This window comes from Triturus cristatus, chromosome 9 (assembly GCF_964204655.1).
Source record: "Triturus cristatus chromosome 9, aTriCri1.1, whole genome shotgun sequence".
In the NCBI taxonomy this organism is placed as follows: Eukaryota; Metazoa; Chordata; class Amphibia; order Caudata; family Salamandridae; genus Triturus; species Triturus cristatus.
The window spans coordinates 1,199,661,855-1,199,806,033 of NC_140592.1; positions in this window are offsets into that span (position 1 = coordinate 1,199,661,855).

Below are 144,179 nucleotides of genomic sequence, written 5' to 3' on the forward strand. Positions count from 1 at the left end.
CTTGGAGAATGTTCAAGCACAAAGTAGCAAAGTCTTTTCAGTAAGTCTCTTCCTCTCCTTTCTCAGCAAGGCAAGCAGCAGGCCAGCTCCTCCAGCGTCTTCTTCTCCTTCTAGTCGGGCAGAGGTTCTTTGTGGTAAACAGGATTCCGCTTTCTTAGGAGCCAGGCTCCTACTTTTATACCATGATTCTTTTGTTCTTTAGCGCCAGGGGGCCTAGGCCTGGCTCAGTCCAGTTCTGGAGCACTTTGTTAGGGTGACTCTGCTCTTTCCTTTCAGCAGCAGGGCAGAGACATCAGCCGCCCCACAGGGGGTGGCGCCGGCTTTGTGGTGGCAGAGCACAGGTCTATTCAAGAGTCAAGGTGTACTCCTCCCACCCATCCAGGTGTAATCTCTCTACCCACCACCTGGCAGCCAACCTGTCTCTGGGGATTCCCCAACCCTGCTCCCTACTGTTGCTAGGCAGAACACATACACACAGCAGAGGCGGACTGAGATGGTCAGGTCAGTAAATACTAACTTTCTAAAAGTAGTATTTACAAACCCAGGATATTAAAATAAACTTGACTACAAGAAGTATTTTATCATCCTGAGTTCAGGCATACTAAACTTGACACTTCTACCATGCTCTCGGAGTCCACTGGGGTCACAGCGTTGGCGTGATCCCGGCAGCCCATTCTGGCCTATGGAGAGCAGGTAGCCTTCAATAGTGAAAAACGGAAAGGGCTGTAATTCACTACTAAGACATGCCACACACATCAGGGCATGTCCTACCTTATGCCTACAATGCACCCTGCCCTTGGGCCTACCAGAGGGGTGGCTAATATGTAGGTAAGGGAAGGTTTAGGGACTGGCAAGTGGGGGCACTTGCGCAGTCAGCGCGACGGTCCCGGACCGCGCACAGGGTCTGCGGTGGCAGACCCTAGACACATTTTACAAGGCCGCTTCCGTGGGTGGCGCAACCAGCGCTGCAAGCCCACCAGCAGCATTGGCATCCACAAGCCCTGGCACCCCTGGTGCACTCTACTGGGGACTGACAGTGAATCCAATCAACCAATCATGGACATCAATTACAGGTACACTTTACTTAGGGAGCACTTGCACTGCGGCACGGATTAGCCGTGGCGCAGTGCCCTGAGCGGACAACACCAGCAAAACAGTCGAGGCACACCATCAAAAAGTGGAAGGGAAACTCACGCCAAGGTGCCAGGTCTAACAATCTCCCATCAGTATCAAAAAATGTATATCGTAATTTCTACAAAGACAACATCCTCCTTCATCCTTCACATTTCAGACATATACTCCTCAGAATGCCCCTCTGTGGCTATGCATTTACTATTATCAGCTTTTCGTTCTTGTAGTATGGCTTCCGAAGCTCCACTTTACAAGCTACCAGTCATTTGCATCTTATTAATAGTGGTGTCACATTCCTGGCTATTCTGGTGGATATCACGACGTCTTTGCTGACTTTTAGTTGAAGACTTTTGAACCTGCACATACCCTTCTAGAGTAGGGGTTTCATCGCACAGCTATGTTTCTTGCAGAGACAGAATACCATAAGTATCTATTAGCTTTTTAACAGTTTCTGATTTTGATATTCTACTGAACCCATTTATATTCCAAGAAAGAATCCCAAGGCTGTGCAATGACCCAATCTATTTTTCTTGGCCACCCCTTTTCTTCCAGGGCTGATATAGTATAGTTCATGTAACTATTTAAACAGCTCACATCACTTCAACCCTTTGCAGACCTCACACCAGATAATAATTTCTTTGCCATCCTTTACATTCAGACCCTGATCAATTAGTCTAATTTGCCTTTCCCTAGAGCTGCATGTTGACTCAGCAATCTTATTCCATGATTGCCCACTATAGATAGCTCTGAGTCTGAGACTAGCCTTATTCCTTCCTTTAACATCTCATTTTCTCCTTTGATTAATGTTGATTTTACCTAACCAGAATACAGCAGTACTTTAGTGACCGCATTTCCCTTATTATTCTACATAAATCCTACTTGTTTATTGTCTTTTGTCCTTATTTCTTTTAGACTGGCATGTTTAGAGAAGGGTAACAATAGCTGGGATCAATTTAAGGGGTTTGGCTTTCTCACTCTTTTATCCCCTTTCCTATACTGTGATGTTTCAAGGTACAGCCACAGGCTTCTTCTATCCCTTTTTTTTCTCATCTAGGGTTCTTTCTCTGTTCTTACTGCTGACATCCATCCCCCTTATTATAACATTACTGCTGCTAGCACCTTGTTCTATCAGATTATCTTTCATTCTTAATCTACTTAAACCATCATTCTGATTCTTAATACTCACATTTTTCTGTGATCTTGATCGTAAATTCTTTCCTTTATCTTCATCCCGCATCCTATTTCTTTCTGGATTTTTAGGGAGTTTTTTTTGTATGTGCTTTTTCAAATTTCTTATTCCTACGACCATGACGGTATGCTTTTTCCAATAATTTCTCACTCCCCTTTGTACTCTTCACCACGCTCCTTGTTTTAAGTATATATTGTCTATAGCTGGTTATCTCTCTGGTGTTCTTTATAAGCATGGGGCACCTAGAGATGTATACACTCTGTCCCTCTGCTAATTGTGAAGATGTCTCTTTTGGCACTGTCGGGCCTCCAGACTCCACGTTTACATTATTACTTCCTACTGGTCTGAATATAGATGGCATATGCTCTCGAATTTGTTTGAGTTCACCCGCAATTATTTGTAGCTGATCTTTTTGAGCTTTCAGTATATCATTGTTCATCATGGATGCTTCCAGCAGTCCTTGCAGTGTCTTTTGTAGAATAACCATTACACCCAACATGGTTGATAATGGGGATGTCGAAATCTCTAGGTTCGGGATGGAGTTATGTGCTGAGCTTGAGGTTTCCACATTTGTTGTTTTCGGTTATAGCTCCACGCTTCTAATCCACTTCCCCTGCTCGCTCTTAATTCCCCGTGACCCTCTGTTGCAGTATTTTATAATTCCAGCCTTCTCCTTCCGTTCATGTAAATTTACACTGGCTAGAGGGGTAAACAGTAACAGTGACAAAGACAACCCTGGATCGAAAGAAAATATGCATTGGTTTGTAAGCATTTGGTTGCTTAGTATGGGTAGGCTTTGGTCCAACTGGTGGTCTGATGCGTTAACTTTTTTGCCTTTTCTCTTGGAACTGCCTCATCCTCATCTAGGAGACCATTACCAGTTATATCATCTGTTAGTAGTCCTTGCCCTTTCCGAGATTTACTTCTATAGGCTGCCATTCCCACAGATGTACTACACTTTTTCCTGTACACCTTTCTGAACACTTTCAGTGCTTTGTTTAATAAAAACACTTTTACTTACTTCTGCTGTGCCTGTGTGTTCTTTCCCCATCCTGTTGCCACCACCACTGGGATTTCCAGTTATCTCAGCTATTGGTTTGTCCAAATCGTCAGTTCACCCTGGTCTTTTTAGGTTAACAGCTGCTGTGAGCACTGCGCATGTCCGCTCCTTGCGCCCCTCCCCCCAGCAGGGAGCCGACACACTTTCCACGCTGCCCTGCCTTTCTGGGATTAGCTCTCCCAATAAGTTAAGGGCAATGCAACGGTTATAAAATAACAGTCGCCTTCCTTAGCATTCTCCTCCTGCTCCCATTACCGTCTTTAATATACTAAGGGCCGGATGTATGACCTGCCAATTAGCGAGTCGCAAATTGCGACTGGCAGTTTGCGACTCGCTAATTGGAATGCACCACAGTGTCTCAGACACTGTTTGCGATTATTAGTGGGGTTGCAAATTGCATGCCTCATTAATATTAATGAGGTAGGCGCAATTTGCAACCCCTAGCACTCACAGGGATGGTGGCCTGCTGGGGTCAGCAGACCACCATATCTGTGACGGCTTTTTTAATAAAGCAGTTTTTTTTTTAAATGCAGCCCATTTTCCTTGAAAGAAAACAGGATGCATTTAAAAAAGAAAAATTAAACTTTTCAGTTTTATTTTTTTAAGGGCCGGCAGTGGTCTCTGGGACCACTGCCTGCTCTTCAAAAATATTTTCCCACATACTCACAAAGGGGAAGTGGTCCCCTAGGGACCCCTTCCCCTTTGCGAGTGGTTTACCACCTACTTGAAGTAGGTGGTAAACTGCGAGTGTTTTGCGGCCGCAAAACATTAGTATATAGCATGTTGACTCGCTATAAGGAAGGGACGCCCCTTCATAATAGCAAGAGTCACAAATGCCAGTGTCAGTGACTCGCAAAATAGCATTTGTGCATGCTATTACCCTGTTTTTTGGCCACAAACGGAATGATCTCCTCTTTGCAGCCTCAAAAAAGGGTTGTATATCTGACCCTAAGACTTCTCTCAGTGTGCAGCAGCAATGCGATGAGATGTGGTGGGCAGTACGAGCACAACAGGACACACACAAATGCGCTAGTTGTTACTCGTCAAACGTCAGGCAGGCAGGTAGCAGCAAGGTAAGACTCCGTAGCTAAGAATTAGTAAAAACATAAATAAATTATGATTACAAAAACAAGTTTTAAAATTCGAATTACAATTAAATATATAATACACTACCTACCCAAAAACCTATGAAAGCAAAACACCCAATGAAAAACATAAATGATAATTGCAAATGATATAATAAAATGAACCAAAACATACAGTAAATGAAAACAACAAAAGAAAAAAAAATATTAAAATTAAAATGCAGGAGGGGCGTGGCTAGCAGCCAACGAAAATGGCAGCTGCTTAGAGAAGCTACACAGTCGAAGAGACATCCCATTAATCCTGACACTGATCCGACGGCATAACGAAGTTTAGAGCAGCGGATGGGACGTCGGAACGGCCGGTGCACCGATTGCACTGGTCCTGAGCCCTGGGAGTCGAACAACGGACTGCCTACGTCGTGTGAAAGAGATGCGGCCTATGAAGCGCTGAAGCCGGGGCATCGTGTAACCTGGTGGCTGAGCAACGCAGAGACTAGTGTGGCCCGGCTTCGGTGGAAGGGATAGGGGCACCCACGCAGCGTGGGCACAGACGACAACCGCCACGGGTCAGGAACCCGGAGTGTGGCCACGCGTCGTATCGTATGCACCTGCACAGTGGGGAGTACTGCATAGATTGCGAGTGCCCCTGTGGCAGGGAACAGCGAAGATGCGAGACCCGGCTTCGCTGAGTGGGGGAAAGTTGGCATGCATCGATCAGGCGGTGAGTCGCGACCCGAGCCGGGGTCCTAAGCACAGTGATGTGCCGCGCTGATACCACTGGTGCATGTAAGGACGGGGATGTGGATGAACAATCGGCAGGAGACCCCCTCCCCAGTGTCTCACCATAAACTGCCCAACCTCCTCACAGGCACCGGGCAGCCTGTGCACGAAAACAGTAAGAGAGTGCAGTGGGGAGCCAATTACCACAACAAAAAGTGAGGTGCTGGCATCCCTTACATCCGTGCTGCCAGTGCTCTGTAGCCCCTTGCCCCCAGCGCGACGACATTTCAACTTCTTCCAGCCATAAACAGACAACACCTCACCGCCGGCATTCATGCTGTACCTACTAGGTGTAGAGACCTGCCCTCAAGTTGGCACTACTATCTGGAATCGGTGGCCCGGGACTCCGCAGCGCCTGGGGGACAAACAACGAATAAATAATTGGTGCTGAATCCGAGGAATCAATCCAGCAGCGGGCGGAACGACTGGGCCCCCAGTGAAATCTACCTCTAACAGCAGGCCTTAAGTGGTGGACTAAATGGCCAAACTACAGGCATGCCATAACAGAGGCGAACCCCCCTGAGGCATCACCCGGCTATCACCACATGGGAGGGAGGCAGGAGAACCGAAAGGCAGCGCATGGCTGATAGTCCCTCAGGCAGGCAGTGGCGATTACTGCCCTCCACCCATATGACTTGGTGGGACTCCCGGTGGACCGGCGCGATGGGGGTGGGGCCAGAGCACCGTACAAAACCTCAAACTGAACAAGTACCCATTTGACAAAGACCCACCGGAAAAATCAGCGATGAACACGGAATGTGGAGAGGCCCCTATACCCGAGAAATCTACAGAGGTCACCTTGCAGGACATCAAGGCCACCCTGAACAAGGTCCAAACTTCCATAGGTTCAATCTCAACAGACATTTCAGTAATACATGCAGACTTTTCGAAAATGGCCATGAGAATGACGGAGGTTGAGACTCCAACTGCAACTCTCTCCACAGACACGGCTGCTTTACAGCGTCAGGTTCAACAACTAGAAACGGACAATAAGTTAATGGCTGCCAAGCTCGATGATAAGGAAGGCTGCTCAAGACGCAACAATGTCCGAATTATTGGTGTACCGGAAGGTGTGGGGGGACCGGCATTAGACCTGTTTGTAGAGGACCTCATAAAAAATCAGCTACAGCCGCGTGGGCTGTCTAGCTTCTTCTCAGTGGAGAGGACTCACCGAGTACCGGGGGGCAGACCTCCACCAGGCGCCCCCCCCCAAGCCCATACTGGCCTGTATCTTCAACTTCCGAGATCGTGATGTGATCCTGCAAGCGGCACAAATCGCCCCTCCAATACGTCTTGAGAACTGCACTGTAACCCTCTATCCAGACTACACAGCAGCGGTAACCAAACAACGGTGCAGCTTTCTGGACATCAAGAAAGAAATGCGAACCAGAGAGCTCAAATATTCAATGTTGTTCCTGGCGAAGCTGAGGGTAGAAGCAGAATGGAAAATCTGGTTCTTTACGATGCCCGAAGAGGCCCGCGACTGGCTGGAGGGATTGCGCCCCGCCACTAGACCTAAAAGGCTGGGAAAGAAACAGCAGCACCAACTAGTGGAAACGAGGTCGCCAAGATCAACGGAGTCAGACTAAATGGAAGACTTAATGCTAAAGAAAGGTGGGAACTAATAAGACTGTTTGACTTAACAACTTCAGAACTAAGTCGGAAGCACCCCGCAGGGCTGACTGAGGGGCCCGAGGGACCACCGACTCACCTTAAATGGACCAGTGCCTATGGCCGAGTTTGACATGAACGCTGCGCCACCCGGCACTTTCGCTGATACAAAATAGACACTTCTTGTATGTACATCTAGCCACTATATAATGTTCCGCTTATGGGGATGACTCAGGTAGATTGTTGGACGACTCTCCCCCTCACGCAAGTACCAGTTATGGGGAACAAGCACTCTGCTAAGTTGGGGTGGCGGGTAGTTTTATGTCTGCCGTGCAGGGAGGCAGGGAGGGTGACCAGTTTTATGTCATGGTTCTTTTATTGTTACAGGTACACTGTAAATTGGATCAATAAGTACATCATGGATACATAGCACTCACATCACAATGCACTTTGTGCTCTCCCGCAGACAATGTCCTACGTGGCACAAGCGGAAACATTGTCCGACGTTTCGGCCACCGAGTCCCTGACTTCCATTACATCGGGCCATCCTCTCACTGTTATATCATGGAATGTAAATGGTCTTGGTGACAAGATAAAGAGAGGATTGGTCTTACAATATCTTAAACTTAAAGCACCGGCAGTGGCCCTGGTCCAAGAATCACACTTGGTAGGTTCTGCTTGTAAGGACTTAGATAGGTGGGGTTTTAAAATGGTGGCACACTCCGATTTCACTTCTGTCTCGAGGGGTGGGGGTCCTGGTCAGCAAAGGCTTCCCACTTATTATAACTGGGTCTTGAATGGATGATCGGTTTTACAGCAGTATCGTGCCAATGGGAGGGACGATCGTTCAATCCCATGAGGCACAGGGTCAAGACTGATTTGCATATGGCCAGATATGCCCAGACGTGGGTCCTGGGTTCACTGTGCCACTGGAATCAAGCTATCCTAGCTGAAGAGGGGTGAAACCCCGAAACCGTCCCTAGGATGCTTGTTTCCGATCGAGTGAGGACCTGGCTTGGCAGTTCGGGCTGGGCTGTTCCCATGAGGCACAGGGTCAAGACTGATTTGCATATGGCCAGGTCTAAACTGGGGTGGCATGGTGAGCAAAAGAATGATGTATTTAACCCAGATCTCTTGACTGGGGGTGAATGTTTTGATTTGTTCTGCATTCCGTCCATCAATTGTGTGTCTTTTGCTTTATCGCCCTAAGTGCGCCAGGTATGCCCAGACGTGGGTCCTGGGCTCACACTGTGCCACTGGAATCAAGCTATCCTGGCTGAAGAGGGGTGAAACCCCAAAACTGGTCCTAGGATGCTTGTTTCTGGTCCAGGGATGACCTGGCTTGGCAGTTCGGGCTGGACTGTTCCCATGAGGCACAGGGTCAAGAATGATTTGCATATGGCCAGGTCTAAACTGGGGTGGAATGCTGAGCAAAAGAATGATGGATTTAACCCAGTTCTCTTGACTGGGGGTGAATGTTTGATTTGTTCTGCATTCCGTCTATCAATTGTGTGTCTTTGGCAATGGATATGGGGCACAAATTTGACTAATAACATGAAAATCTAAACAAGGAATGTACAATTAATCATTACACCATGTATGTACCTTTAATTTCAATTTATGCAATGTATACCAGTTATTACAAAATGCTAAGAAAAATGTTTTAAAAAAATTATAATAATAATAATTAAAATGCAGTACAGTACCAATCAAAATCCATGTAAGACCCCAAAATCTGAACTTCAAATAATATAAACACATTTTTAACGCAAACCCCAAGATAATTAATAATAACAAAAATAGCCCCAAAATAAATACAATTAACCTCTTGAGTGCCCATGACGAGCTGGTCTCGTCATGGGCCGCGGTTGCGCTGTGCCCATGACGAGACCAGCTCGTCATAAACCCCGCCCGCTAATGCAACGGCCGGCACAGGGCGGGGAAAGGGGCGGGCACTCAAGGGGTTAATAAATTTAAAATAATTAATGAAACTAAACAAACTGAAATAAACAACAATTTAACCACCAAACAACCCTGCCAGTAAATAATATAATTATGTTTTTAGATTTAAAGATTTGCTTCCAAAAACCAATCCCACAGTGTGGGACTTACTGAAGGCAAGATGAGAGGTAGTCCTAGGGGGCCAGCAACTCCTCCTGTTACTTCCAGTAACTCCCATACAGTGTGATTGCCTAGAGGTCTTCAGTGCCATGCTCCCTTTCTCCACCACTCTGCAGCGCCTCCTTGCACACTGGTGGCCGGGGGAATAAGTCCCCTTGGCAGTAGATGGTCCTTAGGGGTCAATGAGCCCTCCTGTTACCTCCAGTAAGTCCCACACAGTGGAATTGCTGAGAGGTCTTTGGAGGCCACATACCCTTTCTTCACCACTCTGCAAATGCACTTCCTGGTGCACTGCTGGTTGAGGCATGAATTCACCATGAATGCTGAGGGTACTGAGGGGCCAATAAGCACTCCTGTAACCTACAGGAAGTCCAACGCAGCCAGATTGTTGAGAGGGCTTCGGAGGCCACGCCCACTATCTCCACTACTCTGCAAATGCACCTCCTGGTGCACAACTGGTGCGGTGAAGAAGTGCACTTTAGTCTTGAGGCCCTCAGGAGGCAAGGGGACGTCATCCTTCAACCAGTAGTGCTTCGAGAGGCACGTTTGCAGAGTGGTGGATAAAGAGGTCATGGTCTCCGACCACCTTTCAGCAATCCCACTGTGTGGGACTAACTGGAAGTAAAACGAGGCAATGATGGCCCCTAAGTACCCTCTGCAGCCAAGGAGACTTCATCCCCCAAACACCAGCTTGCCAGGAGCCGCAATTGCATTGTGCTTCAGAAAGGGGGTGGGGCCTCGGGCATCCTGGCTTTGGAATCCCCCGGGGCCAGGCATTTTTGGAACGGGGAGGGGGGCCATGTGGCCTCCTCCCCAGGCTGGATACAGCCCCAAGGACCCCATCCCCTGGGGCCTGACCTTTCTTTTTTTTTTATAAAATCTTTCTTTTAAATCAAAGTAAGGGGGGCTGCATGGCCCTCCTCCCTGGGCCGATTTTGGCCAGAGGGGCCCCCATTATAAAACGGGGGAGGGGGTCCCCCATCCCAGAACAATTATGGCCCCTGGTGGCCACAATACCAGGTCCCCTTGTTCCAGCCAGGGCACCCAGTTTCTCAAGTTGGGAACCACGGGATGAGTCTGAAGGCCCCCACCATCCCTGCCACCTCCCTGTCTCCTGCAGGAGCCTGTATTTCTTTTGGACAGAGGGAACTGCTCCTAAATAAATACACCGGACTTGTGTCAAATGTTTGAACACCATTTTTGCATACAAAGGCAATTGTGTATAGTAAAATGGAATCAGTTTTCAAGAACAATTTTCAACATTTGCTCCAATTGCTCATTCCCCTGAACTACAAGTTCCACAATTCCTCGGTACTCTACACGGGCCCATTCAGAATTAATTTTATTAGCTTGTCCCTCAATCAGCATAGAGTTGCTGCGGAATGTTGAGTCGTAGAGTTATTGAGACCTCCAAGCCATGCCGCGGCTGGAATAGAGCTTGAAACGTGTTGTTTACGAGAGTTGAGCAGCACGCTTGCACGGTATTTCAAATGCAGCTAGGTCGATTATGCGAATGAGAGACTGCTGTTGAAATGTCTCTCGTAAAGGATCTGGTAGACTGCTATTCTTTGACGGTTTTGAGTCTTGCAACATGATCGTTTTTGCTGTAAAGTTTAAGAGCAAGCCTGTTATGATAATTTGATTGGTTTGTGAATGCTGAGTATTCCAGTTGAGTAACGTTTTATTATTTTTGTTGGAGATAGTTCCATTGTGCAATTTCTCTGCCATAGATGCCGCGCCCAGTATTACTGGTGGATAAGATCGTGTCCGAAGTGAGTAGGTTTGCCGATGGGTGTGCTTATTAGTATGTTGACTTTAAAAGTATATGTTTGGGGCACTACATCGCCCTAGGTAACGGTGCTATTGTGACTAAGGTCCTGATTATGATGCTGGTGAACCTGCCACCAGCAGGCTGCCAGTGGCGGGTTCACAGCCATCGTAAGGCCTTTTTTTTTAGCCCGACAGATCAAGATGGCGGGCGGTGTGCCGTGCGGATGGAGAGCCCGTCCCCCAGGGGTACGACAGAGGCAATTGTTGCGGTCGCCTGTCGGACCGCCCCATCCCTTGAATGGATAGGGGTGGTTCCTTCACCATGGAAAGGCTGGTGGATATTGATTTGGGGGGCCCGTTGCGGGCCCCCCTGTGTAGGGGCACTTTTGTTTTGCACTTGGGGGGCATCTATGGGGCCCCCCTACATTTACCTGCACCATGCGGTACCTGCCACGTAGTGCCGGGAAAAGCAAAACCTGCATTTTAATATTGCGGTGGGTGCTGCAGCCAGTAGCACCCGCCGCAAAGTTAAAAATGCCTTATGAGGCCTCGTGGTGGCAGCCGCATTGTAATTTGAGGTGCAGAACCGCCACCATATAGCTCGGGCGGTCACAATCCCCAGGACGATGGCAGACGGACTTAAGTCTGTCCGCCATCGTAATCAGCCCCTAAGTCTTTTCTTAGATTGCAGGTGAAAATTACTGAAACCTGCTAGATGATACTTTCATCGGTATTGTGAGGTAATTCTTTTGGTTTCTGGAGCTTTCAAAATCTAAACACACAGATCAGTGTGTTCAATATTTTGTTTATTTGTTTATTTGTTTTTTTCAGAAACAGACACCAGTTTCTTGGGGAGAACCCTGATAAGGAAACTTGAGAGGTTTCAAAATGTGTTGACCTACTGTCAACCATTAATTATATGCTTTGGAAAATAACAGTGTAATCCAGGGCATTATCCAATGTCAAATTCTATAAATCATATCCTGGTTGTCACAATTATATTTTTTGCAGAGGTGTCTTATTCATACATTTCAAGATTGTGTTCTAAACATTATTGATAATAATGTTCAAGCTCTTGTTCAGATTTGTTAATAATGTGAACTGTCTATTTGTTGTGTCTTGTGAGTCATCATTTGTTTCGCAGTAACATTGTCATTTGTTGTTTGTTTCAATAGTGTTTATGTTTTTTGTACTCTCTAGATTAATGTTGATACATTTTAAACGTGATCTCCTGTATGTGCCAACAAATGGTCGAATTATATTTATATATATACCTAAAAATCAAGAATTAAATGTTGCTATAGATTAAAGCAGTCACAAATGAAGTAAAATTACAAAGGATTTGTCAGGTTGCATTTCTTGTTTGTTTAAACTCGTTTATAGGCTCAGCTTCATTGGCTCTATAAGCTTAACACCTTTGTTTTGTTTAACTTTTTAAAAGTGGCAGTTTCAGAATTGTAATCTAAAATTCAACTTCACTATATGTTTGGATTTTAAATTTTGATTCCATAGACCCTAGGCTAGAAGGGTTTATCTCTTTACAATTGTATTTTACAAATGTAATAAGGTAATTCCAATGCTATCATATTGTGGAGATAGGCCTGGCCATAGTGAAAAATTAATTTGGCAGTTGTTTACTACCAGAACATGTAAAGCTTAAAAGTGTATTTCCTGCCTTTCAAAATCATTCATTGCACCCTGCGCTTTAGTTGTCCAGGGCCAACCTTAGGGGTGACTTAAATGTATAAAAAGGGAAGGTTTGGCCTGGCAAAAGGGTTGTTTTGCTAGGTTGACATGGCAATGTAAACTGAACACACAGACTCTACAATGGCAAGGCTGAGGCATGGTTAAAGGACTACGTAAATAAATTAAATATGGCAAATTGGGGTGAACCAATATTACCATGTTTACAAGAGAGAGTACAAGCACGTTACCTCTGGTTTGAAGTGGAAAAGTGTGCAGAGTCCTAATACCAGCAAAAATTAGATCGGAAAAGTAGAAAAGGAAAGCAAAAGGTTGGGGGGAAGACCACCCTAACGCTGTCAGAGCCAACATATTTCAATCCTGAAAATGCACACCCAAGAAGCAAATATACTGAAAATAAATCACATGAAATATTGATCAGTCAAGAAAAAAGGGAACATTTGCTACTGTAGTGCACTGTAGTTGTTCTAAGTCTGTTATAGCTTAGAAACATCTATTGAGCCTGTCCCTTCTGAATGGATGTGGAGCTAAATCAGAAACCACTAAAAAATGTCTTTGTTTATAAAATAAAATGCACAGAAAATTCAGAGCACCTTGTCACCACATTAAAAACTCAAATCCAGACAGAGTTTCATAATGACAAACTATTCTGAAATGCATTTCCAATAAAATTCATTAGATGCCAATTACCTCAGAGATAATAATTGCAGATATTCTGGAAGCCTGTCTAAAATGTATTATTCAGTCGAACAGAAAAACAAGCCGTAACAGCATGAAGCATGCTTTTTGCTGCTTTCTGAAATGTACATTGGCACCTCTATGAAACCCTTAGTTTGTGTGTCTCTTAGGACAGCTCAAGAAAATAGGGAGGTTATGAGGAAATGGCTGTAGGGGCCAAATTCAGCACAACACGACTTATTTGTGGTAAAAATGATAAAGGATGCGCAACTCTGTATATTCCTCCTAAGGGTTTTTTCTCCCTGTAGTGTCAGAACAAAGCTTGATTTATCTTTGTTAATAGGAAAACTGATTCATCGCTCTTTTTTAAGCATGATGATAAAAATCCTACTTGTAGTATGGGCATTACCCATGAGCACTGGCAGCACTCAGTTAAGACCCAGACTCTGCCAGTTTTGGGTTGAGTGCCGTCTTAAGTAATTGAAGAGCTAAAGTATTTCACCACCTCGGACAGTGGCACATGATTGCTATTCATGAGAAATGTAAAGGCATCTGCTGCTCTTAGCTTGAAAAGCAGCAGCATTTGTTGACATATCTAATGTATGCAGCAGAAGAATATAACACAATAGCATTCACAAAGCAACAAAATGATATAAGTATAATACAACAGGGCACAACACAACAGGCTAACCAGAATGCCACACAATCTCATAGTACAATGGTTGTATGAGAAGAACAATATTGAATGGCAAGAATATCGTGTCAAAAAGACTGTGTACAAAAATATTGTGTCTTCATACTTGGTATGTAAACCTCAAAAATATTGCGGAAAATAATATTGACAAAAAATACAAGAAGTTTGTTTTCTATAAATATTAACTTAAGAGTAATTTATTTAAAATATCAAAGTAGCAAAAAATAACACAATATAATAGAAATAGATAAAAATAGCTTTTAATATATATGTTTGTAAATAAATAATATACTTACTTTTTTTGTTGCTGAAGTGTCTTTTGGTGATGTTGTGGATTTGTTGATTTCTGTAGAGGCTGTTAAGAAAAAAACATTTTTTAGCTGCGCTTTACTTTGTTCATAAATAGTTTACTTTATTTGTTGGTTAAGTTATATATTTACTTTTTGACATATTTTTTATAATGTTGATTTTATTATTGTTCGGTTTGTAAATCTTTGTGTTGAATTTTCGAGGTGGAATTCTAGTAATGTTAAATCTGTGATATGTAAAGGAAACATGTTATAGTTATTTTTAGTATTATTTTTATTTTTATTTATTTAGTTACAAAGTTTTGTGCTTACCTTTATTGAGGGATTTTCGGAATAATTGTATGTGTATATGTTCTTCGTTCTGTGTTCTCTCTCGCAAAGGATCGCTCTTTCTCCGTGGTTTTCCGTTATACGGTAAATTTTATGTTGATTAATTGATTGGTTTTTATAGTGTTCATTTAATTGGTTTAGAGTTTGCTATTGATTTTTGTCGGTGTAGTTTAAAATTATTGGTCGAGATAGTTATTTTTAGCTGTTACCATTTTATTTGTTTCGCATTCATTATGTTTATTTTTTGTTTGTTTTATTTTGTTAATTGTTGATATATTTATTTATATGCAGATAAATGTGGTATATATTTTGGTAGTTGTGATAATATTTTTATATTGTTATGTTTGTTTATTTTTTGTTTGTGCATTTTAAATGTATTTGTTTAAATGTATTGTATTGTTTTGTAACTTTTTAGTTTGTTTAAAATATTTGGTATACTTTAATTTATTATATTGTTGCAATTGGTATTTATTTATTTTTAAATGTAGTTTTTGATATGGTTTATGTATGTTATATCGATGCTTGTGTTGTCAATATTGTTTATATCGATGTTTTTGGTGTGTTTATTGTTCTTTTAATTTTATCAATATTTTTGTTGTCTTTATTTTTGTTGTTGATATTTTTGTTATGAAGATTTTTTAGTGTCATTTCTGTTTTGTGTATCGATATTTTTGTGTACGATATTATTGTCTCGATATTTTGGTAGTGCGATGTTTTTTGAGTCGATGTTGTATCAGTGATCCTTCAATTTCCTGTAGAGTTCAAGAACTGAGGAAGAGGCCCTGATGTGCACATGGAGGTCATTCCAGGTTTTAAGACCCAGGTAGAAGAAGGCACGACCCCCCGTTCTGGTTCTGTGTATGTGGAGGAGGGGTTTGTGCAAGTAGGACTCTGGGTGAAAGGATGTGTCTGTTAGGTTTGTCAAAGTGTATGTGGTATGTGGGGCCACTATTGTGTAATGCTTTGTATGTGTCTGTGAGGAGTAGGAAGAGTGATGGTTTGTGAATTGGGGGCTAGTGGAGTTCTTTAAGTTACAGGGTGATTTATGTGCTGAGTGGGAGGTTGAGGGTAATCTGACCGCTGAGTTTTGTATGGTCTGGAGTCTTCTGGTTGATTGCGTGTTGCTTTCTGATTTAAGTGTGCTGTCGTAGTCCAGCGTGCTGGTGGTGAGGGCTTGGGTGACAGTTCTGAAAGTGTTGGTCTCTCCCTAGCTCCTCTCTAGCACACATTTGTGACTGTGAACATTTTTCTGGATTTTCAGCAGTTGCAAGTGGAAACTGGGCAAAGAAAAATCTGCACATCCTGGCTTAATTAATATTGATCTACTATTCACATCTTAGTGCTGCTTTTCTCACTTAAATTTGACTTGAATTCGCAAAGAGTTGGTTGAATATATTTCATTCAAAGGATGATGAATATGTGCTTTATTTGTACATTGGTGCATGGTTGCACAATGTCCTGAACCATAAGAAGCAAAGGTGATCACCCAATAGAGTGCACCCCAACACCTATGCTACAAGCATCTAGGTACTCTGAAGCTGGTGCAATATCCAGCCCTCTGACCTTCAGATGACCTTAGACTTTTTATTCTCTGACTGATCATCAACTACTATCACCATGAACAAACAGTTATGTAATTAATTTTGGAATTTTTGGCTCTTTTTTTAATTGTCAAATAATGTGGTTCTGGAAATTTTAACTCTGATCACCATGAACAAATAGCACAGGAGTTATGTAATTGATTTTGGTAATTTCGGCTCTTTTTTATTTGTCAAATATTAGTGGTTCTTGAAATTTTAACTCCGATTTTGGTTTTGGCTAAAATTCATAATCATGCACGACTGTAATCGGACTATTAGTTTTCATCTAATTAAGCCCTCAGCAAACTTTCACAATGAAAATAATACCGCCGCCCTAGTCGATTTTGTGAAAAAGCTGGGCAGGAGACCTCCATGTGAGCTACTACAGATATACAGAACCAAGTGTGCCTTGACGGCCATGTATGGCACTGGGATCAGGGGATACTCCAATCTTCAGGCCCTCCAAGTTGTCGAAAACATGTTCTTATGATTCATATTGGCATCCCGCGTAGTACCTCCTCATACGTCTGTCACTCTGAATTGGGTGTCCCATATATTACAGATCTTATAAAAGTGGAACCAATCCTGTTATGGTAAAGAATATAGACATCTGTAGAAACCAACCTCAACAAGGATACTTTAAATGATATTTTTTAAACTGGATGGTGTTTGAAGACTTGATTGACTAAAATATGTGCGGGATTTTATGCATGATCTAGGCCACCCAGAGTTCCATACTAAGCCAAGCACAATGGACACTTTGACAAGAAAAGTGTTAAAAGTGAAAAGTTTAACCCTACTTGAATCCCTCAGACTAACAATAAAAATACCAAAGCCTACAGTATTGCATAACCAGAAGATCTTAACTACGCTTAGCATTCACCCATTCCTCACATTAGTCCGCGGCACTTATGACAGACTCCTTTTGAGTTTTGACAAGATTTAGACTAGGGATACTGCATGGACTAATGAGTTTCCCGTTATGAATGATTGGTCGAGAGTTATGCAACTGTGACTTTGTGACGATTGCTCAAAGCAAACAAAACTTCACATGGATCTATTTTGTAAATTTTATAATATGCAAAGGAAAAAAATAGATTTTACCTCTTTTAAAAATAGCTTGGTTTTAGACAATGTCATCCCGCTCTTTTAGTATTACAGTTTTTAGAAAATGAATATGTAGTATGGTTTTTATCAATCTATTTCAAAGGTATAGTGAAATGTAGGAAATCAATTTTAATGTGACTGTCTCATTGTCCAAAATCTATTTATGTAAAGAGGATCCAAGCAAGTGACCTTTAAATGAATAGGCACTACATGATTCAATGTACGATGTCTATTTATTTTTATGTGTTTTGCTGGGCTATTTTGTGTAATACTTATGTGATTTTATATGCTTTTATGACTCTCTAAATTGAAATCGAATAAAGCTACATTTTGATTTGATTTGATTTGACAGGTAGATCATTTTGGAAAGTAAAAGCAGCAAACAGAATATTAAAGAGGAGAGACAGAGGAGGAAATATTTAAAGAATCTGTGATTATTTGAATAATTCAGTTTCCAACTCCATTTCAAAAGTGGTATCTTCTTGTTTTAAAAATGTAGCCACAGACACAGATAAAGCCTACCCTCCTTGACAAGAGTTTTTGGATGGGTTTCTCCTGGGGCTGGTGGATACAGGGGGTCACTTCTCTGGCTGGTAATCCCCTTCCAACCCTAATACAATGTCAGTTCAGATACTCCAGGCATGTATTTTTCCCACAGAGAAGAAAGGGCGGAAACTGTGTTTTTGGCTTCTGTGGTGGACAAACTAGGGAAGAGGGAACACAGGGTAAGAGTCCTCTCTCTCCCTTTTGCAAAAGTCGGGGACTTTTGAGCTTTCTTTGTGCAGGAGTGGGTAATTATTTCCAAAGGAGCTTTGGTCAACTTCATATAAAGGGAGCAATATAGAACTTCTCCAGACATCCCTGAGGTTTTAGCAGCAGTAGGTTTCCAGGTACAAACAAGAAGAATGCAATTCAGGTTATTGATAAACTTGACGGATCTCAATAATTTTATGCTTTACTGCCACTTCAAACTGGAGACAGTAATTCGTTTAAGGGATATCCAAATTACACTGGATTTGGATGGTGCCTTTGGATTTAAAAGACACATTTTTAACAGCACCGTTCTTTCGCCAGTACATTAAGTATCTACAGTTCATTTTGCAAGAGCAAATATACAAGCTCAAATCCCTTTCCTTTTTTTTCCTTCAGCGCTGTGGTGTGTCACCAAGTTGTTGAAACCAGTATTGGCTGCCCTCAGAACCCAGAGACTGAGATTGATAATGCATTTGGACAACATGCTTTTCTCAAATCAGCTGCTTATCCTAAGCCAGGTTCAGGAGGCGGAAGTTTCCTGGGCTGGGCTCATAATTAACATAGAAAAATGAGACATGATCCCACCAGAGGATGGATATTTGGGTTTCTTTATGGATTACAAAAAGGAGTATGGATGCTTCCAGAAACAAAGTGAAAGTGATCAGGAAGGACTTAAGGGGGGTGTTAGCTTAGAGACTTATTTCTTTGAGACACTTGGTGAAGGTAGTAGGGCTGCTGTCTTCATCCATTCAGGTGATACTCCCAAGGCACGTTTATTATTTACATAAGACATTTGCAAATGGGTCTTGCTTACTCATAATGGTTCTATTGGAATCAGAGGCAAGCACAGAAGTGGGTTGGTAGCTAACACATGTAGATGCCTGGAATGGCCATGCGACTTTCCCTACGTAGTCAGGTCTAGAATCAGTTGCAAGTCTCTCAGGATGGAGGGGCCAGGAGTGGCATTTTGGACTGTAGGGAGATGATTCAAGATGGAGTCCTCAAAGCACACACATTTTCTAGGGCTTCTTGCAAGCTCATTTGCAATTCAAAGCCTGGGAAAAGGCTAAGAAAAGTGTGCTGTCCTCCTTCCTATGGACAGTGTGACTGCAGTCAGGTACATCAACAAGTTAGGAGGGGCACGATCAAAGCTGCTGATGGAATTAGATGCTGGTGGAATTAGCTTTAGTTTTGTTTCAAGCAGAGTATATCACCGGTTGCAGAGTAGCTACCGGGGTCAGCCAACATGGTGGCAGACTGCTACGCAAGTGATGTGTGGGACATCAGCAAATGGAGTTAAGAATGGCATGTTTTCAGGACTTTAGATAAAGTGTGAAGCCCCTTTTAATACAGATCTGTTTACATCTAGATGGACAACTTAGCTGGACAATTTCTTCAACTGGATCCTGGGGCTTTGGCAGCAATTTTCTTTCCAGGATTGGTATGGGCAGACACATTACGCATTCCTGCATTGCCATGATCTCCATCTGCCTGACTCAAATACACAGACTATCAGAGATGGTAGTAATGGTGAGACCATTGTAGAGGAGTCAGCCTTGATATCCTACTCAGCTACAGCTGTCAGTGAATTGTCCGATCCAGTTGCCAGTTTTTTCAAAGATATTGAGGAACCCCTATAGACAGACTAACAGTCTGGTGCTGCAAGGAAAATGGATTCTAGTGGCATTGTACCTTTCAGGCTGTTTACAAATGTCCCAGGGCTTTCAGATGAAGCTTCAGGATACATCAAAGCTTCATGGGCAACAGGCACTGGCAGGGCTTAGAAGTCAGCATGGGAGGTATAGTATTACTACGGTATTGAAAGGGGTATGGATTCCATTTCATCTAATGTTGTGGGGGTGCTGAATTATTTAGCATACTTAGCGGTAAGATAGAAATTTAACAGGACCATTAATAATAATAGGTCCACAATGTTGGGTGGTCACCAGAAGGTTGATGGAAAACCAGTTTGGAAACAGGTTGCTGAAAGGGGTAAGGTGTATTAATCCACCCAAACCAAGGTTTTGTACTATGTGGGACATTAACTTGATTTTACATCTGTTTGAATCTTGGGAAGATAGCGTGCATCTATCAGTAAAGTTGCTTTCTGCTAAGCTGTTCAGCCTGTTATGTTTAGTTTCTTTTAAAAGAGTATCACATGCCAGGGCTTTTGATCTTTCCATTGTGCAATTTACACCAGTACACTGGAGGACTAAAAACACTTCTGCATATGTGGAGTTCCTAAGTTTGTCTTCACACCCAAAGCTTTGTGTAGTGAGGTGTCTCAAACAGTACTTCTACATAAAAGGAGAGGTGAGGACATATGCACCACAGTTGTTGAATGAAACAATTAGCTTCTGATACATCAACAACATTGAGTAGATGGGTGAAAGATGTAATGTCAATGGCAGGTGTTAATACAGGGCTATTTGGGGCACACTCAGTCTTGGGGCCTTGCCTTACAAGGCGTTCTCTGCTGTGGTGCAGCTAGAGGATATCTCGAAAGCCACTGATTGGTCTAAACTGCCAACTTTTAGAGCATTTTCCTGTAAACCTGTTGAGCATGTAGCAATGACTGTTGTTAATATGCTTTGAACATGTATAATACGAGCCTCCATTCTTGTAATAAATTGCAGATCCACCTAGCCCGTTGTGAAGGAGAGTCCTAATTTTATATGAGATAAGGACAGAATTATGGACATTGTAATAAATTGAGGCGCTGTGTAAGAAAAATACTCGACTCAGTTGTTTTTTTATAAAAAATCAGGATTCTTCTTAACAACTGACAAGGAGAATAGCAGATTTGGGGCAGCTGACCCTGAGGGTATACCTTCCTGGGCAATTTTTAGGTGAGGGGTACAGTCCAGGGTACTACAGGTTGGGGATTGTGAATTTTGGTGGACAGGGTAGGTAGGGGCTGACAATATGTCCCTAGGTGGATTGAGCTATAGCCAGTTGCACCCCTAAGCCTCAATTAAGTAAGAGGGCGCAGCACAAACCACTGTCAACATGGTAGTGTGAAAAAGACTGCTTTAATAATGCAGGTGTACATCACAAACATGTGTATAACCCTAGGTAAATCGCCATACAGACTAGAAACACCTCACTAAACATCCATTTTGACCGACTCCCCGCACTACCCCCACCACTCAGTACCCGCTCACAAACTCCCCTGACTCATATGCCTGTCACTCTACCTATTCCCTACATTCTAAATTTAAATTACTACATAACACTACAAACTATCAACTTTTTTTGCCTTCAGGCAACTTACTTTATCTCTCCAGCCTTTCAAAGTTCTTTGCCCACTCAAACAAGCAATAAAACCATGAAAACAACCTGGCAAGCTGCCACTTAGACAAACCCAAAGTGAGGTGTGTTTCTGCTCCCCCGGACAACCTCAACTTGTATAAGCTAACACATTTGGAATCAAACTGCCTTTATGAAAGCCTCGCTCAACTGCTTCAAAATATAGATCCATTTCCATGGATAATACATTCTCTCCATCACCACACAAAAAAATGTGCCGCTTCATATTGGGATTCTGGATTCTCAACTCTACTAAACTTCCTAAACTCCCTGGCACTTTGTCTATACCTGCCAGCCTATCTGCCCCACCTCATTGAAAAGCTGTCACCTCAGATCCATCCATTTGGAGAGACACCTTCCCTACAATAACCTTTCTTTGTATTTGAAATCTCTGCCCCAGTTCACCGACCACAAACACCATATGAGGTACTCTGTTAACATTGTTTTCTTCCATTGTTCCCTTTGGTCTGTTTTGACATTCTTAAAAATGTTTTACCCCCTATGGGTGCCTCTCTACCATTAACTTCTTCCCACTCCTAAGCACAGCTCCTCCTTCCTTGCTCTGATACTTAAAATACCTAAAAAAAAACATCCAGATCATTAGCAAGGAAACATAGCACCACCTCCATTTCATACCAACACAGTGTGGGTTAGGAACCCACCACTCTACATAGAACCAAGCCTCCATTACCTATTCAACCCCTTTTCCCTCACTAAACCTTCTAACACTGTACTTCTAAATTCACCAATTGTGGGCAGGTAACCCCATGCAACTTACCAAAGAAGGCAATACCCGACAACTGACCTGAAATCATATCTTTTGACCAACCTTTTTCTATCATGTCCAATATAAAGTGTATCACATCTTCATGCCTCCTCCCACTTCTTTGTGCCCTGACTCCGACAACTAACTCCAGGCCTATGTAGAAGCTGTTTGTGTGGACTGCACCAAAGAACCCACTGCTAACTGCAAAACCCTCACACATCATCTGACACTGGTGTTTTCTGTTTGTCCACTCCTGCAGCGAGCCCACAGAATCTCCTACACTCGCAATGAATAAAAGTGCCCTAAAAGGTAAGCGACGCACCCGCGGCGCAACCTGCTGTGTGAAATTTAGAAGCACATGTAAGGCCACCCTGCATGGCTTTACGTGTGCTTGTAAATATCTCCCCATTTCATGCAATGCGTTGCGTGCTAGGGGCGTGACATCGGTGTTGCTGTGGGTGTTCCCAAGAAACACCCATGTCCACTGATGAATTTCCAGATTTATGATCAATTGTAAACCTGGAAATGCGTCTGAATGCTACACCACTCCCGGGGGTGGCGTTGTGTGGCGCAACGAGGAGAAATGTTTTCATTTCTTCTCGTTTTTTTCATCTTTCAATGTGTGCTGCATTCTACAGCATGCATTAGGAGAATAAATCACCTCCAGTGATTATTTTTGTACAGGAAGGTGCTCCTTCATGCATAAAAACAATCTCCCCATGAAGCAGGCATCCTTCCATAATGGTGCAAGGGTGCAAACACTTGCAACATCTTCAGTACCTTCAAATCACCTGCCAACTGTATGTTAAAAATCTATACCACCACCATATTGTGAACTTTAAACAGCACTTTTTTGTTGGCAAACTTGTCACCCCACAAAAACCAACGCCACCACCAATGGGAAAATTCTAAAAATGCTATGCACCTCCTGCCATTCTTCCACTTTTGACCATTGCTCTTCACTCCAATGTTCTTGCCAAAATGAATCAAATCCTGTGCCACCAACGGCATCCCAAAATATCTATATATTCCACTCTGCTTCCTCCCCTAGGCCCTACACTGAAATACCATTAAATTGCTCCAAAAAGCAGGGCTACATTCTCACTTCCTCCTTTACAGTTGCGGCTAATCTCAGTCTTTGGTGTTGCAAAGCTAACCCAATTCTCCTACAAAAGGTCCTGCCTGCACAAACCACCTGAAAGACAAAATTCAAATGGGCTAAAAAGACTTAAACCTCCCATACGTGTACCTTCTTTTTTGCCACCATACTGTCAATCAATTTCAATCATTGCTCGATTTGTAGGCAATTTTGTCTTAATCTTTGTAGAGTCAATCTCAGTCCCTAAAAAGGAAAGAGCAGTGAGTGGTCCTACAGTCTTTTGGCTGCCTATGGCATGCCTAGGTCCTCCATCAGCTCTTGAAAACTAACCAGCAGCAGATAGCAGTCTGACGTGCCAGATGAACTTGCAAAAAACAAGTTGTCTTACTAATGTGTCACTGTCCTCTGTCCCATCACAAAAGGGAGCTAAACTTCTCAAATAGTGTGCATGATGTAGAGCAACTCAGTGGCTACACTTTGGGCCTGATCCAGAAAGGTAAACTTTCACTTTTGTGTAAGTTTCGATTGTTTGCCATTCCCAAAGGTATTTCACCAGTAGACTTTACGACTGCGGAGTCTCCGTGCATAAAAAGATAGGCCTGTCCTATTTTTTTATGTGCGGATACTCTACAGTCATAAATATACTACTCATAAAATACCTTTGTGAATAGCACAAATAGCGAACTTGCACAAAAGTATATGTTTACCTTTGTGACTCAGGCCCTTTGTCTATGTACTGTTGCCATTCAAACTGTATGCTCTACAACTCAAAGTCTGTTGGGTGTACTGGCAAGAGGCGGAACGCCGCCTTTATGTCTGTCACCTTTTAGCTCACAGAACCCACCCAGACCGGTTTCACCAAATCAATGGCTACATTCACTGATGAGTATGTTACAGATGAGATTACATGAATATACTCATTCAACCGACTGCCCCTCTGCCCATGATAGGATTGAATTAGCCTTAACTGTCCCATTTGTTTTGATACCATCCCAATAGGGGAAACAGTTGGCCCGTGCATTGGCCACTCATCCAATGGCCCTGCCTTCCTGCCTTGCACGTCTTTCTTCAATTTGGCCCACACTATCCCTGGGTACTCCCTCACAGATTTTGAATTCTCAACCCATTTCTTGCCCCTTGAAGCTGCATGGTCCAACTCAAACCCCGACTGAATGCCTGCCAACAAAAACTGTTTACCCCCCATCTTGTCATACCATTGCAGCCAGAAGGCCAACCTGCCCATTTTAACTGGCATAATAGCCCTTACCTGTAGGTCCTTATGCTCCTCTATCCCACCCCTTGATGTCTGTTGTTACCAGTACCCCCCTTGTAACTCCTGGGCCTCGCATGTGTTTCCTACGCCCTGAAGAAGTGAGTGTCTTTCTGCAAACCTGAAACACTTGTGCCAAAACTGTTGCAAAAACCCCAGTCAAATGCCAGCATGCTCCGCCCTGACCTGTCTGTCCCATACCCTCTTCTACCACCCCTTGGTGGGTGAGGCCCCCCTGAAAGGGCCGGTAAACAGTCGTTAATCCACTAGCTGTAAATACTGTCGGCGCTGGCCTGGTCGCATGAAGCCACAAGTCATTGTCTAGCTCCCCCATTTCCTTTCTGCGTCCTCCAACACTCTCACCTGCAACACTTCATCATATTGAACCAACCCATACACCCAGAAGGAAATATGACCCTTCCTGATGGCATCCATATATTTGAAGAGGACCACGCATCTCTATGGGTATCACTCACAATGCACACGTGTATTAGGAACGTGGCTGTCCAGTTTTCGATTGTCACCGGAACTGGGACCTCTTTCTTAGAACCTTCTTTGGCCCTTGCTGCCCTATGTAGAAACTTCAATACATGTGTTTTTTCATCCCTTCCAAATATGCTCTTTTATGGCTCCCAGTAAATGTGTCTCTAGGGTCTGTGTGATTCCCATATAAGGTATCTTGGGCTGTCCTCTGAAAAGCATCAATCACCACCAATTGCTCTTCCCCTCTCCCCACTGCACCCCTCCAGTGATCACCATTCTCTATCCACTGTTGTGTTTAAGGAAGTGGGTCAGCCCATGTCCCCTTCCCCTGCAGGGGTTCCATGGGTGTGAGGGAGTTGCCAGTCGAACACCAACAAAGAGTGCTGTGTGGTGTTCTGTATTTACTGCATAATAGTGCACAACGCAGGCCGCATGATAACGGGACACTCCTACTACACACACTCACCCACAACATCCACCATCTTTTCATCCTCATTGTTGTTATGCGTGGAAACGGCCGCGTTGTAGTGGCCGTTTCCCATATATTTGTTTGTTTCAATGCATAGGAAATGCATGTCTGGTGGTTTGTGTGCACCAGTGTATGTTTGCATTGTGGTCTGTGTTCTCTGAAAACTCTATATATTTGAACATGGACACCCATCTGTCTATTCGTCTCTGTGTATATCGTATTTCTGATTCGTTATTTGTTTTGTGCATCTCACACCAGAGTACAAAACTAATGTCAAGGCATGGGAAAGAGGGGGAAAGAGGGGGAACGAGGAAGAGGAGAAGATGCACTAGCAAGAAGAAAATTAATTAAAAGAAAAAATAAATATCTCAAACCTCAAGTGCGCATTGGCCATCAAGAGAGAGATTGTTTATAGAGATTTAGTTTCGAGGTAGTTTTGAAGCTCGAGGGCGTGTAGGCATTTTTATGATGGGAGAGGGTGAAAGGGTGGGGGGTTGTCCCACAGTTTATTCTCACCAAGACCTTTTCCCTGGTAGGTAATGAGTTTGGTATTTTTGTAGAAGCAGACGTCTCTTTTGATCTTGGACGTCTTGGATCTTGGACGTCTGAGAGGTAATTCAGGTCTTTCTCTTTGAGTAAAGTGTATTTAATATGATTGCTGTTTGATAGGGATCCACTTTAATATAGATCAATGAGGGCTTTAAATGACTCTTATAGTCTTGCACTACACTGATATAAGTTCAGATAATGTCTTGAGTGGGACGATGAGAAAGACAGAGCAATGAAAACATCAAGATAGCACAAGTCCCTGAATGAGGAGGCTCTGTGTGAGGGTGCAGAGGGTGGAGCAGGTTTTAGGGACGTTGTAGACGTGGTAGTGATTTTTTTTTAAACTGCTTGATCTTGGGTAGAGAACATGTCTAAAACAAAGAGAATTATCATATATTGTGCTGTTGTATCCTGTCAAAGAGATGAACCACGTTCTGCAGAAAAGCTGGAAGGCTTCTCTGCCTGTTTTTTTTTTGGAGAATGTCAGGATTTCTGTTTTGTTGGTGTTGAAGTGGAAGAAATTTCAGTCCATCCATTCTTTAGTAGCCAACAAGCATGGGCTGCTGACTGAAGAGACCAGGTTGACTTGATGGGTGTGTGTGCGTGTATTTCTGTGTGTGTGTGCTTGAGTTGTCTGTAAATGTTTAGGTCTGTGAGTGCATAATTGTAGGCATAGTGCATGCATGTGTTCAGGTGTGCATGCATGTGTACTCTGTGTCAGGGCCTACAGTAATGTTGTGTGCTTCTGTTTACGCACCTACATTCTTTCAGGAATATAACAAATGTATTCATCACACGTCATGATGGTTTTCCTTCAGATAACTTTTAATCTTATGTAAAGTTGAATTCAATCTGATTTTGGAAAATAGAATTATGAAAATAAAATTATATTGTACCCTGGTGGAAGGCTTGCTTTATTTTCAATTACTTTCAATTGCTGCTAACGCTTCTGCATTATCGGACAGATAATGACTTCATTGTGTTTTTTAAAACTTTTTTAATGTAGCCTTTCTGACTTAGAGAACGGTTTAATGCGAAAGCAATGCCTTTAATTGTAGCTAGATAATTAAAGCCAACTCATTTATTTCGGTTTGAAAACCAATTAACATTGTCAGCAGAGAAAACTGGTTTCTCTTTCCTATTTTCTAATGTAATTAACTCTAGAATGCTTGGAGACATGTGGCCCAGTGACATTGAATTATATTCCATCCATTATGGGAGGAAAACACATGCAAGTTCCATGCAGTACATACAGCTAGCTCACGTTCAGTATTAATGCTAAAGACTGAAGAATAAAATGCAAAGGTAAAGCACACACGCACAGAAATATATATATACCATGGCACTGTGCGCATCTGCAGCATATTTTGTAGGAAATAGGATTGTTATGTGAAGTGGGTGACTACCCACATTAAAGAATAGTCACAACTCTTTTCAAAGCCACCAAATTAACCTGAGCTGAACACCCTGGTAGCTATGGCACAGAGCAGACAGGCTTAACTTAGTGCAATGAATAAAGTATTTATGCAGTACCAAAACCATAATAAAGTCAGAATGCAAAGCAATATGCATTTTTAAATTTTCAAGTTGAAAAAGTGGCAAGAAGCACAAAGAGCCAGTCAATTGCCGCTGTAGTCCGGAATTTAGGCAGAATTTGAGACTGACCGCGATGGGGCAGGGGTTGGATTCATCAAACATTTTCGGCCTGGTTCTAATATTTTACCTTCTGACTCCTAAAGCCCCCCCCCCCCCCCCGAACCTCAGACGAGTCACTAGGGGACAGATGCATGACCAGTTCATATTGCAAGCGTCCAATTGCGATTTTTTTGTGACTCACAATTAGAGACTAGCAAAATTAAATGTACTAATGGGTCACAGACACATTAGCGATTCCCAATGGTGCCGTAATCAACCTGCCTCATCAATATTGATGAGGCGGGTAGCAATTTGTGACCCATTTGGAATGGGCAATAAGCAGGGATGGTGGCCTGCTGGAGACAGCAGACCACATATCTGTGTTTGCTTTCAAATAAAGCAACTTTTTTTTTCTTTTAACTGCAGCTCATTTTACCGAAAGGACCACTGCCTGCTCTTAAAAAATGTTTTCGCTTCCATTCACAAAGGAGATGGGGTCCCGTGGGGACCCCTTCCTGTTTGCGACTGCCTTGCCACCTACTTGAAGTAGGTGGTAAAGTGCAATTGTTTTTGTGAGCGCATTCTGGTCACAAAACAATTGTACATCCCCTTGCGACTCAGTACTAGGAAGGGATGCCCTTGGTACGGCCCTTCCTCTTAGTGTCTCGCAAACCCGTTTTTGCGAGTTGGTAACAGGTTACTGACTTACAAAATAGGATTTGTACAAAGAAAAACACATTTTGCCGGTCGCAAACAGCCTGATGGGCCAGAAAAATGTGCCGTACACTCAGCCTTTCAAGACTCGCAGGGTATCAGTCAGAGGCCAACAGCATGGTTCAGTCCAGGTTCAATTGCCACTGGCAAGCTGGGTACTCCCAGGAAAAGTACTCTTGCACCTTGTTGTCTTCCTGTAGCTACACATGAGGTCAGCCAACTGACCCTTGGAGTCCACTTCTTTGTCCTGGGTACAAAAGGGAACAGGCCCAGGCCTTCAGGGCTCCTCTCAGGTCAGAGACAGCAGGTCCAATCCTCTTCTGATGTTCCATAGATTTAGAAAGTGTACTGAAGTGGGTTCCTGGAGGTGCAACATTTATGCCTTTCATCAGCGTGTGGGAGGGAGGGACTCCTGGGCACCCCTCCAATCAATGGGGTAAAAGTTACCATGATCAACCCCACTCACTTTTTCAGTAATTCCTGTTTGCCTGACAGCAAACAGGCCAAAAATTCCATGGTCCAGACAAGGTGACACAAAGCAACACAAACCATATAGTGGGATTTATTGAGCCACACAAGGCATTCCATGCCGGTTGGAGTGTGGGTGTTACCATGCATTCACCCCTGGATTTTGATGCAATCCCAGATTTACAAAGGCAGGGACATCTTACACTGGGAAGCCCTGTTTGGAGAAGCTATGAATTTATGATCCATGTTCAGCTTTTTCATGCCCTGTTTGGCCACGTCACTGACATTGCACAAGCAGACTAGTGGAAATTCAAAATGTGTTTCCATCTGATATTCAAGGATAGTGATGTGCGTTTTCAATATTGTCATATAGCAGTAGCTCACTAATATTATTGCAAATAATCTCTGCGACCCACAGCCGTTTCTCATATGTGAGGTTTTGTGTTGATCTAAAAAGAACTTTTTAATGAATGTTGAATGGTGTTAAAAACAGAAACACAACATTTCTCTGCAAAATATCTGTAGTAGACTGTAGTAGACACATTACCAGTATTAGAAATAAATTCAAGGAAGGTGGCATTTAAAGCAATCTATGCTTAAAAATCTTTCAAGGTCATTATTGCAGGACTGTGTGAAAAACAGAGCCTGATCTATCATGGGGCACCCTGAAAGGCTTGGGTCATGAGCCAGAGCCCAATGTGCCCACGTATTAAAATGTCTCTTTTCAAAGGTCAGAGAAGCTGAGATTGTGCCAAAATGGTGCGCGTTCCCAACAGAGGCGTAAAGAGGGTAAATACCTTTATTTCTCATAATTATTTCCTCATTCTACGTGTGCACTCTAAAGATTGTTTTGTTTGGTATTCCCTCCTGCCAAAAACCAATCCTGCCTATAACACCATCACCCTTGCTCCATGGTGCAAAGGTGCCTGTGTTGGCGCTAGGCAGCAGTCAGTGCACCACCACAGGGAGAGGGCAGAAATGCGTCATATCTTAGTAGATACAGCTCATTCCTGCTCTCTCCCTGTCACGCAACGCAGCACAGTAAGTTGTCTGGCTGCGTTGTGTTGCATGACTTATTGATAAGTCTGGCCCTATCTGTCAGAGCATTTTCAATATGGCAAAAGTCTTCGGCCACATTATACTTGGATTCTGAGAGGTGGGAGTGTGTGTAGGGAATATACTATTGCAATCCAAGTGTACTCTCACATCTAACACTGAAATCAAGTTTGAGGCAGACACTGTACCCACACAAAACCCTGAGACATAAGACTGGTAAGACAAATGTAAGGTATTCCCACAACCAGACAGTGGCTATACAAGAACTGTCATTACATCCAGTTTTTTTTCATTCAAGTGTGCCTCAAGTGTTACATGTGGCTCAATAGACCTGTCAAGCAGGATTTGACACTGAAGTGTTAAAAAGTATGCCCAAAGAACCCACCTTGCATGTTCAGTTGAGATCAGAGAAGTTATCTCTTGCCATTCATATCAGCCTATTTTTTGTTGCGGAAAGGCATTTCACAACTTGTTTACACCCATTCAAGGCTGGATACAGGCTGAGAACTAGCACAGACTTATGCTAATAAGTATTCTGACAGTTCAGGCACTTAAAGTGTACCTTTCTAAAAGTAATTGTTTCTTAATATTTATTACAACTATGACTTCACCATTAGAATTGAATTTTCAAGACTACTAAAAACAGTGGTTACACTATTTTTCTAGCTGGTTTAATTCGGGAGATACAGTATTAGTGTTTTAATTTGCACTCAGGTTTTCTACATCGGTCAGCAAGGCTCTTTCACTTATGCCCTGTCACTATAGGTGCATGGTAATGTTATTTTTTTACATGTCCTACTTTAAAATACCATATAGCATTTCTTATGGGATAATAGGCCAACATAGGGGTGACATTCATATTAAAAAAAGGTTTTAACCTACCCCAAAAGGGTTTATTTTGACATGTCATAGTGCATGTTTTGCACTGTTGCAGTCAGACTACAGTGGTAAATCTAAAGCCATGTTTGTACTGCCACTATAGTGGATGGCACAATAGGAGCTGCAGTTCACTAGTGCCACTTAACTTTCAGACCCTTGTGTATACTTTCTACAACACATACTGCAGACTTATAGGCAAGTTAAATGTATCAGTTAGAAATGAGCTGCTACTGAACTATTTCAAGCTTGTATCTTGTTCCTGACAATGTCAGCTGTTATCTGGAACAGCAGTCCGGATCAGGTGGGAATCAAAGTAATGATTCTAGGGCATGAAGATAAAGTAGTGAAGACAGGTATGAGTATCCAGAAAAATATAGTCTGAAAATCGTTCAAATGGAAACAGAGTTTAGTTAATTTGAGACAGAAACAACTAAAACTCCCTACAGATAAGACCTTATACTATGCTGCTGAATGAACACCAACAATCTGCTCAGAAGGGCTTAAATCCATATAAAGAGATACACTTTCAGTACACATGTGTTACTCTAGGCATGTTAAAATAGGCCCTGATTGGTGATGATATAATTGTAGACATGGAAAAACTGGCAGTTTTTCTAAAATTTAGAACTGCTTTGCTAAACTAATTTACATCCAACCTAAACCTAATAACACTCTTTAATCAGTCTGATGAAAGTAACATTTTTGGAGTGAGCACAATTTTTTCTGTATCTTTTTAGGTTTTCAGAAGCTCTATGAGTCTGACTACTCTCAGTTTCCGAAGCACAAAAGTGCAATCATATTTGTGCATGTGGATCGTGTTTATGCCTAGTGGTGTCCAAACACAGTGAATTATATTCCTATAATCCCCACAATACAGTGTGAGACCAGAAAGTGATTAAGGGCTATCGGTGCAAATCTAACAATTGATGCTGGTTTATTGCAGTATGGCCAGTGCCTCCACTGCTTTGCTTGGTCTGGGTGTGTGGCTTGCTGTCTGTGGATTGGTAGGTTTTTCAGAAATATTTAAACCTTGTCTGCTACAGAGATTGGCATTGGTGCCAGAATATGCCATAGACTAAAAAAGACATTGCTGTTATTTGAAAAAAAAACGCTTCACTAAGGTTTTGCTCTTTTGATGCCCACTAGTAAATTAAGGGGGATATTCTCAAGAAATTGGGATAACTACTGCAAAAGTAGCTCAACGCAACCGTTCACATCGCAGTCTATCACTGGAAAATAACACCGTGCTAACGTGGTATTCTCAAAATGGCAGCACCATGCGATAGTCCCACCATAACGCGTCAAATGAACGCATTAAAATCAACGTGAAGCCGCAAAAATGCTAAACACGAACGTGAAAAAAGCAACAACCAGAAGGCAGCAATGCAGACTGGAGGTGGGAGCCCAGCGCCACAGGAGGAGCTGGATGAGATGGAGTAAATGGTTTCCACAGTCATCAGTGGGGAGACGGTGGCAGGAGTTGGAGGACCGTACACTGCTCAACATGACCGGACACAACAGCAACAGGGTGAGTAATGACCAGGGACTGGGGGGATGGGGGGAGATGAGCACAATGGCCCATATGCACAAGTAAGCATAGCACATCTGTGGACAAACCATGCCCCAGACCCCCAACTTCCACCAAGAGACCAATGTACCCAAGTATGCAACATCTCAGCACTGTATAAGCACAGAAGTCAAAGGCACACCGCATGAAAGAGAGAAGGGGCAGCAAAATCAGAGCTGCAGTGGCGACTCCCCCAAAATGCGGCACACACACATCACGTGCAGAGCACATCAACACTGACAACGATGTGGCACAATCTGCAACACGTCCACAACAGAACAGAGGACACAACTGGTGCCACTTGTGTGCAGAAACTGGCCGATCACATATGGCATCGCAGGGAAATATGAGTTGACAATGTACAAGTACAAACACACATCTGTGATGCTGTTGAAATGTCCACAGGCCTGCATCATATAGGCAGCTCCCCACAAACAGTCACAATGTACACTGTCATTCAGTCTGAATGTAAACATGTACAATGCGTCAACATACATGTGAAGACAATGTTAAACTGCATCTCCCCTTCAAATTGCAGAGGGAAATTCAACAACTCCTGCAGAGCAGTCCCAACCTCTCTTCTCTGATGACGAAGAGGACCACCACATCTTCGACTCCGACTCCCTCCAACAGCTCATGGAGAGCCTCCGCAGCCCACTTCCAGGAGCAGGGCAGCCCAGCTGCTACAAGGAGAACCTGCCCCCTGCACAGAACACACAGCAGGCAGCACCCACCACCACGGCTGCCTCCCAGGACCCCCATGATGAACACATGGCCTTCCAAAGCCATGTGTTGAGGTGCCAGGAGAAGCTGGCTAAACAGGTGCAGGTGGGGTTCAACCGCATGGCAGACAAACTAGATGCCATACGTGGGTGTCTAAGTCCCATCACTGACCACTCACAGTCCCTAACAGACATCCACAGTCTGCTCCATGCCCTCCAACTAACCATGGCTGACATTGCCAGAGTCCTGACTCTACGACAAGAACGACTGTCCAGTCAGAGTGGCTCCAGCGAGCTCGCCCAGGAGTTGGGACTCATGCGGAGGCTCATGGAGTGGACACGTGTGGAAAGAGCGGCTGCCACGGCTGCACACCAGCGAGGGGTAGCTGGGTCCCTCAATTCCATAAAGACCCTCCTCATGGCATTGCTGCCACAAGGCCTGGCGCTGATGCATGCTGCTGCTACCACCCCATCCACATCTCCGGCCCCTGATGTGTCAGTGCCACACAGTGCAGCGGACATTCCACCTCCGGCCCCTGAGGTGTCACTGCCACACAGTGCTGGAGACAAAACACCACCAGCCACATGTGAGGCACCTGAAACAGCAGAGGACGAAGATGTGGATGAATCTGCCCTTGTGGTCAAAAGGAAGCGGTAGCATTTATCTATTTCTGCTTGGTTCTGCCCTCTGCATCATCACATTCCACTGTCCCCCGATACACTCTGCAGCACTCACCTTGGACCTCGACATGTACTGCCATATTCTGTTTGGTCACCAATGACAGCTATCAGACTGCGGACTGAACTCCTCCTCTACTGATATACTTGTCATTCCCTGAAGGACTCTGGCTGGCCCTCCATGGGCTAACAATGTAAAGTGGGGTTTGTATGGCCCTGTAGTGCTCCAGCTGCAACACTCCACTGAATGTGTATTAAACATTCATTTTCACACCGATGTCATGTCTATGATCTTGCAAGTGAAGAGGTATGGATGCATGTAGGGTCAATGATTTCACATTACGTCCATGTTGCTCATGTTGTGGGACTTGGGTCATCATAGGGTGACACATTGCTGATTGCGTGCCGGGTGGTGCCGACACTAGAAGCCCAGGAAGGAACCATGCCCAGAGCCCCAGGGTCATTGTTCACACCGTTACACTGGACTGGCATCCACCAGGCCAGCCCACTCTGCTTACACTCACAGGGGGGGTGGCGACAACGCTACATGTCCCAGGTCTTCCCTGTAGGGATCTGCTGCTCACAGGTCTAGTTGTCAGCATGCCACAGCCACTCCCTCACAGCTGGTTTACACCCTCTCTTTCTCTCGCCCTCTCTCTCCCTTTCTTTCTCTCTCCCTCTCTTTCTCTCTGCCCCTCTCCCCCCCTCTCTCTCTTTCGCTCTCTCTCTCTCTCTGTACTTTGAAGGGCTCATGACACACCTTCTTATCTGTATTTCTGTCTAGCAGGCTGTGACTTACAGAATGGCCAGAGGAGACCGCCATGCCTCTTCAAGATTGTTGTTTTTTGTTTCATCTCTAATAACGTTTTTATTTGGATTATATGATATGAATGTATGATTTTCATTTTTCCTGCCACACCTGTATGTTAGGTGTTGTGATTGTGATTGTGCGACTTCAGGCAATTTGTTTGGTTCATGGTTTTGTGGAGTTGATGTGCATTCTCTTTGTCCAAAGGAAGGGGGGGTGGGTGTTGTTGCCCCATTGGGGCTCCGGGCTGCATGTTCAGTTGCTCGGGGGCATCTGTTGTTCTTCATGTTTGGCTATGGCTGTGCTCCCTTGTCTGGTGCCGGTTGTCGTCCGACTTTGCACCAGGTCAGAGCAGGTGTTAGATTCCTGCTGCTAGCGCACCTTATCGTCTGTTTTGGGATCTTATCACTGATCTGGCTGGTCGTTGAGAATTTTGTGGAGTGGTGTTGTTGCGGCTTTTTGCTCCGGATCACCTACTCTGCATCTCATTAGCGATAGTTGCCGGGGTCATCCATGGCAATGTTTTTTGTGGATGCTATCGCCGGAAAACTGGTGATATCAGCTGTTTCCACCGGCTTGTGAATGGGGCAATAGAATTATCGCGACTTTGGCTGCGCTAAAGTGCTGATAACTCGGCGATAGATCCTTGAGAATATGCCCCTAAAACTTTATACTTGACAAGTATGCTGACAACACCTAATTATACCTCAGATGGTCATTGGCGATGGGTATACACCACCTAAGACACTGCTAACAAGTCTTCCAGTCCTGGGTATCTGCATATATCTTAAGTTCAACCATACCAACAGCCAGTTAATTCTCATCAGTGGCAGCAAATGATGGTGCCAGATAAAATACTGCTACCTAAAAGAATTCATCTTACCCTCTCTAACAACTCTATGTCCTTGGCAATTTCTTGTATTTATTTCCTCATTTTTTTTATAAAGCACACGGTTACCATAGGCTTCCTGACACTCAAGAAAAGAAGACAACGATGACTCATTAAAAAGTAACATAACATGTGCATTTGTAAAGTGCACGTTCACCCGTGGGCATATTGGGGCTGAATAACAGATGTTTATTGTATAAAATATAAAACAAATATTCAAGGAGAGGATAATTGAAATGCCAGCCCACTTCTGACGTTGGTTGTTGAATAGTTCTAAAACCTCTACGGAAGAGCAAGTGATTTTCCAATGTTCATAACTTCAAGAGAGTATTTCCAAATTCAGAGAACCAGAAAGCAGAATGAGTACCCTCATTGGCACAGTTAACATTCAACAAGGCTGACACTCAGTACAGTAATCCCTGGCTCTCAATCAAGGAGAGTGTCCAAAGGAAGTGTGAGAGGGACGGGCGGAAAAAGAATCCCAGAGGCTTAATATGTGGCTTACTTTTGGCATGGTTTATTGAGGTATGCAATAACAAGAATTGAAAAGGGCACAGTAAGTACTTTCTCTTCTTCTTAGTAGGTTTTCTTTCCCCGGAGTCTTCTTCTTTCCAAGACAGAGCTTCCAAATAAGGATGTCACCGGGAGTCACAGGGAGAAAAGAAGAAAGAAGCGGTAAGTATTACTGTTGAGCAGGTCGGAGTTTTAAAGGGTAAAAGTCCTTCACCATCCCCAGGAGTGTTGAGGTATTACATGATAAGATGTGCAACCAGCCAAAGTAAAGAAGAAGGAAACAAACAAAATTAGGATTTTGTTCTATAAAAGCCAGATAAGCTGTGTCGGTCTAAGGGAGTGGGCGCTTGCAATGTAGCACAAGGGTTTCTCCCTTAGTATTGGCATATGAAACTCCCTGAGATGCCCCGTGTGCCCCCCTCCATTCCTTCCCTAGTAACACCCCCTCCCAACCCTTTATTCCTCTTCGTTGCCCAGTTCACCTACCGCCGGGGCCGCAACTCTCCTGAGGTGAGGCAGAGTGAGAGCGTCCTCCAGGGGTGTCCCCCAATCTTCGGACCAGATCTCGGGGGCTCCGTCGGCTGCCTTGTCTCCTCTCACAAAGCAATACCAAAGGGGATGATGGACAGAGCGTTTGAGCAAATCAAACACTCACCCCCAGTCAACTGATCTGGGTTTAATCCATCATCATTCTTTAGCTCACTCCACCACCCCAGTTCAGACATGACCAAATGCAAATCAGTCTGACCCTGTGCCTCATGGGAACAGTCCTGCCCGAACTGCCAAGCCATGTTTTCCCTGGACCGGAAACAAGCATCCTGGGACCGGTTTCGGGTTCATAACCCTCATCAGCCAGGCTATCTTGAATCCAGTGTCAAAGTGAGCAAGGAACCCACGTCTGGGCATACCCTGCCAACTTAGGGCGAACAAAGCGATACCAAAGGGGATGATGGACGAACTGTTTGAGCAAATCAAACACTCACCCTCAGTCAACTGATCTGGGTTTAATCCATCATCATTATTTAGCTCACTCCACCACCCCAGTTCAGACATGGCCATATGCTTGGCCTTATGCTCAGACGTGAGTCCCGTGCTCTCCATGCCACTGGAATCAAGCTATCCTGGCTTAAGAGGGGTGGAACCCCAAAACTGGTCCTAGGATGTCTGTTTCCAGTCCAGGGAGGACCTGGCCTGGCAGTTCGGGCTGGACTGTTCCCATTGGGCACAGTGTCAAGACTGATTTGCATATGGCTGGGTCCAAACTGGAAAGGCATGGTGAGCAAAAAAACGATGGATTTAGGCCCAGATCTCTGTACTGGGGTGAATGTATGACATTGTTCTGCATTCTGTCCATCAATAGTTCTTTTTGCATTTGTCACCCCGAGTGGGACGGATATGCTCAGACGTGAGTTCTGTGCTCTCCATGCCACTGGAATCAAGCTATCCTGGCTGAAGAGGGGTGAAACCCCGAAACCGATCCTAGGATGCTTGTTTCGAGTCCAGGGAGGCCCTGGCCTGGCAGTTCGGGCTGGACTGTTCCCATTGGGTACAGGGTCAAGACTGATTTGCATATGGCTGGGTCCAAACTGGAAAGGCATGGTGAGCAAAAAAACAATGGCTTTAGGCCCAGATCTCTGTACTGGGGTGAATGTATGACATTGTTCTGCATTCTGTCCATCAATAGTTCGTTTTGCATTTGTCTCCTCTCACAGCATCAGCTGAGCTCCTGGGTTGGAAGTCTTCTCTTTGTGGTGCGGTTGGGCTCCTCTCCTCATCCACAGCGGCTTCCACCTTCCTCGCTAAAGCTGGGCTCGTTCATCCTTTGAGGATCTCTGCGTCTTTTGAGTTTCCTGGGTCCTCCTTGCAAGGCAGTTGCTCCGCCTCCCTTCTCGCTGTCCGCCATTCCCATTTTTTCCCACAATCCAGAACCCGGTCTTCTTCCTGCACACGAGAGGCGTCAGGAAGAGTTAACCCTTGATTTTCCTTTCCATGTCAGACGTCGGTCCGGACATTCAGTGGCAAACTCAGCAAGTGGGAGGCCAAGGCCGGGTCTCATCCTCACAGGAAGTCATTACAGTTTGGTATCAGATGGGCCTCCTAATTTAGGTTGCACCCTTCCCTAGATCTACACCTTTGCTTTCCGTGTAAAAGTGTGTATCTTTTTATATATCAGTAGTGCCACCTGCCTATTGACTGTCCATTTGGAGTTCTTCCTCTACTCTCCAAAAGCCATAATCCATGCTCCTGTCAGCAAGATAATTAGTCAAAACAAATTTGTTGCACCCTCTCCTCATCTAAGAACACTGAATGCCTGCCCATTCCATTTTGTATTGTGTTAAAAGTACTATTGCTAGAGATACCAATATTAGTCTATAACCTTTTGACCTTGCCGGTGCCACCTACAACACTAACATGGTGAAATCTGAGCTAGTCAAGCAAGTAAAAAAGATGTTTTAAGACCCAGACTTCAGAATTCACCTCCTTCTTTATCAGGGACTGCTGCCTCCACTAGTGAGCTAAAGAAAGAACTTATCCTTTTATCCCAGTATCTCCCCACATTCCCATTTCTTCTCAAAATCTAGGCATTTGTTTGACAACCATCTTTCTTTTGACCCTCACATCTACATGTTATTCACAATGAAAGTCAAGAAATCATCATGTCTCTTGCTCCTAGTTCCGGTGGGAATATTTGGTCCAGGCCCTGGTTACATCTAAATTAGATTGCTGCAATATTTTATTTGTGGGTTTATCAGTCTATCTACTAGCCAGAATCCACTGAGTCCAAAATACCGCACCCACCTCGTTCCTGGCCTAAGCAAACAATCTAAAATCTCAGCACATCTCAAACATCTCCATTGGCTTCCTTTCTGACTGCCTGTTCTAAGCCTTATGTTTCTGTCAGAAAACTTTGCTCAATCATAATCCTAAACAATATTTAATCTCTTTTTTCAAGCTTTATTTTCCTTAAATGCTATTCCAGTACACTTGGTGGAATTCCTACATCAAATATGTACCCCTTCCACATCCCTGATAAAATTCCTTAAGTTATTATATGAAGGAGTCCAAATTTGTTCCAAATTAAAAAGGCTCACATGACAGCCACTCATTTGTGGTGGCAACTGCTAAATCCTGGAACACATTGCCATTCCCTATCAGATCCAAATTAAATCTTACTAAGGGGCCGATTACAATGGCGGGCGGACTTGAGTCCGCCTGCCATCGTAGAGGGATCGGGACCGTCCGCCTGTAATGTGGCGGTCCTGCACCCCTAATTACGATGCGACCGCCACCACGGCAGTCGCATCCAGCAATTTAACAATGCGGCGGGTGCTGCTGGCTGTAGCACCTGCCACAATGTTAAATGGCCATGTTGTGCATTTCCCTGCACAAGATGGCCACCTTGTGCATGGAAATGTAGGGGGGTACCAGTGCACAACTGGCTCCCCCAACACTGAGGGGGCCTGCAACGGGCCCCCTGAATCCAGCCTCCGCCAGCCTTTCCATGGCGGTACCACCACCATGGAAAGGCTGGCTGACGCCAGCATTGTGATCAGGTTATTGTGTTCTGTGTATATGCAGAGATTATGCACATGCACAGAACTATGCACAGGAAACCAGGACCTCGGTGTGTAGCGGTGTACCAAAAAACCCACCTCGGTGCCCCGAACCCCAATCCGACTAGCTATAGTGTCTCGTTCATTCTGCGTACTACAGCGAAGCTACCAATGATTAGAAATCCTGCATTATGTCACTACGGCCCTCTCAGGAATCATGGCAAACAAGAACACTCTTTCGTTCAAACACCCATACTTGTCCACAACGTAATCAAACAGAGACACTGTATAGTTTAAAATGTTTATTTTAACTAACGTGCTCTATAATGCAGTACACAAGCCAATACTAGCAGCAAAATGCATAAGAACAATATAATCAGCATTGTTACAATTCCATAAAGCACAAAAGGGGCAACTTTATTATAATGACAGTGGAAACAGCACTACAGCGCCTTACCAACCTTCCCTTGCTATGAGCTAATTTATTATAATTATAGAAGACCTCTAGGCTTTGTCAGGGGGGACCCCATACCTCCAAGGTTAGATGCAATGAATTACATCTCAGGACAAGCACAACTCTTCTTCATTGGAAAGGTTTTCTCCAAGTGCCTTCTCATGCATGTAATGTCATATTAAAAAGCACCCGAGTTTCAGTGGTGCAGCTGTGTTCTATGTTATGTCTATGGGTGTGGGACTGACCAAAGTGAATCAACAGCATACATTGTTTTTTGACCTTGAACATGCTGTGCAGACGAAGAGCATGGTGTACAGCTAGATTTGTAAAAAGCAGACAGTTCTCCTATGAAAAAGCGCAAGAAGAGTGTTTACGAGAACAGAGCCATGTAGTATCGTATGCAAAAGCAGCAGAATGGCGGCCAAGCATATACTAATTTATGCTAACTTATCAATGTCCGCAGTTAATCCCATGTCCTCACTACACCCTCCCTTGGTCAGGCCAGCAGTCAGTGGTCTTTGGTGAATACATAGTTCAAGACGTCCGAGCAAGAATCAAGAGCATCTATATGGATGTGACCTCAAATTTAGGCAAATGGAGTTAATTTGTAATCTTGCACAAGTGTCTGAGGGGAAAAAAAATTTGTAAAAAAGGCAACAAATATATTTTAAAATATCCGGCAGATGATGGGCGCCAGCCAAGTTAATCCATCAGAGTGTATGAGCAGTAAGTTGCAACAGCTTCCAAGAGGAAGTCATTGTTATCGTCAGAAAAAAGAGACGCCATCCAGTCAAGTAAACAGAATGAACATAGGTGTTCCTCAACAATGGGTGCGTCTAGCACCATTACGGGACAACTTGCATGATGCTCGATATAACTCCGTTCGCGGAAATCCTGTGCCTCAGCACAGATATCCCATTGCGCCAAAACTCCAAGCGCAGCCGCCAGGCCATTATCCCAACACCGTAACATTCTTGCGCATGGGCCACTAAGGGACTCATTAGCAGGTTGAAATCCGGTGCAGAAGATACCGTATTGGAGAGGCAAAGATCCAATGCCCATTCAAATGAACATTCCAAGCAGGTGAAGACGGGTTGCACGCAAGTGTAGTATGCAAAATGAAAGGATAATCCATAAGCAACGCTGAGTGTGGCCAGGGGCAGAGTACCGTATCATTCAAGCTTACGGCTACGAAGCATCAGATGCCGGTCTGGGCTGTGTAGGGCCACAGGAGGAGCAGCCATTTCGTAGCAGGCAAATCAACAGCAGACCTCCAGAAGCTAAGGCAAGTAATAGTGGCAACCCACCGAAGACTCTTGAAAAAATAGAAAGAATAAATGCCGGTATCACACCAAATAGAATTTGGAAAGAAGTCACAAGGCCAGAGCCCACAAGTTTAAAAAAATGGGCCAAGCCTGTAGTATGAGAAGAATTGAAAAAGGTATGAATCAAGGCACAAAAATGCAGTGGGAGGTCAGTATTAAGAAGGGCTTGCACCTCTGTCCGGGTGTTTGCCACGTGAAGAACGAATGTCTCACGGGCAGATGTGAGCGCAACTTCTTTTTAGGATAATAGTGCTCTTATTCTGCTTAATTTATTGAACTCTGTCTTCAAGGTCGGAATGGAAGGCCAAATTGAGATATCGAGCCTCATGTGTGAAAAAGTACATTTTTACAGCAAACCACACGTTGTGAGACTGTCACAATGGAAGGGATGCCGGCAAGCATGCCGCAGCATTCCTCTTTGTTTAAAAGCAGATAACTACCGTTTGCAAGCAGAGTAAAAGTAGGTGTAATAGCTGGCACTGGAGTACCCTTCAAAACACATGCCAGATTTGAGGCCGTAAGGTTACAAGCGCCATGCAACTGTATAGATTTGCAAACAAGAGAATGATTTAGCGATGAATCACATGATTCCCCAGTAAGGTAAACCTCTTTGTCATCCCGTAGGCATCTGTATGTGAATGGCAATGACCACACCTCATGAAGGAATGCACTGCCTAAGGGTTCGAAGCGGCCTGGGGGATAATATTTCATGCATGAGCTAAATTTAAACAAAGAAAACGGTAGGGTTATTACCCCATGGATGAGCCAGGCAGCTGAGTCAGTTTCGGCCACAGAGAATGGTAAAGGGTCCAACTTCTCAATATGTAAAATAGTGTATGTAGCATCCTTCATGGACATTATGGTGCCGATTCCGATCCTGTAAAACCCGGGTACAAATGGTCGTACGGAGCGTTTTCTCCGTACGACTCGTACCCGGGAATTCCACCGTACAAACCAGCAAGTACGATTCGTACAGAAATACCTTTTCCGTACGAATCGTAAAAAACACAGTGCGGCTAAAAAATACATACAATTCCGATCCTGGACAGCGCGTACGCGACGTCCGCACGGAGTCAGGCAGCGTTTTATGGACCAGCAAGTACAATTCGTACCCACAGCACTCCGCACGGCTATATTTTTACGGGAGCCAAAAAGTGCCGGAAAAGCTAAGTACGCCACGATGCACGAGGAAAAGAGGGCCCGGTACGCGCCGTACCCCCACCCCCGTATGTATGCGCCATACCCCCACCCCCGTATGTACGTGCTGTACCCCCACCCCCGTATGTACATGCCGTACCCCCAGCCCCCTGTATGTACGTGCTGTACCCCCACCCCCGTATGTACACACCGTACCCCCATCCCCCTGTATGTACGTGCTGTACCCCCACCCCCGTATGTACGCAGCATTCCCCCACCCCGTATGTACGTGCTGTACCCCCAGCCCCCTGTATGTATGCGCCGTACCCCCATCCCCCTGTATGTACGTGCCGTACCCCCACCCCCGTATGTACGCGGCATACCCCCACCCCCTTATGTACGCGCCGTACCCCCACCCCCGTATGTACACACCGTATCCCCACCCCCATATGTACGCGCCGTACCCCCACCCCAATATGTACGCACCGTACCCCCACCCCCGTATGTACACGCCGTACCCCCAGCCCCCTGTATGTACGCGCCATACCCCCAGCCCCCTGTATGTACGCGCCATACCCCCACCCCCGTATGTACGCGCTGTACCCCCACCCCCGTATGTACGCGCCGTACCCTCAGTGCATAGCGCTGGGGGTATGGCGCGTACATACGGGGGGCTGGGTGTACAGCGCGTACATACGGGGGCTGGGGGTATGGCGCGTACATACGGGGGGCTGGGGGTATGGCGCGTACATACGGGGTGGGGGTACGGCACGTACATACGGGGGGCTGGGGGTATGGCGCGTACATTCGGAGGGCTGGGGGTACGGTGCGTACATACGGGGGCTGGGGGTGCGGTCCTGGGGTACGGGTCGTACAGGTGCGGAGCTGGGAGACGGGCCTGGGGTGCAGCGCATACAGGTGCGGGGCAGTGCTATGGTGTTGGGGTACGGTGCGGAGGGGGGTACGGTGCTGACACACGGGGGTACGGTGCTGACATGTGCGGGGTGAGGGGGGGCTGTACGACTCGTATCCGGGCACAAGTTTACCCGTGTACTTATGTGCTACAGCGTTCACTCCGTACGGGGCCTTTTACATGTGGTTGTGTATTCGGACGGGCGGTACAGATCCTACTTGCGCGCTCGGACTTCTGTTTTACTATTTGCACGTAAAAATGTCCGGCTCCCTATCGCACACTTTTCCCAACACTATTCGGACGTAAAAATTTACGGCTCCCTCTCGGACCATTTTCCCGACGCAATTCGTATGTATTTTTCACGTACGAATCATACTTCGCAGTTTGTATGGTACTTTTACGATTCGTACATGAAAATATACGGATACGAGTCGTACGCAAATTTTTTTACCCGGATCGGAATCGGCACCAAAATGTTTCTTATCTGTCAAGTTAAAATGCAAAAATAAAGATGATGCGTTCAAATAATCTCATGGAACTTTCCCCATCTTCAGAGTCTGCAAAGTCCATGCAAACTGCATTACTGAACGCAATTGGTTTTGACCATGATACAAAACAGACACATCATCCTGTACTATATCAACAACAGATGAAACAATATTATCCAATGAGTAAATGCGGTAAGAAAATATGTTGATACTATTATCAACAACTGCAAGTACCTTTTCTAAATTAGCCTGGTTTATTGCCCTTAAACGTGAAGCAGCTTCAATTTGAGATAGCTTCCAGGTTTCATTGTAAGTTGCATAAATAAATCTCTTCGATCTAGGACCAGCAGGCCCTTTTAAAAAAACTGTCAAGTCAATGTCACCTGACAACAACGACAAATGCTGTTTTACTGATGTTAGTGTTGAGTGCTTTAACCAATTTTGACATAACTTTCCCACTGAATAGGTAGTAACCGAATGGGACATAGAAAAACGTGGACCAGGCCTATCCTGTGTATATCCAGGGGCCTTGTCATGGAAACGGAGTTGGCAAGCATGAGAACTTGTCTGCCAAACCAATCAACCCAGGGGATCTAGACTACAAACATTAAAGGTATCATTTGTAAGCAATGATTGCAAGTCTTCAATGGCATAATCGATATGACTGCTCCTGTTCTGTTATGTAGCCAGAGCAGGAATCGTAGGGGCATTCATTTGCTTCACTGTAGCCAATCCGAAACAAGTAGTCTGATAGATCGAATCATTTAAAAACAAAATCTGAGTTGGGATGAGGCACATGCGATGTAAAGCCTCTGTGCTCCTCACTTGCCAGGATTTAGAACCCCAAATAGATTTAAGATCTACTGCGCCTTTCTACAGATCATAGCCACCCACAGACATTTTATCAATAAAGGATTTGGACTACACTAATTTAGTGTGGGTGAGCATTACTTGGACGAAGTATTTAATCTGAAATAGAATGACTCCTTTTTGGATTTATCAAAACCAGTAATATAATAATAATTTTTCAAAAGTGTTTTCGAACTGCCTTCCAATGGAGCCGGGCAATGTTCCCACTGTGTGTAATTAAAAACACTTCTAAATGTATTAGCTTTATGCAGATAATGCTGTCCATAATGCTGGTAGCAAAAAAAATCAGCATAATTTGCAGTATTCAAATATAAATCTTCAGCATCAAATGCAGCATAATACTTCAAATCTGAAATCAAAGACTGTATGCCTTGTATGTCCCAATCATCAGATCGTATGTTGTGTTTCACTACATCACCCATTGAAACATGAAGTACATTTGGAACATTAACCACCTCTGTCGGGCTATGAATTTGGAACTCCGCTGCATCCCAAACTATTTCATCTGCAACTTGCCAGGCGGAGATGTTGACAAAAGTCTGGTCTCTTTTCATGATGAGGGAAGAAGAGGTCGGAGCCAAAGTTCCATCAACTAGATTTACAGCAGAGCGTTCGGCCAGATAATGACCATTGAGCAGAAGAAAAAAAAATGTCACAAATCCAATTGACATGAACAGAAAAATGGCGATGAGCACTAACCAGATGTATGTCCAAGACGGAACCAAATAAGTCTGTTTAAACCATGCGACAAAAATAGAAACTTTGGTAGGGGCCAATGATGATGTGGAGTTTGAGTCAAAAGAAAAATGTGACTGGTTAAGGGTATCCGATTGTAAACCAGGCAATAACTCGGTAGTGGGATATCCATATTCAGTTTCTTCATTTGGACTGGAAGCCAGGGGGTTTAGGAAGGGATTAGTAACAGAGCCCATCTCTATGGCAGTGTCATGCCTTGTGCTGTCAGAAGCGCCAAACACCGGATTTCTGGATATTGCTGGACAGGAAGCAGCTGTTGTCATACTATTCAGAATTGGCCAGACGTTGTAGCTTGACATTATCCACTGAGATGTATCTGTTGTCTTTGCGACCAGGAAGTGGTGGTAAAATGACTGTACGAGTACCCTTCACGCCAAGCACTGGGACAGGTGCATGATAAGAGGGGCCAAACTCTTTATTGTTCTCTACCTTCTCTCAGACCAGGTCTCCGACTTTGGGTAGCCATCCGACTACCGGAATCTGCAGTGCAGCATCGGTGGCAGAAGGCAAATGTTCCTTTGCAAGACTGTCACGAGTCTCTTGCAGTTTCTGTAACACAGCAGAATGATGATCTACGTCAAAGGATGCGGCAGCGGCCGCCATGTCTAGACCATCAAGGTCTGGCACAAACATTTTCATGCCAAAGAGCATTTCGCATGTGGTCCGCCCAACCAGAGATCTTCTAGGGTGATTATTTAGTGCACGTTGTACGCTATACAAATGGGTGAACCAGTTCCTGCCAGTACCTAAGACTCTAGATGTCAAGGATTGCTTTAAGTCGCGGTTCATTCGCTCCACAACTGAGTTGCCCTCAGGCCTGTGTGGAGACGAAAATTTGACCTGCACCCCCAAAGACCTCATGGCCTCCTTGTACACCTTAAAGGCAAACGCGGGACCCTGGTCTGAATGAAAGGTGCCACATGCAAAAATTCCCACAAAGACACGCAAATCCCTGATGACAGTTCGTGCATCAGCACTGCGTTGTGGCCATACCCAAAGAAAATACGTGCACGAATCAACTGCAACTAAGATGAATATAAAGGCAGTATCTGAAGAAAATGGAATGCAGAGATCTAGATTTGTGGTGGGCGTGTCACCGTTGAAGGTTTAATCTGCTGACAAACGTCACAAGAAAGCACAGAATTACGGGTTTGTTTATATAAACCACGCCACCAGTAACACTGCTGTAAGATAGAAACGCCAGCATGGGGTCATAATTCGTCATCCGTGAGATACATATCATCAACGTACGAGTACGCATCAGGGTCTATGCCGTCGAACAATGAGACGACACGGGCGGCAAATACGCCCGGGCTGTTTTTATAGCCCATGGCCAAACGCCAGAATTGTTTTTCTTTTCCACCGGCGGTAAAAGCAGTCCATTGACTGCTTGTGGGTGACAGATTACGACTGAAAAAGCCGTTGGAAATGTCAAGCGTAGCTTTATATTTTTTACGTACAAGACTGTCTACTAGAGCAGAACTATGGGTATTCTGAACTGCAAAGGTGCGACAATGAGAGTTCAAATGCCGGTAATCCAAAACTAAGCGGTACGACCCATCGGGTTTGGTTACGGTAAAAAGTGGGTTATTCATCGTGAAACACATGTCTCAATCACTCCTTGATACTCTAATTGATCTAGAATCTCAAAAACGGGAGCTTTTGCTTCCCGCCGGAGGGGATACTGGGGTTGTGGCTGGGGCATAGACCTCAATGGTATCTCATGCGTGGGAGAGTCTTTATCCCAGCCCACCCGAGTATGGTACAGGGGCGGTGCAAGCACCAAAGCCCACTCTTCTGCAAAAGCTGTTGCTTGTTCCTTGGAGACGTGTGAAAAACTTGGGAGTATAACCTCCTCCCCCCGTGGAGCGGCCAGAACAAAAGGCGGGGGGCAATCTGCTTCTGTCAACAAAATATCATGAGAAGAAGTCAGATTTTCCCAAAAAATCCCTTACATGCTGTATGTCACCTTCGATCAGAAGAACTATATTATTTAATCTGTCAGGGAGAGCCACTTGGGTGTCATCCATTTCAACTGTGATGAAAGTTTCAGTTGCTGTCCACTTCAGAAATGGAGGCAGTGCTTGCCGCACCATGGTAACTTCCGCTGCACTGTCTAGCAGCTCTACTACCCATGTTAGATTCCGGAGCCGGGTTATGTGGCATACCTTGCTGTTAAAGCAGCAACTTTCTTTTTCTGAAACTGTGGGCGCTGAGGAGGAAAATCGTCTTGCTTCCCTTTTGCGAGGTTGCTCACGTCCTTGCGGGGCACCTCGACCTCTGCCGCGCTCCTTGCATTCCCTACCACTGGCCTGTGAGCCTGATGTTTCCTGTGAAGAACGAGGAGAACATTGATCAGGAACCTGAAACCTGTCAGGAGACCTGATTCTCGCGCGGTTGCGCAAATCAAAAGTGCGCTCAGAAGACTCGGGTACCGGTGACGCTGCACGAGACCCTTGTTTCTGTTTTTGCTTCCCCTGCTTTTTATTTTTCCAATTCTTTTTAGGAAAAATAGGACGGTCGTCTTTAGTAGACTGCACCGTCTGTGTTTGTTGTTGTGCTGGTATTCTAGCAAAAGGCATAACACCCAAACTATTGCGTCCAATGGTCTTATAAGCATCTGCAATAATTGTAGGTAATTTGCAGGGTTTCTGCTCCTCCGGGACAAGGCGCAAAGCATTAGACACTTGAAAATAAACTGCATCGTCCTTGAAGTTAGCAACGATTAGATCAGCAACCACGTTGAAGCCTCCAGTCTGTGCTCATCTTGAACATGCATAATCACGGGGGGCAGCACAGTCATGGAAGGTGTGCCAAAACACTTTGCATATAACGCCGCGAACACTTTACCCCAATTTTCACAATCGGTTACCTCTAGTATTAAGTCTTTCTGCAAACTAATTGTTAAGATTCTGTGTTTTTGCACATTTCCTGCTCCAACCACAAAAATAAGAGCGATACTTGCGTCAGGCACTCCATATGCATTCAAATGACGACAGAGTGGAGCGCAGCTATGTGCCGGAGTATCGACATTAGCCATAAGGACAAAGAAAGGATAACAACTTGATGCATGGCAGCGCAAAAGGGTAGCAATTCAAAAGAACAATGAAACCTTTTATTTATATCAAGCTTGAAAAAACCTATAAAAACATCAATATAGGTAGGTTATGCCGTCACAGCTGTTTTCCGGAAAACAGAAGCGAGGGTATTGTGGACAAGTACAAGTACTACTAAAGCGCCTCGTAAATAAGTATCAGACCAAACGTTAGGTGCACCATGTTGCAGGGATTCTGCATATACACAGAACTATGCACAGGAAACCAGGGCCTCGGTGTGTAGTGGTGTACCAAAAAACCCACCTTGGTGCACAGAACCCCAATCCAAGTAGCTATAGTGTCTCATTCGTTCTCGTACTACAGCGAAGCTACCAATGATTAGACATCCTAGAACATGTCTCTACGGCCCTCTCAGGAATCGTGGGAAACAGGAACACTCTTTCGTTCAAACACCCATACTTGTCCACAACGTGATTAAACAGAGACACTGTATATTTTAAAATGTTTATTTTAACTAACATGCTCTGTAATGCAGTACACGAGCCAAAACTAGCAGCAAAATGCATAAGAACAATATAATCAGCATTGTTACAATTCCATAAAGCACAAAAGGGGAACACATATTATAATGACAGTGGAAACAGGACTACAGCACCTTACCACCCTCCCCTTGCTATGAGCTAGTTTATTAGAATTATAGAAGACCTGTAGGCTTTGTTCGGGGGACCCCATACCTCCAAGATTAGATGCAATGAATTACATCTCAGGGCAAACACAGCTCTTCTTCGTTGGAATGATTTTCTCCAAGTGCCTCCTCATGCATTTAATGCCATGTTAAAAGCACCCGAGTTTCAGTAGTAAAGCTGTGTTCTATGTTATGTCTATGGGCGTGGGACTGACCAAAGTGAATCAAAGGCATACATTGATTTTCGACCTTGAACACGCTGTGCAGACGAAGAGCACGGTGTACAGCTAGATGTGTGAAAGGCAGACAGTTCTCATGTAAAAAAGCGCAAGCAGAGTGTTTACGAGAACAGAGCCATGTAGTATCGTGTGCAAAAGCGGCAGAATGGTGGCCAAACATATACTAACGTATGCTAACTTAGCAATGTCCGCAGTTAATTCCATGTCCTCACTACAAGGGGGCCCCCCGAATCCAGCCTCCGCCAGCCTTACCATGGCGGTTCCACCGCCATGGAAAGGCTGGCTGACGCTGGCAATGTGATCGGGCGGGCGGTGCCTGCTAGGCACCGCCAACATATCCCCAGTCTTATCCGTTCTGCTGGGCAATCGTTACGATTGCCTGTGGCAGAAGTGTGGCCATGCTTGCGGAACGATTCCCTCGCCATCCTGATGTGGCGGGGGAAATGGGCATTCAGATGGCAGAGAGACCACCACCACACGGCTGGCAGTGGCGGTCCCTCCGCCATCGTAATCAGCCCCCAAGTTCTGTTAAAGTCTTAGAACCCATCTCTTTTTGTACTGATTTGTTTTAACTTGAGTTTGACTCTGCTTCATGTTCCACTAGCAGCATGACACCATATTCCTGGCTGCGCTTAAGAAAACGTACATTCATACATTTCTTAATTTCTTTTCTAAGCACACTACTGTAAACTAATATCAGATCTTTGTAAATGCCCAACCATTTGTTTATTTACCCTACATGCTTTAGAACATACATTGTGTGTTTCCTCCTCCTACATATGAGAAATAAAATAGCTTTAACAAAAATGCTCACTCTCCTCACTAAACATGGTGTGGCTCCTAATATCAATGGCAGAACAATATTTAACATTGATTTATTTGGAGTGGCAATATTAACTGTGCCCTCCACCCCCAGAGTCAAACATGCTCCCCAGTTGCAATATTTTGGGGTGGAAATAGAAAGGCTGACCTCTCCAGAGTTCAATGCTTTACCCAAGTCTGTTTCGTTTGGAGTGGGAGAGCTAATCTCACCCCACTAAGTCTAACATCTTCCTCAGTGTTTCAATTGGGAATAGTAAATCTCCCCTACCCCCTACTACAATGCGTCCCTAATGTTGCTTAGTTTGGAGCAAGAATGGTGAAACCAGCACATCTCAGCCCCTCCCCAAAGATTCCAGCACTTTTCACATTGTTGCTTAGTATGGAGTGGGATTAGTGAATCTGACCATCCTCCAGTGTCCAACGCTTTCTCCATTGATGCTTAGTTTAGAGTGAGAATAGTAAAGCTGACCGCCTCTGAGTCTTATGCTTTCCACTGTATTGCTTACTTATGAGTGAGAACAGAAAATCTGATCCCTACCAGAGTCCAAAGCTTTACCAGAGCTTCTTCTTTTTGAGGAGTTATAGTAAATCAGATACATTCAGAGCCCAATGCTTTCCCCAGTGTTGCTCCATTTGGATTGGGATAAGTAAATCAGACACCCCAGAGTCCAAATCTTTCCCCAATATTGCTTAGTTTGGGATGGTAATAATAAATCTGACTAGGAATAAATTGAAACCTGGCGGGCGGGCAGTGCGAGCTTTGGCTGAGTGGTGGCGTGGCGGTTTGCACTGCCATGCCACATCTCTGCCAAATTCTTGTAATTTGGGCCTAAATCAGAATGTAAAATATCTGAGTGCGAATAACCTTGTTTCTGTATCCAACCAGCACTCCACCACGATTGGTCTTAAACCACACCTAGGTACCACTCAAGAGCAGATGACCATGGTTGGTGCTTAGTGCTTTTTGGAACTATTTTTATTTAAAAGTTTAATATTTAAAAATTCACATCTCCAATTCCTCTTAGTGGATTTTTGTCATTTTGGTGTCATTTTGTTTGTTAAATTTTTCTCTAGTTTCTTAGATTGGAGTGGGATTTATTTTGTGTTTGTTTTTCTCTTTTTTACTTTTTTCTACTTCTAAATGCTTTACACATTTTTTCATTTTACTGAAAACTTTACTGGACTTAACAAGGAAAGTGACATTATTACTTGTGGTGGACCAGTATTATCCCAACTAATAATCAACTTTCTCACAACTAGAGAACACGCATTTCTTGATTGGCTGCTTTCTTAGTCAGTGCTCCTCTCCCAGGCCATTTACTGTCTCATCGCATGTATCTTTTCTCACAGCCCTTGTACTCTCATCCACTCTGTGCCCTCTTTTGCTTTTGCCTTGCACAACCAGTTTATTCTCCTCCAGCCTTCTTCCATACCCATGATGTGTGCACTCTATCCCTTTTCTGTCCTCTCTGCCATTCTTGCAGTGTATGCGCACCAAGGACATAAGTTGTGTTTTATCAGAGCCTCCTCATCACCTCTCAAGTTCCACAAGGCAGGCCACTTTGTGAGCTGCGCAAGACAAAGTGCAGGAATGTGCCATTTTTAACGTTATTCAGTACATTCCTGTTCTTTCGTAGCACTGGTTTTTGCTGCCTAGCTCCAACACAGGCACTCTTGCGCCATGTTGCAAGGGTGCCTGCATTGTAGGCAGGATTTCTATTGTGCAGGAAGGGACACCTTTCTGCTCAAAAACAATCCTGAGAGCACATGTAGAAAGAGAAAAAAAATAAAGATATTTTTTCCCGTTACACCTCACATGGGGAGTCATAGCATTTTGACGCTTCCCAGGACAACCACTAAATTTGGGGAGGTGCCAAAATCCATGGACCACCTCCCTGATGCAGAGTAATGGAAGGCAGCAATTAGCGCTGTCTTCATTACTCTAGCTCTATCAAGTAATTCAGGCTTGATAAATTTCACTTAGATTTTGCGTCGCCCTTGCCCCCCCTTGTCTGGTGCAAGGGCGACTCAAAACCTATTATGCCCCAGTGTGCCTTATTGTGCTATCTCTCTGTGGCTTCTTGGACTCTTTCTTCAGTGTATGCCCTTTCCTTTAGTGTATGTCTACATTCTATAATGGGGAGTGCAGGCCTCTGCTTTCTTGGTAGTCTGAAGAAGGATATCAACTGACTGCTTGTTATAGAGAAATTAATTGCGTTCATTATTGCAAACAATGAGATTATACTCAGAATCTATACAAAGCCATATGTCAACACATTGCATCAAAAAGAAACGACACAGTGACAAGTGAATAAATGAAATAAAGTGTGTAAGTGTTATATACAATGCATAGCGGCTGACATGAATGTAAAATTTGATAACACAACTCAGAATTGAAGAGTGGTATGAAAGATCCTGATTAAAGTCAGACCTCTAGCAAATTTGTTAAAATTTCAACCCCAATCAATATTATTTTGAATGGGGGATCATCAACAGGACCAAAAACAGTGTAGTTTAGTTTGCATGCATTTTATTTTCTTCAGTTTCTTCTTCTACTACTTTATGCTCTTCTTGTGCCATCTATTGCCTTATGGGGCTACTCTTACTCCACACCACGCTCACATACAGAGGTTATCAGCATTAATAAAACAACGATGTTGCACTCCCATTTTCCCCAACTGATGATAACCACTGACTAATTTTAGAAAATGTCTGCTACGAATTACCAGTCCCATAATAAAGTCCCCAGTGATCCAAAAGCATCAAAGAGGAAAGGATATTATTGCAGAGGGACACAGTTAAAATGTGATGGAGAGACCATAATTACCTAAACCTACATCTCATAACGTCTGCAAAAATAAACCCCAACTCTTATAGACCTAGTACTGACCTCCAACATCCCTAGGTAAATTTTCCATGTATACAGGGAGTGCTAAAAACACAAAACTTTCCTTCACCTCCACTGATCCCTGTCAAGAAATCTGAGCCTCCTCTGCTTACATGAACTCATATTTACACTAGGGGTGGGCGGAATTTGCGTAATCGCGTTACGCAAATCTCTGCGAAACGGTAAAAAATCTCCGCGAACACGCAGAAATTCCGCGAACACGCGGAATTGCTTGTTCGCGATGCTTTTTCCTGTTCACAATTGCTGTTTGCGTGCTCGGGGAGAAATATCTCGCGAACACGCATTTTGAGAACGCGAACAAGCAAAAAATTTCGCGAAGTCGCGGAAAGCAGAATTTTGGGCAATTTCGCGTTCTCCGCGGAACGCGAAATTACCCAAATTCCGCAAATTCCACGAGCGGAACGGAATTTACCGCCCAGGCCTAATTTACACCCCTGATGGGACACTTTCAACCTGATTAGATAACTAGTTTATATTTAGCGGTGCCTTCTCCTCGTCCTGGTATCCATCTGAGAAGAGAAGAACACCTTCTCCATATTTACCAATTTCTTTTGTACCACTGCTTGCAGGACCAAATCTCTGACATCCGGAGAGAAAAGACCACCATGACTGTCCATCATATTTCCTATTTCTCCTGTTAACACCTCAAGGGAAATCTGTGTACCTTTGTGACTATATGCATTCCCTCCCCCTCTCTCCATTACACTTTGAAACATATCCTTAGTGATCGATGTTGGAACTCCCAACACTCATCTCCATTACGCACATTTTCCTAAGTCTTCAATTTTTGTATCCCTTTACAATTTCCCATACTGCTCCCTCCCCAATTTTTGCAACTTGGCTGTCAGCTCACAGCCACCAGTTCTACCTGCGAAACCTAACTGCACAACTTCTCCAACTTCTCCACTGCTTAGACTGCTGTCTCAACCTTGCCAGTCTTTCCATTGAGGCCCATATGAAGGGCATTCAATCAATCAATCACAAGATTTGTAAAGCGCACTACTTACCCGTGAGGGTCTCAAGGTGCTGAGGGAGAGGAGAGGGGGGTTGCTGCTACTGGTCGAATAGCCAGGTCTTAAATCGTCTCCTGAAGGTCAGCAGGTCTTGGGTCTGTCGTAGGTTGAGGGGAAGGGTGTTCCAGATCTTGGCGGCGCGGTCGGAGAAGGATCTGCCCCCGGTGGTGGTTCTCCGGATGCGCGGGACTGTGGCCAGGGAGAGGTCGGCAGAGCGGAGGTGACGGTTAGGAACGTAGAAGGAGAGTCGACTGTTGAGGTAGGCTGGGCCGGTCTTGTGGAGTGCCTTGTGTGCGCGGATCAGGAGTTTGAAGGAGATTCTCTTGTCGATACGGAGCCAGTGCAGGTTTTTCAGGTGGGGGGTGATGTGGCTGTGGCGTGGAATGTCGAGGAACAGGCGTGCAGAGGTGTTTTGGATTCTTTGCACTCGTTTGATGAGCTTGGTTGGGGCTTCTGCGTAGAGGGCATTTCCGTAGTCGAGTCTGCTGCTGACGAGGGCCTGGGTGACAGTTCTTCTTGTGTCTGTCGGGATCCACCTTTAGTTCTTGCAGAGCATGCGGAGGGTGTTGAAGCAGGAGGAGGAGACTGCGTTGACTTGCTTGGTCATGGTGAGCGTTGAGTCGAGGATGACTCCCAGGTTGCGTGCATGGTCGGTTGGTGTCGGGGGTGTGAAGTACTGGGTTTTTCAGAACCCAGCGGTGCCAGGGGACACACCCAAATACTTCGAGTTCTTCCTGTTTCAGACTACAGAAACACAGAGTCTTCTAGGTGAAGTCAAAGATCGAATTTATTGGCTGCAGCCAGTAACAGATATCCTAGAAGTACAACACGGTGTATATTCTCAGGAGACTGCTCAACCTTACAAATCCAGCCTTCTCTTTTATACAATATATTGTGCTTTAGGCAAACATTCCTTATTTTACAGTTGACCATTCACATATTTTCACTACAAAGAAAAAGTCATGATGACAAGCCCTCATTTCAGTTTGTCCAGCCCTCAATCAATTACCCGGCGAGGCTTAGTACTTTCATCAGATATCGACGAACCCCCAATAAAAATGGGCACCCCCTCCTCGTAAAGCAAGCCATAAAGCAAGAAACAGGGGCAGGTGTGTGTAAGATTAGACATGGCTTGAGTGTGATGAAAAGGGTTTTATGATATGCCTTCCTTGATACTAATCTCATTCGGCCACTGGGAAAGGAACTGGCCGAACAGGTTTGGCTTCGGGCAGTGGAGTCAGCTTGCCCAGGTCACCGAAAAGTCAACGAAGGTGTGCGTGTCCTTCAGACCCATGCTTGGCTTTAGTTCTGGGCCTATGTGAGGGCAATCACAAAATGGCTGTCGTTCTAAGATGGACCCTTAGGGATCAGAACGGAAACTATGATTTCAGGGTGATTTCTTCACCCGAACATGGCGAAAATGCTTGTGTATAGTATCCTAATCATTTGCGGTCTGCTGATACCAAAATCGTCATGATACGACGATGTTTACAACACGGGTCCACAATTTAAAGTACCACAGGTGCCCCTAGTGATGAGGGTCACCAGGAGTCGTCCCAGGCTGATGGGTTGGATCTGAGGATGAGGATCTCCGTCTTGTCTGTGTTCAGCTTAAGTCAGTTGCACTTCATCCAGTCGGCGATGGCTTTCATTCCTTTGTGGAGGTTGGATTTGGTGGTGAGGGGCTCCTTGGTGAGGGAGAGGATCAGTTGAGTGTCGTCGGCATAGGAGATTATGTTGAGGTCGAGCTGTTGGGCAATGCGTGCAAGTGGAGCCATGTAGATGTTGAACAGTGTTGGGCCGAGGGAAGATCCCTGTTGTACGCCGCAGATGATCTCGGAGGCTTCGGATCGGAATGGGGGGAGGCGGCTGCTCTGGGTTCTGCCAGAGAGGAAGGAGGTGGTCCAATCCAGGGCCTTGTCTCGGATCCCTGCGTCGTGGAGGCGTGAGCGTAGTGTGCGGTGGCAGACAGTGTCGAAGGCGGCAGAGAGGTCCAGGAGGATGAGGGCCGCCGTCTCGCCGTTGTCCAGCAGGATCCTGATGTCATCTGTGGCGGCGATGAGGGCGGTCTCGGTGCTGTGGTTGCTGCGGAATCCTGACTGGGAGGGGTCCAGGATACTGTTATCTTTGAGGTAGCGGGTGAGCTGTCTGTTGACGATCTTCTCGATGACCTAAGCTGGGAATGGAAGCAGGGAGATGGGCCAGAAGTTCTTGAGGTTGCTCGTGTCCGCCTTGGGTTTTTTGAGTAGGGCGTTGATCTCAGAATGTTTCCAGCTCTCTGGGAAGGCCGTGGTCTCGAAGGAGAGGTTGATGACATTGCGCAGGTGGGGTGCGATGGAGTTGCCAGGTTTGTTGAAGATGTGGTGTGGAAAAGGGTCTGATGGGGAGCCAGAGTGGATTGTGCCCTTGGTCTTGATTGTGTCCTTGGTGTTCACGTTGACCAAGGCTGTCAGGGGGTCGTGGACGATGGGGTGCGGCGGGTCTGATGTGTCGGGCCTGTTGGGTTCATCCGGGAGTCGAAGCTGTCATGGATGGCGGCGATCTTGCGGTGGAAGAAGGTGGCGAGGGAATCACACAGGGCTTGCATTCACGGGATGTCGTTGGAGCTGGGGTTGGAGAGTTCCTTCACGATGCTGAAGAGCTCCTTGCTGTTTTGTGCGTTGTTGTCGAGGCGGTCTTTGAAGGAGGTCCTCTTGGCGGACCTGATGAGGTGATTGTGGTTGCGGATGGCGCTTTTGTGGACTGTGCGGCTGCTGTGTCATTTGTTCTCCAGTTTCCGGCAGGTGCGCTTGGATGCTAGGAATTCCAGGCTGAACCAGCAGGCTCTCTTGCTGGTGTTTTTGTAGGTTGGCTTTTTCACCGGGGCTAAGGTGTTGGCGCAATCGTCCATCCATTGTCTGAGATTGCTGGCGTCGTCGTCGGGGCGTTGTTGTTCTCCAAGTGAAAGTTCAGGTCTCCGAGGAGGATGTAGTCGGTGGAGGTCAGGACATGCGTGCGGATGAAGTCGGCGACGGAGTCGCTGAACTAGGGTCGTGGTCCGGGGGGTCTGTAGATGAGGGTGCCTTTTACGGTGGTGTTGGGATCCGTGTGGATCTGGCAGTGCATGTGTTCGGCGGTACTGAGAGTGCTGGCCGAGACCCTGATGGTGTCTTTGTGGACGATGGCGATTCCTCCTCCGATTCCGTTGGTGCGGTCTCTGCGGGTGATCTTGTAGCTGTCGGGGATGGCTATGGCAATGTCGGGTGCGGAGGATTTGTTCATCCAGGTCTCTGTCAGGAAGGCGATGTCCGATGATGAGGTGTTGAGTAGGTCCCAGAGCTCGACGGCATGTTTGCGTGCGAAGCGAGTGTTTAGTAGGATGCACCGGAGATGGTTGAGGTCCTTCTTGGCGGGAGTCTCGGGGTCTCCGAGGCAGGTGAAGCTGCAGTTCCGGCAAGTGAAGGGACCATGGGTGCGTTTCGGGGTGGCTTTGAAGCAGGTGGAGGTCTGTCCTGGGTTGAGAGCGATGAGGGTGCTGGCGTCGTATCGGAGGCAGTCTTCGTGGCGGATGCGGGGGCCAGGGGTTCTGGCGCTGGGCGCGGTCCAGGCGTGGACAGGCGCGGACAGGCGCAGATAGGCTTGCCTTAGGCGCGGCTGCCATATATTGGGAGGAGCAACTGGGAGGTGGGAGGCAGGGGCAGCGAATGGTCAGCGAGGGGGGTGGGGCCGTAGGGGACACAGCGGCGGGAAACAGGAGGGCGAAGGGGTACAGAAATCAGAAGGGGCGCAGGGGGGCACAGAACGAAAAACAGCACACAGCAGTGGGGGCACAGAACAAAAACAGTGCACAGCAGTGGGGGCACAGAACGGAAGGGCAAAAACAGTGGAAAACAGTGGGGGCACAGAACGAAAACAGTAAGCAGCAGTGGGGGCATAGAATGGAAGGGCAAAAACAGTGGGGGCACAGAACGAGGACTGTAAGCAGCAGTGGGGGCACAGAACGTAAGGGCGAAAACAGTAAACAGCAGTGGGGGCACAGAACGGAAGGGAAAAACAGTGGGGGCACAAATACAGAGGGGCAAGACAGTAACAGTGAGGCTCACAACAACAAGAACCTACCTACGGCCTTCCACTGGCCACCAGGGATGAGGCGGAGGTGGTATCCTGCGGGTGGAGGAGGGCCTCAGATTCAGCAGCATTAGGGAGCTGGACGCACGGTGGCGCTGTGCAGATGGGGGGGCGACCTACCCAGAGGTCAAGGGTCGCTCACCTCACCGTGCAGTGGCCGCCATATATGGGGAGGTGGGAGGGAGTAGCAGCTGGGAGGCGGGAGGCAGGGGCAGCGAATGGTCAGCAAGGGGGGCAGGGCCGCAGGGGACACAGTGGCGGGAAACGGGAGGGCAAAGGGGTACAGAAATCAGAAGGGGCACAGGGGGGCACAGAACGAAAAACAGTGCACAGCAGTGGTGGCACAGAATGGAAGGGCAAAAACTGTGGAAAAACAGTGGGGGCACAGAACGGAAACAGTGCACAACAGTGGGGGCACAGAACGGAAGGGCAAAAACAGTGGAAAACAGTGGGGGCACAGAACGAAAACAGTAAACAGCAGTGGGGGTGCAGAATGGAAGGGCAAAACAGTGGAAAACAGTGGGGGCACAGAACGAGGACAGTAAGCAGCAGTGGGGGCACAGCACGTAAGGGCGAAAACAGTAAACAGCAGTGGGGGCACAGAACTGAAGGGCAAAACAGTGGAGAATAGTGGGGGCACAAATACAGCGGGCAAGACAGCAACAGTGATGCTCACAACGACAAGAACCTACCTACGGCCTACCACTGGCCACCAGGGATGAGGCGCAGGTGGTAGCCTGCGGGTGGAGGAGGGCCTCAGATTCAGCAGCAGCAGGGAGCTGGACGCACAGGTGGGGGGGCAATTGATTAACTGAAGGAGGGATTGCTCTCCATTAGTCAAATCAGGATGTCCCCGAGGCTTGCCTCGTTCCCTGTATATCCTTTCGGTGGAGCCATTCTGTGCCTGGCAAAACTTCTATTCACTACTCACTTTCAGCCATCTCTGGTCATGTCTGTTAGCTCCAGCCAGAACACCAAACCAGCTACGTCACAACAATGTACATTCGGTGGAGAAGAAGAGCAGTCTATATTTTTGTTACAATATTCTGGTACTATGCCTCCCCTCACACGTCATGTCATCTTCAAGGGTATATCTGAGGTATATTGCCACCTGTAGGCCAGGGCCTCTGGTGCCTAATAGGAAATCCGGACCCAACAAAAGGGTCCTAATCAGGAACATCTGCTCATAAGCACAAATATTGCAATTTAAGCAGTAGATGGAGGCAGAACGTTGTGTATTTGACAGTCTTAACCATCCTCTAATTAGTCACCTGAAATTCACTTCTGGGAGCACAAATCTGATTTCTCCTGCTGTTTTCTATTGAACAAAACCATGTAAGTGTTGTCCCACGCACTGATCCAACACCCCAATGTTTCTTTGTCATCATTTCAAATTCTTTATGATCCCTCCAAACTCATTAAACGAGCAAAACACAGTTAAAGCCCAATTATGACTTTTGGCAGTTCGGGGGGGAGGGGTAGCCTGCCACAGCCGGCATCCCACCACCGCCAAGAGTCGCTGCAGCCCGCCCGCCAAATTTTTTGTAGCCTGGTGGGCGGGTGGTGAGGTGGTTCCCATTGTGATGCCTCTTTCAAAGGCGGAGGTGCCTTTGAAAAGTCCACCACAATAGGAAAGTCTTGCAAGGTTTCTGCACAGCATGGACTGTAACATCCATGCTGTGCAGGAACTGGCGTGCATGCACACAGGGAGCACATGTAGTTCCCCCTTTAGTGCATACACATGGCGTGAGGCACGAAACTCGTAATATGCTTGGCGGGACCACTGCTTTCTTGACAAGCATATTGTGGCCTCTGAAGCCGCATCACCACCAGTGGTGGCGTTGGCAGTCCCAGGGTGGTTTGACTACCCAAATCGTAATGGCTGATTAAGGCAGAAGCAGGTGAGCCACATCCAGCGGCAGGAGAAAAGCCCAGTGTGTGGGTGCCATGAGAGTTAAGATTTACCTAGGCAATGTCAAGACACTTTGCCTCTCTTCACCGAGGGAAAGTGGGCCTACATCACCCACCTTCTTACATATCTTCCCATGACAGGTATCACTTGTGTCCGACCCCCATGACAGCTCACCTTTTATCTAGCCTCATTGTCTGAATTTCCCACTATGACTCTTCCTTGTCACTGCCTCCTCTGGGGTAGATGTGGGTGCTGGAAATATACCCAACTAGTGAGGATGAAATGAGTATAAACTTTTAAAAAACTGATGAATATGCGTCCTGCACATCAGAGTAAATTTCAGCATTTGTCATGGTAGTCTTACACATAAATTAGGTCACGGAAACAGTAGCATCGTTTACACTCAAGTTTTTATCTAGTTCCACACCTTTTAAGTCACTGCAAGTTCCGTTTGACTGACCTTCTCCCAAGGAAGCTAGCAGAACCCTCACCATGGTGAGCACCATGTTCCCTAATAATACAGAATGGAAATATATAACAGTAGGGCCAGACTGGGAACTGAAAGCAGCACTGACAAATGTTGTGAGATCTGCCTTCTCTATTGCAGATAGCCAGTAAGTGCAGTGAGTGGGCCCCACCGGTGAAGGAGCGTGCTTAAGTGGGTTCTCCCCAAAAGAAATGTTTGAAAGAAAGGGCAAGAAGGATGCATTTTTGCAAATGTTATATGTTTTAAAGCATAGAAAATGATGACCTTAGAGTGCACCATGATACCCAGTTATGGTGCCAACAACAAGGAGTACACAGGTGTCGTTATAGTGAACACACAAAATATACATCCTCTGCAGCTACTAGGGAAAGCAGGTTGCAGCTATTGGTCTAAAATGTTGATTCATTATGCATAGACTGGAATAAACATGCAATTACAAAACACAGCCACAGCAGATCTGAATACCAAAATGCACATTGGAATGCATGTAGAAGTGACTTAGAAAGTAACCTAGCGATCAAACTAGTTACATTACATTGAAGTTAAGCCCTGCATTCTTGTATTAGCATTTAAAGTGCAGAAGAAAGATAAATGCAGTTTTCCTTAACAAGGGTATTTCTCTACATGTAGACTGATATAATGGTGCTAAATGTTTTTCAAAAGACAAAACCTACTGCCTTTGCCTGTGCTTTATTCTCCTATTTATATTCCATAATTTTTCTCCCAACATCAAAACAAATTAATTAGGTGCCTTTATGTCTTCATACAACTCTATGACAGAATTATGTGTGACTTTGTCAGTATATGGGATGAAAGCCCTGTTCTAAGGTACTGACTGAGTGGTGAATAGGAAAAGTGTCCTACAAGTCACAAGGCAGTGAAAGGCCAAACAGGAACCCCATCCATAATGGTCATGCTACTTCTGCTGCCACATCTGCCAACTTGTGCACCAGGGGGGCTGACATTCTCCTTGTACATCACTGTCAGTCTGTATTGTAGATGGGGGTGTCCACTGGATTGGTTCTGTTCCTTGATGGGGTGTACTATTGCAGAGAACTTCTCCTTACTGACTGTATGTGTCTGTTTCTTATGTATTTTCTTGTGAGTTAGTGATGACAGGACCCTTTTGGCTCCTGATGGACTCCGTAGAACTATGACGTATGTGATCGGTTGTTGTGAATAGAATTTGTGTTTAGAGCGTTAAGTTTGCAATTACACACTGTGGATTAAATATGCGTAATACCAAGCCCTGTGTGTGGCGTATTAATTTATGAGTTCCCTAGATGGGTAGGATGCTACAACTGGTGACAAGATAGGAGATACACAAGCAGAAGATCAACAGTGCTCTCCCAGAGAGTTGACTGTGATCTAGTAAACTGCTTGCGCGTGCCACATGGTCCTCAGTCAAAGTGAAGATCGACATTCAGCATATGTGGAGTCAAAGCGCCACTTCAGCCACTGTGAAGCATTTGAAGATAATAAAAACCCCACTGAAAAGTTTACTCATCATTGTCCAGGAATCTGCTACTAACGTTGTGAAAGAGGTACTGCTCTACTACGCAACAGTGAGCTACAAATCGTATGGAACGATATTGCTGAAGGCAGTAACAACCAGTTACAGAGAAGAGATAAAAGCCGTGACAGACAATGGTGAGAAGGCGTTTGCATCAAAAATACCCAAATACAGAACAGCACTAAAGGCAGTGAAAACCAGGTACCATGCAAGGGTGTGGAACAAGTACCAGAAACAAAACCAGTAGTTACTGTAAAGGAGGAAGCAGATGTGGTGTGTCCGGTGACTAAGTCAGATGAATCCAGTTCAAGCGCAGAGCCAGTACTAGTGGAAGGTACAGAGTCAAATGCACATCTAGCGCTGTTTGAACAATAAATACTTCCCAGAGCAAAAGCAAGGGGAGCGAGGTACACAGCAGCCATATTCCTAAAACCGACATTGCTAAAAGGCAGAATATTGGTGACGATGGACTGCCTGGATAGAAATGTTTGAGGATTTCAATGATGCACTTGAAGAAACAGATAACAAAATAAGTGTCAAATATCTTAAAAATCATGTTGATGGAGTTAAAGGGATATTAAAGAAATTACTGCAAACTGCCGAAGTCACATACCTTCAAGTCAAAAAAGCATTAAATCTCAAGTTTAATCCAATGCCGAATGTCAAACACAAAAGATATATTTGCAGTCAGTTCAATAATTCAATGATGAAGAAGCTATACGTCTGCGAGTTATTGATGGATGTCTGTCATATTCTTTCAGATGATGAATGCTGAGAGAAACCCTTAGTATGGATTGAGTTCTCCTGGCTACCAGAGCTGAGGAATATGCTGATCTACAAGCTGCTGACATGGAGGCCAGAGGAGCCCAGAATGAGTCGATCATGAACATGAGAGGTAAGCAGAAACACAAAGTGGAAGGACACAAAGTGACGTCTCTAAAGAATAAGAAGCAGTGCTTTAGATGTGGATTTTCTTTTCCACAGGAAGGTAAATGTTCTGCCAATGGACAAGTTGGCAAAAGCTGTGGGAAGGAGAACCATTTTGTAAATGTTTACAAAGCGAAGGAAAAGCTAAGTGTGTCATGATGAGAAAACAAAATGGATGCTTGAATGTTCCAGAAGCGATGTTCTACGCACGTCCACAAGGCCCAGCTGCAACATCAGCTGAGGAAAATCAGCACTAACTGAAGTTGATCGTCATCTAAATCGTCATCCAAGTCATAGTGACACTAGGGAAGACAGATGTCCAATGTTGATGTTTACTTCAGAAAAAGTGCATATGTCGGGTTAGCTGCGTGCTATATGTGCGCCAACACTATCTGTATTACAGAAGGGGACCCACAAGCGTCTGCATCCTCTTCTGTAATACCAAAGTACCCCGGGGATCACACAAAGTGGAGACAAACGCCAGTTGTGCCCTGGGGCACTTTGTGTAATACGGCCCCTGTACGGCATGTCTTTACAAATTTATAACTGCCCCGATTTGTAAAAGTGGGGCACTTTTTCTTCGCTATTCGCTAATGGAGGCAACTTGATTTGGCCCCTGGGCCAGTTTTCTGTCACAACCCAAACTTGCTCCTGCCTCTAGATCAGGACCTAAATACTGTACTAAGAATGCACCATTGTACAGCATGTATATTGGCCTTGACACAGGCACAGCTTCATCTTTAGTATACTTTGAAGAGTTAAAGACTCACCAAACATAACATCAGAATTAGTAGTGGGACTTCGTTGTATAGGTTCACATTGTCTGTCTTATGCCAGTGGAAAAACCGAGAGGTCTGGCTTTGGTAGAAGCTTTCTGAAGTGGGAGTGTGCGAAAGTACTGGATGGAGACAATTCTTTTGTATATGTTTTATATAATGAACACAGAAACATACCTTTGAAGCTGGGGATGCAAATGTAAACAATAATGAAATGGGACAAAGCATTTTGTGAACGTTTATTTACTTTAGATTAATTTTGCTAACATGTTTAGGTGTATGCTAAAATGAGAATGTATAGGATAGCGAAAAGTCTGAAAGGAATGTACAGGATGTGGACATGGAATTGCACAACCAGAGCTGATTACATTGGTCATATGCCTGGTAGCTTGAGTAACTAAGTGAACTTTGTGCACGACTGGAAAAATCTCCATATATGTTTCCGAAAATGCAGCAATAACCAGTTTAGAAAGACTGGATATATTTTTGCTTTATCTTTATGCAAGATGGCATTTCTGGAGACAATGGAATACCACTCTTTCACATCCATAAAGCCTCAGCCGTGGGCACCCTGAAGGATCTGTGCACTCATTAAAAACAATATATGATTCACCAAACCGCACACACAAGTGGCATCCTGGACACAAACAACCCCATTAAACAAGTAATGGCAAAGGTAATAGGTATAGCTTTAATATGCTTCACCCTGCACACTCAATGTTACACTGCCCATCCAGTCACACCGAAGCTCCCCATTGTGTATGGCTGTCTAGGAGTAATACACAAAACCTAACTTTCAGCTAATCCCTTTCATGTGACCCAAAAACATGTTGCAGGCACAAATGGCTAAATCAAGATTATGCAACTTTCTAAAAGTGGCCTTTTTCAAAACTGTAAATTAGAATCTGACTTTACCATAAGCAAGGATTTTACATTTCAATTTCAGAGAAGTCAAACATGAAGGGATCACCAGTCCTCATTTCAAAATTACATGTATGCTATGTAATAGGGCAACTCCAAAGTTATCCTACAGGAATGATAGGCCATGCAGTAGGGGGAAACAAATTTAGAGTTATACCCAAGCAGGACATGTAAAACTTAAACGTACATATCCTACATAAATACATTTGCACCCTGCCTTCTATTCTGTCCAGGGCCTAACTTAGGGGTGACCGACACGTATTAGAAAGGAAGTTTTTGGCCTGGCAAGAGGTTTACTTCACCAAGTCAAAATGGCACTTTTTTGCAAACTACCCACAAAGGCTGCAATGGCTGGTCTGAGACATGCTTTAAAGGACTACTTAAGCGGGTGGCACAATCAGTGCTGGAGTCCCACTAGTAGCATTTAATTTACTGGTCCTGGGCACATTTAGTGCCACTTTCCAGGGACTTATAAGTAAATTATATATGCCAATATGGTATAAAACATTGTTACCATGTTTTAAGAAGAGAGCCACGCACTTTAGCACTGGTTAGCCATGGTGAAGTGCACACTCTACTAAGGCCAACAAAAAAGAATTCAGGATAAATAGGATGAGTTAAGGCAGAGAGTCTGGTAATGGCCCTTCAGCAAGGGCCAAGCCCAACAGAAAGTAAGAATTTTCCTTCAGCTCTTCAAAATCGAGAACGAGGTACCAGCTATCTTGTTGAAATGCAGGCAGAAGGTAAGTGCAGCATTAATAGTAATGGCACATTTTTGGGACATAGTAGCCGAGGATGGGAGTGGAGGAACAGCCAGTAGTTACCAATACGACTTCCAGGTCAAAGGATGGTTCCCCAGATTGATCACATCCAGGTCATGGGCGTCAGTTTCAAATTGTTATTTATCATCATGAAACTGAAGCAAGACATTCCCAAAATTTAAAATGAAATTCAGAGTTACTACCACTGTGTTGTATCAGGAATTTATTATTAAAAGTAAGGGTGGGCGTAGTTTGCGAAGTAGCACTTCGCGAAGCTACGCAAAGTGAAGTTCGCACTACGCGAGCTACCCGTAGCACTTCGCGAACTGCGTAGTAACATGTTCGCACTGTGCAAGATGTTGTTTTCAATGATTGCACAGTGCGGACAAGCAACCGGCACTGTGCAATCATTGAAAATGGCATCTTGCACAGTGCGAGCTGTAGTTTTCTGCTGCTCGAGTAGATTTTTACTCGAGCTTCAGCTTTCTCAACGCGAACTGGTAGTTTCTCATCGCGAGCGGTCGCGAGCATACGCGACCACTCGCAATGAGAAACCTGACCTCCTCGCGTTGGGAATCTCACCGGGAGGTTTATTTTCCATGCTCACGATCGCCAACTTGCAGTTGCTGATCGCGAACAAGGAAAAAGTCTCGCCGGGATGTCATTTTGCTTGCTCGTGGTCGCCAACTTGACGTTGAGGACCGCGAGCAAGCAAAAAATGACCGCAGCACTACGCAACACTACGGTACGCGTGTTCGCACTGTGCTACGTGCAGTTCGCGTAGTGCGAAGTAGCGCGAACTTCGCAAACTATGCGAGCGTAGCGTAGTGCTTCGCCCAGGCCTAATTAAAAGCATAATTAAACAAATAATTAAAGCAAGAAGGACAAATGCCAAACAACTCCACAAAGTGCAGAATAATGAAAAATTAATCTTTGCCCACTATTTACTTTTAAGAAAGAAAATGGGCTCAGTTCACAAAGGTAAATATATACTTGTATATATTCTCAAGTGTCTATTTACCCCTAGGCCTGTCACAATCTGGGTAGGGGGGCCAGAGCCCAGGGCGCAGATCGTAAAGCCCTGGTGCAAGGACTTAGTTTAAAGCACCAGCTTGAACTAGCGAATCCAGTTGGACTGTGACCCAGACACAACCCACTCAGCAATCTTGCAGAGAAAGTGTTGCCTGCTGACAGTCAGTCCCATAAGATAGATTCAGGGACAGCAGTGGAAATCCAACCAGTCTTTCATTACATGTTGTAGCCCTAACACCCTCACGCGGCTGTCTCTAAGCACTGTGCTAATTCTACAGTATTTAGCGACCTTGTATTGTCTGCGTCCAATAAACATAAACAAAGAACATGTCAGCCAACAGAGTCAGCAGCAATGATGTTCTCAGCATTTACTGCATGGGTTTCATAAGCTTTACACGTTCTACTACAAAAAATAGTGGAATCTTAACAAACATTTCTCAGTATGCCATACTTTCTATGAAAGAAATAGAAAAGCATCACAGGACAAGTTTTAAAAATAGAAGAGTCGGAAGAGACAAATGATTAAAACAATAGAATCTTATGGGAACTATCAAAGTGTTTATGACATCCCCGGAATTACTCCTAAACTAAACAATAAACATGGGGTGTTTGATTGTTCTGGCAGATACTTGTTGAACATTTTAAACAATCACAGAAACATAAAACCATTATGAATGTGTTTTTCAATGCTTGATTATCACCACTTCATGACACTTTAACAGAACAGAAGAATATGCTCAAATGAAATGAAAAGGTCTCTGCAGTGAAGATATGGCGATCATGGCAGGCCTGGATGTAACTCTCCACTTCTATTCTTTTCCCAGTAGACTTACATATCTCCACCTCCTCAAATGAAGAAGCGCCGCCTTCTACAACAGAGACTTCAAATGTTAATCAACTACTATTAAGAGGATGGCCATCTCCCTACAGGAAAGTATAGTGACAATAATATTCCTGGAAATGGCAAAATACAGTGTTACAGTATATTAACTCATCCAATGAAATGTGAATTAAAAATATTAATTTAAATATAATAATTTAATATATAAATATTAACATTCGAACAATAATTACAAAAACCACCTACAATCACATTTTTATTTGTATTAAATATTTAGTAAGTTTGGTTAAGCAATTTGAATTCAATAATTTATATATTTTCCTTGTAATTTTTTTCTAATTAGTTATGTTATAAAAAAAAACTACAATGGAAAATTATCAATAATTCCCCATCACTTTTAACACTTTCACATACATTTGAATGGAGGGTGGATGAAGGACCTTGCCTGCGGCCAGAAACTGCTGTCAACTCCATTTCAGCCATGCACAGCGGGGGTTGGCTGCCTGCCGGGGAGTGGTGTATGGCCTGTCACACGCACTGCAGCCAACCCCACACAACACAGGGCAAAAGGCCGGGTTGGCTAATATAAATGGAAATATATTCTTCCTTTAAATAAATCCTAGAAAATCCCTGAGAAAAAACAATAGTTAAAAGTGATGTTATAGTTAGGTATAGTAATATTATCTTACTTTACATTTAAAAAACCTTAGAAGTACACTGAAAAAAACCAAAATTTAAAGTAAGCTCACAGTCAGTATTTTTATTTAAAAAGGGAAAGTACTTTAATGCACATACCACATGATATAACTTTAACATATGATTTCCACAATATTTAATTCAAGCTCACTGTGTTTGTCATATTTTCATAGTAAACAGATAGGACCTATGGAATCTAACATAACCTTTCTCAAATAACCAATCAGGTCTGTAGCCTTGATCATTGGCTTGTCACCATAACAAACTCAGGTGTACTGTATTTTTCTGCCGAAGAACACAACTTCTTCAAATCAAATCCACTACAGACGAAGATCAATAAATGACTAACGTCTCTCATTCAGTTAAAACTCTTTCTCTGAAGATCACCTAATGTCTGGCAATTTCTGTGCTATCAAGCCAGACCTAAAAACAGGCAATGTATAATGCCCCCAAATGAATATAGACACTGGATGTGACTGTCTGACAAGAAAGAGTTGCATGCTTTCTTAGCAAAGCTGCAAGGAAGAATTAGTGGATTTTTTCAGACCACAAACCTATAATACACACCTCTGTACAACTGCTAAATGGCACCATGGCAGAAACAATAAGTTGTGGAGGAAACTGAAGTCAAAATTGTTCAAAAGAAAGAAAAAAAAGTGTAAAATCCCTCACACCTTTACTTAGAGGTGGGCGGAACTAGTGGAGCTTCACTCTGTGGAATTCCGCTGAGGTACAGAAAAACTCCACAAGGTTCTGCAGAATTCTGCCAATATCAGAAAATATGCAGCTCGCGCTGGTGTAGCACCGGTAGCGCGAATAGTACTGAAAATTAGTGCAAACGGCACCATGCGTTTTGCAAGTGCGCGCGGCCATTCAAGTTGATTTTGCTGCCGCTCGAGTAGAAAATCTATCTGAGCGGCAGCAAATCTACTTAAACTGCAGTCCTCTGATCACAACCACTCGCAAACACCAGTAACCACCCACATTAGAAAATCATGCTAGGGAATGCAAATTTTGCTCATCAGCTCGCATTTTCTGGAGCCTCAGGAGAAAACAAGTTCATCATGTGGCAATATGTCCAGAACTCCGTCTTAAAGAGTAATGCTGAGTGGCCAAAATTCCACCAATTCCGTAATTTTAATGGAATATTTCGCCTACCCCTACCTTACACACTAAAGCAAGCCACTCAGGTAGTGCTACACATGCTTTCTTCATACAGTTGAGAAGGGGCAGGAGTCAGGAGCTCTGCAAATGATATGGTTACAAGTGAAAATACATGTAAAGTATCCTTCGAGTAGTGTACATCTGCAGTAGCCTCATGTCAAGCAACAGATTGGTGTTTCTAGTTGCACAGGGACAGTAAAGAAGCAAAGGATACGTTGTCACTCTCTGCAGCCAACCACCAACATTCCCCTTTTCCTAAAGCTGCTGCTCTCCAGGTTATGAGTTGTAAATAGCAACAGCAGCTCCTGATAAGAGGTGTTTCAGTGCACAAAGTGGTGTGGTGGTGTCATTTGAGTAATTGTCCAGTATTGAGTACAGGAGTTGAACTGCGTTCTCTTGATAGCATCCATGGATTGCGCTGCAGATAGGTGGACTAGTGCCTGTGGAATAGCTGCAGTTCAGAGTGCTCGGCTGTTGTCCCAAGGATGTGGTACAGTGTGGTGTGATGGTGTTTCTAGTATTTAGTTCCCACACTCTTCCTGCATCCTTAGTGAGGACAGTCAGATTTGATATTAATCATCCTCGCTGTTTTAGCCTTTCCTCCTATGCTGTAAAGTGGCTTTGGCAACTTATGGCTGTCTCACAAATTTAGCCAAAAAATGACACCCCTGGGATGCAGTGTGGAGAGTTAGGAGCTAATTATGAGTATGGCAGTCCTGGGACCACTGTACTCGTGGAGAGGGTCCAACCACCACCACGAAGGGTCTGTCGACCGTATTACAATGTTGGTGGTGGGACCACCATCAGGATCCTTGATCTCATGGCGATGGTAGAGCAGAAAGGGGCCTGAATAAGCTGGCAATATCCACAACCTATTTCATGGCAGGGAGCCCACTATGAATAGGGTGGTAGAGATGCAGGTAAGGGGGCCCTATCAGGGCGTCCAGCCACACATGGGTCTTGGAGGTGCATACGGGAGGGCACATGTTGTGCCCCCCTGGAATTGCACCCTTGTTCCTGTACGGTTTGGCATATATGACATGGTGCATGCCACACTGTGCAGGAATGTGCTGCAGGAATTCTCAGAACAGTGGTCTGCTGCTCTCCTATGAGCCTAACGCAGCCGCCCTGTGAGACCTGAGTTACTGTCCCCAGGAAGCAGTGCAGAGCTGAGTGATCCCGTGATGAAGACATCTGGCATCAGAGCACAGCACAAAGCATAGTTATAAAGATATCCACAGCACATCCTGCTGCATCAACGAAATGCAGAGAAGGCACTCTCTACTAGTACACCATTGAATTTCGTGAATATATCTGTCACAAGCCTTCTAAACCAAGAATGAACATCAAATAGAACCCAAAGAAGTGATTCCGGCTTCCATATGCATTTGCATTTGCATCATAACGCTCCCTCTTGCGATGAGTGTGCAGTACGCTGCTAGAGAGCGCCACATCTCTCCACTTAGAGGAAAAGTGGTCTTAATGACATTTTTTTAATGTCATTTTTGGTATTAATAAATGTTTTTGAAAAACCTTTAGAATCTAAAGCATCACACGATGCACTTCAGCAGCAACAGGAGTGCAAATAAAACGTTATTTTCAGAATGTTTTTTCTTTCAACAAATTACAGGGTGGCAGTCATATGATGACATGGACAATCCCAGAGAGCTTGAGTCACAAACCTTTTTTAATAAGGAGTTGTGTCTTACTCCTGTTTAATTCGAGTACTAAAGTTACATTTCCAGGTTGATTTACACAGCATTTCGAGGTTTAAGTGTGATGTTCTGACGATGTTCAAGGAGTAAGTCATGCTGGCTCACAGAAAAAAAGTTTATTATTTCCTAAACTGTGTGACTCAGGCTTGGAAATTCTGAAAAAGCTCAGTAATCACTTAGCTATCGTATTGGCTTGTGCATGATTGGTTAAATTTCAATTCATATATTTTGGGGCATATTTACAAAGGTTTTATGGCATAGCACGACTCAAAAACCTATTTTGGCATTTTATAAACTACACAAAGCCACTTTGTGTGGCTTTGCCCGATTTAGTAAATGAAAAGTAATGCAAGCCAGCACATTGCATTGCACTGCCCTGCGTTACTTTGTGTTGGGGAGGCATTCAATGAGTTGATCATTTATGTTCCCATGCATCCACCTATGGATTTTGGCACATTCCCAGATTTACTAAAGCTTGTAAACCTGATAATGCATCGAAAAGCTACTCCTCCCTGTATCGGGCATAACAAGGAGAAACATCTTTATTTCTCCTTGTTACTTCCTCTTTCTAAGCATGCCGCATTCTGCAGCACACATAGAAAAAGGGCATACCTTTAATGATTGTTTTTGTGCAAGACGGCATTTCTCCCTGCACAAAAATTGTAATGCAGACACCCTTGCACTGTGGTGCAACTATGTCTTCAGAGTGCACCATTCTTAGGAGACAGCAGACCAGTGACGGCTCGCATAGGGCGTGCTGCGGGGGAGGGGCAGGGTGCGGGGGTAGTAAACTCGGACATATGACGGAACGGAGGAAAGTAATTATTACGTTCCTCTGTTGCATCGAATGTCTTAGTTTACTACACCCCTCCCACCCTGCCCCTCCCCCACTACACCCACCGCCCCGCAGCACGCCCTATGTGAGCCGCCACTGCAGCAGACATGCACCATATCTTAGTAAACATGCCCTGCATTGAGTGAAATGTAAGTAAATCTGCCCCTTGATGTCAATGTTTGAGTTGTAAACGTTTCCTATTCAAAGAATATAACATAAGCATGTTCTAAAGTAAGCCTTTTCATGTAAAAAGATAAAATACAATTGTTTGTTGGCTGTGTCACCTCAAAGAATTACATTGGGAAGAGCATTATGTCTGAGCCAAATGCGAAATCTCTGCTTGCATCCTGTTCTCTCTAGGTGATCTCTCCAGACTTAATTTTTTGAAAGCTGTTAGAATTGTTTGAAGCTTCTGCTGTTACAGTAAGCAGGCTTTCTTTCATGTAAAGATGAGAGTGTTATTGAAAAACCTGAAGGAAAGGAACGGAAAACAAACAGAAAGCAATAGTTTAGATGCTCCCCTGTGCACAATTAGATTTTTTTTTTAAAGTTCTATAAATAAAACAAAATCACGGAAAAGAACGAAGAAAACAGAATCGTCATGCACAGTCTTGGCAGTGCCTTGTGCCAAACAGGTCTGATGGCAGAAACAAATGAGCCAGCAGGAGAGTTCATGCTTCAGGCTTGGCTTATCGAAATTATGGAATCTGTGGAGTGAAAAGGCAAATCGTAAATAATATCTGGTTAAACTGTAAACTCAAGTTGTTTTGTTTTGTATCGAATTAAAAGCCTTCGATTCACATTACCAGTCTATTAAAACTGCGTCCTTTGTTGCTTCAGAGGGTAATCGTTTTATCACATCAGTGGTAATGTAGCGCAAAGTCCATTTTTCATTGTAGGCGGTGCATTATAATCACATGCGTAGACTGCATCTGTATATAATAATATGTCATGTTAACCTAAGTGTTAGGATCTTATAATGTAATAACATGAATGTGATGTGTTTAGGCCAAAATGTAGGATATGTGAAGAATTCAGTGGAAAAGCAAATGTAAACAGCAGAAAACACTAACAGGAAACTTTTGTGTTGTGCAACTGACAATCATATTAATATTGAATGTGTTTATTAATCATGTTTTTTTATTTGTAAATGAAAATATTAACTGGATATGTCTCAATTTATATATAACTTTGTAAAGCTCATGTCCCATCCCTCTTATGTTAGCTGAATTTTGTAGGCCTGAAATGCATTTTCTCGCATTAGAATTAATAGTTGAATTCTATGTGCATGAATGATTTTGTTCTTTCTCACGTTAATGTTGCAGGTGGAAGAAGCGCCCTTTTACTTAGAATAATGTTTTTATTTTAGAAGTTAGTCAGGGAGAGAAGAGGATACCTTGGGAGCTAACGCTGACAAGTAGAACTGTTGTACTTTCTCACCAGAGAGGGCCTCGGAATCAAGGTCATCATGCTAAATTGCAATCTCATGGAAAACTACTCACAAGAATGTGGCCTGATATTGGGAGTATTGTAAGTAGGGAAAGAGCCACACTTCTCTGCCGTTTGGAAAGAGAGCATCTGAGAACAAGTTCTGTCTCAGTAACTTTATGCTGCTTGACCCAACTAAAGTGGAGAGACTTCTGAGAAAGACTCCACACGCTGACACCTTAACTGATCCTGCCCTGCAGAATGCTTAATTAGGGATGTCACACTACTGCTAGTGTAGGGACATATTAATGCTTTATTTCCATAAAACTTGATGCAGGGGAACCTGGATTCCTATTCTTAATATTTTGTATCCTGATTCTTGGATTAATCATCACCGCCTTAACTTTATTAGTAGATTTGGCATTGTATTGGTCCCAATGTATTTCTACACTCTAGTCTTGAGGTGCCTGTATATCGAGTTGTTTTTGGCTTTGTAATAAATTAACTAACATTATTCAGTAGTCTGTGATTCTTAATGGCCCTAGAGAACTCCAACTGAAGTGATTGGCATCATTAACAATTTCTCTCCCCCAACGCTCTCATGTTGAGAAAAAGTACCATCGACTTAAGGTACTAGAGCAGATCTAGAACATGCTTGTCTGGCTCCTTCAGTTGGTAGCTGAGTAGGATGGTTCTCACATGAAACAGGGGCAGAATCCAGAAAAATCTAGAAAAGAGATTTAGAACTCCGGAGCCTCAAAATAGAGCCCAATGGTCGGGAAAGGAGAGCGATGGACTTTAGTGACAACTAACGGAGCTTGATGGTGCAGTGAGAACACCAGCAAACAGAGGAGTGAGTATCAATAGGGATGTATTGAGTGATAGATTGTGGGAATGAAGTGATTGTATGAAGTCTGGCAGAGTTTGTTTGAGAGTCAGGTGAATGTGGTTTCCGTCTGGACATGGTCCAAGGATTGAGGATTGAGTATTAGGTCCCGAAGTGGCCAAAGATCCAGGGATATATTAAATGGTGTAGAAGACACCAAGTTATTGTGATTGTCTGACCGGTGACTTGAGGAGTTGTCATGAGACGTAATTGACAGTTTCACCTAAGACAGGGAACTTTGTGTGAATGGGATGTAAGGGAATTGTTTGGTAAACCTTGTACTATACTGATTTGGGTGACCAACGTAAGTCGAGGGTTGCCTTGTGTGAATGTTCTTGGATGATTGAATTCTATCGATCTTGTAGATGCCAGATAATTAAGATGTTTGTTTAAGACAGTTTAAGATGATTGTGTGCGTGAACGTGGATAAAAAAATAGTGAAGGAGGGTGAGCGCTGACAGGAGTAAAGGTGACGTCAGAGTGTGCCACGCTGCAATAGGTAGGTTTGTGTAGCGCTGAGTTGGCCTTGGTTAGTAGTCATCAGGAAGTTGTGATTAAGGAAATCTTGTCCATTGAGATGGAACATTTTGATTAAATCATGTGATGTTTTAGGGTATTGCGAAATCTGTTCAGGGAAGATCAGGGAGTCATTACTTGAGTGGGCGAAGAAGCGCCACCCAAGGGTACTCAAGCATGTTATATGACGACAAAAATAGGACTTCATACTATAATTTGGCTTTCAAAATTGGCATAAGATCACTGAAAAAGAAGGGGATTTGGCATTTCCACGCTATGGTTCATTTCCTTTGGAGATGTTGCACCAGTTGAGAGGAGTGATGTTTAAGCTGCGGCCTTTGCCTAGACCAACACAGTTTGAGGCATTAGAAGCATGGATGCGAGAAGCACATGCAAAGAACAGGGAGAGATTCCAAGGGAAGATGAAAAAAAGCTATGAGGGCATGTCAGGAAGCACGATGAGACGCACAACTTAAGAGATGACGGTAGACACCATTGTGTGAGAAAGGTTGTATCCAATGCTGGTGAGAGACTGAAATTCTCTGAATAGGAACAGAAGAGAAAATGGAGATGATGGGAGTGATACGACAGCTTGTTGGATAGGTTGTTATCGTAGTATTCTCCACCTTACAACCCACATTCAGAGGAGGGCAGGTGAGAACTGGCTAATGCAGGGAACATGGAAAGTGTGTCAGCATCTCAGATAGGTCCTAGTGCAGAGGTAGTGGGAAGGATTTCAACGAGTGTACGGGGGACAGGAGTGCCCGTTTTGGGAGGTGCAGAAACAAGTAGAGTCAACGCTGCTTCACGGTTACTGGAAGGACTTATAGTACCGGTCACCTTTGGTCCTGCAGTCTCTGTGTACAATCCGAGCTCATTGAGAAACTCTAGCCAGACACAACGAGTGTTGGCGGAGAGAACTGGATTGGGAGTAGGCCTGGGCTAAATTTCCGTTCCGCGTTCAGCTTAGCGATAATTTGCTTCTTGCTCGCACTGTAAAATAATACATTCTCGCGTGCGCGATCGCCTTACCTGAATCCCCGCTTTCGCCGACAAGTTTTCCCGATCCGGTCGCGTTCTCCACGAGATGTTGGATTGTTGGTAGCCATTTGCGCTGTCTCGCGACAGTTCGCGCCCGCAGTAATGTCATTGGTCGCGCGATCACGTCTTTCTTCTCGCGATCATGCAGTGCGAGAAAAGTGAAAACAAGATGGCCGCGCCCGCGAGCAACTGCATGGGTAAGTTGGCGAGCTGCGAACACGCAGAAAATACCGCGAACGGGCGGGAAAAAAACTTCCGCATCTTCGCGATATTTCCGCGTGTTTGCGGAGATTTTTAACATTTTCGCGATAATTTGCGAAAGTCACTTTCGCAAATTCCGCCTACCCCTAATTGGGAGGAACTGGAAACATGAACAGAAGCCTGAAAGAGTCTAGTCCTCCTTTACCAGCGACTGCAGATCCTTCGGGAATACACATTGGTTCTAGTACTGTGCAATCTATACACATGGTGTATGCCAAAGAGAATTAAACTGCATACTGTTGATGATGACATCACTTTTAAGTCAGCGAATAAGAACCATTGCATAGACCTGTTTCCTTAACTGACAGTGGAAGACATGCTGCTGGACTTGAGAGACACCATCTCTCCAGTGGTGTAGGACTTCACAGGGGAAAAGATAGGACTGATTCAAGGAGCCAAGTCGGTCCCCATACAGATTAAGCCAAATGCAGAATTTCCTATAACGCCTCAGTGCAACCTGACCCCGGAAACAGTGACATGGATTACACCTGTGATTGATTCCATGATTGCACAGGGTATACTGAAGGAGATCATAGGATTGCAGAAGCCAAGCGGAAAATATCGCATAGTTCAGGATCTTAGGAATATAAATGCCATTGTGATTCCATGTTGTCCTGTGGTACTAAATCCATCTGTGATCCTGCCTGCCACACGAAAGGAAGTCAGGATGTTCTTGGAAATGGTTGGCTACTACTGACAATAGATCCCAAACTTCTCCTTGAGGGTGAAGCCCTTACAGATGCTAACCCAGAAAGATGTGAGTGATCCGGTCCCATGGGATAACAACTGCTTGATTGCCTTCTCGAAGCTGAGAGAGTGCCTTTGTCGCGCTCCTGCTTTAGGAATGCCTAATTATAACAAAGCATTTTTGCTGTTCTGGTGTGAGAGAGAGGGTTGTGCTGTTTCTGTACTCACCCAGACACATGGGAGTGTCCGCAGACCAATGGCCTATTTCTCAGGTACATTAGGTCCTATAGCTTCAGCGCTGCCCGGATGTCTCAAATCCGTTGCTGCAATGGGTGTCAGCATTGAAAGATGTGAAAGCATCATGATGGGTCATCCACTTACTGTGTACATTCCACACTCAGTTGAGCTTCTGATGACGAGAACCAAGATGCAGCATTTGACGAATAACAGGTTGACAAGGTATGAGCAGATTTTGCTGGCAGAGGAAAATGTCACCTTGAAGCGATGTTCTGTATTAAATCCTGCTACCTTGTTACCTGATAAAAAATGTAATGGGTAAGGTTGTGAAGACCATGATTGTCTGGATGTTCCTTAACTTTGCACTAAACCGAGACCTGACATTGTCAATGTCAATAACCCTTGTCTGATCCTGACCAAGTCCTTTTTGTTGATGGTTCGTGCCTAAGGGACAATGAGGGTAATTTGAGAGCAGCATTTCCTGTCTGGACCTTTTCTGTAGAAGCTGCTTATCTACAGGGAGTATACTCTGCACAAGTAGCCGATATCATTGTCTTGGCCCATGCATGCCTTGTTTCAGAGGGAATCCGAGTCACCATCTATACCAATTGCCAGGACGGTTTCGGTGTAGTTCATGACTTTGGATAGCTATAGTCGCAGAGAGGTTTCTTAACGTAATCAGGATCTCTCATAAGAAAAGGGGAATATGTGAGACAACTCATGGGAGGAAGGATGATTTTGTTATGGTAAGTAACTGCTATGCTGTTGAAGTCATCCCTTTTTGTGCTACACATGTATTCACCTTTAACGGGGAGTATGTTGGCGTGAGCACAGAGAACACCGAACTCAGCATAATGCTAGCTATTGCAGATATTTGGTATGAAGTCGGGTGGTTACAATTGGAAGCAACAGATCAAGAACAAGCCAGTTGGATCAGAGCAGGCTGTAAAAAAGGAGAAGACAACATTTAAGTTTCAACAGTTGGTAGAGCAGTGCTTCTGAATTGTTTGTTGAGTCCAATGGCGAGGCAGATTCATGGAGCAGCTCACATAGGGAGTGACGCCATGGTGAGACTGTTCAGGCAGACTTGGTCCAACCCGAGGTTCCAAGTGATTGCTTCAGCAGTGTGTCAGGGTGCCCTCTCTCAACCCCTAACCAAAGGCTGTACACACAAGGGGACCTGCTGGGGGCCCCCAAACATGCTTTCCGACATGGTTTCCATGTCAGATAGGCCGGCATGAATAGCTTGCCGGAAACCGTGCATCAAAATCCCAAGGGTGGAAAGTCCCGCACTTTGGGGTTATGAGCCAGTTCCGACTGGCCGATGGGCTCCTTGAGCCTGTCGGAAGCCAGCCAGAATGACCACAAAAGGGGGATGCTTTCGGACCTTCATCATAATACGTCCCTGAGTGTGCGAGTGAATGCATCAATGTCTCAGTGGGTGTATGAGTGTCTGAGTAGGTTTTTAAGTGGGTGTGAGAGAGTATGAGTGGGGCTGTAAGTTGGTATATGAGTGTCTGAGTGAGCCTGTGAGTGGGTTTTTGTGTGTATGATAGGGTTTGGTGGTAAACTGTGCTCTGCCGGCAGAGTTTGTGGAGTTTTGCCACTCTGTGCTCCACTTGCGGGTGGAGAGGAGTTTACTGGCCCACTCAACGCTAGAATTCCTCCACAAATAGTAGAGTGCCAGGAGGCACATTTGCAGAGTGTTTGAGAAAGTGGCCTCTGACAGGATTTGAGCAATTCCACTCCGGGGGAATTAGTTGTGGCAACAATAGGGGTTCTTGGCCCTCAATGACCCTTAGCAGCCAAGAGGACTTCACCCCTCAACCAGTAGTGCACAAGAAGATGCATTTTCAGAGTGCTTGCGCAAGGGTGTGGGGCATCCGATGAGGTCTAATCAATCACTCTGTGGGGGACTTAGTTGTGGGTGTTATTTAGCCCCAGGCAAGTGGTGGTCCCCAGGTTCAGGTGGGTCCATGCAGCCCCCCATTAATTTATCTTTAGTCCCTGGGACCCCTATCCTTTTTATCAATAAAGCCCAGAGGAGGTGGTGGACCCCAGGGCTCAATGAGCCTTAGGAGGGGGGCCCATGTGCCCTCTCCTTTAAAAACAAAATGACCCTGTTACCTGGTTCACCCAGGGTTGCATTCAAAACAAGCACAGGATCCCTCTCTGTTAATTAAAAAATGTATTGCACATTTTTGGCTTGGTAGCATGTTTGCAGAAACACCTAGGAGGCTAGTATACTCCTACCCTGCCCCCTTTCCTTTTACTTAAACTTTTTGTGGGACTGGTCCCAAAATGGCTGTCAAAACTTCCTGGTTGAAGTTTTAACAGCATATCAGATCTCAGCATGAGATCTCTGCTTAGGCCCCGACCAGTTATCCTTATTTGCTTTATCATAAATTTCTCAGCAACTACTTTACAGATTTACATCTGACAACTGAAATTGTGATCTGCGAAACAAAATCTACCTTCCTTGCAAATTTAGTGTAATTACATCCAGCGATTCGGTCAGCAGTCATGTTCAAAGCTACTATAGGAATTAACAAGGGAAATTTTTTGGACCCCCTTTTTCTCTGCCCCTGTTTGAAGGATCACCCAGAAACTTTCCATGCACAACAAAACTCATTTTGACACTTTGTTTGAGAAAATTCTTCAAGATTCGTCAAATGAAGCCAAAGCTAAAGGCAAGTCAAAAACACTTAAACAAAAAAATAGAAATATGGTCCTAACTACAACTACCATCTGGCGGCTGCCATAGGTAATATACGACTGCTTCCGGAGATCCGACGCCCTTACAGGGGTGGCAAGAAGCCGGCGGAGAAAACCGGTAAAGTCAATGCCAGTAGAACGGGGTTCCAAACGAGCACTCAAGTCCGCAAAGAAATCATCAGTCTTCAAAGTAATTCTGTTCGCCGTTCGGGCTGTACTTTGGACTAAAGGTCCCTATGGAAAAATGCATGGGGAAAACGCGTTTTGGGACCCCCCTTTTTTCTCGGCCCCCGCTTGACTAATCACCCCGAGACTTTTAGGGTAGGAGCGGAGCGGAGCGCCCCACCTATTTTGAAAAATTCGCGAGGATTCGTCAACCGGCGCCAAAGTTATTCAAAATAGAATTTTCAGATTTCCTATGGAAACACGGTCCTAACTATAACTATCTACTGGCGACCGCCAGTTGATAATATATATATATATATATATATATATATATATATATATATATATATATATATATATATATATATATATATATTACCTACTGGCGGTCGCCAGTAGGTAGTTATACTTAGGACCACGTTTCCATAGGAAATCCGCAACATTCTATTTTGAATAACTTTGGCGCCGGTCGACGAATCCTCGCGAATTTTTCAAAATAGGTGGGGCGCTACGCTCCGCTCCTACCCTGAAATTCTCGGGGGGATTCGTCAAGCGGGGGCTGAGATAAAAGGGGGGTCCCAAAACGCGTTTTTCCCATGCATTTTTCCATAGGACCTTTAGACAGGGCTACAGCCCGAACGGCTGAACAGAATTTAATGAAATTTGGCAGAGAGGTAGTCCCCAGGTCAAGGAAGTGCCTTTTGTAGGTTTGGTGTAAATCTGTTCAGTAGATTCTGAGAAAATAGCCTTTAAATCAATATATATATCTGTGGCAGCTTACGGTGCGCTTACCGTGCGCTTACCGTAAGCTTACCGTACGCGTACGGTGGCGTGCGCGAGCGCGATTCTGATTGGCTCTTAGATCTTAGTAAACATTCGAGTCGGTCGAAACCAGGAAGCGGCGGCCGCCATTTTCTCTCTCGCTTCCTGAGTTGAGCAGCAAAAGCGTACCCCAAATATATGTAAAGAGGCAGTTTCATGAGATCCTAACCACCCAGCATTGATACAGGGGTCCCCAAACCACCCCCAAGCCCAAAAAAAAAAATATTTTTTTTTCGTAAAATCGGCGATTACGCTTACCGTACGCGCACGGTAAAAAATTATAAAAAAAAAAAAACTATCCACATTCTCCCCACCCCGTGTGCAAATGGTGCCCGAAGAATACATTTCACAAAGATGCGCAAAATATGTCCCCCATGTGCGCACGGTGCGCGAAGCGCATCGTGCGTACATGGCCCATCCCGCTTAACGTGGGCACGCGTTGCGCGCAGTGCACCGCGTGACCACTGTGCGTGCACGGCACTAACTGCGTAAAGTGGGCGCGCGGTGCGCGAATGGCGTAAAGTAACTTAGCATTTAAAAAACCTTGCAAATTCACTGAAAAAACCATAGGTTTCACACATGTTATAGTTAGCTGGACATTTTACTGATAAAAAACCAATGAAATTCCCCCGTTATAGTTACTGCAGGCAACTATAACTCACGCGACCGCAATCTTCTGCTGATGACATATGTGTCTTTATGAAAAAAAAATATTTGTAATATATGTAAAGCTAAAATTTAATGGAAGAAGACATGGGCAAATAAGTGTCTAAATACAGTATTAGCATCAGCAGAGGATTGCGGTCGCGTGAGTTATAGTTGCCTGCAGTAACTATAACGGGGGAATTTCATTGGTTTTTTATCAGTAAAATGTCCAGCTAACTATAACATGTGTGAAACCTATGGTTTTTTCAGTGAATATATATATATATATATATATATATATATATATATATATATATATATATATATATATATATATATATATATATATATATATATATATATATATATATATATATATACCAGTAGAACAGGGTTCCAAAATGGGCACTCAGGTCCACAAAGAAATCATCAGTCTTCAACGTTATACCAACATAGGAGGCTTATTAAATTCATAAACCTGTCGTGACGCGTTTCGTCCCCGGAAGGGCTTATTCACACAACATCATCAAAGGAAATCGTTCAATATAACACACTGTCAACATGGAAATAAACATAGGACTGTGAAACTTGTACACATAGCAAGTTTTTTGGGCGCCATCATGTGGAAGCTTTTGTAACCAAGTAATCGTGGAAAAACAAGGTTAAATAGATGCAACAGTTTCACAACTATAGATAACATTGTGTTCAAACAGAGAATATGGTAAAACAATATAATATACCCAGAATCAGGGATAGGTATTTTTACTCTGTTGATGTTCGTAACTATGAGATATGTACGCAAAGATCCCGGTGATGTCTGCCTTGCGAGTGGAAAATTAAACTGTTACCAAATGTAAGATAGTCTCACTGCGTGAGGTAGAAAGGGCACCGCAGGTATCGCCACTCTAATAACGAACTCAGCAGTCGTCACCCTGTTGGTGTGCCGAAGCAGTGTATGCTGGAAGATGTAGGCACATAGACGGCTTCGAGGTGAGACGTGTCAAGTGTCATCCCATGTGTGTCTAGCAAAAGTAACTGGAAGGGGGAGCTGGAGTTATGCCCGCAGGCCACACAGAGTGAGTAAATGGGTCGGTTAAATATACCGAATGCTACTACCCTAATTAGTGGGAGAGCCTGTTGGACGGGGCAGGAACAGGGAAAGATTACTACGCCAACTTGAGTCCAGATATATTCTTGAGCCCATGTCATGAATGATGCAATATGTGACATCATCAGCAGTGCATTGCGGGCGCATGAGTTATAGTTAGAAGAACTAACTATAACGGAGGAATTTCTATGGTTTTGTATGAGTGAAATGGGCAGCTAACTATAACACCCCTGAAACCTATGGTTTTTTTCTGTGAATTCTAAGGTTTTTTAAATGCTAATTTCTAACTATAGCGTCTCTGAAACCTATGTTTTTTTTCAGTGAATTTCAAAGGTTTTTTAAATGCTAACTTTTAAGTGTGATAGTATCTCTATTATATTGTACTGATTTTCTACAGTTTTTAAACTGTTTGTTTACAAATATTTTATTTATTAAATAACATTATATATTTTTCTGAAAATTGCAACAACAAAAAAATGTGTTAATTAAAACTGAAATATTGATTAATTTTCTTGTTTTCATTTTTTATATTAATATATTTATATTTTTTTCTTTTAAAAAAAATGCCAATTTTTTTCGGAGTCGTGCACTCAAAGTGTACACATCACGGTGGGTGCGCGCATTCTAGCCGCCATTTTAGAAAAGTCATGAAGGATCCACGTATCGTGTGCGACGGCTGCGTGTTTTTCAATTACATCATATACATTTAATATCACGTGATATGCGCGATTGGTATGCGACCAGTCTGCGACTCCTGCTCCCGCGCATTTGCGACACATGTGCATTACGGTACGAGATGTTTGCGCGGTTGCGGGTCCTGCGTGACATCATATACGTGCTGGGGCGCGCTGGTGTCTTTAATATACATATTAACCCCTTGAGTGCCCCGCCCTTTCCACACCCTGTGCCGGGCATTTCATTAGCGGGCGGGGTTCATGACGAGATAGTCTCGTCATGAGCACAGCGCAACCGCGCTCCATGACGAGACTATCTTGTCATGGGCACTGAAGGGGTTAAGGCAAGAGATTATGTAAGATATTCATCAAAATAATATATTTGTACTTATAATAAACTTATATTATTTTTAAATATATTTTCGCGAAGTCAGGTGCATGCATCGTGAGTGCAGAGAACCAGGTCAGCAGAGCTGCTTTAGAGCCAGAGAACCAGGCCAGCAGAGCTGCTTTAGAGACAGAGAACCAGGTTAGCAGATCTGCTTTAGAGCCAGAGAACCAGGTCAGCAGAGCTACTCTAGAGCCAGAGAACAAAATCAGCAGAGCTGCTTTAGAGCCATAGAACCAGGTCAGTAGAGCTGCTTTAGAGGGAGAGAACCAGGTCAGCAGAGCTGCTCTAGAGCCAGAGAACCATGTCAGCAGAACTGCTTCAGAGCCATAGAACTAGGTCAGCGGAGCTGCTTTAGAGCCAGAGAACCAGGTCAGCAGAGATGTTGTAGAGCCAGAGAACTAGATCAGCAGAGCTGCTCTGTAGCATAAGAACTAGGTCAGCAGAGCTGCTCTAGACCAAAGAAACAGGTCAGCAGACAAACTGTAGAGCCAGAGAAACCAGGTCAGCAGAGCTGCTTTAGAGAGAGAGAACCAGGTCAGCAGAGCTGCTTTAGAGCCAGAGAACCATGTCAGCAGAGCTGCTCTAGCTGACACTGACTGACTGACATTGACTGACTGACACTGACTGATTGACACTGACTGACACAGATTGACTGACTGACACTGACTGACTGACTGACACTGACTTACACAGATTGACACTGACTGACACTGATTGACTGACACTGACTGACTGACACTGATTGACTGACACTGATTGACTGACTGACTGACTGACACTGACTGACTACTCTCTACTACTCTACTACTGACTCTCTACTACTCTCTACTACTCACTCTCTACTACTCTCTACTACTCACTCTCTACTACTCTACTACTCTCTACTATTCACTCTCTACTACTCACTCTCTACTACTCACTCAACTACTTTCTACTACTCTCTACCACTCACTCTCTACTACTCTACTACTCACTCTCTACTACTCTCTACTACTCTCTCTCTCTACTACTCTCTACTACTACTCTCTACTATTCACTCTCTACTACTAACTCTCTACTACTCTCTACTACTCACTCTACTACTCTCTGTTGCTCTCTACCACTCACTCTCTACTACTCTACTACCCTCTCTCTACTACTCACTCTACTACTCTCTCTCTACTACTCTCTACTACTAACTCTCTACTACTCACTCTACTACTCTCTACTACTCACTCTCTACTACTCTCTCTCTACTACTCACTCTTTACTATTCACTCTCTACTACTCGCTCTCTACTTCTCGCTCTCTACTACTCACTCTCCACTACTCACTCTCTACTACTCGCTCTCTACTACTCTCTACTACTTACTCTCTACTACTCACTCTCTACTACTCTCTACTACTCTCTCTGCAACTCACTCTCTACTACTCACTCTCTACTACTCTACTACTCTCTACTACTCGCTCTACTACTCACTCTATACTATTCTCTACTACTCACTAAACTACTCTCTCCTACTCTCTACCACTCACGCTCTACTACCCTACTACTCACTCTCTACTTCTCTCTCTACTACTCACTCTCTACTACTCACTCTACTACTCTCTACTACTCACTCTCTACTACTCTGTACTACTCACTCTCTACTAGCCACTGTCTACTACTCTCTACTGCTCACTCTCCACTACTCATTCTCTACTACTCGCTCTCAACTACTCTCTACTACTCACTCTACTACTCACTCTCTACTACTCTACTACTCTCTCTAATTCTCACTCTACTACTCTCTCTCTTCTACACACGCTCTACTACTTGCTCTCTGCTACTCGCTCTCTACTACTCTCTAGTACTCACTCTACTACTCACTCTCTACTACTCACTCTCTACTACTCCACTACTCTCTACGATTCTACTACTCTCTCTCTACTACTCACTCTCTACTACTAACTCTCTACTACTCTCTACTACTCACTCTCTACTACTCTCTACTATTCACTCTCTACTGCTCTCTACTACTCACTCTCTACTACTCTCTCTCTACTACTCTCTACTACTCACTCTGCTACTCACTCTCTAATACTCTCTCTCTGCTACTCACTCTCAACTACTCACTATCTACTACTCACTCTACTACTCACTCTCTACTACTCTCTACTACTCTCTACTACTCACTCTCAACTACTCTACTACTCTCTCTCTACTACTCACTCTCTACTACTCACTCTCTACTACTCTCTACTATTCACTCTCTACTACTCTCTACTACTCTCTCTGCTACTCATTCTCTACTACTCTCTACTTCTCACTCTCTACTACTCACTCTCTACTACTCTACTAATCTCTACTACTTTCTCTACTACTCACTCTCTACTGCTCACTCTCTACTACTCTCTCTCTACTACACACTCTCTACTACTTGCTCTCTACTACTCACTCTACTACTCACTCTACTACTCACTCTCTACTACTCCCTACTACTCACTCTACTACTCACTCTGCTACTCACTCTCTACTACTCTCGAATACTCTCTCTCTGCTACTCACTCTCTACTACTTACTCTCTACTACTCACTCTCTACTACTCTCTACTACTCACTCTCTACTACTCTCTACTACTCTCTACTACTCACTCTATTACTACTCTCTACTACTCACTCTCTAATACTCACTCTCTACTACTCACTCTCTACTACTCACTCTACTACTCTCTACTACTCACTCTCTGATACTTCCTCTACTACTCTCTACTACTCACACTCTACTCTCTATTACTCGCTCTCTACTCTCTACCTCTCTACCTCTCTCTACCTCTCTCTACTACTCTCTACGTCTACATCTCTACCTCTACACCTCTACGTATGCACCCCTACCTCTCTGTACATGCACACATATGCACATATATATACATGCATATATATGCATATGCATTTATATATATGTATGTGTATATATATATATATATACATATACATAGATAAACATATAAATATAATCTGCATATCTATTTAGATATAAATGCATGCAAACATTTACATATACATATATGCATACATATGCATGGTATGTACATAAAAGTTTTAAAAACTCTAATACAAGCAAAGCTAAAAACCCACCTAATTACAAACAGAATTGTTTAACTTAAACGAGGGCGAGACCTATTGCATTTTCAATGCTTGTTTACTTTGATTCCATCAAGAAGGCATTCAGATGTGTCCCACATTTTCCATAAATTCTGAATGGTAGCACTCTAGTTGCTCATTAGATCACTGTAGTAAAGCTACTGCTCACCGGGGAAGTCTGCTGCTGGTATTCAAAGTGCATGTTTCAGTCTGCTTGTCAGAATTTTTTAATGAAATGGAAGAGGATTTGAGAAGTCAAAATGTGCCCTAATCTTTCTTTCTGCAGCACTAATCACAATTTCTATGGCAAAATGAACCCCCTCATTTTGTTCCTTTGCAAATTAAATGTTTTAAGTGTTACCACTTTATTCCAATCAAGATGGCATCAGGTGTGCGATACTTTTGTCATAAGTAAGATTGTTAGCGCTCTAGTTGTTCTTTAAAACAATCTGGGACATTCTGTTATTGGGCAATACTTGGGCTACATCTCGGTGATATTTGTGCTATATTTTGGCTCTTTTGTCTCTGGTGGCCATCTTGGGAGACTTATTTGTTTTGAAGTTTCCTAATTTCCTCATTTACAACAGTCTACTCAGTAGGAAATACTTTCAGGTTTTTTACTTTCATTCCATCAAGAAGGCATTCAGATGTGTCACACATTTGCTATAAATTCGGAATGTTAGCACTCTAGTTGCTTATTATATCACTGTAGTAAAGCTACAGCTCACCAGGGGTGTCTGCTGCTGGTATTGAAAGTGCATGTTTCAGTCTGCATGTCAGAATTTTTTAATGAAATAGAAGAGGATTTGAGAAGTCACACAAAATGTGCCCTAATTTTCTTTTTTCCGCACTAATCATAATTTGTATAGCAAAATGAGCCTCCTCATTGTGTTCCTTTTAAATTAAACTACTCACTCTCTACTACTCACTCGCTACTACTTTCTACTACTCACTCTCTACTACTCTCTCTCTACTACTCTCTACTACTCTCTACCACTACTCTCTACTACTCACTCTCTACTACTCACTCTCTACTACTCTCTACTACTCACTCTACTGCTCTCTACTACTCTCTACCACTCACTCTCTACTACTCTACTACTCTCTCTCTACTACTCCCTCTCTACTACTCACTCTACTACTCTCTACTACTCACTCTCTACTACTCACTCTCTACTACTCTACTACTACTCTCTACTACTCACTCTCTACTACTCACTCTACTACTCACTCCCTACTACTCTCTACTACTCACTCTACTACTCTCTACTACTCTCTACCACTCACTCTCTACTACTCTACTACTCACTCTCTACTACTCTCCACTACTCCCTCCCTACTACTAATTCTCTACTACGTACTCTACTACTCTCTACTACTCTCTCTCTACTACTTTACTACTCACTTTCCACTACTCACTCTCTACTACTCACTCTCTACTACTCTCTACTACTCACTCTACTACTCACTCTCTACTACTCTACTACTCTCTACTACTCTCTCTGCTACTCACTCTCTACTACTCTCTACTTCTCACTCTCTACTACTCACTCTCTACTACTCTACTAATCTCTACTACTTTCTCTACTACTCACTCTCTACTGCTCACTCTCTACTACTCTCTCTCTACTACACACTCTCTACTACTTGCTCTCTACTACTCACTCTACTACTCACTCTACTACTCACTCTCTACTACTCCCTACTACTCACTCTACTACTCACTCGCTACTACTCTCTCTCTACTACTCCACTACTCCCTACTAATCACTCTCTACTACTCACTCTCTACTACTCTCTACTACTCGCTCTACTACTCATTCTCTACTACTCATTCTCTACTACTCTCACTCTCTGCTACTCAGTCTCCACTACTCACTCTCTACTACTCTCTACTACTCACTCTCTACTACTCTCTACTACTCACTCTACTACTCACTCTTTACTACTCTCTACTACTCTCTACTTCTCACTCTCTACTACTCTCTACTACTCACTCTCTACTACTCACTCTACTACTCTCTCCTACTCACTCTCTGCTACTCTCTCTACTACTCTCTACTCTCTACTCTCTATTACTCATCCTCTACTCTCTACCTCTCTACCTCTCTCTACCTCTCTCTCTACTACTCTCTACCTCTCTACCTCTACCTCTCTACCTCTACGTCTCTACCTCTACACCTCTACTTCTCTACCTCTCTCTACCTCTCTCTACACGCACACATATGCACATATATGCATATGCATTTATATATATGTATGTGTATATATATATACATACATATATAAACATATATATAATCTGCATATCTATATAAATACAAATATAAATGCATGCATACATATACATATATGCATGTTATGTACATGAAATTTTGAAAAACACTAATAAAAGCAAAGCTAAAAAGCCACCTAATTACAAACAGAATTGCTTTAACTTAAACGGGGGCGAGACCTATTGCATTTTCAATGCTTGTTTACTTTGGTTCCATCAAGAAGGCATTCAGATGTGACACATTTGCCATAAATTCTGATTGGTAGCACTCTAGTTCCTCATTAGATCACTGTAGTAAAGCTACTGCTCACCAGGGAAGTCTGCTGCTGGTATTCAAAGTGCATGTTTCAGTCTGCATGTCAGAACTTTGTAATGAAATAGAAGAGGATTTGAGAAGTCAAAATGTGCCCTAATTTTTCTTTCTGCAGCACTAATCATAATTTCTATAGCAAAATGAACCCCCTCATTTTGTTCCTTTGCAAATTAAATGTTTTAAGTGTTACCACTTTATTCCAATCAAGATGGCTTCAGGTGTGCCATACTTTTGTCATAAGTAAGACTGTTAGCGCTCTAGTTGTTCTTTAAAACACTCTGGGATTTCTGTCATTGGGCTATACTTGGGCTACATCTCGGTGATATTTGTGCTACATTTGGGCTCTTTTGTCTCCGGTGGCCATCTTGGGAGACTTGTTATGAAGTTTCCTAATTTCCTCATTCACTACAGTCTCCTCAGTAGGCATACTGTCAGTTTTTTACTTTGATTCAATGAAGAAGGCATTCAGATGTGTCACACATTTGCCATAAATTGAGAATGTTAGCACTCTAGTTGCTCATTAGATCACTGTAGTAAAGCTACTGCTCACCAGGGAAGTCTGCTACTGGTATTGAAAGTGCATGTTTCAGTCTGCATGTCAGAATTCTTTAATGAAATAGAAGAGGATTTGAGAAGTCACTCAAACTGTGCCCTAATTTTTTTTTCTGCAGCACTAATCATACATGCTATGGCAAAATGAACCCCCTCATTTTGTTCCTTTTTAAATTAAATGTTTTAAGAGTTACCACTTTATTCCAATCAAGATGGCTTCAGGTGTGCCATACGTTTATCATAAGTAGGAGTGTTAGCGCTCTAGTTGTTTTTTGGAACACTCTGGGAAGCTGCAGTAGAACACAAAGGAATCAACTGACAGTCTCTGCCCTTGTTGGATGTACATGTTTTACTGAGAATGTCAGACTTCATTCTCACATGACTAAGAAAGATAATATGAATTTACAGAAAATATGCTCTCAGTTTAGCTTATAGATCACCTTCCAAACCTCTGTGGGAAAAGCATGTGAAGATAGTTTTCTCTCAAACATGATTCATGATATCCCAGCAGAAGGCTTTTTCACATGGTAAAATCACCTTAGAACATACCACAATTCCTAAAATGAGTATGGTACCATCAACAAATGATTTATAATGTAACTAACGTATTAAAACCTTCTATTAACTGCAATGCTTTTTAATGAGGTGCTATCATGTATATTGGTCCCAAGATGGCTGCCAACACATCTTGGAGGAAGTGCTGACAGCCAATCAGATCTCACGATGAGATGTGTGGTTAGGCTCCGCCCAGATATATATGTGATTTTACTTTTGATTTTCTCAGGAACTACTGAACGGATTTACACCAGTTAAGCAAAAGGCACGACTCTGAACCAAGGTCTACCTTTCTGCCAAATTTGGTGTAATTCCGTTCAGCAGTTCAGGCTGTAGCTGCGTCAACAGGTCCTATGAGAAATTGCATGGGGAAAACGCGTTTTGGGACCCCCCTTTTTTCTCAGCCCCCGCTTGAAGAATATCCACGAAACTTTCAGGATAGGAGCGAACCGGAGCTGGCCAAAAGTTTGGAAAATTTCCCGAAGATTCGTCAACCGGCGCCAGACTTATTGGGAATAGAATGTTGCGGATTTCCTATGGAAAATAGGTCCTAACTATAACTACCTACTGGCGACCGCCAGTAGGTAATATATATATATTCCCTCATTGTCCTTGAGCATTCCTTGCCCCTCCAAAGCGAGAGTTGCGTCGTCTATTGGACTCCTCGAGATGAGTTGCATAAATATTTCAAATGAACGATGACGACGCCTTGTGCGGTTTTAACTTTTATTTTCTGAAGTTACCAAACGCGTTTCGACTGTCAAGCAGTCTTGCTCACTGGTAAAGAAGTTTAAAATGCGGCCATTTTTTAAAGTGCATAACGTGCAATAATACAACTACAAACGTGACTGACATGAAAAACAGACTCGTAGTTTCTGTCATGGCATTTACATTACATTTCTTTTCAAACTTTTGTATCCACAGTTAAAAACAATTTCTAATGTGCATTGAAAAATCATGGTATTTTGCATTAATCATGTTTAGCCATTTACATCGAGTTGCATATTAATAATTAAATCGCTGCTAATTAATTATTCAAGCTCAAGTGAGCTTTATTGACACCATAACTGTTATCAAAATATATGACCATTTTCTGTATGATAATATCACACAGAAAATGGTCATATATTTTGATAAGTTATTTGTGGTGCGAATTGAGCCCACTTGGGCTTGATAGGAGTTTAATGCAGAAAATCTAGTTCACTACAGTTGCATAAATGCGCGTAAGTTAATAATTACAGGCTCACTGGAGCTGGAATACAAGAATGGTTGATGTCTAAAGGATGGTGCCAATAAAGCTCACTTGAGCTTGAATAAAGACCGCATTAGCAGCGATCAAATTATTAATATGTAACTCGATGTAAATTGCTAAACATGATTAATGCAAAATAACATAATTTTTCAATGCACATTAGAAATTGTTTTTAACTGTGGATACAAAAGTTGAAAAGAAATGTAATGTAAATGCCATGAAAGAAAGTACGAGTCTGTTTTTCATGTCAATCACGTTTGTAGTTGTATTATTGCATGTTATGCACTTTATAAAATGGCTGCATTTTAAACTTCTTTACCAGTGAGCAAGACTGCTTGACAGTCGAAACGCGTTTGGTAACAGCAGAAAATAAAAGTTAAAACCGCACAAGGCGTCGTCATCGTTCATTTGAAATATATATATATATATATATATATATATGTATATATATATATATACATATATATATATATATATATATATATTATCTACTGGCTGTCGCCAGTAGATAGTTATAGTTAGGACCTATTTTCCATAGGAAATCCGCAACATTCTATTCCCAAGAAGTCTGGCGCAGGTTGACGAATCTTCGCAAAATTTACCAAACTTTTGGCCAACTCCGCTCCGCTCCTACCCTGAAAGTTTCGTGCTGATTCATCAAGCGGGGGCCGAGAAAAAAGGGGGGTCCCAAAACACGTTTTCCCTATGCAATTTCCCAAAGGATCTGTTGTCGCAGCTACAGCCCGAACTGCTGAACGGAATTACACCAAATTTGGCAAAGAGGTAGTCCTCAGTTCAGACTCGTGCCTTTTGCAAAAATGGTGTGAATCTGTTCAGTAGTTCCTGAGAAAATTAGGGTAAAAAAGTTAGTGATATCTATGGCCGGGGAGGATCCGCGCACCCTACCCGCACAGTAAGCACACCCTCCCCGAACTAAGCGCGCACCCTGATGATCACACGCTAAATGCTAATTGGCTGTCTACATTCGAAACCAGGAACTGTTGGCAGCCATTTTCTGCCTCGGTAGAAGCGAGGCTGAAGGAGCAAGGGTAATAAGTGTGTAAAACATATAAAGGGGGCAGAGTGGAAATACTCTGACCCTCTAGATCTGCTTAGGGGGTCCCAGAAGGACCCCCTGGGGCCCCCTTTTTGAAAAAAGAAAAAAAACGGCGAAATGCGCGCAGGGTGCGCGCATCCTATCGCGTTGGGTGCACGGATTCTCTCGCATTGGGTGAGCGATTCCTAACGCGTTGGGTGCGCGGATCCAAGGAAAAAAAATTGACATTTTTGGGGGATAATCATTAAGCTTAAGTGTTTTGTTCTTGAGTGGCTCTAAAAAGAGCCACTCTGTGCTCATTGAGAGGTTTTGGTACTTATAAGTATGTACCTATACAGAGTCTAAAGTTGTTGAGGAAGACTCTGTTTCCCTCATCAGTAAAGTGTACTCCATCTCTCCTATACATCTCTTGCATATGAAAGCGCAGGTTGTTATTGAAAATGGACCCCATTCTATAGTCTCGGAGAAAAGCAGAAACATATTTATTCACATGTTTCCTAGCTTTCTCAATCTGTGGACAAAAATGATCGGACCAGTTCCCATTTCTGCCTTTGGCATATGTTAGAATACACAAAGGCAGTTTTGGGGAAAAGTGAAATCAGTTCTGCAAAGGTGTCCTTCATGAGCATTTCCAGACCTACCCCAGTCAAAGTGCCTAGGTCATTGCCACCACAGTGCACTATTATGAGGTCAGGGTGTTGGATATGCATGAAGGATTTCACCAATGGCATCAATTGGTGCCACTTTAACCCTCTCTGTCCAATCCATTTAATGTCTACATTTGGCAAACCTAGGTCTTTGTGAATGCCTTTGTTTTCTGCATACCTTTGGCTCCAGAAAATATAGCTGTGTCCCACAATCCACACTATAAGCATCTTGAAAGGAGGTCTGGATGCACTCAGATGGTCTCTGTAAATGAAATGGCAGTTTGGAAAGTAAGATTTTTCTAAAATGGTGGCTAAGATGCAGTTTTGAAAAAAGACAAGAAATCATTGGTTGTTTGACAACCTTCTACACTGAAAGGTAGGGTGTATGTTTCTGTTTTTTAAACGCATGATTCTTATTGGTTAACAAAAAGTGCGTGAAAGGAACATTATATATGATAAGCTGATATGTTGAAAAGTCAAGCACACTTGCTGTTTTGATTAGCAACATTATTGGGGGAAGGGTTCAAATGTATGTCATTTGGAAAGGGTTCAAATGTTTAAACAATAGAAATGTGTGTTTGCTTTTGAATTTATGTGGGAAGGAATGTTATTTGATGTTTACATGTATATGTGTGGAAAATGAGAGGGAAACTTTGTCATTCTTTGGTTTTGCTGAGAGGTGCACAGTGCAGAGATTCTGTATAAGAAAATCTGGTGTGTGACTGATATACTTCTTAATCTACAAAACATGTGATCTATTTTGATTTTAATCTGACTAATGTATTTCTCCTGCTAAAGTGTAGGGAGTACTTTTTTTGTCTACAATCTTATTGACAGTGTGTGTGCATGTAGAAACCATTCTGTGATAAGCATTTGTGTTTTTTATGTGTTTGCAGACAGATAACTGTGCTGTTTTTATATTTTGGTAGAATTAGAAACCAGTCATTGTTTATAAATTTGTGAAATGAGTTATGTTTCTACACTAAAATGTAGTACTCCTTCTAGATAAAGAAATGTGTTTTGGTATAGTGCAAGGGATAGTGTTGTTTGTCTAGAATCACACAGTGAGTCTGTGTGCATTTGGGAACCACTGTGAGAGAAGCATTTGGTAACATCGTGTATTTGCTGACAGATAACTGTTTTAAAACCTGTCTTGTTGTCAAGTTTTAGTAGCATTAGAAGTCAGTAGTTGCTTATGCATTGATAAAATGAGTCATGCTTTGACACTAATGTGCTGTACTTTAATGTGTAGATTGTGTGTAGTCCTCTTACCCCTTGCACAGTAGTGAATGAGTTTTGGTAAGCTGCTAGGGATAGCGTTGCTTGTCTAGAATCACACTGTGAGTCTGTGTGCATTTGGGTAAGGATTGTGAGAGAACCATTTGGTAACATTGTGTATTTGCTGACAGATTACTGTTTTAAAATCTGTCTTGTTGTGAAGTTTTAGTAGCATTAGAAGGCAGTTTTTTGCTTATGCTTTGATTAAATGAGTCAGGCTTTGATACTAAAGTGCAGTTCTGAAATATGTAGATTGTGTGCAGTTCCCTTACCACTTCCACAGTAGTGAATGAGTATTGGTAAACTCCTAGGGATATTGGTTGTTGTCTAGAATCACACTGTGAGTCTGTGTGCATTTGGGAACCACTGTGAGAGAAGCATTTGGTAACATTATGTATTTGCTGACAGATAACTGTTTTTAAACCTGTCTTGTTGTCAAGTTTCAGTAGCATTAGAAGGCAGGTTTTGCTTATGCTTTGATTAAATGAGTCAGGCTTTGACACTAAAGTGCAGTTCTGAAATACGTAGTTTGTGTGCAGTCCCCTTACCTCTTCCACTGTAGTGAATGAGTTTTGGTAAACTCCTTGGGATAGTGGTGCTGTCCAGAATCACACCGTGAGTGTGTGTGGTTTTGGGAACCACTGTGAGAGAAGCATTTGGTAACATCATGTATTTGCTGACAGATAACTCTTTTAAAACCTGTCATGTTGTCAAGTTTTAGTAGCATTAGAAGCCAGTCTTTGCTTATGCTTTGATTAAATGAGTCAGGCTCTGATACTAAAGTGCGGTTCTGAAATATGTAGATTGTGTGCAGTTCCCTTACCACTTCCACAGTAGTGAATGAGTTTTGGTAAACTCCTAGGGATAGTGGTTGTTGTCTAGAATCACACTGTGAGTCTGTGTGCATTTGGGAACCACTGTGAGAGAAGCATTTGGTAACATTGTGTATTTGCTGACAGATAACTGTTTTAAAACCTGTCTTGTTGTCAAGTTTTAGTAGCATTAGAAGGCAGTTTTTGCTTATGCTTTGATTAAATAAGTCAGGCTTTGACACAAAAGTGCCGTCCTGAAATATGTAGATTGTGTGCAGTTCCCTTACCACTTCCACAGTAGTGTATGAGTTTTGGTAAACTCCTAGGGATAGTGGTTGTTGTCTAGAATCACACTGTGCGTCTGTGTGCATTTGTGTAACCACTGTGAGAGAAGCATTTGAGTAGTTCATTTCTTTGAATATGCATAACTGCTTTAAAAATTTCCTGTTCTCCAGTTTAGGTAGAATTAAAAGGTAGTCATTCCTTATGTATTCACCGAGGAATTGTCCTTGCAATACTGTAAACATTCAGTTAATGTTCAAGTAGTAATGGAGTGAGGCAGGCTTTTGCACATGCATTGATTCAAATGCTTATCTACTATACATGCAGTTCTCTAACCATCTACATAGTTCTCTTTCATACCTTTAATTCCACAGTTCAAATGCTTATCTACTATACATGCAGTTCTCTAACCATCTACATAGTTCTCTTTCATACCTTTAATTCCACAGTCAGTATCCATACACTTCAAGCAAATACCCTGTCACTCCCCATGTACTCCTCTAGTGACCCGTTCAGCATCATGTACTAATCCATTCACTGCGCAAAAACCCAAACACTTATAAATTCTCCTAGGCACTCTCTTTGCAGTACTTTAATCATTCAGTCAGTGTCTAAGTACTCATGGTGTGAGCCAGGCCTTTCAACATGGACTGCTTTAAACCCTATACAGTATGCATACAGGCTTCTAGTCACCTACACACTTGTCTTGCACTTCTTTAATTAACTAGTTAGTATCTATATATTTCAATAACCATCTTGTCAGTCATCTTGCACTCATCCAGTGACTGATTCAGTACCATGTACTATTCTCTTCACTGCGCCAGAACTGAAAATTTAAACGTTTTACTCAGGCACTGTCCTAGCAGTAGTCTGATGATTTAGTTAGTTTCCAAGTACTCATGTTGTGAATCATGCATTACCACATAGACTGCTTCAAATGTCTGTGCAGTATGCATGCAGTCGTGTAACATACTATACACTTGTCTTTAACAGCTTCAATTCCCCAGTCAGTATCCATGTACTTCCAGCAAACATTCTGTCACTCCCCTTGCACTGTTCCAGTGACCCATTCAGCACCATGTAGTAATGCATTCAGTGCGCCAAAACTGAAATACTTATAAATTCACCCAGGCACTCTTCTTGCAATAGTATAATCATTCAGTCAGTACCCAAGTATTAATGGAGTGAGACAGGCCTTTGCACATAGATTGATTCAAACGTGTTTCCACTATGCATGGAGGCCTCTAACTACCAACACAATTGTCTTTCACACCTTCAATTCCCCAGTCAGTATATATACACTCCAGCAAACACCCTGTCACTCCACTTGCACTTCTCTAGTGACCCATTCAGTACCATGTACTAATCCATTCACTGCGACAAAACCCAAACACTTATAGATTCACCCATGCACTCTCCTTGCAGTACTGTAATCATTCAGTCACTACCAAAGTACTCATTTAGCGACCCAGGCCTTAGCACATGGACTGCTTCAAACCCCTATCCACTATGCATGCAGTCCTCTAACCACTTACACACTTGTCTTTCACACCTTCAATTCCCTAGTCAGTAGCCATACAGTCCAGCAAACATCCTGTTACTCCCTCTGCACTCCTCTAGTGACCCATTCAGTACCAAGTACTAATCCATTCACTGTGCCAAAAGCCAACCACTTATAAATTCACTCAGGCACTCTCCTTGTTGAACTCTAATCATTCAGTAAGTATCCAAGTAGTCATGCAGCGACACAGGCCTTAGCACATAGACTGATTCAAACGCCTATTCACTATGCATGCAGTCCTTTAACCACCTGCACAGTTGTTTTTCACACCTTACAATTCCCAGTCAGTATTCATTCACTTCCAGCCATCACCCTGTCACTCCTTTTGTACTCCTCTAGTGACCCATTCAACACCATGTACTAATCCATTCACTGTGCCAAAACCCAAGCACTTATAAATTCACCAAGGCACTCTCCTTGCAGTACTCTAATCATTCAGTCAGTGCCCAAGTGTTCATGCACTGAGCCAGGTCTTAGCACATGGACTGCTTCAAATGCCTATCCAGGATGCAAGCAGTCTTCTTACCACCTACATACTTGTCTTTCACACCTTCAATTCCCTAGTCAGTATCCATACAGTCCAGCAAACATCCTGTCACTCCCTTTCCACTCCTCTAGTGACCCATTGAGTACCAAGTGCTAATCCATTCACTGCGCCAAAAGCCAACCACTTATAAATTCACCCAGGCACTCTCCTTGCTGTACTCTAATCATTAAGTCAGTACCCAAGTACTCATGCAGTGAGCCAGGCCTTAGCACATGGACTGCTTCAAACGCCTATGCATGCAGTCCTCTAACCACCTACATACTTGTGTTTCACACCTTCAATTCTCCAGTCAGTATTCATACACTTCTAGCAAACACCCTGTCACTCACCCAGTGTGTCTCCTTATAGTACTGTAATCATTCAGTCAGTTAGCATGTAGTCTTTTAGTGAGGTAGGCTTTAGGGCATGAACTGCTTCAAAGTAGTATGCACTATGCATGCAGTGTTTTAACCATTGTCACACTTGTGCTTCAGGGCTATAGTTTCTTAGTCAGTTTTTATATAAAATGTGTTTCTACAGTAATAGAATCATATACATTTGAAAGTTATTAATATACATTTATTTGTGATTCTTTTTTACAGATACTGTTTTTCAACGTTAAAATAGAGAAATCATGCCAGAAAAAAAAAGAAAAGAACAGGAGGATTACTTGAAGAAACATCAACCACAAGTATTGAATGTACAAGATAATGTGGCTAAAAGGAAAAAATGTTCTGGTAAGATCACAAAGCAATTTATTAAAAATGTTTGAAGGACCAAAGAGAATGTTCATAATTCTGGAACTACTGAGAATTATTCAAGTAAGGAAAAAATTCAAAATAAGAGGAAAAGCCAAAAAGCAAATGGTCAGTCAAAGGAGATAAAGTATGATAAAAGAAGTCAAAATCAGTATAAGGAATTACGCAAAAAAATATTTTACAAGAGAGTAGTGCATAATTTGCTGAAAGATGTGAAGAAATATAAAAAGAGAGCTTTATTTTATAAAAAGAAGAAGCATAAAAAGGAAACTATTAATTTTAGTGTTAAACAGAATTCGATCACTAGATAAACCAATCCATGTAATGAAGGCCAAAAGTAGGAGGAAAGAGTTATTAATAAAAAAAAAATGTGTGATTTTTTTGGGGAGAATGGAAACACAGTTCCAGTTCAGAGCCTTTTTTTTAACGAAGAGAGTTATTCACAGAGCGAAAAATTATTGTATGCAGTTGACACCAGTGGTAGAGGTTATGAGGTTAGAGACGGATGTCCAATTGAGAAAGAGAAAATGGTTGAAAGAAATGCAGAAGAAGTGATAGCTGATGAAGTTTTAGGGAGACGTGCTAAAAACCCAGTGTACACTTGGGATGGCAGTAGTATTTGCAGTGTACGACAGGAATCTATTGAAAAATTATGTCGTTTTTTACGAGCCTAAACTAAAAAAAGTGTAAAACAAAAGATTAAGCTGTTGCAAGGACTAGACCCTTGCAGAGTGAACAAACATACTGGTTTGCAAGGTCATTCTCTGGCTTGTCTTTCTAGATAAGTTTGTCAAAGTGTTTTTCACCATTTCAGAATGCTGGCAGTACATCATACTCAAATGCGGAAGTTAGTGAGAAGGTTGTATTATGCAAAAAGTCCAGCACTAAAGTTAAGTGAGTTGAACAGTGCTCTTTTGCGTGGGTCAGTATCAGATGTGAAGCAGGTCTGTGATGATATTGAGTTTTGTTACTTTGGTCCTCAGCAAGAGAGTGAAGAAACTGACACATTAGTAGAACAAAATGTTGAAGACAATGTACAACCCGTAATTACAGAAAAATTTGAGGATGAAATCACAAAGTTTAAGGTAATTTCAGGTGAAAGACCAAATGTTTCTTGTATTTGTTGTTGGCGAAGTCACTATAAAAATCAGACTGTATTTAAAAAGTGAAATAGAAGATAATGATAAGTGGATGGAATTTGCAACTTATTTGTTGGTAGAGGATTGTTTTGATTTGGGATCTGAGCAGCGTATTTGCAAATATTGTTATAACAAATTAGATGAGAATAAAATGCCTGCTAGAGCTGTTCATAATAATCTAGAGTTGATTGCTATTCCACCAGAGCTGATAGATTTAAATACGTATGAGTCTATTCTCATACAATGTGTTCACCTGTTTCAGCCTATTGTTCGTATAGAGCCCAAGACAGGCAAATTACCTCCATCAGAGTTGCAAAGAGGATTGAAAGGAAGAGTTGTGTATTTACCGTTAGATTTAAGGAAAAGTATAGAAACTATTGGTGTAGACCATGCAGAAAATGAGCCACTAGTCATTCTAGTTAATGGTGTTCCTACTAAGAATAAGAAAATTAGTGGATGTTAGAAAAGTGCAAAAGGCATCATTGTATCTGTTAAAAAATAATGAGTACTATAGAAATGTGTTTGTAGCTGAAGAAGAAATAGATTTAGCAGAAGATACTGAAACATTAAGTGGACAAATATAAAAAGTGGACATGTCCAGATGTGAAGAAATCTATGACCATTACAGTGTACATCCACTTCATTCCAAAGAGGTGATGGGGAATACAATTGAGTTGTTTCAAATGAAAAAAGCAACAGGAAGTCCCATGAGTGTATGGGAATTAAGCTTGGAAGCTCGTTATTTCCCGCAATTGCTTCCAACAGGAAAAGGTGGACGATATGATGCACGCCCGGTGCAGATTCCTGCATCTGAATATCGGAAAACAAGATTATATGCAGAAGATCCAAGATTTCGACAATGTACCCCTTATATGTTTCATCTTCTGTTTGAAAGTGACTTGTCTGGACTTTCATATGCAGTAATTCACATTTTAAAAACTGGAATGCATCTTCAAAATGTAACTGCAAAGGATTTTAGGGATAAAGTGCATCAGAGAGATGATCATTTAGAATCTCAGTTGATTATTCTGATGGCATGTCAGCGTGGGACTAATGAATATGGTACCGTCGAGATGGAGAACTGAAATGTATGCTACGGAACTTGGGAACTCCTACATGGTTTGTTACACTAAGCTTTGCTGAGTATGCTTGGGATGATTTACTTGAATTTCTTCGAGAGTCAAATTCCAATATAAAAAATATTGAACACAAGACACCTGGAGAATTGTGCTCTTTGGATCCTGTCAATGTATGCAGATATTTCAATCATAGATTTGAAGCTATGATGCCTTTCATCTGCAATAAAAAGAATCCTCTTGGAGAAGTTGTGGATTTCTTTTGGAGAAAGGAGTATCAAGCAAGAGGTGCTCCTCACATACATATGTTGTTATGGATCAAGGATGCCCCCAAATTTGGAACAGATTCAGATGAAACTGTTTTGTCTTTCATTGAAGATTATGCTACATGTGCTCTTCCCAATAGCAGAGAAGATAAAAACTTAAAACAAGTCTTACGATTTCAAAGCCACAGGTGTGGATAATACTGTCGTCGAAAGTACAAGTCAAAGGATAAGTTCTATACCAAATGTCGTTTTGGATTTCCACGTCCTGTATTATCCAAAGGAAGAGTGAACAGTTTTATGTCAGCTATGCGACATACCATCACAAGAAAGTCTCAGAAAAACACCTACAACTTAAGAAGAAGCGAAGAATCGAAATACATAAATGACTACAATCCAGTTATTTTATCCATGTGGAACGCTAACAGGGATATTCAGTATGTTGCGGACAATTCCATTGCTGTTGCACGATATGTAACGTCTTACATTACTAAATCAGAAAAGATTGAATTGAAAGAAATGTGGGAAGAGATTTCTCACGAGAAGACTCTAAGTAAGAAATTATACAGTTTCAGTTTGAAGATGCTATCGCATCGTGAAATTGGAGCATATGAATGTTCAGATCGGTTATCATCTGCAAGTCTATATTCCAAAAGTAGAAGAATCATTTGGGTGAGTCTAGGTCTTTCAGGAATGCGAAATCGGGTACTGAAATCTGTTCAAGAAATTGAATATTTAGCAGAAAATTAACCAGAAAGTACAGATATTTTGAAAACGAATATGTTGGACACATACTACCCAAATAGAAGTCATCATCTTGAGAACATGTGTCTCTATGAAGTGCTGCAAAACTACACCTTTAAACGGAATACTACAGAGAACATCAACAATGGAAAATATGCAGTGATTGGTTCCGAAGGATGTATGGTGAAACAAAGGAAAGGAAATGTAATTAATCACAGGAATCTGATTTGTGACACTGCTGACAAAACGGAATTTTACTATTTTGCCCTTTTGCAAATGTTCAAACCATGGCGTTCAGAACTGGAATTACTTGGAGATTTTCCCAGTTATGAAGATTCATTTAATGCTTCTAAAGATAGCATACAATGCAGTGCTTTCGCAAATTATGTCAAAATGTTGAATGATGAAATTGATCAAGAAGCTACAATTGCAGCTGAGATTGCTAGAGACAGTTCTCAAGACAGTCAAAGTTCTGCTGCACTGAGTCAAGATCCACTAGGACAACCAATTGTTGAAAATGAAGCAGCGATTGCAATGAATGAGGTGGAAATAGCAATGTATCAAGCACAAGAAGATGCAATACAGATAGGAAACTTGGAAGAACAACTAAATGTTGAACAGAAACAAATATATCAGCAAGTGAAAGAGCAGATTGACTATGGATTATTTCATGAAAAGAGAGGGTGCTCATGTACATCATTTCAACCTATCCGAATGTATGTGAGTGGTCAAGCTGGAACAGGAAAAAGTTTCTTAATTAAAGTAATTACAAGTTATCTGCAGAAAACAACTGATTCACATTTGTCTTATGTTGTCACTGCTCCAACTGGGTTGGCAGCACATAACATTAAAGGAATTACTTTACATCGTTTACTAATGCTGCCAGTAGAGCATGAGAACAAATTGGAATACTACAAGCTTTCTGGAGAAGCTTGTTGTGAAGTTTCAAGGGTCCTGAAGAAAATGAAACTTCTCATTATTGATGAGGTGAGCATGGTCTCAAACTTGATGCTTGCCTTTGTGCATTTAAGAATGCAGCAAATTCTTAAAACAGAGTATGACATGTTATTTGGAGGAAAACACGTCATAGTTTTCAGAGATCTACTGCAACTGACTCCGGTAAAAGGACAACCGGTATTTAAAACACTAGCCCATGAAGATAGCAGAAAGTCTCTTGGCAGTGTTGGTAATGCGAACATTTGGACTCATTTTGAATTCAAAGAACTGACAACAAATATGCGACAGGCAAAAGATGCTGAATATGGAAGTATTCATTCAAGATATAAGAACTGGAATTCTTTCAAAACAAGGCAAACAAGCTTTGGAGAGTCGATTACATTGCAATGTCTTTCCAAATGAAAATGCAGTTCCTGCAAAAGTGTGCGTGGAAATTGCTAAAAATTAATCAGTGATTTGCTTAATGCCAACACTGCGTGAGTGTTCCATATTCAACAAAGAACTATTGAAACTGGAAAATGAAGAAATTGTAAAAATGGAAGCCATCGATAAAATACAGCATGAAGGAATAACTATTATTTAGATGGGAAAGTTGAGATCAAAACTGGATTGTTTAGAAAAAAAAATATCTAAAACTACTGGTTTAGAAAAGACACTATATGCGTGTGTAAACTGTCGGGTAATTTTAAGGCGTAATTTGAATGTAGAGAAAGGTTTAGTTAATGGTGCAATGGGTAAAGTGGTGGATTTTGTGAATTATCAGAAAAAAGAAGGAATTGAATTTTTAAAAATTAAATTTGATCAGATTGATGAAGTTAAAGAAATTGGTCGGTGTTCAGTTCGTTTTTTGCATGTTAAAGATTTATATGTCCGTAGGAAACAATTTCCATTTTCTCTGGCATACGCAGTGACTATTCATAAGTCTCAAGGATTAAGTGTAGACAGTGCATTGGTGAACAATGGATCTACCGTATATAAAGAGGGTATGGCATATGTTGCTTTGTCACGAGTCAGAACATTATCTGGTTTGTTTTTGATTGATTTTGATGAGACGAAGGTTATTGCAGATGCAAACTGTGTAAAAGAGTATAATAGGTTAAGAAGGGTGTATGCTCCCAATTTAGGTCAATATCCTGTATTTGAAAAGCGTGTGGTTGGTCGAAAAAGAAGGTTTGAGAATATCTGTACTGAAGATGTCAAGAAGGGAAAAGAACAAGATAATGTTGTGATTAGGGGTGGGCGGAATTTGCGGAATTGCGTTACGCAAATCTCCGCGAAACGGTAAAAAATTTCCGCGAATACGCAGAAATTCCGCGAACACGCGGAATTGCTTGTTCGCGATGCTTTTTTCCTGTTCACAATTGCTGTTTGCGTGCTCGGGGAGAAATATCTCGCGAACACGCATTTTGAGAACGCGAACAAGCAAAAATTTAACGAAATCGCGGAAAGCAGACTTTTGAGCAATTTCGCGTTCTCCGCGGAACGCGAAATTCCGCAAATTCCGCAAATTCCGCGAGCGGAACGGAATTTACCGCCAGGCCCAGTTGTGATTGCAGGTAAAAAGAAATTGGACTCTGTTGAAGAGATTGTTGGTTATCAGTTTGAAAATAGTTCAGGTGTCAACTGCTATGCTGATCTAGTGGTCAATGTTGTTTTTTATCTGGAAGGTTTGCGAGAACAAATTATGCAGAATCGGCAAAAAAGATTTTGTTCTCTATTGCATTCTGTTTATGAAAAATTGACAACAGATACAAGTAAAATATAATCTGTTTCAGATGTTCGTAGTGTTTTGGATGTGTGTTCTGGTTCTACACAAGTTTGACAAAATATCCAACAAGATGCTCAGGAATTTTTAATGTATATGCTTACCATTTTTGAAAATGAAGGTGTAGAAATAGAAAATATTTTTGGCCTTTCTTACAAATGGGAACATGATTGTAAAAATTGCATGTATACATGTAGCACCAATGTAGACACTGAGAGATTTCTGTATTTAACATTACCAGACTGTAAATCAGTGTCTTTCAATAAATTAGTTAAAGGTGCAAATCAAAACATGGAGTGTAGCCAATGTAAATCAGAAATGTTATCCACTTTAATCTTAACAAAATATGGAAAATACATAATTTTAATGATGCAACGTTGTACAGCTGACGGAAGAAAATTGAATACTTTAATAAAGCAATTTGTAGCGGCACAACTATCAATATCAGAAAGGACTTTTGTAGCAATTGCTATAATTTTCCATGATGGTCCTTCCACTACATCTGGACATTACACTGCCTATCTAAAATTTGGCAAAGGCTGGACTCTTTGTAATGATTCTCAGTTGGTTTTTAAACGTTTGCCTAGGGAATTACAAAATTCCTACCTAATATTTTTAAAGTCAAAGTTTTAGGAAGATAATTCATTCTCTGAGGAATTTATTAATATAATTTAATAGGACTACCATTGGACAATTTACATAAAGAAGGAGTGCAAAAATACCATTTGGCCTCAAGGAAAGGTATATTTTTGAATTATGGACTCTTTGATGGTCATTGATTCGGTGAATATTTTAAAGCGACAACATTTACAGTTTTTATAAGTTAAAGTTATAACATTTTGTAAGCTGTAAGCATTTTATATATGTGTGATTTGTATTTTCTGGTATTTTACTGAGAATAGCATGTTGGTTTTTTTTAACAATCATTCTGATTGGTTTTTTTTGCCCGCTGTTAAGTGATGAGTACGATTGAAATCACTATTTCTAGTGAAATTCAATATATTCTGAGAACAGCAAAAAAGGCAAACAAATTACTTTGTGGAAATTATGATGTGTTGTAAAAAATGTATTATTACATGTTATAATTTTTTATTTCTTTTCTTTCACAGATCCAAATTTTAAAATAAGCAATTTATATCAATTTAGATTGCAATGAAAATCTGGAAAAAATGTATACCATTTTTTATTCCTATTACTGTGAAGGTAAGTTTAACTAAGTCTCAATATGCAGACTGAGGAGGTCTGCAAGAAGCTACAAAGTTGAAACACGTTTCTAAAAACACTTTGTTTATACCTATGTAGTTTTAAAATCTGACCATAATCAGATATCATGTGACCTGCAAAAAAAGAGATTTGAGGGGTTCATAATATTTCCCATTGTACCTATTGAAGAACCGCAATCATTTCAATCATTCTTCTTTGAACATCTTTGCAGACAAAACTCTGTGCTTACCTTCTATCATTTGCAAGCAATTTTAAAAACAGAAATATGTCACTTTTTGTAACATAGTTATTGCGCAAGACAGTCTTTCATATTTACAAAGAGAGGAAAAGGCACTCTGTGCACTTTTTCTACTCCATGTAAATACAACGTCATCATACACACCACTTTGCGTTGAAAGGGTGTTCTATAAGTGTTGTTGTGCTTGATTGCACTGAATACTCATAGAACAAGACACATCTCTAGATTTATCAGAAATCATAAATCTCAATATGTGTGTGAGTGCTGCACCATTCTAAAATTGGTATAGGAAAGCACAACATGGAGAATTATTTTCATTTCTCCACATTTTTACATCTTCAATGCATGCTAAAATGTTCAGCTTACATTGAAGGAGAAAAATGCATTTTCTCATTGTTTTTGTGCAGGAACGTGTGTCTTCCTGCAGAAAAGAAACAGCACATGAAACAGATATCCTTGCACTATGGTGCAAGGGTGCCTATGTCACCACATGGCTGCAGTTTAAGCAGCCGTGCAGAGAGAAGCATAGATTTGCAACATATTTATGTACTTATGTTGCATCCCTGTGCTTCGGAAGTACTACAGCACACTGCAGTTAAAGAGGTTACTGGGTGATGCTGCAGCACTTTCTCATAGTTCTGCACTTATACATTCACCATACGCTACTAATGCATTCATTCAGTCAATTACGTACTACACATACATTCATTTAAACTTTCACACACTAACAAAGAAATTTAGCTCTTTTTTTAAACCAGGAAAGTTAGTTCTTAGAAGAACTTTTTTTCTTCTTCTTTCTTCTTTTATATTTGTTTTTGTTTTTTCCAACAATTTTGTGATTTTTTTGGTTTTTCTGGAAAAAAAACAACAGGAGGAACCAAATAATGAACTTCAGGGAACAAAAAGAAAAAGAAAAAAAAACTAGCAATTGTGACTTTCTTGCCGGCGGCAAATCAGATCGATCAACTGCTCACCAAAGCACAAAGTCGCATTGCACTTTTAAAAATTGAAATTGAGGATGGATGTCCAAGTTTTGGGCTGAAGGATGCACTCTTGAAGTGCTCGGCTGCGATGAGGTGGAAGGCGCAGGAGCAGGAGTGTCTCTCATCCGTCCTCATTCTTCACGTGCAAGATTGTTAGGATGAAGGGTCCTTAGGTGCTTCATCATACTAGCCGTCCCGCAGAAGTATTTCTTGTTAGGATCCCCTCGAGACAGCACTCTTTTGCAAATCTTGCACGTGACCAAGGTGGCATTGGACTTCGTTTGCCCCTCGGGAAAAGTAAAACATTTCCACACCACTGAAGAAAAACGTGGTGTGCGTGATGTCTCCTCCAAAAATTCATCCTCAGATGTATGAGGAGATGCAGGTGATGCCTGCTGCCTGGAAGCCATTTTTAGTAGAAAAAAGTTAGAGCTAAGTGTAAACTTAGTCTAAAAAATCTTCTTCTCTGCAAAGAGATGCTCCTCCAAAGAAGGTCAAAGAAGAATGATTGAATTGGGTTGGGTCTTTCAATAGTTAGAACAGGAAGTGTAATGAACCAATCAAATCTCTTTTTTTTCAGGTCACATGGGATCCGCGCACCCTGCTAGTTATTGGTATTGGAGTATCTATGGTTTTGAGAATGGATGTCTGAAATTTTGACTGAGTATATCAAAGGGTGTGAGAAGATGCACTAATTTATCACATGGATGACATCATCAGTGATGTCATCAGTGATGTCATTTCAGATGTCATCAGTGATGTCACTGACCATGTCATGAGTGATGTAATATGTGACGTCATCAACAGTGCATTGCGGTGGCGCGAGTTATAGTTAGCTGAACTAACTATAACGGGGGAATTTCTAGGGTTTTGTACGAGGGAAATGTCCAGCTAACTATAACGCCCCTGAAACCTATGGTTTTTTCAGTGAATTTCTAAGGTTTTTTTAAATGCCAATTCCTAACTATAACGCCCCTGAAACCTTTGGTTTTTTCAGTGATATATATATATATATATATAATCATGTACTGAGAATAACTCACTTTGCATCTTAAATGTCCATATAGATCCTTTTTATTGCACGTCCTTCTTACGGACACTTGAAACAGTTCATCTTCAGTTTATATGATATTCGTATTAAAAAAAAACATCAAATACTAGGTTACAAATCTTCATCAACATGTAGTGGTATAAACAGCCAAGCCAACTCGTGTTTCGCAAAATGTTCGCTTCTTCAGGGCTGTTGATAAGAAAAACACAACATTATTAGCAACTAAAGTTACACATGTAGTGATCCAAAAGAATTTGTTACATATAAAACACTTGTTTAAACATCAAGAGAAAATACATAATATCAAATGGAGAACATTGTGTAGATTGGTAACAAGAGTAGTCTTAACATATATAAGAATCATCAGGGAGGAAAAGAAAGATGACCCATGCTCTTTCTGACCGCTATCCATCCGCTCGCTATTGAAATTTGGCGGGCGGATATGATGGGTCCGATGGTGGTGGGAGTGCCACCGATGGGCTGTCAGTGACGGTCCCACCGGCATCCTAATCGGGCCCTTAGTTTCCATAGCAAAAGCTTTTTTTGAGTTGCCTATAACTTTGCCGTCGTTTGACCAATCTGCATCAAATTTTCACAAAAAAGTGACAAAGTAGGTTCTATGTGTTATGGAAAGTTTGGGGGACCGAGAAATAGGGGCACAAAATAAGATTGCATTTGTAATGTTGATTCCCTTAGGAACGTGTTGTTGAACCTACAGCCCAAACCGCTGGACAGACTTACACCAAATTTGGCAGATTGTGCTTTTTGTTATTTGGTGCAAATCCGTTCAGTAATTTTCGAGAAATGAAAGCTGAACAATTTAGTGATATCTCTGGCCCTGGATATTTTGCTGCGATTTTACGATGGTCGCTGATATTTTGCATCGATTTTGCTGTATTTTATTGATCGGGAACTGCTCCTGGGGCTGAAAGTTTCTGTCAGAGCTACCATAAGGGGTCACGGTGGAAGTACTCTGACCCCATGTTTGAGAAATGGGGGTGTTAGTTACACAAGTTATGTGTCCAAAATTTTTAAACAAGCACAATATTCACCATGATGCTGTGACTGCCAGCGCAGCCTCGTGTACCATTGTGGGGACATTGTGACTATTGCAACGTCATAGCGAATATTAGTGGAAATATAAAAAAAAATATATATATTTGTGCACATTCAGTGGTCACTGTCACAGACTCATGTACACACTCTCAAACTCACTCAGACACTTATACATCCACTCACAGACTTATACATCTAGTCACATACCAAGTCAGATACTCAGGCAACCACTCACATACTCATTGAGGTACTCATGCACCCACTTACAGGCTTACTTGGACAGTGACACACACACTTACAGACCCACTCAGACACTCACATATGTGCCCACAGATTCACTGAGACACTCACATACTCACTGTCAGACCCAGTGAGACACTCATACCCCCAAGATCCACTCAGGCACTTATACCCACTCACACACCTATACAGTCACTCAAATACTCAGTCAGACCCTCTTAGAGACTTATGCACTCAGTCATTCACTCAGAGACTTGCATACCAGTTCACAGACAAAATCAGATGTACATGCACCCACTCACTCATCTACTCAAAGACTCACACATTGACTCATGGACCCACCCAGACATTCACCCTCCCAGTCACAGACCCACTCAGATACTCATGCATGCACCCATTCACTCACCCACGTATGCTCTCACTCACAGACTTATTGAGACACTTATATACCCACTCACTGACACACTCAGACACTCATACACCCACTCACAGACCTACTCAGACACTCACACACGCATACAGACACTCACACACCCACTCACAGACCCACTTAGAGACTTATGCACCCAGTCACTCATGCAGTCAGAGACTTACGTACCCATTCACAGTCCAACTCAGATACCCATGCACCCACTCACAGAACCACTCAGACACTCACGCTCCCAGTCATTGACCCACTGAGAGACTCATGCACTCACTCACAGACCCACTCAGACAGTCATGCACCCACTCACTTACCCACTTAGTCACTCATGTATCCGCTCACAGATCCAGTCAGACAGTCATATACTTACTTCAAATGCCCAAAGGCACTCATGCACCTACTCGCAGATTGACAGAGAGACTCATGCAACCAATCACAGACCAATTGAGACACTGATGCACCCAGTCATAGATGCACTGAGACAGTCATGCAGTTCGTTACAGAACCATTGATAGACTGATGCACAGTCTCACAGATCCACTGAAATATGTATACTGTGAATGAGAGGCTTACTGATACAGTGATGCATGCAGTCACAGGTTCCACTGAAAGAGTTATACACTGTGTTATACAGATATTAAGGAAGTTATGCATGTTGTTGTAGAGTCTTTTAGATAACAATGTGTTTAGTGTGTTGGTTATAATCTATTTTGAAGTTATGAGTCTTGTATGTGGTTGTGGCTGAAATTCACTGAAAAAACAAAGGTTACAGGTATGTTACAGTTAGGAATTAGCTTTTAAAAACTGTAGAAATTCACACAAAAAAACAAAGGTTACAGGAACGTTATAGTTAGGAAATAGAATTTAAAAAACCTTACAAATTCACTGAAAAAAACAAAGGTTACAGGGACATTATAGTTAGGCTGACAAGTCACTCATAAAAAACCAGAGAAATACAGAAGTTTGGTTTGCTGAGCTAACTAAAACTCATGCTCCTGTAATGCACTGCTTATGACCTCACATATTAAATTGCTCATGACATGGTCAGTGGCTTCACTGATGATATCATTGATGACATCTGAAATTACATCACTGATGACATTGTGGAAATGTGGATTTTCCTGATCAGTTATGTCCCCTATCTTGGACCCCAACGGATCTATATGCATGTTACAAGTACATGTATGTTCCCTCCAGTTCCAGTTTCTAAGACGCAAACATATGTGTGTCTACCGTCGACATGTTCTCTGTCAGATCCGCCATCGATGGGCTGGATATTCGATTCCTAGGTATGAAAGGCCACCGACTTTATATGGCTAAGTTACTACATTTTTACAGTTCAGGCAAGTAGGCCCGATTCTGTCCTCAAAGCCTTTCCCTGCTCTCTGTCTCTGACAGCTTCAGCTTGAGCTCGCATCTGTATCCATGAACTTTGTCCTACTCCCTGTGCAGCTAACGGTGCCTGCCTCGGCCAGTTTTCGCCTGCCTGCCAAGAAGCTGTATTTCACCTTCGAATTATCTATTTTGCTCTCCAGCCGATGCATTCCTGTCTAGTGATTTAGGTAAACATTTCCTTTAGCTCACAAGCAAAGGACTCAGCCTTTCCGTCCTCCTGCAAGTGATTCATAGCCCTGTTGCCATGGAAAGTTTTCTGCCCCTCGCATCTCATATAGACACTTAGACGCTTGTACACGCACACACAGTTAGTATAGAATAGATTCTGTCCGAGAGTCCTTCCTTGTGGATAACATAGTTCTCTAAACATAGGATGGTAGATATGATTTGGGATTAGGTTGACTTGACCCCCCAGACTTCTCGTCTCCACATGTAGAGCTAAATGTCAAGTCCCCTTCACCCCCTAGTTGCACGTCAATCACACGTCATACTGCTGCGCACGCATCTATGTTAAGTATTATCGTATAGATCCACCTATGTAAGATAATCAGAGCCAATCATGTTTCTTTTTGCTCCTTATTACGCCTAGTTTCAATTACGTATCACTATGTTAATTTATCTTATCAATTGTTACGCCTTTTTTGCATTTGTTTCATTGTAAGTGTATGACCTATAAAAGTTACTTCTTGTCAATAAAGTATTGTACTTCACTTCCTGAACCCTCGTGGTGACGGAACCTGAAGGCCGCGACTCGAGTCGGCCATTTTTGATGGAATAAAGCCCATTTAGAAAACCTCTTATACCACGGATTCTGCCTCTTGTTATTCTGAGCTATTTTACTTTATTTTAAAGATTCCGTATGAAATTCAGTTTAGGTAAAAAAGAATATTTACCACATAATGGCGCCCGAACAGGGACACTTTCTCATCTCACGCGCCGGCGGTGCGTTGCAGGCCCGGTCTCCTGCCACAACTGGACGGACCATAAACGCGTACCAGCAGGATTTCCTGTAAGCTCCCTCCGGTCAAGCGGGGGCGACTGAGGCTGCGATCAACCCAGACGAGGCGGTGAGAAGTGCGAAGTATCCCGACCAGAGCCTAGCTGAGAGAGCAAGATCCGAGGTATACAGAGGCCCACCAGGTTTCTCGAAATCCCGATGTCCAGAGGGTCCGCTGTCCGCAGTCATCGAGTCCTGTCCATTCTCTGAGGCCTTCCGTTTCAAGGAGCTACTCGGTGAGTACCATCGCCGGGGAGGCGTGTTGACGCGCACATAGGTTGTGCCGGTCAAGACGGATTTGGGTACACAAATCCGGTCTGCACTGTTTAGCAGTGTATATGTACTGTTTAGCAGTATATCAAGTATTCCGAAGTATTCAGTTACTGTCAAGAATTCAGCGTGGTGATTAGTTAGGCAGACTGTCATCATTGTCGGTCATCGTTAAAATATTTAATGTTCAATATTTAAAGTGTTTAAATGTCTTGCATATTGTGGTATGAATGACTGTTCATTGTTCACTGTTCATTATTGTGTTTTTCGTATTAAGTGAATTCAAGAGTAAGTATCAGATCAGTTGTCAATATGCCGCTTTTCTCGAAGTTAAGACAGATTACCACCAGAAAAGGGGTGCTTGAAGAAGCAGTTCCTATCCCTCCTAGGGACACTCCAGGGCATTTTATGTACCATAAGCATGGCTTAGATGCCATATTGTTTCTTGATCTATGGGTAGATTATACCAAGGGATTGCCGGAAAGTCAAAGGTGGCCCGTAGCGGGAACCTGGGATGCAGAGTGCATCATGAAAGTGGAGGAAGAGTTTTTGGGAAAAGAAAGGTCAGACAATCACAGAAAGACGCTGTTGAGTTATGGCGTAAAGAATCTCATAGACGAACAGAAAAAGCACGTAGACAAGAAGATAGGAGTAAAGAAAGTTCAAATAAAGTTCAAGAAAATCTATTAATTGAGGAAGGTATCCGAGTGAAATCAGAACAAGTAAATAGACAAAGAAATGCTCTTATGAATGGTATGTATCCCCTTCTAGCCGAAGGACTACCTAAGGCTGCTCCAGAGATGCCAAAAGACTTGCCACCCCCATTATTTCCAATTAAGGTACATCCAAAAGGGCATCCCAGAACCGCAGAAGATGTTTTTCTTTCCTCATATCTAGACGATGCAGCCCCCGAGTATGCTAACGCCACACCACATAGACCGTCTGGCGGAGGGGTTCAACGTCAGGATCAGGTATCTGTACCCGTGCAACAGCAAGTCCCGACGCAAGCTTCGGCAAGCACATCTGTTTCCGCATCTGTCTCCGCAGTCGATTCTACAGGGGCGTCGACGCCCATAGTTGCTGTGTCACGTTCGACGAACCCATTCACACCCGACGCCCCAGATGGGGCCACGGGAGGTGCTAGCAGTACCTTTACACCACCCAGAATAAATAAACTTGTTTTTCAAGAGTCAGCGCATTCACGTACACCTAAATTCGTAAGTGAACGTACGCTTAAAGAACTCCTTGTAAATTGTAGATATGACCCGGTGGTTGGTAAAGAGGATGAAATGGTCCTGGCATCATTACGTATCAGGCGAGCCGCAGAGTATTTAGCGAGGTTACCAGGGATGATTACGCATCTAGATAACATATATCATTTTGTTCAAACAGGACGAGATCCAGGATGTATTAACAGAGCTATGGAATTCCAGAAAGTAGAGATACAGGGGGAACTGTTACGTTTCCTCATAAACTGTGTGATCAGAAATCAAGATCGTCCGGGGGTAGACCCGAATGCAATGCTTATTCTTACAAGATGGAGTCAGAATATATCAGAAGGGAGACACGATAAGCAAAATTGTATAATAGCCATGTGCCGAAAAATCCGTAAAGAAATAGAGCGTATTCATGAAGAAAGATTGGGAACAGACGAGTATGAGCAAGATGAAGTGTCCGAATCAGGAAAATCCACATTCCTTCGTTCAGGGAATTCCGCAAGACAGTCAGAGACCATAGCCTATGTAGGCAGAGGAAGATCCTGTGATAATGCTAGATGTTTTTCTGATCCCATACACTCTGTATGCCCAAATAATAACAGAATGTATCCGACGCCTGTAATAAATCTGAAATCTCCTGAACATTCGTTTCAAGCCGCAGATAAAATACTACGAGAACGAAGGGGTTACCACCTCCTCGATTCCATGGATGAGCAAGAATTAGCCAGATCAGCTGTTCACTGGATTGACAGTCCTGAAAAATACGGTGATGAGACCGTAGCACACACGTTTTTTTTATCTCAGTACAGATGAACAACGTTTAGCTGGAATCTATATGATTCAGCAACTCCTCATATTATATAAGAGCCAACATGCTGACCCTGGTCCTTTACCTGATATATTAACGGAACTACTCACAAACAGATGGAGAGGTTCTAGTAACAAGCTAATTAAAGAGATATTAGTGTCACGTAAACAGTATGTCCTTTTTGTAAGTCCGGATTCTCTCTCGCTGCCCCACAGAGAAAGAACGCCGTACTATATGGATAGACAAAATCCTTTACGGGAAGTGCACCCAATAAAAGGCGAAGACAATGAGTTTCACCGTGTATTTGTTTACACACCCATATCAAAAATGGAATTATTAGAAATGAAGAAAGTAGTACCTAGTCATGATAAAGACCCAGCGGGTTTCCACCGAGAAATTAAAGACATGTTACTAATGGGAGAGTACACCTTTCCTGATATTATGACGATATTAAAGGTGCTTTTGCCTGCTGGCATTTATGAAAAACTGAAAGAAAAAGAGTGGGAAGTGGGAGACCAAAAGATAGACTGGACAGCATTAGCAGAGGAAGAAAGGGCCCGAACTGCAGGTTCAGGGCTCGGGGATAAAGTTAAACTGTTACCAGGTTTACTAGTACAGGTACTGCCACGTTTATTAACTACAAAAAAGGAAGATTGGGGTGCAATCACAGCCTGCAAACAAAAGCAAGATGAAGACACAAGCGATTATTATGCTCGATTTGAAAAATGTTTTGGTATAAATAGTGGTATAAAAGCAAGTAGTGACTCATATCCACATCTATTTGTGACAAAATTAGTGGAAAATGCATTGCCCCCAGTGAAGAATAGAATATTGAAATTCGAGAGTACCTGGCAAAGTAACACTCCGTCGCAAATGCTACAAATGTTACAGTATCATCACAATAGAATTAGGGATGAACAAGAACACGAGCATAGACGCATGAAGGATACAAAAATGAAAATGCTAGTTTCTCAGACAGTACCAGCAGATGGTCACAAAAAGGGTGTGACACATTCTGGTGATTCTGCAGTTCCTGTAAAAGGAACCTGCAATTACTGTAAACAACTAGGCCATTATGTACACGATTGTCCAGTCCTGAAACGTAATATAGCTACAGGTATTGCAAAGGAGAGACCACGATTAGTTAGACAAGATCAGAATGAACAAGGAGCTATGCAGCATGGACAGTCCATGCCAGTTCAGCAACAGTCCATGCCAGCCTCACAGCAACCCATACAGTTTGTGCCAGCTGCACCACCGTTGCCTGCTACTGCCACACAAACCACAACACGACAAATGTATCAGACTGCACAGTATGAATACCCTGAATATCAGCGCTACGCATGAACCAGCCTAGAGAGGGAAGTTGACTTACCGCTTATCGAGATTCCTGTAGATCAAGAAGGACCTTATGTACATAGTGAATTATTAGGTCAAGATAGAAAATTCTTACTCGATACAGGGGCAAGTCGAACAACTATAAAACGAAGTGAAGTTCCAGGGGCACCCCTCTCAGGCTCTCAAAATGTTTCCCTTGGTTTTTCGGGAAAACCTATTGTTAATGAAGTATCACAGCCTCTACCACTTACGATAGGACCTTTGACACGAACTACAGATTTATTGCTTACTAAATCATGCCCAGAAAATCTGTTAGGAATTAAAACTCTGAAAGCACTAGGAGCCATAATATGTTGTTCTCCGGAAGGAGTAAGGTTGTTTTTGCGTGATTTTAAAGGTCACTATGTGTCTAGAGACATGGATCCCCGACTACAGACTTTACCAGTACATCTATGGGCACAAGGCCCTACGGATGTTGGCTGCATGAACATTACACCCTATCGAGTCACACTGAAAGCAGGAGTGGTACTACCACGAATGCGACAATACAAGTTACCGCATGATGCTGTAGTGGCTTTGCTGAAAATCATTGATGAGCTGATTGCCCAGGGAGTAGTTGTAGAAACAGACTCCAATGTATGTAATTCACCGATAATTCCGATTCTTAAACGAACTGATCCTACTGCCCCACCAGTGTACCGATTGGTTATTGATTTGCGTGAACTAAACAAGTGTATTGTACCACAATTCCCTGTGGTCCCTGATATATCATCATTGTTGACAGCAATTGATTCCGAAGCAACATTCTTTACTGTAATCGATCTCAAGAATGCCTTTTTCAGCGTCCCAATAGATCCGGAAAGCCAATATTTGTTCGGATTCAGTTTAAATGGGCGCAGTTTTAAATTCTCACGCGCTCCCCAAGGATTCACAGAAAGCCCCAGCATTTACAGCCAAGCACTGAAACGAGAACTTGACAGTATCCACATGCCAGTCAATACTGCACTGCTTCAATATGTCGACGATCTGCTGATCACCGCGAGAAGCGGACCTGAATGTGAAAAGGCTTCTCTGACAGTTTTACATTTTCTAGCCGACAAGGGGCACAAGGTGTCTCCTTCTAAGCTGCAATTCTGTGTCCAGCGAGTTATTTATCTTGGTCACTCGCTGTCCAAGGAGGGAAGGCAGCTTACACCAGATCGCATCCAGTTAATTGCTAACATGTCAATACCCCAGACACAAAAGGAGGTGCGGGCTTTCATAGGCCTCACTTCATATTGTAGGCAGTGGATCCCTCAGTACGCATTTCTAGCAAAACCACTCATTCAGTTAACCACACAGGAGGCAGCCACATCGACTGTTCTCCCTTGGACTCAGGAACATACACAAGCTTTTGAAAGCCTAAAGGAAGCTTTATGTCAAGCACCTGTTTTAGCAACACCATGTTATAGCAAACATTTTACACTCTTTGTTACAGAACGCGAAGGTACTGCCTTGTCAGTACTCACTCAGGATCAAGCAGGATCACGCAAGCCATGTGCTTATTTTTCCAGTACATTAGATCCCGTAGCTCAGGCTTTGCCTGCATGCCTGAAATCAGTGGCAGCGACAGCTTTAGCAATCAGACAAAGCGATGCCATAGTATTAGGACACCCATTGACAGTACAAGTACCACATGCAGTAGAGGTTCTTGTGAACCGAACACAAACACAACACTTGACCATAGCAAGACTTACCGGTTATGAACTGACATTGTTTCAACCACACATAGAGATCCGACGGTGTAATACATTGAATCCTGCTACACTATTACCTGTAATTGGAACAGACCCACTAGCTCATGATTGTGTTGAAATCATTGAAATAAAGACGAAACCTAGACAAGACTTGACAGACGTTCCATTGTTAGATCCAGACCTGACGTTGTATGTAGACGGATCGTGCATGAGAACAAGTACAGGAGATTTAGTGGCCGCGTATGCAGTCACAACAGACACTGAAGTTATTGAGACACATTGTATAGATACTCTGTCAGCCCAAGCAGCAGAACTTATTGCTCTAACGCAAGCCTGTATTCAAGCCACAAATAAGAAAGTTAATGTATACACTGACTCACGTTATGCATTCGGAGTTGTACACGACTTCGGCGTGCTGTGGCGAGAGAGAGGTTATTTAACCTCCCATGGTGCCCACATTCAGCACGGACCCCTCATTCATGCCTTGTTAGACGCAATACATCTACCCACTGCTATATCGATTATGAAATGTAAAGCACACACGAAGGTTACTGATACCATTTCTCAAGGCAATGATTTAGCTGACAAAACAGCTAAACAGACTGCTCAGAATCGCACATTAGACATGACAAAGCCAATAGTTCAGACACCAACACAGTGTATGACAATTAAGGATCCCGCACTTGACGTAATTGACATACAGACACATGCCACAGCAGAAGAAATAAAGAAGTGGACTGAACTAGGAGGGATCCAGACAGATCAAGGATGGATGACGAAGGAGAAATCTGTATGGTTTCTCCCTGATTCCATGGTTCAAGCCATTATAGCTACAGTTCACAGTCCAGCACATTTAGGAGAGAAGGCTATGCTAGACAGCATTCAGCACATTTGGTTCAACAAACATTTACGAGCAGCAGCTAAACAAAAAGTTCGTACCTGTATGATATGTTGTCAGTTTAATCCAGGAAAGAGTGTTCCCGTAGAGCAGGGTGGATTTCAGCCTCCTGACCATCCTTTTGAAGTCCTCCAGATGGATTATATTCAGATGGAACGTTGTCGAGGATTCAAATATGTTCTCGTAGTTGTCTGCGCTCTCTCCCGTTGGACAGAGGCGTATCCCGTATCAGATTACACTGCCCCGACTACTGCCAAGCAGCTAGTTCGAGAATTCTTCCCACGGTACGGTTTACCACGTGTTGTATATTCAGATAACGGCCAGCCTTTCTCATCCGAATTAATGAAACATGTCTCACTTTTGTTGGGATATCAGTGGAAATTCCACTGTGTCCGACACCCCGAGGCAGCAGGTCTCGTGGAACGACATAATCAACTTTTAAAAATCAGATTGTCTAAAATATGTCAGGAAAAAGGTGTGGACTGGATAGTAGCCTTACCAGTTGCGCTATTTTACATGAGGATGGTAGCACACTCTCGAACAGGGTTATCCCCTTATGAGGTGATCTTTGGTAGACCACCGAATATGTGGGGGACGCCTATACCCCGTAAAATAACTGATGTTGACTGTAATATGCTGACAGATTACCTGGCTTCCTTGATGTCTGCACTACAATCTTGTCGTTCACAGGTAGTCGCAGCTTTTCCCGACAACACCGAGGTGAAACCTCATGATGTAATTCCCGGCGATTATGTTCTCGTCAGGAATTTCGATCGGAAAACCCAACTGGAGCCAAGGTGGAGGCTTCCTAAGTTGGTCCTGCTGACGACCAGAACAGCTGTGAAGATCGAAGGGAGAAAAGGCTGGGTGCATTCCAGCCATATCAAGAAATTTCATGGACTTCCTCCTGACACAAACAGTACTCCCCGTGTGTTTTCCCCCATTGACTCAAAGCTACCCTTGGCTGAGGCCAGTAGCACCGAATTCTATAAGCAGAAACTCAGGTCCAGATCCAAACTGTCGGACGATTTGATTGTTTAAGTCCTCTCCAAGGTGAAGCGGTTGAATCTGTCCCGACATGTATCCCTTAGGTCTGAATGATGTAGAGTCCAGAATCATAATGAAACGACATGCTTATTGTAAATTACTGCGTAGCCACTGTATTGTGACTTTATTAATTTTGTTTTCCTTGAGTTTTTTAATAGTTACTGCAAGTATATTGTTGCATATGTATTATCCTGTTTCTAAACGTGCTTTCAATATAACTGATGAACATTCTTTTAGTGACCTACCCCCACATGAGTTGTCCTATAGACTTGCGCTGCGCAATAACACATTCATTAGTATGTTACATCATTCCCATCAGACTAGTAATGCCACCAATTGTTGGGTGTGTGGCCGACTCCCTCCCTATCAGAATAACAAAGGAGTTCTGCCTTTCTTTCCACATCCATTCACACACAATGGCTCCTGTGGAGCATGGTTTAGTTTATTAAATTCCATAGACCCAGACACAGCCGTTTATCAACAACATTGGATATGGGGAAATCTGAATCTAGTTTTATTCAAAGTCTGTCACCCCAATAAGGAGGGTCACCCCAGTAGAACAGGAACTGATTTAGAAAATGAAGTGTATAAATTAGGTAATTTTACGCCTAATCTTATGATTTTGAATGTCAAATCCGAAGTTGAACTAATTCTGCCCACTATGTCTGTATTTCCAGTTAAGGGTGAATTATGTGTGAGAAAAGTTGGTTCCATACATATGGGCCATAGCCAATGCGTTACTATAGTAGAATATAGTGATCAAGGTAAATCTTCATTTAGAGCTTCTCGCCATTCTTACTTTATATGTGGTCAGACGGCATATATGCGTCTGCCTCTAGATTGGGATGGTACCTGTTACATAGCATTCCTTTTGCCACCTGTTTTCCTAGCTCCTCCTGATTATTATCGACATGTTCATTTAGTACACAAAAGAGAGCGGAGAGATCTCCCAGTTGTCGATTATACTGAGACGGCATGGGACAAGTATGTAGATTTCAATAAAGGTATCTTTCCCTATATAGGTACCATATCAAATAGTAAGCTGATACGCAGACTCACCAAGACTCTTGAAGCTGTAGTAAACGAGACTATAGCCGCCCTAGGCAATCTGACAGAGGAACAATCAGTGATGAGAATTGTTGTTCTCCAGAATCGTCTTGTCCTTGACGTCATCCTGGCCGATAGGGGCGGAGCTTGCAGGGTCATCGGATCCAGCTGCTGCATATTCATACCAGAAAATTCGCCATCTGTATATAAAGCTATAACACGCCTTCATAAGATTGTAAGCCAGATACACGAAAATCCAGGCACTTGGACGTGGTCCGGGTGGTTTTGGAGTGTGATATCAGCCTGGGGATGGAGAGTTCTATCCTTCCTAGGTATTGGCCTTCTTATGCTCTTCAGTTGTTGTTTATGCCTACAATGTGGACCAGCGATTTGTGGTCTGTGTGCCACATCATGCATTCCATATCACAGTTCTCGTTCAAAATACCGGAAGAAGAAGGAAGAAGAAATGATGCTCCATGAGCAAATCGATGGAATGATGAAGATTGATATCTCTTGAAGGGCAAGTAGGGGACAAGGAGGGAATGTGGAAATGTGGATTTTCCTGATCAGTTATGTCCCCTATCTTGGACCCCAACGGATCTATATGCATGTTACAAGTACATGTATGTTCCCTCCAGTTCCAGTTTCTAAGACGCAAACATATGTGTGTCTACCGTCGACATGTTCTCTGTCAGATCCGCCATCGATGGGCTGGATATTCGATTCCTAGGTATGAAAGGCCACCGACTTTATATGGCTAAGTTACTACATTTTTACAGTTCAGGCAAGTAGGCCCGATTCTGTCCTCAAAGCCTTTCCCTGCTCTCTGTCTCTGACAGCTTCAGCTTGAGCTCGCATCTGTATCCATGAACTTTGTCCTACTCCCTGTGCAGCTAACGGTGCCTGCCTCGGCCAGTTTTCGCCTGCCTGCCAAGAAGCTGTATTTCACCTTCGAATTATCTATTTTGCTCTCCAGCCGATGCATTCCTGTCTAGTGATTTAGGTAAACATTTCCTTTAGCTCACAAGCAAAGGACTCAGCCTTTCCGTCCTCCTGCAAGTGATTCATAGCCCTGTTGCCATGGAAAGTTTTCTGCCCCTCGCATCTCATATAGACACTTAGACGCTTGTACACGCACACACAGTTAGTATAGAATAGATTCTGTCCGAGAGTCCTTCCTTGTGGATAACATAGTTCTCTAAACATAGGATGGTAGATATGATTTGGGATTAGGTTGACTTGACCCCCCAGACTTCTCGTCTCCACATGTAGAGCTAAATGTCAAGTCCCCTTCACCCCCTAGTTGCACGTCAATCACACGTCATACTGCTGCGCACGCATCTATGTTAAGTATTATCGTATAGATCCACCTATGTAAGATAATCAGAGCCAATCATGTTTCTTTTTGCTCCTTATTACGCCTAGTTTCAATTACGTATCACTATGTTAATTTATCTTATCAATTGTTACGCCTTTTTTGCATTTGTTTCATTGTAAGTGTATGACCTATAAAAGTTACTTCTTGTCAATAAAGTATTGTACTTCACTTCCTGAACCCTCGTGGTGACGGAACCTGAAGGCCGCGACTCGAGTCGGCCATTTTTGATGGAATAAAGCCCATTTAGAAAACCTCTTATACCACGGATTCTGCCTCTTGTTATTCTGAGCTATTTTACTTTATTTTAAAGATTCCGTATGAAATTCAGTTTAGGTAAAAAAGAATATTTACCACAACATCTTAAATTATATCACTGATGACACCATCCAATGATTGTGAGTGATTTCTAAAAGTTACTGAGGGTTAAACATATATACTAAGGTAGCGCACTGTGGAATTTCTTGTATGAGTAAGTGATTGGGTGCATAAGTAGTGTAGAAGAGTGACTGGGTATATAAGAAACTGTATACATGAGATAGTGGATTACAGAGTTTTTCTATAGGTGAGAGAGTATGTGTGTCAGTGCATGTATGAGTAAGTGACTGGCTCTGTGAATATCTGTATAGTTGACTGAGTTGGTGTATTAGTGGTTGTAAAGGGTGAATGAGAGGGTGCATCAGTGGCTGAATGGGTGTTTGAGCAGATACATAAGTGTCTGCATGGGCGAGTGACAGGGTACATGAGCGGCTGTCTCGGTGCATCAATGGATGTGTAAGTGGGTGTATGGGTGAGTGAGTGGCTGTATGTGTGAGTGAATGGGTGTTTGAGTGGTTGGATGGTAAGTGAGTGTGAGAGAAAATATATGGGAAAGTATGGGGTTCTCTCAGTCACTGTATAGGTTAGTGCGTATATGTATTAGTATATGTATAAGTAACTGAGTGTCTGTGTGAGGCATTGTATGGGTGAGTTTGTGGCTGTGTGACTCACTGCATAGGTAAATGAATAGGTGTGTGAGTAGGTGTATAGTTAACTCATTTACTGTGTCTGTAGCTGTATCAGTGGATCTTGGAATGTGTAAGTGTGTCTATGTCTGCATAACTGGATATGTGACTGGCTGTTTTGGTAAGTGAGTAGGTGCATGAGTGTCTGTATATGTGAGTTAATTGTTCTGTTAGTGGGTCTATGGGGAGTTAATGTGTTACTGGCTGTATGGATGAGTGAAGAGATGTGTGAGTGTTCGTATGGGATCTGTGAATGAGTTTGTTAGTGATTGTGTGTGAGTGGGTGTATGACATGTTTTATGGGGGTGTTAGTGTGTTTGTCAGTGCTTCTCTGGATGATGTTATCTGTGATCTCATTTTAGATGTCATCAGTGGGCTAACTATAACGTTCTTGTAACCTTTGGTTTTCTTCAATGAATATATATATATATATATATATATTTTTTTGTTTGTTTTTTCAGCAAAGTCCTCTGTTGCAGAAGTCATAGACTCTGAAGGGCACCCATCAACACGAAAACAGAGCACCCATAATTTACATCAGATGAAGGCAAAAGAAATGCTTGAGGCAAGATCCTTGGGCTCTTAGTTTAATTTCGCAATCAAAACGCAGCAAAATTCCATCTTATTGAAGTTTCCCTGATGCATTTCAGCTCCTCACTCGGGCCTTGTTCACAGGTAAGATGATCACACCAATTATTAATCTTGTGCTTTATGTGTATATATATATATATATATTCACTAAAAAAACCATAGGTTTCACACACGTTATAGTTAGGAATTTGCATTTAAAATACCTTGCAAATTCACTGAAAAAACCATACATCACTGTATTCACTAAGATACTGTTAATAAGTCAGTTATACAATTAATTTTACAAAAAACACATCCATTTAGACACTTATTTACCCATTTATTCTTCCATTAACCTTTAGATATACATATATAAAAAATATTTTTTTTTCAGAAAGACACATATTCACTGGATGATGTTATCAGTGATGTCATCAGTGATGTCATTTGAGATGTCATCAGTGATGTCATGAGTGATGTCACTGACCATGTCATGAGTGATGTAATATGCGACGTCATCAGCCGTGGATTGCGGTCGCGCGAGTTATAGTTAGCTGAACTAACTATAACGGGGGAATTTTAATGTTTTTTTACGAGTGAAATGTCCAGCTAACTCTAACATGTGTGAAACCTATGGTTTTTTCAGTGAATTTGCAAGGTTTTTTAAATGCTAATTCCTAACTATAACGTGTGTGAAACCTATGTTTTAGTGAATTTGTAAGGTTTTTAAAATGCTAATTTATGTATGTATTATTATATTTTTTATATATTTATTTTACAATAGACTACCTATGTATATAGTTATAGATTGACTGTATCCTTTAATATGGAATGGCTCAGCTCTTTTATCTTATTTTGAATTTGGATAAAGTTGAACAGCATAGTTAATATCTTCTATAAACTTATAAACAGTTTAAAATGTTTTGTTTTTTTTAAGGGTTTTTCACCGTGCGCGCACCCCGCGATTTTTTGAAAAAAAATAAAATGTTTTTTTCACCCTTCGGGGTCCTTCAGAGACCCCCTGACAAAGGCTAGGGGGTCAGGAACTCTCTACCCTTCCCCCTTTTCACCTTCCCCACCTTTCTTTTTCACTGCCACACACAAAATGGCGTTCGACACTTCCTGATTTCGACCGATTCGAATGTTGACTGACATCTAACCACCAATCAGAATTACGCTCGCGCACCGCACCGTGCGTGCACGGTGCGTGCGTATAGATATTTATGTACTTATGTAACAGAATTACTTGAAATTTGGCAGAGAGGTAGTCCTCAGATCAGGGATGTGCCTTTTGAATATCTGGAGTCAATCTGTTCAGTAGTTCCTGAGAAAATTTCAGTTAAAAGTACATATATATCTATAGGCGCGCACCGTGCGCGCACCGTGCGCGCACGATGACGTGCGCGAGCGCAATTCTGATTGGTTGTTAGATGTCAGTAAACATTCTAATCGGTCGAAATCAGGAAGTGTTGGCCGCCATTTTGTCTCTTGCAGTCTGAGGCAGTAAAAAACAAAGGTGGAGAACGTGAAAAGGGGGCAGGGTGGACAGTTCCTGACCCCCTAGCTTTTGCCAGGGGATCACTGAGGGACCCCCAAGGGAGAAAAAAACATTAATTTTTTTGATGAAAAAGCGCGGGGTGCGCGCACCGTGCGCGCATGGCACGCACAACGCATCAACGCACAGCGCGCGCACGGTGCGCGCACGGTGAAAAACCTGAAAAAAAATAATATTAATAAATACATAACTTAGCATTTAAAAAACTGTACAAATTCACTTAAAAAACCATAGGTTTCACACACGTTATAGTTAGGAATTAGCATTTAAAAAACCTTGCAAATTCAATTAAAAAACCATAGGTTTCACACATGTTATAGTTAGCTGGACATTTCCCTCGTAAAAAACCCATGAAATTCCCCCGATATAGTATAACTCACGCGACCGCAATCCTCTGCTGATGACGTCAGATATTACAGCACTGATTACATATGTGTCTTTCTGAAAAATAAATATTTGTAATATATGTATAGCTAAAGATTAATGGAAGAAGACATGGGTAAATTGGTGTCTAAATACAGTGATGTAATATCTGACGTCATCAGCAGAGGATTGCGGTCGCGTGAGTTATAGTTGCCTGCACTAACTATAACGGGGGAATTTCATTGGTTTTTTACGAGGGAAATGTCCAGCTAACTATAACATGTGTGAAACCTATGGTTTTTTAAGTGAATATATATATATATATATATATATATATATATGTATTCCACAATGCCCATTCCCAATCCACAAAAGGGCACCATCAGACGATTACTTCTATTTTGGCAAGCTCTGATGATGCGTTTCAACTGTCAAAGCAGCCTTTCGCACAACAGGTAATAGATGCTACTTTGTTGCTTTTTTACACCAAGCTTTTTCTCCCAAACCTTTCTTAAAGCGATACTGCTATTAAAGTGACATGTACAAACTTTACAAAACTTAAAAACCACCACAGGCATTCCCACTCCTCGCTAATTCACTGACTGCCTAAAATATCAACTACTGATCAACAATTCATTAATCTTTGAGCATTCAAGGACATAAATTCATATATGGTAAATAAATAACCTTCTATAGGTATTTGCCAAATAAAGTGCAAAGTGTTATTTGAAAACCTGCGGTGGTGTGCAAAAGCCCATTTTGTAATTGCTCAAAACCAAAATTGAACTTCAAATTTGAAAATCAAGAATTTAAAAACAGAAACGATGTGGGCATCTTCCAAAGAACTGTCCCCAACACATTCTTCAATGGGTAAACCTCACATTATAGTGATATTCATAAACATGGCTTCTTATTACATCTAATACTGTGCCCCTATGGGCATGCCCCACCCTCTGGTGCACATTCTGTGGGAGCTACAGATGTTAAATCTTGCCACCTGTTGATCTTTGCGGCTTCCTATTTTTTTAAAACCGCTGATAATTCAATTAATTCACACAAATTTGTAAAAGTATTTAAAAAGTGCATAAAAAGTGCTCAAGTGTTCTGAATAAAACCACTCAACTTTCTTAGCTAAAGCACATGTCTATCTAAACTGCATGGACTGACCAGAAATTCACTTCTTATTTCTTTATGAATATATTTCTACTAAAGATGCACAAATAAATCATATTTAAACCTGCTGTTGCTTTCGTGTTAAGTCTGAGGATTTACCTGGATTCCAGTTGTCGAAGACATCACTGTCTATTCCCACCTCTAATCCTACTCAGGGACAGAGTTTAACACAAAGTATGAGCATCTTCTACACTGCCCTAGTGAACCTCTTCAAAATGGCATGCTACAGGGTAGGACTGATCTTTGTGCTTGATTGCTCTAATATGCTGCACAATGTGAAGATGTACGTTTAGAATAGTACTGCCTATCTACATCTTAGGGCATGTACATCTTAGTGCATAGACAGAAAATTCACTCCTGCAATGCAGCGATTTCTTAATCATTAGAGTTCCATCAGGGAAAGGTAAACAGACCTGAGTGGTGTTGACCCCATAGTTGCTGGCCTTGCACCTATGACACTTCTTGAAGCTACTACTTTCCGTAAGCCAGGTCCCCTGTCTTTGCATTTCTGGGCTGCTCACTACCAGTTCTTCACTTATAGACCTGGCTCTGTGAAATGCAATAATGGACCTATGGTGCATCTGTGATCCTATCACCGGGTCACTACGAAGAAGGTGGCAGTGCTTCTGTAAAAGTGCCTCACCTATTGATGTTTAGTACTGAAGCCAGCAATTCAATTTGAGGGACTGTATTCTTTTCTGAAAAGAGCAGGTGTTTTCTAGTCTTGGAATTTGCTCAGGCGCCTGCACCTTGCAATACCTCTTGACTATATAGCCTTGGGCATGGAATCTATCAGTAAATTCCTGTTGGACTTGATTTGATTGTACACTGCTACTATGGTTCCTATGCATGCGGAGGTTCTCTGCATATGGAATTCTAAACTTCAGTTTGTTTGGCTGAAACTGCGGGCATGTAGCACAGTATTGCAGCAGTGGACTTCTGATAAGTCCTAGTGTGAAGGTTGCCCTGATCTATGTACACAGTAAGATCTAAATAATTGCACTTCCCAGTGTCAAATATGTGATGTAAAATGTAGATTGAGATCGTTGATATTGATACTATCTACAAATTGTTGAGCAGCAGTTTCAGTGCCGCGCCCTATGACGAACAAGTAGTCGATATTGCATGACAATAAAATCACATTGGCCATTTCTTGTGCAAACTCTTGCGCAACACATGCTCCTTCCGTCAGCCCATATGCAAATTAACATAGCTGGGGGCAAAGCAGGTGCCCATGGCTGTACCTCTCAGCTGCTTTTAAATCTCATGTCCAATCAGGAAATTATTATTGTGCAGGCACCAGCGAATCATCATAATTAACACAGTGTGCTTATATATTGTCGTTGGTCTAGACCTAAGAAAATATTCAACTGCTCTTAGTCTGTCCTCATGGGAGATGCTATTATATAAGGACGAAACATCCATAGCCATTAAAACATAGCCATCCTTCCAGTTGATGTCATAGACCTTTTTCAGAATATCGCTGGTGTCCTGCACATATGAGGACAAGTTTCTAACAAACTCCTGAAGAAAAATATCTATATACTTTGATGCATTCTCAAATAGGTCCCCTCTTTGTGAAATGATGGGCCGGCCCGGGGGTTTCGTCGAATAAATAAATAAATAAATACATAAATTATAAAAATATATATATATATATATAGATATATATATAGATAGAGATATATATATATATTACCTATTGTTGGTCGCCAGTAGGTAGTTATATTTAGGACCTAGTTACCATAGGAAAATCGTAAACTTCTTTTCCCAATACCTTTGGTGCCGGATGATGAATCTTCGTGAAATTTTCAAAACTGGTCAGCTCCTATCCTGAAAGTTTCGGGGTGATTCGTCAAGCAGGGGCCGAGACAAAAGGGGGTCCCAAAACACGTTTTCTCCATGTTATTTCCCATAGGATATTTTGGAACAGGCTACAGCCCAAACTGCTGAACGGAATTACACCAAAGTTTTGCAAAAAGGTAACCCTTGGCTCAAAATGGTGTAAATCCGTTCAGTAGTTCCTGAGAAAATCAAAAAATAGAGTTAAAAAAATTGATTTCCCATTGGAAACTTTAGACACGGTTATAGCAAAAACTGCTTAACGGAATTACACCAACTTTCGCAAAAAGGTACTGCTTGGCTCAGAAAGCAACCTTTTAATAAATGGTGTAAATCCGTTCAGTAGTTTTTTAGAAATTAAGAAATAAATAAATAAATATAGTGATATCTATGGCCACGGTGGATCCGTGCACCCTCCCGATCATGAGCTTCATGCTAATTGGCTGTCAACACTCCAAACCAGGAAGTGTTGGCAGCCATCTTGTTCCTCGGTAGAACCAAGGCACAAGAAAACAGAAAAACAAATGCGCAAAACAGGAAAAGGGGGCAGGGTAGAAACACCCTGACCCCCTAGGCTGCCAGGGCCCCCAAAAAAACAAAGCGCTGGCTCCCGTGCTTCGTGTTAATAAAGCCCCCAGGTGGGCCAGGTCCTGGGGGCAGTTGAAAAAAAAGTGTGGGGGGCCCCAATCCCCCCCACACTTAGTCGGGGACCGCCACCTCCCCGTGGCTTGAAAGAGGTGCGGTGGGCACTCAGCCCCCCCACAGCACCACAGACCGCCACCCCTGGGGCAAATTTTTAAATGTGTGGGGGCCTCTAAAGCCCCCCCAAGCCCCGGGGAACGCCACCTGGGGCTTTCATTAATTGTAAGCGGGGGCGCATGGCCCCCTGCAGCTCCGTGGACCGCCACCCTCCGGGGCTTTTTAAAAAAAAAATGTACCTGTGGGGGGGCTCGAGCCCCCCCACACGCCCTGGGGACCGCCACCTCCCCGGGGCATTAATGATTCAAAATAGGGGGTCCGTTAGGGGACCACCACCCCCTGGGGCTTTGCATTAAGTGGGAGGGGGCCGTGAGGCCCCCCTCCTGGAGCCAATGATGGCCCTGGGGACCGCCACCCCCCAGGGCCGGCTCCTGCAGTGTCCCAGGGTGCCCACCCCCGGGACACTGCTGTTTGTAATGACAGGGCGGGTGCCTCGCGGATCCCGCCCTGTCATTGCAAAATCTGCTTTGCTTCATTGAAGCGAGAGCAGGGAAACCTGCTCTCGCTTCAATGAAGCAAAGCAGAATTGCTTTTCCATAAGGGGAGCTGCATGTCAGCAGCTCCCCTTGTGGAAAAGCAATGGCGGCTCCCGCAGGACGCGGGGAGCCGGGGGGACCGTTGGGGGATTGGGGACCCTCCACGGTCACCAACGGATAGGGCCGGCCTCAGGCATGGGGTCCCGGGGGCCAGAAGTGGCCCGGGAGGGGGGCCACGCAGCCCCCCTCCCCTAAAATCATTTTTTAAAAAGGCAGGCCGGCCCCGGTGGATGGGGTCCCCGGGGCCATAATAGGCCTGAGGAGGGGGGGCCATGCGGCCACACTCCGAAAAACAAAATCAAAAAAGCAATGGCCAGGCCCCGGGTGATGGGGTCCCCGGGCACAGAAGTGGCCCGGGAGGGGGGGCCACGCGGCCCCCTCCCACAGAAAAATAAATAAATGATAATAATAAATAAAAAAAGGCTGTCCCCAGGGGATGGGGTCCCCGGGGCCAATAGAAGCCCTAGGAGGGGGGCCACGCAGCCCCCCCATAATTAAAAAAAATGTGGCAATGCCCGGGGGGATGGGGCCCCAGGGCCGGAATTGGTCACAGGAGGGGGGCCCTCATGGCCACCTTCCCATAACTTTTTTTGTTTTTTAAATGGGGGTCAGGCATCTCGCCGGAGGCCCCGCTCCCTCCCTGCAGCACTCTGCAAACGCGCCTCTGGCACGTTGTGAGATGGGGAAGTAATTCCCCTTGAATACTGGGGGTCCCTGGGGGACAACTAGCCCACAAGGAACCTCCAGTATGCGCCAAGGAGCTGCGTTGCAGAGACGTGTTCAGAGGCCACGCCCCTTTTCACACCTTTCTGCAACGCAGCTCTGTGGCACTTACTGGAGGTACCTGGTGGGCTAGTTGGAACCCAGGGACCCTCAGGATTCAAGGGGACTTAATCCCCCAACTTAACACGCGCCACGGGGTGCATTTGCACAGTGGTGAAGAGAGGGGCGGGGCTTGAGGTGATATGTGTGCAAATTAATTCCTCTTCAATCCTGAGGGTCCCTGGGGGTCAACTAGCCCACCAGGTACCTCCAGTAAGCGCCACAGAGCTGCTTGCAGAGAGGTGTAAAAAGGGGCGCGGCCTCTGAACACTTCTCTGCAACGCAGCTCCCTGGTGCATACTGGAGGTACATGGTGGGCTAGTTGGCCCCCAGGGACCCTCAGGATTGAAGAGGAATTAATTCCCCGTATTAAAACACGCCACAGGGCGTGTTTGTACACATGTGACCTTAGGCCCGCCCCCTTCCTTCACCACTGTGCAAATGCGCCCCCTGGCAAGTTGTAAGTTGGAGAATTAAGTCCCCTTGAATACTGAGGGTCCCTGGGGGCCAACTAGCCTACCAGGTACCTCCAGTATGCGCCAGGGAGCTGCGTTGCAGAGAGGTGTTCAGAGTCCACGCCCCTTTTTACACCTCTCTGCAACACAGCTCTGTGGCGCTTACTGGAGGTACCTGGTGAGCTAGTTGGATCCCAGGAACCGTCAGGATTCAAGGGGACTTTATCCCCCAACTCAAAACACGCCACGGGGTGCGTTTTTTGCTCAGTGGTGAAGGAAAGGGGAGGGGCTTGAGGTGACATGTGTGCAAACACACCCTGTGGTGCTTTTTAAGTTGGGGAATTAATTCCTCTTCAGTACTGAGGGTCCCTGGGGGCCAACTAGCCCACCACTTAACTCCAGTAAGCGCCACTGCGCTGTGTTGCAGAGGAGGCCCAGGCCATGCCCCTTTTTACACCACTCTGCAACGTAGTTCTGTGGCGCTTACTGGAGGTAAGTGGTGGGCTAGTTGGCCCCCAGGGACCCTCAGGACTCAAGGGGACTTAATCTCCCAATTTACAATGCACCAGGGGGTGTGCTTGCGCAGTGGTGCAGGGAGGGGGCGTGGCCTGATGTCGCAAGTGCGCAAATGTGCTCTGTGGCGTGTTTTAAGTTGGAGAATTAAGTCCCCTTGAATCCTGAGGGTCCATGGGGGTCAAGTAACCCACCAAGTATGTCCAATAAGTGCCACAGAGTTGCATTGCAGAGAGGTGTAAAATGGGGAATGGCCTTGGACCACCTCTCTGCAACGCAGCTCTGTGGTGCTTATTGGGGTATGTGGTGCACTAGCTGGACCCAGAGACTCTCAGGATTCAAGGGGACTAAATCCCCCAACTTAAAACATACCATAGGGCGCCTTTGCACAGTGGTAAAGGGGGGGGGCGGGCCAGAGGTGAAGTGTGCAAACACGCCCTGTGGCGCATCTCTAATTTTAGATATAAAAATAACACCAATGCACTCTTTTTAAAGTGAGATGGCCATAATAGTGATGCAGTGGGCACCACAGACCCCAGGCTCTAGTGCTGCTTCACATGCTTCACTAACAACATTAAAGATCAATTTCTTAACAACTCTTTCGAATCGGGCACAGTACCTAAATCCTTAAAAAAAGCAGTTATTGTACCCCTTCTTAAGAAAGTGGGGGCAGATTCCTCAGATATGAAGAACTTTCATCCAGTGTCCCTACTCCTGTATTTAGCTAAAATCTTGAAGGCCCATGTTGCTCACCACCTCTGTGCTTTTATAGAGAAGTCAGAGTTTTTAGACCCGTGTCAGGTGGGGTTTCAACCAGCTCACTCCACAGAAGCAGTGGTCACGTCAATGATGGATGAGATCCGAAGATAAGTGGATAAGGGAAACACACACGCTCTGGTGCTACTAGACCTGTCGGCGACCTTTGACACGGTGGACCACACTTTGCTGGCTTTCCGTGTGTCAAGAATTCCTGTCATGCGAGGGGAGGAAAACGGTAACCAGCGAAAACGGACTACATCTCCCAGGATGCTTAGCGATTGAGAGGTTATGTAAACAGGAGAGCTGTTACATAACTCAAGGAAAACACGCCCTTATGTAAACAGGAGAGCTGTTACATAACTCAAGGAAAACACGCCCTTATGTAAACAGGAGAGCTGTTACATAACTCAAGGAAAACACGCCCTTATGTAAACAGGAGAGCTGTTACATAACTCAAGGAAAACACGCCCTTATGTAAACAGGAGAGCTGTTACATAACTCAAGGAAAACACGCCCTATAAAGGGAGGAACCGGGAGGTACAACGCTGTCGGATATTGTGTTTACACCGACGTACCTGCTTAGTGAAGAGCAGTGTTCCGGAGTGGTGCTCCAGTAAGGCAAGAACGGAGGTAGGTCGAGTCGTTACTCCCTGGGCCGTGTCTTGCCCCATCGTCACCTGTGAAGGACCCGGAAGCTCTACCGGATAACCATTGAGCTTCGCTTTTTGACTCGGCTGAGTCAAAGCGCAGTGGCGCTTTTGCTGGTTGGAGTCGTAACTCCCAGCCCGACCAGAGATACAGGGACTGCCAGCTGTAACGCACACCAGGAGGTGTTTGCCGCGTTACAGACTCAGAAGTCCACAGGATCGATCGAGCGGCTGCTCTCGGTTCAGTCTTCTTTGCTTGTGATTGGGGTATCGGTGACGCATCACCAGGAGGTGACTCCGCGTCCCGGTGCAGTCTGAGGAAGAGGTTGAGCGGCTGCTCCCTTCAGGTAGAGACCCCGGCTGGGTGTTTCCCTGACTCCTCGATTCTCCCCAACACTCTTCGTGCCCCTCACAGCCTACCGATTGGCATTGTCGGCCATTTCATTTCTGCCCTCTGTTGGCATACGCCGGGATCGGCGTATATGCAGAGGACGGTTAGGACCATCCGTGCTGTGGGCTGGTAACGTACTTAGCCTGGAGGATTCCAGTGACTATAACCTTTGTTTATTCCTTGTATTATTTTTGCCTTCATTAAAATAACTAAACCTTCACAAGTGGTTGCGTTCTCATTATCGTGTCTGTTAAACGATCCTGAGACGTTCAGGGCGTTACACCGTGTTAGGGCTGCGGGGTTACGGGGTGCAGCACTGAATTGGATAATATCGTGCATGAAGGATAGATCCCAATCGGTTAGACTCTAACCCTATTCCTCCATGGAGGTGAAGGTGAGTTGTGGAGTGCCCCAGGGGTCCTCTCTCTCCCCCCACTTGATCATCATCTATGTTCAACCTTTGGTTAGATCACTTAAGATGATGGGAGTGAACATCTTCAATTACGCGGACGATATGCAACTGCTGTTTGCGATCAATGATAGTGCTGCAGCTAGGCAGCACTTTCAAAACTCCATGCTATTCATCCGAGGTTGGATGAATGATAATCATCTGAAACTCAACTCGGACAAAACCGAGACAGTCCTTACCAAGAATAGAACTGCCTGTTGGAACCTGGTGTGGTGGCCAAGTGAGATGGGATAGGGTAGTAAAAAGCTTAGGCCTGATCATTGATGCTGACCTCTCATGTAAACAGTAGGTCAGTGCCGTGACCTCTGCCTGTTTCCTGCAACTTCGTCGGATAGGAAAGATTAGGAAATTTCTTACGAGGAAGTCCCTGATCCAAGTTATCATGGCTCTGGTTATGTCCAGAATTGATTACGCAAACTCTATTTATCTCGACCTCCCAAAATCCCTCTTGCATAAGCTTCAGTTAATCCAAAACCAGGCTGCAAGGCGGATAGTTCCTCTGACTAGAGGGGACTCTACCTCGTGGGTGACAAAGGACCTCCACTGGCTGCCTGTTGTACAAAGATGCAGATTTAAGGCATGCAGCACAGCATTTAAGGCTTTAAATTTAAGCTGCTGGGGCTTCGTGAAAGCTCAAATTATAAAATATTGTCCGAAAAGAGAACTGCGATCAAGCCACCTACACTACCTGGTTACCCCACTTATATGATACACAGGATTGGAGGCCGTAGGTTCTCTGTCGTGGTTCCACGGGTGTGTAATACACTCCCCTTGGAAACTAGGCATTCTTCTGTCTACACCAAATTTAAGCGACTCCTGAAGACTTGGTTGTTTATACAGGGCTACCTGTATTAAGGACTTATGATATCTCATTACCTAGTGCCAAGAGACCTCCCCGGTGATCGTGCACTCCAGAAATAGCCGCTAACATAACATAACATGATAGGTAGTGCTTGCGGGTAGTCTCCTCTGCCATTTGTTAAAAACAGGAGTGCCACCTTTCCACATCCCCCTCCCTGCCATCTCTCTGAAGCAAAACTATGGTGTCTACTCTGCTTAAATTTTACTCTCCCTTAAGCCATTGCTCTGAGCCTGAAAGCAACACCGGCATAGCAAGTTTGCATTGAGCCTTAATGCAAGCAAAGGAGGACATTAAAACTAAATGAAATGAAATTGTAATTTATAATGCGCACTAACACCCAAAAGTGTCTAGGCGCAGTAGAGTCAAGATTGAGGTTTACTTGGCTCCTAATACCACGGACCCTGGGGCCACTGTACCTGCAACACAAATTATGCGTTATGCCCCTTAGTGCTAAAAAAAATTAAAAACAGTAAGGGTGACCTGGGCTCTAATGCAAGCAAGGACAATGGCCCCCACTCTGCCTTATTGTACTAAGACAGATACAATTTCGGTACAGTTGTCACTTACCCCCTTGGCCCCAGTATATTTAGCGCCAATGATAGTGATGGCTCTTTGAAAAAGGTGTTCACACTTTCTTTTCTTTAAAAAAAGACCCAATGTATCTTTTAGATCCTGGTGGAATGCTCTGTGTTTTCATCATAGATTAAACACTATCTCCTATATCTTTAGCGATCTTATGGCTTCCATTAAACACATATTTATCTATATCCACCTCTTCTATTGCTAAAGTCACTAATGTAATAGATGAAGTACAGAAGCCACCTTAATTTCCCTCTTTGCCTCTTTTCTTCATATGATTAAAAGATATTTGTAATTTGATATCTACTCCATGCTTTTCAGTTTTAAGTATTGTTATGCTTAGAGTGTTAAATCATTTATTATTCTATTATTTGTTATTAATATTATAAATTAATTAAATATATATTGCTCTCCTCCCCCTGCCCTTCCCCTATTGTTGTATTACTGTATATACTCTTCTTTGTGTACAGCTTGATAGCAATAATACTCTTATATTTTTGTTATCCACATAACTTTTATGTCAAATAGGATTCGTAATTTTCATTATATTGCTGTTCTTTTTCCTGTTATTTCCCAATAAACTCAAACTTAAAAAAAATAAAAGACCCTATGTATCATCCACTTCCTAGGTGGCATCTCTCGGAGAAACATGTGTCTGTTCATTTGTAAATGAAAAAATGAGCTCCACGTAGTGCACCCTCTTTTGGGCCATATATCCATAGATCACGCTTTTTATCTGTTTCCCCTCTGCCATTACTCTGAAACCCCAGGAGTGTAGAGATTTAGGGCTCTGTATTTGAATGCAATCCTGTTGGTCTCTTCCCTGGTACCCATGGGCTCACTGTTTACAAATACAGTTGACCCTTAACAGTTAATGCTGACCTTGAGGTGTCTTTGCCTGAAAGGGATTGGTGAGATACAAAGAGTTAAAGAAGAAAAAAGCCTTCTCACCAGTACTTAATTGATAGAGTCATGGTCACAAAGATGTATTCTTTTTGAGAGGTAATGTATTGGTGCTGTCAATAGGGGTGGCAGAATTGGTGGAATTTGGCATCTCCGCATTACACTTGTAATGTGAATTCCAGCTAAATTCCACCAATCACTGCGTGGCTGATTTTTTTCCAGAAAGGCGAGTGTGAAAGAGATTTTGTGTCCACTAGCGCCATTTTCTAATGTGGCCAGTCTGTTATGCTGCTACCTTTTTATCCCACACATGGATGCATATTTATTCCTTATCTGCTAGCCCCATCTTTGACTATATCGGGTCATCCTTGGGAGTCCTCTATTGTTTCAGCTCTTATTCAGCGACTAGGTCCTGGTATTAACCTCCAGGTACCTCCCTACATGAGTCCCACACTGCCTTGCTTCATCCTGATGAAGGTGTGACCCAGATCCGGGTTAGACACAGAACAGCGTGTCGGCACTGGAGCCCCTGTGTTTCCCCTGTGTCTCCCCTGTGTCTCCCCTGCATCTAGCTCCCTCCTGGAAAAGAAATTGCAATTTTTAACTGTGTGATTAAGTGAGGATTGAGCATCCCTCTTGTTTAACTGTTCATGTTACATCGATATTGCATATTTGCTAATACATTTGGGGAAGACTTTTGGTATCACTTAAATACTGTCACTGTGATCCAACAAATTGTTGCTTGATGGGATGTCTAAGTATGCTTGAGTATGTGGCTGTTTGGTTGAATTTGATAGAATGAGTGTGTGTGACTCGTGATGCATATTGATATTGATTTTCGTGACATTTCTTTATGTCTTTCGTATTGTATTAATTAAATAATATAAATAAATATATATATTTTTCCTATCTACGTGTATGTATTCCATTTGGGAGGACAATTGGTTTGTAGGAACGAGTTTTCCTTACCGGTGACTTACCAGCACCAGATCAAGTTAACTTTGGGCAGAACAGTGTTTTTCTGTATTGCTAGCAGTCGCGGGCGTTCACAGGTGGTACCGGTAAGAGGGCTGCTTCTCGAGCAGATTTGCTGCTGCTTGGCAGCAAAATCAACTTGAATGGCCACACACCCTTGCACACACCATGGTGCCGTTCGCGCTGATTTTTCACTGCTGCTCGTGCTACTTGTGCTAAATTGCAGCATGAGCAGCACAACATGCATATTTCCTACCTGTTGACAGAACCCCCAGAATCTCGCAGAGTTTTTATATAACTCCGCTGAATTTCTCAGAGTGAAACTCCACAAGCTCCGCCCACCTGTCTAAGACAGCTAGGTTAGAGAACTTTAAAATGCACATGTCTGGCTGGCCATCCCAATACGGCCGGACATAGGGACATGCACATTTTTTTAAGGTGCACATCTCCCTGTTGCTGCCACTCGGCAGTGCTTGCCCCACCTCGCCCTGAGACTTAGTCCAGAACGGGCTAATGAAAAATAAAATTGTAATAAATAAACTTTATTTTTCAGCTCTAGGGCTTGTGGTGCGATGCTCCTCCGCTCAAATGGAGGAGCAGCCTCTGCCACTTACTAAAATATTAGCACTAAATACAGTCTGATTATTTATTGCTGATAGACCTGTCAGCCTTAGGGCAGTCTTTCTGCAAACTTTTTGCCTTACTGCTCAATATTTTTCTGATGTTGTTTTTGTTGGACTTAGGACTCTGTGCACTTTGCCACTGCTAACCAGTGCTAAACTGCGCGTGCTCCTTCCTTAAAACATGGTAACGTTGGCTTAACCCCAATTGGCATATTTAATTTGCTCATAAGTCCCTAGTGAAGTGTTACTACTTGTACTCAGGGCCTGTGAATTAAATGCTACTAGCTGGCCTGCAGCACTGATTGTGCGATCCACTTAAGTAGCCCTTTTAAACATGTCTCAGGACTGCATTGGCAGCCTGTGTGTGCAGTGTTTAGCTGCCATATCGACCTATTTTGCCAGGCCCAAACCTTTTCTTTTCAATATATTTGTCACCCCAAGGGTAGGCCCTAAACATCCCAAAGGGCGGGGTGTGATGTATTCAAAAAGTAGGGCATGTACTATTAGGTTTTACATATCCTGATAGTGAAAAACTCCTAAATGTGTTTTTCGCTATTGCAAAGCCAGCCTCTCTAATAGGATAACATTGGAGTTACCTTATTACAGGTAATAAGTGTATCTTTCAAATAGGAGCAGGTATATTTGGAAATGTAATGAAAAATCCACTCTTATGGTAAGATTTTACATTATAGTTTTGGAAATGCCACTTTTAGAAAGTAGGCACTTTTCTGCCTTAGCCATTTAGAGCCAGATGTACGACCATTTGTTTTTGCGCCTCGCAATTTGTGACTAATTGCGAGTCGCAAAATAAAATGTACAACAGTGTGTTTAAGACTGTTTGCAATTCCCTATGGGGTTGCAAATTGCGAGGCTCGTTAATATTAATTTGTATTTGTATTTAGCAATATTTGTAAAGCGCATCAATCATCCCAAGGGACATCACGGTGCTAGGACGGATTAGAGTAAAGTGTAATTGGTCATTGGCATGGTCAGTGTCCAGGAAACAGGGTGGTTTTCAGTTTTTTCCTAAACAGTAAGTAGTCGTCTTTCAGGTGAAGATCAAGGGGTAGGTTGTTCCAGAGGACAGAGGCTGATTTGGAGAAGGACTGGTCGCACATTCTGGCCTTGGAAGTGCGTTTGATGGAGGCGAGAGATTGATGTTGTGATCTCAAGTTACGTGAGGGAATGTGGAATTGTAGTTTATCATGTAGAATGTGTGGTCCCTTTTTATGAAGGATTTTATGCGCAAAATAGAGGAGCTTTAAGCTAACCCTTTGGCGGATTGGGAGCCAGTGTAGTTCCCTCAAGCAGAGAGATGCTGAACTGTATTTTTTTAAATTACATATTAGTTTGGCAGCAGCACTTTGAACTACCTGGAATCTGGTGAAAAGGTATTCAGCCATGTCTTTGTAAAGGGCATTGCCATAGTCGAGTCTGCTCATAAGAAGAGCCTGGGTGATCATTTGTCCGCCAAAAGGGCCTCCTTCAAAGACCGCCTAGACAACAACGCACACAACATCAAAGAGCTCTTCAACATCGTGAAGGAACTCTCCAACCCCAGCTCCAACACCAACAACATCCCACCTTCGCAAGACCTGTGCGACTCGCTTGCCACCTTCTTCCATCGCAAGATCGCAGACATCCACGACAGCTTCAACAACCTGACCACCCCAACAACCACTGACACCTCAGACCCCGCGGCCACCACCCGCATTGATCCCCTACTCACCTGGACCAACATAAATGACGAAGACACCATCAAAATCATGAACACCATCCACTCCGGCTCTCCGTCAGACCCATGCCCACACCACATCTTCAACAAAGCTAGCGCCACCATCACACCCCACCTCCGCAAGACCATCAACATCTCCTGCGAGACCGTGACCTTCCCGGAGAGCTGGAAGCACGCCGAGATCAACGCCTTACTGAAGAAACCTAAGGCGGATCCGAGGGACCTCAACAACCTCCGGCCCATCTCCCACCTCCCGTTCCCTGCTGTAGGATATGAGTTGCTTGCGAGATGGCTTTATCCCAAAGGTCATGCATTCATTGACGATCTAGCAGACTGCGGCAGTGGAGATAAAATCCAAAGTAAGTAAGTGAATAATATATTGCTGGTTACCATGTAATCCGGGCAGGAGGAGGCGTGCTGGGCAGGTTACTGATATAAAGCATGACAGGTGCCAGCTGCATGAAGACAGATGCACATCTTTAATGACGCTTCCTTTAACTGCAAGACATGTACAAGTGCAGACGTCACATAAAACAGGCTTTCCAATTTTGCAGAATAAAAAGGCATAAGCCTCTTCAGTTGCTTTAATTGATTTGCCTGAAAGAAAAAGGACACATCTTCAAGAGCTGAAATCAATCATTCCCTCCCTTGGAGTCCTATAAAAAGGAAATAAATATAAACAGTCTATTTGTCCTTTGATGACACCTTGTTTTGTCCATCCACCTACGTTCATGCTATTGCCTTCTTATCATACAGCATTCTAGCTGTGTAAATTGCGTTTTACGTATTTTCTTTGGTGATAACGTGGAATTTAATCCCGCTTCCATAGAGAGACCCCGACTTCATGGTATAAATTATATGTGCTAGCAGATTGTGAGAGCACGCCTAAGGGACTTTACAGGGCAGTAATTTCAGCACTGAACGCAGAATATCTTTGTGGTTACATTTTATTGCTGCTATTGCTGCTGTTATTGGTTGAAGTAAATGGGCACTGGCAAGGCTATACCCTTGGGGGCAGATTTACACAAGGTGGTGCAAGAGCAACGCAACTTAAAAAAGAGATAACCTGCGTGGCTTCATAATTCTCTGTCGCTGTGTTTCATTACTCTGCACCAGGGAGGTGTTTTCATGGGTGTTCCCATGCAACATCCAGAGGTTTTTGACACATTACCAGATTTACAAGAACAGATAAACCTGGGAATGCACCCAAAAGATTCGGTTCTCCAGTAGAGGTGCAATGAAGAGCAATATCTTTATTTCTCCTAAGTTTTTCCTCTTTCTATGTGTGCTTCATTCAGAGGCACACATAGAAAGAGAAAAATGCCTCTCAGGATTGGCACGCCTTCCTGCACAAAAACAATCCTGCATGCAAAGCAGGCACACGTACCATGGTGCAAAAAAGCCTGTGTTGGCGCTAGGAAGTCTATTGGGAGCCAGAGCACGGGGAAGGACAGGAATGTGTTATATTCTTTTAAATACAGCGCATTCCTGCCCTTTCCCTTTCCCACAGCAAAGTGCATCAAGGTGACTTGCTGCACTGCACTGTGCCACTATTTCATAAATATGCTCCTTACTATCGATATCATGATGCTCTGAGATTTGTAACTATATTTGCATCTATCAACCCATGCACATGAATATGGCTTAATCCCAATCTCACGACTCTTGTTAGGAATGCATATGTAAGCAATTGGGGTAATTCTCTATTGAAAACTATTGGCCAACTATTTGAAGAATGTTCTTTTTTGGTCATTTGAATGCTTAAAGCTGCTATACAATTAAGCCTGGGCGTAGCTTGTGTAGTAGCACTACACATAGCTACACAAAGTACACTACAAAGTACACTTTGAACTACGCTTCGATACGCTCAGCTACGCGAACTGCGTAGTGCGCGTAGCTGTGAGCACTGTATCCTTGTCTGCTCTGTGCAATACTTGCAAACAGCATCTTGCACAGTGCAAGTTAAGATAAAATAAGTATCTCTGTATTTATATGCTAAAATGCATATAGTCATTTCACAAAAATATAAATGATAATTTAGTAAGCAGTGAGAGACGTGATGATTTTGGCATCCTTCCTAACCAAGGGAGTGAACCAATCAGATGCCTTGAAAACAAAAAGCACATCTTGAACAATTCGGTGGTGGTCCCATCCTCTTAGGACCACCCCAAGCACAGTAATTGGCAAAAATACAATCCCAACCAAAGGCCCTGCAAAGCATTATGGGACGAGATTAGCAGTGGGCAGTGAATATTATAATATCCAATATCAAAATAATTCTACAAAGAGCTGCAGTTCAACTAGTCGTTACTAGATGTCCCTCACAAGTCAAATGCAAAAGCATTGAAATTATTATTACATCAAGCTGCAGTTCCACTTGTCGTTACTAGATGTCCCTCACGAGTCAAATGCAAAAGCTTCATGAAAGGGTTTCAATGCTTTTGCCGTTTCTTGATAATATGCCCCCAGGATCCTTCAGGGATAGAAACTCAGAAGACCTATGCTGTCTCTTTAAAGCTAACTTGGCAGCTATTGTTTGAATTCTCTGCAGTTTCATTATCAGAGAATTTGGTGCTCCCAGTAGTAGAGCTTTACAATAGTCTAACCTGCTCAAGATGACACTCCTCACCACCTGTGTCCTGGTGGAAGTTGGCACCAGCGTAAGTATTTTCCGTAGAGCTCTAATCAAAGATAGACAGGTGCCAACTGTTTTATTTACTTGGGAGTCTAGTTGTAGACTATTGTCAAACAGCACTCCCCGGATTATGCACTGGCTTAAATGGAATTAGTGGTTTGTCTGTGGTGGTAGGCCAGAAGTCAGCTGGGAATGGGTGAGATATTTTGTTTGCCGTACAGTACACAATTTCTGTTTTGTCACCATTAAAGTGTAGGGATTTGTCCCTAAGCCAGTTAGCAGTTGTTTGCATGCACTCGCGGAATCTATCCAATGATACTGCTTGATTCCCTTCCATTGAGAATACAACTTGCGTCACATCTGCATAGTTCACTAATTCTATTCCATAAGATTTAATAATATCAATAAGTGGGCGCAGGTATACGTTAAATAGAATCAGACTTATTGCCGAGCCCTGAGGGACCCCATGCTGGATGGAACTCTTTCTGGATACAAAGGGAGGAATAGCCACTGCCTGCTGTCTGCCCGACAGGTGTGACTGGAACCAGTTCAGTGCCATTCCCTTAATTCCAACCTCCATAAGTCTCTTTAACAGAATGTTGTGATTGACCGTATCAAATGCGGCTGACATATCTAATAACACTAATATGACCGATTGGCTGGTGTCAGCTCGCATTCTGAGTTCATCTAGGACTGTCACTAAAGCCGTTTCTATTCCAGGCGCAGGTCGGAACCCAAATTGAACCTCATCTAGCAAGTGGTTATCTTCTAGAAAATATGACAGGGTTTTGCTAACTGACCGCTCCAGGATTTTTACTGGGTAGTGCAACAGGGAGATAGGCCTGTAGTTCGATGGGCATAGGGGATCGAGTGTGGCTTTCTTGAGTAAGGGGGTCACCATTACCTGCTTACAACAGTCTGGGACCACTCCGCTACTCAATAATTGACAACAAATTTGGCGGAGCCGGGGAAAGAGCTCTGGATTTAATTCTTTCCACATCCTATGTGGGAGAGGGTCCAGTGGCGACCCCGAGGAAACATTCAGAGCTATTTTATTAAATTCTTCCTCTGTGGGGATATGGAAATTATCCAGGATTGACGGTTTATTTTTGACTGCTCCCTCTTCCTACTTCCCTGCCGTCATGAGTTCAGATGAGCACTTTCCATCGTCCATCCCAGTCTCCTTATTTGATTCCAGGCCACCAATGATTTTGATAATCTTCCCTTCAGAATACCCTGCCAGGCCATCACATAGCTCTTGGGTGGCTATGATTTTATTATTCACATACTCTGGTTTGGAGAGGTCCTTCACTATATTAAACATGGCTCTGGCACTGTTAGGCACCTGCAGAATAATTTTTGTGTAATATTCGGCCTTTGCCTTTGCAATTGTTCCTTTATATGTGCCCAATGCTATTATCAAGGCTATTTTGTCCTTTTCCGGATAGAGTTTCCTCCACTTTCTTTCTGCCTGTTTACAGTTTTCTTTTGTATCTTTAACTCCTCATTGTACTATGGGGCTGATGGTTTGTCCCTGTTTTTTTAACTTTTTCACTGGTGCCAGTTGGTCAAGAGTGTGGTTTATCTGACCACAGAAGTTGTGATAGTTTTCTTCCACCGATTTGCTGGCATCAAATAAGTTATTTTCAGTAAATAACGGGGAATGATTAATTTTCAGCAACTTAGTCCATTTCCTTCCCTTTGATTGCTCTCAGAGTGAGTCATTTTATTGCTCACTTTGGGAAGTGTTAACAGAAATTGGATTAAAAAGTGAGCAGTCCAGCATAGAGGCAATGGGGCATATTATCAAGAAACGGCGTTAAAATTATCGCCGCTTTAGCAGCAGAAAACTGCCGCTAAAGCGGCGATAATAGGCTTGATAATATGCCCTTGAGAATTCCCATAGAAGCCCATGTTCTGGTGTCAACATGGGCTTCTATTGGAATTCTCTGCGATATATTATCAAGCCCATTATTGCCACTTTAGCGGCAGTTTTCTGCCGCTAAAGCGGCGATAATTTTAACGCCGTTTCTTGATAATATGCCCCATTGCCTCTATGCTGGCCTGATCACTTTTTAATCCAATTTCTGTTAACACTTCCCAAAATGAGCAATAAAATGACTCATTCTGAGAACAATCAAGTGGCAGTATTCTGCCACTAAAGCGGCAATAATTTTAATGCTGTGCTTGATAATATGCCCCAATATCTCTACCACCTCTACCTCTGTGTGATTTACAAATATTAGGGCAGATTTATATAGGACTTGCGCCCCTTTTACGCCGCCGTTGCGTCACATTTGTGACGCAGCGGCGGCGTAAACCCTGCGCCACGTTGTGCCCGATTTACATCGTGACGCATCTATGGAGATGCGTCAGGGTGTAAAGCCCTGCACCACGTGAAACCTGCATCAGGTTTCATGTGGGCGCTGCGACACAGGGGGGGGGCGTTCCGTCGCAGGAACGCCCCTGAAAAGTGACTCAGTGAAATCTATA